General features: G+C 47.6%; 2 protein-coding genes across 7 annotated transcripts; both read right to left on the bottom strand.

The window, feature by feature from the left end:
• Positions 1-232: 232 nt before the first annotated feature.
• Ldb3 (LIM domain binding 3) lies at positions 233-82085 on the bottom strand. 6 transcript variants are annotated; one of them, XM_048339196.1, is made up of 16 exons: positions 80443-80494; positions 80225-80338; positions 70065-70216; positions 69527-69602; positions 62170-62192; positions 60757-60960; positions 58110-58124; positions 54865-55034; positions 54026-54062; positions 38400-38582; positions 36387-36529; positions 25353-25821; positions 21674-21854; positions 20431-20551; positions 12431-12546; positions 233-1502 (listed from the first exon to the last, which is right to left on the bottom strand). In XM_048339196.1, the coding sequence occupies exons 2-16, from the start codon at positions 80315-80317 to the stop codon at positions 1413-1415; spliced, it is 2073 nt and encodes a 690-aa protein (XP_048195153.1). In that variant the 5' UTR covers positions 80318-80338; positions 80443-80494; the 3' UTR covers positions 233-1412. The 6 variants fall into 6 exon arrangements, with proteins under 6 accessions (XP_048195153.1, XP_048195148.1, XP_048195147.1 ...); XM_048339191.1 differs by lacking the exons at positions 38400-38582; positions 80443-80494 and adding an exon at positions 81968-82085 and having other exon boundaries at positions 234-1502; XM_048339190.1 differs by lacking the exon at positions 38400-38582 and having other exon boundaries at positions 234-1502.
• A 1123-nt stretch (positions 82086-83208) lies between these two features.
• Opn4 (opsin 4) lies at positions 83209-94728 on the bottom strand. The gene is made up of 10 exons (XM_048335965.1): positions 94585-94728; positions 92906-93048; positions 91182-91315; positions 90673-90876; positions 90099-90270; positions 88862-89017; positions 87891-87998; positions 86901-87081; positions 86043-86186; positions 83209-83247 (listed from the first exon to the last, which is right to left on the bottom strand). The coding sequence occupies exons 1-10, from the start codon at positions 94726-94728 to the stop codon at positions 83209-83211; spliced, it is 1425 nt and encodes a 474-aa protein (XP_048191922.1).
• Positions 94729-121896: the final 27168 nt, after the last annotated feature.

The following is a 121896-nucleotide window of genomic DNA, read 5'->3' as shown; positions in this document are numbered from 1 at the left end:
TCCATTTAGCTTATACATCTTCAAGATATTGGCCCAAAGAGCAACTATATCCACTTTTTTCTTCCAGTAGTAGTGACAATGGTTGTGCACAATCAGTGTGCTGTATTTAAACAGAGGATAGTGAAGCTAGGCACCAGTGGCTCGTGCCTGTAATCCTGTTTACTCAGGAGGCTGAGATCTGAGAATCTTGGTTAGAAGCCAGCCTTGGCATGTGTCCATGAGACTCTTATCTCCAATTAAACATCAGAAGGCAGGGAATGGAGCTGTGGCTGAGAAATGTAGAGTGCTAGCCTTGTCAGGGACATCGCCCAGGTCCCAGTACCAGCACAAAAAGAACAACAACAACCAGAGGATAATGAGGCCCTGTTCTTACAGAGGTTGGCAGAAGGGAAGGGTCCTTTTCCCCACCCCCAGTTTGGGCATGCCAGCTATTCCTCCAACCCTTGTCAGACACTGTCTTTTCTCTTCTTTCCATGGGGGGGTGAGCAATATGCTGAGAAAGAGGTCATACATGAGCAGTTAGTCGTAGGTAGAGAGTAAAATACATGCATAGGACACTAATGCTCAGGAGCCTCTTAAAACAAAGACCAAATATAAGCCAGAATGTTTTTATATCTCCCCTCATGTACTTGCAAAGAAAAACTGGAAAAATCCAATTCTGTTTTCCTTTCCCTATTTACAAAGGAGCTAAGCCTTTTGGATGTTTCAGAACTGCAAGAGGGATGGTTTGAAGAGCCTCTCTTGTCTCAGCAGTGCAAGGCAGAGCCCTTCTCAGAGCCTTGCCAGTTCCACCAGTGGCTCCCAGAAGACATCTTTTCAGACATCTGGGCTCCCTTTAGGCATTTTAAGTTTATTCAAGGTCTGATGCGCAGAGGTAGCTCCATGACACTTGTAATAGAATAATAACACTTCCTTTTTTGGTGAGGAAAGCCCAATTGGTCTTAGCTAGCAACTCTCAGTTACGGCTCTAAAAATATCCTACAGCAAGTACTGTTTGGCACTCAATTTTGTTTGCTGGAAGAGCTCTACGGAGCTCTATCAAATACTTGGGGTTCTCTGTAAGTACTCTGAGCTCTGTCCCTATTCCAGAGGTGGCAGGGAAGGTCTATCACTTGGGGAAAGTTACTTTTTATTTTTCACTTTTGAGTTCCTGAAATCCTGTCCTAAACGTTTGAAGTGCAATTCCAGGCTTGGATTAATTACTAGCTTGGTTTAAAATCTTCATTTGGCTTTTAGTCTGAACTATGCAAATACATGATCTGTGTACACAAGAAAAGACTAAAATTATACTTCAAAAGAGCTCAATCACTTCCTCTCTTCTCCCTCCCACCCAAAGAAACAGCCTCCTTGAATCTTTTGTTGCCAGTAGCAAGAGCAGCTGGGGCTTTGCCCACACCAGAGGCTCTGGGCTTCTACACATTGATGGCATGTGCATGCTTCTTGCACAGGGGTTTGTCCTTCTTAGAGTAGAATGGTTGACCCTCCAGATTCACATGGCAGACCTGGGAAAGAGAACAGAGTGGTATGAGATGGAGTCTTATAGCTCACACAGCAGGGAGACATGAGCAAAAGAGCTTTCAATCAAGTTGGGCCTAGTGGTGCATACCTGTAATTGCAGCACTTGGGAGACTGAGACAGGAAGATCTTAAGTTTGACATTAGCTTGGATATTGAGCAAGATCTTATATTTCAAAATGACAACAACAAAGCATTCAGTCACCACCGTAAGAAAAAGTGCTGTTACATGTTGCTGCGCAGAGGCAAAGCTAGCCTTAATGAGTGAAGCAGAACAGATCAGTTGAACTATATGAAAGTAAAGACTTCCAAGCTAGTTGCTCATGCTAGCTACTCAGTGGTTGAGATCTGAGAATTTCAATTCAAAGCCAGCCTGGGCAAGAAAGTCTGTGAGACTCTTACCTCCAATGAAAGCTACTAAAAAAAAAAGCTAGAAGTAGAGCTGTGACTCAAGTGATAGAGAGCTAGCCTTGAGTAAAAGAAGCTCAGGGACAGGGCAGAGACTTCAGTGTAAGCCCCAACACTAGCACAAACAAACAAAAAATAAAGACTTCCAGAGAATATGGACTAAAAATGAAATTAAATCTAACAAAAAAGAGAATGTACATGATGAAGATGTCCAACTCTAAGGTGGAAGAAAAACGAGGGAGGGGGTAACAAGTATTAAAAGAAAGGAGCTCAGGAACAGCGCGCAGGTCCAGAGTTCAAACCTCAGGACCAGCACACAAAAATAAGTAAATAATAGCTAATGAAAAACATGGCTAGAAGCTGTATAGAGCACCAGGTGTAGAGCACCAGCCAACATGGGTGAAACCCTGGATTCAACCCCCCCAGAACCACCAAAATAAAACAAAATGTCATTTGTTTGTTTTAGAATAGGATAAGAAGAGGGAGGGAGGGAGGGAGGGAGGGAGGGAGGGAGGGAGGGAGGAAGGGAAAGAGAGCTGTACTCAAGAAAAAATTAAATGCCAGCATTGCCAAAAAAGATGAGGCCTGCCTACTTTTGCACTGTTTGATGACGCATGAGTTAGCTTGATATCCTGTAGGGGATGTAGCAATGTTGAACACAAAATCAGAACTGTGTTCTACTTTGCAATGTCGCAATGGGCAGAGAGTGCCTCACCAGGCTGATCTGGAGGAAGAACTAATCATCTCCACAATATTTTCCAAAGAACAGGATCTGCCTAATTTCTCTTCCTTCCTTCCTTCCTTCCTTCCTTCCTTCCTTCCTTCCTTCCTTCCTTCCTTCCTTCCTTCCTTCCTTCCTTCCCTCCTTCCCTCTCTCTCTTTCTTTTTCTTTCTGTCAGTCATGGGGCTTGAACTCTGGCCACAGCACTGGCTCTGATAGCACTCTACCACTTTCAGCCACAGTGCCACTTCTGATTTTCTAGTGGTTAATTGGAGATGAGAGTCTCATGAACTTTACTGTTAGGACTGGATTTGAACAGTGATCCTCAGATCTCAGGCTTCTGAATAGCTAGGATTACAGATGTGAGTCACCAGCACCCAGCTTTGCCTAGTTTCTTTAAGCAAATCTGCTCAGCAGTGCTGTGGGTTTCTCACCCTTGACTGAACGTAATTTCCAGAAACTCACTTATAATAAGAGCCTGAACCCATCTTACCTCTTCGGGTCTCTCTAGGACTTGCACTGTTGTGCACAGTGGACTCGAAGGAGAGGACTCTCCAATACCTTTGCCACAAATTCTTCCCAGGGCAGCACAGCCCTCTCATCAGCCTGCCCTCAGAGAACAGGCCATGTGTGCCTGTCTTCCTGGACCTTCTCCAAGTCTCTTGAATCCTTCTAGAAGTTGGGTAACCAGACTAGCAAGCAGTGCCTCAGGAAAAAACAAGCCATGGCTTGAAAGTAAAAGTCAGAGAACCCTATGATGTGCCTTGTCTGAGCCCCAGTTCTGCAAGAGACCAGCTTATAGCTAGAATATTCACTGTCTGCCTGTTTTTGGAGGAGTAACTCTAATAGATTTACAGGACCTAAGAAAGCAGAAAATGTGTTCAAAGAACTGGAAAATGTCTTACGGAACTGAGTTATGTCCCTCAAAGTATATAAATTGAAACCTCACCATGGTGCATACCTGTAATCCCAGCTACTTCGAAATCTAAGGCAAGAAGATCACTTGAACTCAGCCAGCCTGGGCAATTAGTAACACTCCATCTCAAAAAAAACAAGTTCACATGTTGAATCCCTAACCCCAGGACCTCTATACTATCTAGTGCATGTGTCCATAGCAGCAGCCCCATCTGCAAACAGAATCTTTGCAGATGCAATTAAGATGTAGTTTAAGCTGGGCCCTGGTGGTTCATGTCCTGTAATCCTAGCTACTCAGGAGGCTGAGATCCAAGGATCATGGTTCACAGTCAGTCTGGGGAAGGAAAGTCTGTGAGACTCTTACCTCCAATTAACCACAAAAAGCCAGAAGTGGAGCTGTGGCTCAAGTGATAGGGCACTAGCTCAGGGACAACAAGTGTCCAGGCTGAGTTCAAGTCCAGGACCGGATAAAGACACAGATAGACACACAGAGTGAAGATAGCCATGCAATCAGAGAGGCAGAAATTAGAATGACACAGCTATGAACCAAGAAATCCAGACACAGCTATGAACCAAGAAATCCAAGGATTTCTGACAGTCATCAGAAGCTAAGAGAAAAGGCACAACTGCCTATCAGCACCTTGATTTTGGGCTTTCCTCTTGAGCTGTGAGGGAACACATTTCTGTTGCTTAAGCCATCAGTTTGTTACAGCAGCCCTAGCAAACTCATACAGAGTGAATACAACACATCCTGCAAATAGTAGAGGTGTAAAAATGAAGTAGAGATCCAAAAACTAGGGCAGAGGACTTTATAACTAGGATTGTTCTCTATTATATGTCTCTAAAACATTATTCAAAGTTAACCTGAACATATATTTTATATATTCCCCCAAATTTACCTTGAGCAACTCCATTTATATGAATGAATGAATGAATGAATGAATGAGAAGCCAGGTTCTGGTGGCTCACACCTGTAATCCTAGCTACTTAGGAGGCTGAGATCTGAGGATCACAGTTTAGAGCCAGTCCATGCAGGAAAGTCCATGAGACACTTATGTCCAGTTAACTACCAGAAAATCAGGGTAAGCGGCTGGGGAACCCAGCGGTGCAGAAGGGGTGAACTGGGGCCACCACCACGACCTTTCGCCACACCCGAAGGACCAACGGCGGCGCGGACACACACACAATCCAGGACCAGTGAGTCCCCCATTACCCCCTCCCTCAACGGGAGACCAGCTATCAGTGACCCAAACCCTATAAAGAAGCTAGATCTCCCTCCCTCCCCCTCCCCACCCCGAGGGAACAAAGAACCCGCAAATCAGGCGGGAAGCTCCCATCAGGCGCTGGGAAGTCACAGGAGTTTAGCAGGGGAAGGGCGGAGCAGCCCCAAGGTCGCCCAGGAGCTGGAACTGGCCGAACCCGCCCTGCCCCCTTCCCAACAGGGGCCTGGGGTGGCAGTGCAAGCCCCACCCGAGGTGCCTGGACCTCGAGGACTTTTACAACTAAAATCACAGGCGCTGGTGGGCAATACCAGCACAGCAGGGACACCTGGGCCTGATCAGGCCCCCCCTCTCGCAGTGGAGGCGCAGTCTGAGGGCGCTAACCCGCACCTGGACAGTTGATCCCACTGGGCCCCACACATACCGCCCCCCACAGCGGACTCGCCGGAGGGCTCAAGCACAACCCAACAACCCGGGGCTCGCTCTGGTAGGCATAGCCCACTCAGGTGGGCGGGGCCACAGCGGCAGCGCCTGCTCTGGTAGGCGTGCCTACACAGGAGGGCAGAGCTCTCCATCAGCCCATGCCCACTCAGTTTGGTGCATTTTGCACAAGTGGGTGGGCTGCACCTCAACAACAATGGCCCTGGAGCAGTCCACACAGGAAGACGAACTGCCTGAGAGCTGAGCTCCTCTGACCAAGATACAGAGTGGAAAAAAGAACCAAAGAAGAGATAAGCCTCCACGACACACTGAATTAGCAAACAGCAAACCCCCAACAGGGGCACGGTAGGGTCAGCACAGCACAGCGGCAGGACACTGTCCCGCAGAGAAAGACACAGAACCTATCGGCCCCCAAGTGCAGGGAGAGTGACCACCTCAGCAACAACCGAGAAGGTCACGCTCACCCATTGGGAAGCAAGGTCCAACAGCCAAACCCAAACCCAGAGCCAGGACACCAGGGCACAAGGCTCCCACTGACAGACCAGCAGGAACCAGCACAAAACCAAACCAGGGAAGCCACCCACAGATCTCCAGATGCGCAAATCACAAAGAAATATAACACAGCTCATCAAAGGGCAAGCCAACTCGCCAGCTCCAAAAAGCAGCACGACTGAAGAGGAGATGGAGAATAAAAAAGCAAATGAAGCCATGTTAACAGAAATGATGGAAAGCGTCAGAAACAAAATCAGAAAACAATTCCAGGAGTTTAGAGTGGAAGTCTTGAAGGACATCCAGGAAGCCAAGAAAGAAATGGAAGCAAAAATGGATACAATGCAAACCTCCGTTAAAGACCTTAACATCCTGAGAAGTGAAATGCATGAAAAAATAGATATAAAATACAACTCTTTAAAGGAAGAAATTTACACGATCAGAGCTGATCTGACAACCATAAATAGCTCTCTGACATCCATAAACTAAACAATTGAATCCACAGCACAAAGAATTGACCATATGGAATCCAGAATCTCTGTCTTGGATGATGAAGCAGCCGACAACAACCAGAAAATTACCACACTCCAAGAAGCGGTGAAGCTTCAGGGCAGACTAATCCAGGAACTAATGGCCAAAGACAAGAGATACAATCTGCGCATAATTGGAATAGAAGAAGGAGCTGAGTACCAGAGCAGAGGGCTTCAGCATATTTTCAATAAAGTTATTGCAGAAAACTTCCCCAATCTCACAAGGGACCCCATCCAGGTAACCGAAGCCTATAGGACACCTGGCAGGCCAGACCCCAGAAAAGCCACCCCAAGGCACATAATATTCAAGACTTCAGATCTCAAGAATAAAGAGCAAATTCTGAATGCAGCCAAAATGAAGAAAGAAATTTTCTACAATGGAAAGAGGATCCGAATAACAGCAGACCTCTCCACACAAACCTACCACGCGCGAAGAGACTGGAAGAACACCATCTGAGTCCTACAGGCCAACAACTGCCAACCTAGAATAAAATATCCAGTGAAGCTGGAGTTCATAGTCGAGGGGAAAGCCAGATCTTTCCATAGCAAAGAGGATCTAAAGGAGTATGTGAATAAAAAAAACCAACCCTACAGCGAATTCTAAGAGGGGAATCCCACCCAACAGAGATCGTACAGGACACACAGACAGAAACAGAAACAGAAAGAGCAGCTCACTGAAGACAAGACAAAAAAAAAAAAAAAAGAGGAAAAAACAGCCCAACAAGAAAATGGAAGGAGAAAAAAACACACTTATCCTTGATCTCTTTGAATATAAATGGTATAAACTCTCCGATAAAGAGGAGCAGACTGGCAGAATTGATCCGCAAACAAAAAGTTGGCATCTGTTGTCTACAAGAGACCCACCCTACAGCAAGGGACAAAAACAGGCTCCGAATGGAAGGATGGAGCAAGATCTTCCAAGCAAACGCACCTACCAAAACGGCAGGTGTAGCCATCCTGATCTCAGACAAGCTGGATTTTTCATTAAAATCAACTCAAAAAGACAAAGAAGGACACTACATTTTAATACAAGGAAAAATCCAGAATCAAGAAATCATGGTGATAAATGTATACTCACCGAACAAAAGTGGCCCCACATATGTCAAGCAAATTCTCACAGAATTACAGAACAAGATAGATGCAAACACAATCATAGTGGGAGACCTTAATACCCCACTCTCTCCAAGAGACAGATCCAACACCCAGAGGATCAGCAAGGGAGCTGAGGACCTAAGTAACACCATATCCCAAATGGATCTGACAGATCTATACAGAATCTTCCACCCTACAGAGACCCAATACACCTTCTTCTCAGCAGCACATGGCTCATACTCCAAAATAGACCATGCCATAGCCCACACAAAGAACCTCAGCAAATGCAAAAGTATTGACGTCATCCCATGTATTATATCAGATCACAGTGGATTAAAGGTAACCCTCAATAACAACGGTTACCACAGAGGCTATACACATTCTTGGAGGCTAAACCCCACACTGTTATCCAACACATGGGCCACAGACCAAATTAAAGATGGAATCAACGAATTCATAAGCCACAATGACAATGCAAATACATCACAAACCTATGGGACACAGCTAATGCAGTACTGAGGGGCAAGATCATTGCCCTCAGCACTCACATTAAAAGAATGGAAGCAGAGCAGGTGAATAACCTCACGATGAAACTAAAACAACTGGAGGAACAAGAAATGACCGAATCTAAAATGACTAGGAAGAGAGAGATCACAAAGATTAGAGAAGAGATAAATCTGATTGAAAATAGAAAGACCATTCAACAAATAAATAAGACTAAAAGCTGGTTCTTTGAGAAAAAAAATAAAATTGACAGACCCCTCACAAGACTTACAAAAAAAAGAAGAGACTCATATACGTAAAATCAGGGACACCACCGGAAAAATTACAACATGTACACACGATATTCAAACAATCATAAGGAGCTATTTCTAGAACCTCTATTCAGTAAAAAACAATAATTTTACAGAAATGGATCAATTCTTAGAGAAGTATAAACTGCCGAAACTGAACCAAGAAGAAATAAATCAACTAAATAAACCAATAACTTACAGTGAGATACAGGAGGTAATCAAGAACCTCCCAACAAAGAAAAGCCCAGGCCCAGATGGATTCACCAACAAATTCTACAAAATCTTTAGTGAGGAGCTAATACCAATACTCCTCAAACTCTTCCGCAAAATAGAAACAGAGGGAGAAATCCCAAACTCATTCTATGAAGCTAATATCATACTCATTCCCAAACCAGGCAAAGACCCAACAAAAAAAAGAGAACTACAGACCAATATCACTAATAAACACGGATGCAAAGCTCCTCAATAAAATATTAGCTAACAGGATCCAGAAACTGATCAAGAAAATTATACATCATGACCAAGTAGGCTTCATCCCACAGTCACAAGGATGGTTCAACATCCGTAAATCAATCAACGTAATTCACCACATAAACAGAACTAAAATCAAGAATCACATTGTTATCTCAGTTGATGCCCAAAAAGCCTTTGACAAAATACAACATCCATACTTATTAAAAGCTTTGGAGAGAACAGGAATAGATGGAACATTCCTCAAAACAATAAAAGCCATATACAACAGACCAACTGCTAACATCATATTAAATGGAGAGAAACTTAAATCATTCCCCCTAAACTCAGGAACAAGACAAGGATGCCCACTCTCCCCACTTCTGTTCAACATAGTGCTGGAATCCCTAGCCATAGCAATAAGGCAAGAGGAGGACATCAAAGGGATCCACATCGGCAAGGAAGAAATCAAGTTATCCCTATTCGCAGACGGCATGATCTTATATCTGAAGGACCCAAAAAACTCAGTCCCCAAACTCCTACACCTAATAAACCATTTTGGCAAAGTAGCAGAATACCAAATCAATCCACAAAAGTCAGCAGCTTTTCTGTGTACCAGCAATATACAAACAGAAAAGGAAAGTATGGAAACAATTCCATTTACAGTAGCCAAAAAAAAAAAGTACCTAAGGATCAACCTAACCAAGGATGTGATGGACCTATTTAATGAAAACTATAAAAATCTAATAAGGGAAATCAAAGAAGACTCAAGGAGATGGAAAGACCTCCCATACTCATGGGTAGGCAGAATCAATATAGTGAAAATGGCCATATTGCCCAAATTGTCATACAAATTCAATGCAATCCTTATCAAAATCCCAGCCACATTCTTCACTGAAATAGAGAAACCAATCCATAAATTCATATGGAACAGCAAAAAACCTAGAATAGCCAAAGCAATTCTAGGCAAAAAAAAGCAGTGCAAGAGGTATCACAATACCAGACTTGAAGCTCTACTACAGGGCCATCATAACCAAAACAGCCTGGTATTGGTATAAAAACAGATCGGAAGACCAATGGATTAGAATTCAAGATCCAGAAATAAAACCGCACTCTTACAGTCAGCTCATGTTAGACAAAGGAGCTAAAGACATACAATGGAATAAACAGAGCCTCTTCAACTACTGGTGCTGAGAGAACTGGGCAGCCATAGGCAGAAAACTCAAAGTAGACCCAAGCCTATCACCATGCACCAAGATCAACTCAAAATGGATCAAGGACCTCAATATCAGACTTGAATCCTTGAAACTACTGAAGGACAGAGTAGGAAAGATGCTAGAACGTATAAGCACAGGAAGGAACTTCCTGAATAGAGTCCCATTGGCACAACTGGGAGAGACTCGACAAATGGGACTACTACAAATTAAAAAGTTTCTGCACAGCTAAGGACATAGCCACCAAAACAGAAAGACAGCCAACCATATGGGAAAGGATCTTTACCAGCACAACAACAGACAAAGGCCTAATATCTGTCATCTACAGAGAACTCAAAAAACTAAGCCCCTCCAAGCCAAATAAACCAATTAGGAAATGGGCAAAGGAGCTAAACAGAGACTTCACAAGAGAAGAAATAAAAATGGCAAAGAAACATATGAGGAAATGTTCAACATCCCTGGTAGTAAAGGAAATGCAAATAAAAACAACCCTGAGATACCACCTCACCCCAGTTAGAATGGCCTGTACCCTGAACTCAGGCAACAACAAATGCTGGAGGGGGTGTGGGGAAAGAGGAACCCTTCTCCATTGTTGGTGGGAGTGCAAATTAGTACAACCACTTTGGAGAACTGTATGGAGGTTTCTCAAAAAGCTCAATATAGACCTACCCTATGACCCAGCCATACCACTCCTAGGCATCTATCCTAAACAGCAAATCCCAAGATATCAAAAAGACATTTGTACTTCCATGTTTATTGCGGCACAATTCACAAGAGCCAAAATATGGAAACAACCCAGATGCCCCTCCACAGATGAATGGATCCAAAAAATACGGTACATATACACAATGGAATACTACATAGCGATTAGGAATGGTGAACTATTGTTATTCACAGGGTAATGGTCAGAACTCGAACAAATAATGTTGAGCGAGACAAGCCTAGAACACAGAAAACAAAGGGGCATGATCTCCCTGATATATGACTGTTAAGAAAGGGAGACGGAGAGACAGTAGAGACCAGGTCTGTGAAACCAAAAACTGCTTGTCAAATGCTATTTCCCACAGGATTGGGGCAGCGACCCAACAGTATGTAACTAAAACCAAACAACTACTCAACATATAAAGGTAAAAAATTGACCTCTCAGGGGAATACAATAGCTCAAAAGCTATGTATGTACGTTCATATAAGACTACTGTTGACATTGTCAAATATCGACATTACATTTAAAGCCCTAGGCAAATTTTCTTGGGCTTGGCCACGAGGCTACTGTATATGTTCTTGATACATTGTATATTGTATATATGTCTACCTGACCTAGAGAAGGGAAAGAAAAACAGGGCGTAAGTTATCACAAGAAATGTACACACTGCCCTACTATGTAACTGTACCCTTTTTGCACAATACCTTGTCAAAAAAATTTGTGTTCAATTAATAAATAAATTAAATTAATTAAAAAAAAAAAAGAAAATCAGAAGGAGAGCTGTGGCTTAAAGTGGTAGAGGAATAGCCTTGAGCAAAAAGAGCTCAGGAACAGCACCCAAGCCCTCAGTTTAAGCCCCATGGCCCACAAAAAAAAAAAAAAAAGAGTAGTCTATTAATTTCTCCAAAATAAAATGAGGTTACCCAGTGTCAGTGAGTCATGCTTGTTTCCATAGGAAGCTGAGATCTGAGGATCACAAGTGATTGTTCACAAGCTCTAGCCTTGAGCAAAAAACTAAGAGACATGGCCAAGGGCCTGAATTCAAGCCTCAGCACCGCCCCCCCCCCCCACATGCACACAAAGGCTAATTTACAGGTGTTACAAGGCTTTATCCGAAATGATTATTTCCTATTTAGAAATAGGCCCAAGATCATGTCCTTACCCCAACCCAGAGCCCTGAGAGGGGAAAACAACGCTAGTCTTCTAGCAAAATCAACTGAGCTCAATTAATAGTTGACCTAAGGTTTATCTCCTAGCAGCTATATATCAAGAACAGGTGACTTGGGAAAAGAAAGGGATATTCAGTATTGCTTCTAAAGGTTCCATCAAGAAAAATCTTTAGCCAGGCACTAGTGGCTCACACCTGTCATCCTAAGCTACTCAAGAGGCTGAGGTCTAAGGATTGAGGTTTGAAGCCACCCTGAGCAGAAAAGTCAATGAGTCACTTATCTCCCACTCCCCAAAAGGAGAAAAACTTTATCTCTATTTTTCATGAGACTAATCAGTAAGCTGCAGTCTCGTGTTCACAGTGACCATTTTGGTGGAAACCCTCAAGTCATTTCATAATCATTGAAGCTAGCAACATACAGTCCTAAGAAGCCATTTGCCCCTCTTACATCCAAGCATTATCTCAGATACACCCCCACCTACAGAGACATGGCCAGGGAGCAAGCTGCTGATTTTCCAAATCCTCTAGCACTTTGCTTCCATCATAAAATCAAGTAACAAAACCATGTGGGTTTATAGATACACATTAGTTAACAAGACTTTGTTCAACTATGTCATGCTAGGGCATATGGTATTTGTAAGATTTAAAACAAAAACAATCAGAGTATCAGAATGCCTGAGTTATAGGGGAATTGCAGGGTTGGCCATAGACCCCCCTCCTCCTTCCTGCCACCCCCTTTCAATCAGCTGAAACCGCAGGCTAACAACATACCGCACAAATGAAGCAGGTGTCATGCCAGGTATGCCCCAGAGCTTCAATAAATTTGTCACCAGCCTCCACCGGGAAGTCACAACCATGGCACTTGGTGCTGAACAAATTGACGTAGTCTGCAATAAAGGTCAGAATGAGGATCAAGCAGCCATCAGAAAGTCAGCCACTTCTACACAAGTGGAACCCCCAAAGCAGTTGCCTGGGGACAGTGGTTTGTCATCTCACAGACTACCTGAATAAAGTGTTGTGACTAATATGTTTTTCTTTTACTGAAGTTGTATAGACTTGGGCTTAGTCACCACCTGTGCTGATTTGCTCTACAAACACTTTCTGAAGTTATCATCAGCTTTTTTGCTGGATGATTGTCTCCTTTGACTCTGTCATCTCTGATAGTCCAAACAAATGAATTGTAAAACACATTTTTTCATCCATAGTTCTTAGCAACTTTTTGTAACAATAAGGTTCTCACTGGACACTGGCTCAAACATATAACCCTAGCTATCTAGGAGGCTGAGATCTGAGGATTTCGGCTCAAGCCAGCCTGAGTAGGAAAGTCCATGAAACTCTTAGCTCCAATAAACTAACAAAGAAACCAAAAATGGAGCTGTGGCTCAAGGTAGAACACTAGCTTTGAGCAAAAAAAGCTTGGGGACAGTGCCTAAGCCATGAGTTCAATTCCTAGAACCAGCACACACACACACACACACACACACACACACACACACACACACACACAGAAGATAAGGGTCTGTAATAATTTTTTTTAAGTATCAAAGTTAGGCAAGTGTTCTGCCATTTGAGCCATGCCTCTGGCCTGTTTTCCTAAGTTTTGGGGTTTGGGGAGGCTTGAACTCTGGGCCTGGGTACTCTGGCCTGTCTCTTAGCATTTTCATTCAAACTAGTTTCCAATCTGGGAGCAACTCATCTGAACCTCTCAGGGCTTCACCTTTCTTATCTATAGAGTAGAAATAATGATGCACTAAAATCATGAGGTGGTTGAACAAATGAAATAATAGAATTTAATGTGAAGTATTTGGCACAAACATTCAGAAACATTACTCTTACTTTACAAGTCTTTATAACCAATAAAAGAAGTGATGAAGAGTATGATCTGAGCACCCATTATGTTTCCTGCTAAATTCTCACAGTGGCTCTGGGAAGAGCTATGAAGAGGTAATATTCTTCTTAAAGGGAGGGAAAGCTGGTGGCTCACACCTACAATCCCAGCTACCCTGGAGGCTGAGATCTCAGGATCAAGGTTCAAAGCCAGCCCAGACAAGAGAAGTCCATGAGACTCTTATCTCCAATTATCCACTCAAAAGCTAGAAGTAGAGTTGTGACTTAAGTGGTAGGGTGCAGGCTTTGAGCAGAAAAGGCTCAGGGACAGTGTCTAGCTCCTGAATTCAAGACCTAGGACTGAAACCAGAGAGAGAGACAGAGAGAGACAGACAAACAGAGAGATAGACACAGAGAGACAGAGAAAGAGAGACACAGAGACCGGGGGTGGGGAGAAAGAGAGGATCCTGAGAGAGTCCATTACACAAGTCATAATGAGTAGCATGTAGCTTCATGAACTCCAAAGTTCAACCTCCTTCCATGACTTATTCTGTTGCTAGCTCCTATTTGCCATTGAGCTTTGATAAGTTTTATTGATCTCTTGCATAGTTTTTCCAACTGTGATTTCCCCTTTTGTGATTTACTAACACTCTGTCATGCAAATAGTACTATATCTCAGTCCATCCATGTTGTCTTTGGCAGAAATGTGTCACCAAAACTAAGGAAACATAATTCTGCTTCTTTTAGAAAGCTACTGCAGGTGTCTAGTAAAAGGAGTTCACTTGTGCAGATATGAGCTAACTCACTTCCACTGTCGGCCAAGCCTTATACACCCTCTTTCTGACTTCTCTTTCATTACTCTCACTCCATCTTCAGATGCTCTAGGCTCTTGCATACACCTCCATGTTTCTGTATGAACCAGGTCCTGAGTTTGGAAAACCCTCCCCCACATTCTCTACCTGAAGCTCTGTAATCCTTAGGGTCAAACCTTTCTCCTAGGAAGTCCTCATGCTCTACCTCAACTAAGAGAGATGAGATAACCTGTTTCTGGGCTTCCCCTAGGTTTCCTCTCTTTGTCCTTCCATTTATCCATCCATCTATCCACCCATTTGCATCCATCCATCCATCATGCACCCATTCATCCATGTGTCATCCATTCTTCCATATACTCATCCATTGAACTCTCATTCTGTGTTTGTGTGTTAGGCCTGGGCTCATTCTTAGTGCACATTTTATAGGCAAAAGTTGAAAATCTATTAAAGAAATCATTCACCTAACCTTATTAAATAAGTCATTTCTTTTCCTACTGTTTTTTTCCACATATTTTGCATTCAAAAGAGCTTGAATCCATTTGTGGGATTAAGTTGTCTTGACAATTGATGGATTTTTTTTTCCATTTTAAACCTGACTACATATGATCTGGAGAACTGCCACTTTGCTATAAAAGTTGATAACATGAATCTGACTCTAATACATTCTTTTAAAAGTTGGTATTTCTGCTTGTTTATTCTACAAAAGGAAAATAACATCGGTTTTGAATTAAGCCTGCTTACATGAACCTTCCTACCACGAGCATAACCTAGCTTCTCATTTTTCTTTTATTCCTCCGTTTAGGTATTAAAATTTTTCTTTGAATAACTCTCTTATGTCCCAAGTTGAGCTAATATATTCTTTCTATTTGATCGATTTTTATTGCTATTGTAAAAGGATTTCTATCCATCAAATCACAGATGCTCTATGTTGAAAAAGGGCTTAGTGCTTCTTGCATGCACTGATTCTCAAACATTAGAATCACATGAAAGGTTTATTAAAACACAGGTCACGGGGGGAATGAGGGAGGAGGTAACAAACAGTACAAGAAATGTATCCAGTGCCTAACATATGAAACTGTAACGGCTCTGTATATCAGTCTGACAATAAAAAAAAAAAACCCACAGGTTACCAAATTCTACATCTGGAGTTTGTCATTCACAGACAGAAGGTATGGCCCAAAGCTCTGCATTTCTAACAGGTTCTCAGGGGATATGGATACTGGTGGACCTGGGGACATACTATGAGAAACAAATTCAATTTTCAAATATAATGAAATATCAGACTCACCCTAATGGAGTAAAGTGCCCCCATGAGATTCTGCCTTTGTGGGTCTGGAGTAGGACTATTTTTTTAATTAATTAATTTATTTATATGCCAGTCCTGGGGCTTGAACTCAGGGTCCAGGTGCTATCCTAAGCATTTTTTCTCAAGGCTAGTACTCTATCACTTGAATCATAACTCCATTTTTTATGCTTAAGGAGATAAGAGTCTCAGATTTTCCTGTCTGGTCTGGCTTTGAACTTTAATCCTTAGATCTCAGCCTCCTGAGTAGGATTACAGGCATGAGGTACCAGCACTTGGCATTTATTTATTTACTTATTTATTTATTTAGCCAGTCATGATGCTTGGACTCAGAGCCTGAGCTCTGTCCCACAGCTTCTTTTTGCTCAAAGCTAGTGTTCTACCACTTGAGCCACAGTGCCACTTCTGTTTTTTTCTGTTTTTGTGGTACTGAGGATTCAAACCCAGGGCTTCATGCAAGCACTCTACCACTAAGCCACATTCCCAGTCCAACACTTAGCTTTTCTCTAGTTTTTAGAGCTCCTTAGGTTATTGTGCTGCCTTTCCAGGCTTAGAAATTTCTCAGGCATAGGTTCAAAAGTGACCACCATACCTATCTTTCTGGTGTCTTAAAGTTTCAGCTCATCTTCACAGCCACCTAATGTCTTTTTGGGTCTAAACCATATCATTCTGGCTTAATCTGAAGATTTAACAGGAATCTCTTCTGGATCTTTCTCCAAGTAGTCCATAAAGTGATGACAAAACACCACAATGAGCTACCACGTCACATCACTATGATATATATGTATATAGGTGTATATATATACATACGTATATGTATATATATGTGTGTGTGTATATACATATATATACTTAAAGCCAAAAATACATGTTGGCAAGGATGTAGAGTAATTGGGAGTCTTGTGTCCAGTTAATGGGATTACAAAGTGGTGTAACCACTCTGAAAAACAGTCTGGAAGTCTCTTAAACATAAAAACTAGGGCTGGGAATGTAGCTCAATGGAAGAGCCCAGCAATTGTGAGGCCTTGAGTTCAATCCCCAGCAGTGCAATGCAATATAAGAAAATCATAAAAAATAGAATTTCCAAAAGAAATGTACTTCAGGAAATGGAAACAAGAGGTTTTCTTTTGCTGCTGTTTTTGTTTTCTTTTTGTCTTGTTTGTCCATTTATCTGTCATTGGGAGGGTAAGAGGGGCACAGAAATGGAGGGGACAAAATGTGGACAAATGCTGTAATCGTACTCACTAGACACTATGTTAAAAATGAACCATTTAACTTGTGCGTGGGGTTAGGAGGGAAAAACTGGGAGAGACCATGAGGGAAGGGATGACATTGTCCAAAAAGAAATGTACTCATGACCTGACTTATATAACTGTAATGCCTCCATACATCACCTTTATAATAACAAAAATTACTTACAAATAAACAGTAGGATCCCACTTAGATGATAACCTAGAGGAATAAAATTCACAGATACAGAAAATAGAATGGTGGTTGCCAGGAGCTGAGGCGATGAGAGGAGTGTAGAGACTCAGCTTAGACAAAAAGCTTCTGGGAATTGATTCCTCAACAAGGTGAATGCATTCCACATTACTGAACTGTATACTTAAAATGGATTGGATATTGTTGGGTTGCTGTTTTTTGTTTGTTTGTTTGGTTGGTTGGTTGGTTGGTTTTGTTTTAACATACCCACCTCCACAAAAGTGACACTAGGGATTGAACCCAGGGCCTCTCATAGCAGGCAAGTGCTCTACCACTGAAGTATATCATCAGCCATGATATATTTTATTAACTCTAAAGCAGGTTTATCAACCAAGCTTGGCTTAACTGTTGGATCACCTAACCCTTCCTTGTTTACCTTGTCCATAAGAATATCACTAATGGGCCAAGTGCTGGTAGCTTATGCCTGTAATACTAGATACTCAGGAGGCTGATATCTGAGGGTGGAGGTTGGAAGCCAGCCTGGGCAGGAAAGTCTGTAAGACTCTTAGCTCCAATTAACTTCCAGAAGGCCAGAACTGGAGCATGGCTCAAGTGTAGAGCACCAGCCTTAAGCACAAAAGCTAAAAGATATTACCCAGACCCTTAATTCAAACTCCAGGCCTGGCATAAAAAATATCATTCATTAGAGTACTGAACTAGAGTTCTAATGCTTTTTCTAAAATAAAAGTTATATTGTCTTATTACCTTGCCTTCAACATTTCAATGACTCTGCTGCTTAAGGAAGAAGATTTTTTTTTTAAATCTAGTGCTAGGGATTAAACCCAAGGACTCAAGCATGCCAGGCTTGAGAAACCTATCACTGAACAGTCCCTTCAGCTCAGGAAGTATATTTAATTTTTTTTGTATATATGGCACTACTGGGGCTTGAACTGTGTTCAAGGGCCTGGGCATTGCCCCTTAGCTTATTCACTTAATGCTAGCACTCTATCTACCACTTGAGCCACAGTTCCACTTCTGACTTTTTTGGTTTTTAATTGGAAATGAGAGATTCATGGAGTTTCCTGCCCAGGCTAGCTTGGAACCTTGATCCTCAGAACTCAGCCTCCTGAGTTACTAGGAATACAGGCATGAGCCATGGGTGCTAGCTTAAAAGTGGACTTGAACTTGTTCTTTACTTTTTGAGGACAGGTGGTTTGCACACACTGTCACAGTTAATTCATACGACAGCCTCTGAAGGATGGGTCTGGATGAAGAAACAGAATAAGAAGAGGTAGGTGCCTTGTCCCTCATCACACAGCCTAGAAATGGCCTCTGTGGATTCAAGTCCAAGTCTCAGTTTCTTGGTCCAGAGGCAAACCTCTGTCCTACTGTTCTTGCACAACACTAGTCCATCCCCTTGCTGGCTGTGCCTTCTACTCAGAATGTCATGATTAATACTCTTTTTTCAGCGGGGATTGGTGTTCCATGGAAAGCAGCAGTGGTCAGAGTGGAAATCGGTCATCTTTTCATGAGCTTCAGACGCAAATTGTGGCTTTTACAAATAATGCAAACTATAATGCTGATAGTGGAAGAATAGAAGCAATTCGTCTAAGCAGAAGAATAATTTTGTTCATCAACATCATATGTTCGAAAGAAACAGATATGGAAACTGAGGTACAGAGAGGCAAAGTGATTTCATTTGAAATAATTCAGAGCTAAAAAGGTATTTTTATAATTCTTTTTATAACTTATTATCAGGTCTGGGGAGGGGCAGTCATAATTTGTTTTTGCTTTTCCCCTAGAAGAACTAGAATAATGTTTATCTTCTGGATTTGAAAGTAAATTAACTTACTATGTTTTTCTTTTTGACTTCATATTGACTGCCCAGCCAGTCAGTCATGACTATTGTTACTCTTAAAATCAGCATGCTTTTTCCTCTTCTGATTTTCTAGTGCTATAATCTTCATGTCTATGTCTCCTTTGCTAGCTATGAGTAATTGGCCAGTTTTCCAGGACACCCAGCTTTCTTGTAAAGTGCCATAGCTCAGTGGGCACTGGTGGTTCATACCAGTATCATTGCTACTTGGGAGGCTGAAATCAGGAGGCTTGTGCTTTGAGGCTAGCCCAAACAGCACAATTCACAAGATCCTATCTCAACCCTTAGCTGGCCTCAGTGGAGCATGTCTATAATCCCAGCAACAAAAAGAAACCTAAAGTAGTTAGATGGTGGCTCAGGCAAGTGCTTAGGCAAAAAGAGACAGAATCTCAAAAATGATCGGCAACAAACAGAGCTGGAGGCAGGGCTCAAGTTGCAAAGTGCCATCCTAAGCAAGCATAAGATCTTGAGTTCAAATCCTGCAACTGCCACCCCCAAAAATAAAAACAAAATGAAGTGCTGTGATTCCTAATCTTATCATAATTTCCTACATTAGATAATACATTACACTTTGGGATACACAGCAGCCCTGAATTCAGCTGTTGATATTATAGGACTTTGGAGCGCATGGCAGGAACAGAGGAAAGGTCACACACATTTCCATTCCATGTTTCATAGCCTCTCTGATTTCGTCCTCTCAGCTATCACAGGTAGGTGTTCACAGATCAGGAAAGTGAGGCTGAGAGAATTTCAGTAGTTCACTCAGGGTCACAAAGCTAGTCCAAGATGGAAACAGGAAAAGAACATAGGATGGAATCTGAAGCCTAGACTGGACTTGGGTCTTCACATGAAAATAACTTGAAAGGTTTCCCAAGCAGTTACAAGACTAATTTGTGACTCATGTGTTTGAAGTATGGAAAGGAGAAAGAGACTGGATGTGTAAAATAAACTATAAACTCCAACTCCCTTTCCCCCAGAAAAACTGCAGTCAAATGAGCAGAGGAAACAGATCAACACATTTGTATAATATTAGCTATGATCCTACCACTAAAAAAAGAAATTAAAAACAAGGGAGAGCCAAGCATTAGTGGTTCAAGTCTATAGTCCTTGAACTCAGAAGGCTGAGACTTGAGGATCCCAATGCAAAGCCAACCCAGGCAGGAAAAGTTCATGAGACTCCTATTTCCAATTAATCAGCAAAAAAGCTGAAAGTTGGAGGTAACCTAAATGGTAGAGTGAGAGGGTGGCCCGAGTTCAAGCCTTAGTGCAGGAGGGAAAAGCAAAACAAAACAAGGGTTGAGCAGTAGAATGCTTGCCTAGCATGTATGATACCCAGGGTTAATTCCCAGCAGTATACATGACATAACCCCCCCACACACCCCAATCTTTCCTCCAGAAAGGAAAGCCTTTTGATGACTAGGCGTAAATGGATATAGGCAGGAGTTCCCTGTGCCTGCCCCATCTCCCAGATGGAGGGTGGGGCGTGGGGCCTGGCCTGGCCTGGCAGTTACATCAGGTCCCACTCTCCTACCTTTCTCACAGTAGGGCTCTCCATCTTCCATATGGAAAAGGCTGTTCCCGAAAGGCTTCTTGCAGGCTGCACAGACGAAGCAGGTGGTATGCCATGTCTGTCTCAGGGCATGCATCACTTCCTGTGGGAAAGAATGTAAACTCAAGACCCAACCATCTAGGGGATGAAGGGAACTGCTTCTCTCTCTCTCTCTCTCTTCCCCCTCCCTCCCCCCCTCTGTGTGTGTGTGTGTGTGTGTGTGTGTGTGTGTGTGTGTGTGTGTGTGTGTTGGGTGTGTTGGTACTGAGGTCTGAATTCAGGACCTGGACATTTGTCCCTTAGCTTTTCTGCTGGTGCTCTACCACTTAAACCACAACTCTACTTCTGGCTTTTTGGTAATTCACTGGAGATAAGAGTCTCAAGGACTTCTGCTTGGCCTGGATATCCTCAACTCTCAGCCTCCTGAGTAGCTAGGATTATAGGCATGAGCTACCAGCACCCAACCAAGGAAAGGAGGTGTTTCTGACTTCCCCATCAGGCCCCTGCTTTTGCCCAAGTAACCATGAGGGTACAGGGCAGAAGGGCCCAGGAAGCAGATGTTGGACAAGCCAAGGGAAGGCATGGGAAAGGTTCCCACTGTCCTGAGTTTGCTAGGTGCCCGGTTCTGTTTATTCTTTCATAAGCTACAGTGCTTAATCCTTCCAGTAAACATGGAAGGGAGATCCTGCTTTTTACTGCCACTGTTCCCAAGGGTCACTAAGGGTCAAGGCCACCTGCAGGCGAATGGTAAGATCAGGCTATGAATGGATAACCAGCTCTGCAGAATTCCCCTATCATTCCAAGCTGTGTGGTCCAGGCACACTATCATTTCTTGTCTCAAGTTCATTTGCTCTCTAGTTCACAGATGGCAAATCAACCCCCTTGTGGGAGACAAATGGAGTTACTCATTCTCTTAGTAGTAATTTCTTTTATTTTCTTTTGTTGTTGTTATTGGCCATGGGCTTGAATTCTGGGCCTAGGTGCTGTCCCTGAGCTCTTGTGCTCAAGGCTAGCACTCTACCACTTTGAGCCACAGCTCCACTTCCAGTTTTCTGGTGGTTCATTGGATATTAGAGTCTCACTGACTTTCCTGCCCAGGCTGGCTTTGAACTGTGATCCTCAGATCTCAGCCTCCTGAGTAACTATAATACAGGTGTGAGCCACCAGCACCTAGCTTAGCAGTATTTTCTTAGTTTCCTAATGGAGAGGGGTGCTGCCCACTTACCCCCATGATTTTGGTGTTGCACTTGGCACAGAGTGGGGCGAAGAACTGCTCATAACACCGTTCACAATAAACATTGTTCTGCTCTTCCACAAAGCACACATCTGCCAGGGAAGTCTTGCAGTAGGCACAGTTGAACTCTTCCGGGTGCCAGGAACGGCCCATGGCTACCAGAAAAGGGCCCCTGGGGAGACCGAGAATAGTACCTGGTAAGTAGTATCCCCAACCTGGAACTCACTAGTTCGAGAACCTCCCACTTTTGAGACTATTCTAATGAAAGCATAGAAAATTCTGAGAAAGCTCCATACAGAAATGTATTGGTCTTGTGGTTACTATATATGATTTTGGTACACTGGATATTATATATATGCTTACCTGAACTAGGGAAGGGAAAGAAAAATGAGGGAGGATGTAATAATTATGACAAGAAATGTACTCACTACCTTATTATGTAACTGTACCCCTCTGTACATCACCTTGTCAATAAAATTTTAATTAAAAAAAGAAAGGTATTTGTTGTTGCATTGCTACAATAAAGAGAACCCAGAAGCAACTCAAATATCCATTGTAGGAGCAGGGTGCTGGGAGCTTATAGCTATAATCCTAGCTACTCAGGCAGCTGGGATGTGAGGAGGATCATGGATCATAGCCTAGGCAGACAAATCCATGAAACTCTTATCCCTAGTTATTCAGCAAGAAACTAATATGTGTGTGTATGTGTGTGTATATATAAACATATATTGTTTAATAAGTTCTTACTATATGCTAAGCATGGAAATTCAAGAATAATATTTGATTTATTATCATGTTTAACCCACATAATAATCTAATGAAGGAGGAACATTGTGGGGGGGGGGGCACACTGGTATTAGAGCTCAAGCTCAGGGCCTGGGTGCTATCCCTTGGCTTTTTCTTTTTTTTTTTTGGCCAGTCCTGGGGCTTGGACTCTGGGCCTGAGCACTGTCCCTGGCTTCTTCTTGCTCAAGGCTAGCACTCTGCCACTTGAGCCACAGCGCCACTTCTGGCCATTTTCTGTATATGTGGTGCTGGGGAATCGAACCCAGGGCCTCATGTATACGAGGCAAGCACTCTTGCCACTAGGCCATATCCCCAGCCCCTCCCTTGGCTTTTTCATTCAAGGTTGGCACTCTGCCACTTGAGCCACAACTCCACTTCAAGTTTTTTGGTAGTTGATTGGAGATAAGAGGCTCCCAGACTTTCCTGCTAGGGATGGCTTCAATCTGCCATCCTCAGATCTCAGCCCTTCTGAGGCTCTAGGATTATAAGCATGAGCCAGTGATGCCCGGGCTTGATGGAGAATCTATTGTAAGGTCTATTTTCAAGAAATAAAACTATGTGGTAATTCTCTGCTCCATTTTCCCACTGTGGTCATGTTGTGTCCAGTGCATGGTTCTCAGGAATAGAGAACAGAATCCTTTGAAGTAATGAATCAAAATAAATCCTTTGTCCCTTAAAAAAAAAAAAAAGAAAACTAAAGACCAGAGAAGTTAAAGCATTCATAGTCCAGAGGCCCAGGAAGTGATATACCCAGGACACAAACCCAGTAGCTAAGGACAGAGAGAAAGAGTCACCTGGGTTTGAATTCAGAGCTTTGTACTTGCTAGGCAGGCATTCTACCACTTGAACGATGCCATTAGCCCTTTATGCTTTGGTATTTTTTAGATCATATCTCTATTTTTGCCTGGATTGACTTAGGCCATGTTCCTCCTATTTATGTTTCTCCATAGCTGGAGTGGTAAGTGCATACTATCATGCCCAGCTTTTTCAGTTGAGATGGAATTGCTTGAGCTTTTTTCCTGAGCTGGCCTGGAACTATAATCCTCCCATCTCAGGCTCCAGCATGGCTGAGATGAAAAGCACACCCTACCACACCCAGCTACTGGTTGATATGGAGAGGGGGGAGGGGCTCTTGAACTTTTTGCCTGGGCTAACCTGGGCCTGTGATTGTTCTGATCTCTACCTCCAATCCTGAGTAGCTAGGGTTAAAGATGTGAGTCATTTGGGCCTAGTTTAAAACATTATGTTCTAGTTTTTATATTTCTGTGTTTTCTAATTCTTCGCTATAAATGCAACTTTATTTATTTATTTATTGTGTTGGTTCTGGGGCTTGAACTCAGGGCCTAGACACTGTTCTGAGATTCTTTTCCTCAAGACTATTTCTCTACCACTTGAGCCACACTACCACTTACAGCTTTTTCTGAGAAGTTTATTGGAGATAAGTGTCTCAAGGACATTCCTGCCTGGGCTGGCTTCAAACCATGATCCTCAGAACTCAGCCTCCTGAGCCTCCTGAGTAGCTAGAATTAAAGGCATGAGCCACCAGGGCCAGGCTGTTGCTTTATTTTTTTGAGTGTATTTTTCACTGGGAATGTGGCTTAAGTCATAGAGCACCTGTCTAGCAAGTGCAGAGAACTGAATTCAAACCTCAGTACCATCAAACAAAAGAGAATATTTTTCATATACATAGGCTTATCTCTCTCACTTTCTCTCTCTCTCTCTCTCTCTCTCTAACACACACACACGTGTGTGCATGTGTACATACACAGTATTTTAACAAGTACCATTCCTTTTAAGTATAAAGTGATTTTTTTTTCTGGTTGTGGGGCTTGAACTCTGGGCCTGGGAGCTGTCCTGGGCTTTTTTGCTTAAGAACAGTGCTCTGCCACTTGAGCCACAGCTCCTTTTCCAGCTGTTTTGGTAGTTGAAGGATTGACCTTATTCCTCCAGGCCAAGCAAGACACCAGGTGCATGTGAACAGGCTTGACCACATGCCTGTCCGCAAGCAGGTTATTCTGATCTGGGCCCGGCCAAGGACACCAACCTTGGTCCCCAGGGGACAATAGCCCCTCAAACCAGGCAGAGAATTCCACTGTGTACCTGGCCAAGGACATCGCCCTGGGCCCCCAAGAGACCATAACTTATTTTCTATTTTCTGCTTCCTTGTTAAGCCCTATAAAAAACCCACCCCAAAATCCAATCCCAGGTACAACCTTCAATCCATGGGAAGGTCTGTGCCCCTCACTGTTCCTCAATACACAGTCCTTGCCTGTTGATAATCGAGTCGGGCCTACTCCTTTCCATTCTCCTCCATTTATTAGTAGTGGTTAACAGGAGATAAGAGTCTCACAGACTTTCTTGCCAGGCCTGACTTCTAACTGCAATCCTCAGATCTCAGTCTCCTGAATAGCTAGAATTACAGGTATGAGTTATCAGCTCCCAGAAAAGGGGCTTGTCTTTTATGGCAGTGTCTACCAAAGCCTAGAGAGCCATAGGCCTATCTGTAGAAAGACCCAGAAGCAACCCTAAAGGAAAGCTGAATCAAAGCCAGCACCATCAGTCAGCATGCCCAATAAATCTACAGACAAGGCTGGCTAGTCCCATAACCTGGCCTCAGCCCAAGGGGAAGCTCCAGACACCCGGCACCAGGCTCCAGGCTGGGAGCTCCCATGCTTACCTCATGGGACCCTCCCCTCTTTCCCAGGGCTGTATGTGTCCCACAGGAATGGAAACTACAGCCCAGAGGGTGCCACACAGATAGATCCAGAGAGATGGGAGGCTGCCAGGCCTGGCTGGCTTATCTCCCACACATGCCCTCCACCCGCAGGGCTCAGCCCTTGAGTGAGTATGCCACAGCCCTCCAGCGTGCCCCAAGGGGCCATACCTGATGACGTTGTTGCAGTGGCCACAGAGTGGAGTCCGGCTGCTGGCTGGGAATCGCTCTGCTCTCTGGACAGTCCCCCTGGCAAGAGGGGTCACCTGGGGGCCTGCCAGGGTGTAAGCTGGAGCCCCCCGGGGCAGGGTCTGCTTGCTGACAGAGGTGGTGCTCTTGCCAGGGGCAAACTTCTGAGAGAAGCTGTCATCAGTCACCCAGGGGGGACGGCTGGCAGACTCTGCAGGACCCCCAGTGTAGGCCGCTGAGGGTGTGGGGTTATAGTTTGGGGCAGGTGAGGGGGTATAGGCTGGTGTGGGGGAAGGAGAATAGGTAGGAGCAGGTGAGGGGGTGTAGGTGGGTCCAGGAGAGGGGGTATAGGCAGGAGCAGGAGAGGGGGTGTAAGCAGGGGCAGGGGAGGGGGTGTAGGAAGTTGGACTGTAATTGGCCCCTGGGGCGGGGCTATAGGTAGATGCAGGCACTATAAACCAAAAATAACCAAAGAAAGATGTGTCAGAAATCCATTCCCCCTCCCTCCCTCCCTCTCTCCCTTCCTCCTTCCCTCCCTTTTTCCCTCCCTCCCTCCCTACTGCCAGCCAGAGGACTACAAAAGGTCACTGGGATATGAGAGCAGTTCAATTCCACACTGGCAAAGGAAACAAGGTGTGTGTATGCATGAGTGCATGTGTCTGTCTGTCTGTCTGTCTGTCTGTGTCTGTGTGCCAGGATTGGGGCTTAACTCAGAGCCTACGTGCTGTTCCTTAGCTTGTTCACTCAAGGCTACCACTTGAGCTACAGCTCCATTTCCAGCTTTTGCTAGTCAACTGGAAATAAAAGTCTTATGGACTTTCCTGCCCTGGCTGGCTTTGAGCTGCCATCCTCAGCTCTCAGCCTCCTGCATAGCCAGGATTACAGGTGTGAGCCACCAACATTCCACTAGGAGACATGTTATTGAACTTCTTCAGGGCCCAGATTTTAACTCTCTCTGCTGGGAGCCTATGGAAATAAATAGCAAGCTAGCCCAGCAGAGCCCTGGGGAGCTTGCACAGGCAGGGCCGGGAAAGGCATGTAGCTATAAATATTTGCAGCTGTGCAGGGTGGAGCTTGGCCAGCAGGCCGTGACTGCCTGAGCCCTACAGGGCCTGATGGGGAGCCAGGGTGTGGGGGTTCTTGGGTCTGGAAGAGGGTTGAAGTGAGTTGACTGCACCAAAGGAAGCATTCATCTGCCACTGGGACCAGTAATTGGACTCTGAAACGTTGCATTCTTGTTACACCTGAATCTAGTCCAGCCTTTGAGCTTTCAAGTTCATATTTCAGGTTTAGCTATAACTGCTTTCATGAAAAAACAGCTTGGCTTGATTTGTACTCTGTGTGTGTGTGTGTGTGTGTGTGTGTGCGTGCGCACACGTGTGTGTGTGTGAGAGAGAGAGAGAGAGAGACAGAGACAGAGAGAGCTGTGGATGGATTCTGGCTGAGTGGGGGAAGGGTCTTGGAGCAATCACTTAGAGTGAGTCTGGGCAGAGATATGGCTAGGGCAGCCCAAGTCTAGATGCTCCCCAACCTCCCAGGACCCCACTCTCCAACATCACTAGGTACCAATTGAGAGTAATGTTGGAGTGAAAGCAATCTGAGCACAGGAAAGGGAAATACTCAATACTTTCTCTCCTGCCACTCACGTAGGCTATGGACTCACAACACACAGGCCATTACAGCTGCTGCCCGCAAAGCCCTCAGAACCCAAATTTCTTTTATTTATTTATTTTATTTTCTTGTGCCATTCCTGGCATTTGAACTCAGAGTCTGGGCACTGTCCCTGAGCTTTATGCTCAAGGTCAGCACTCTACCATTTGAATCACAGCTCCATTTCCAACGTGTGTGTGTGTGTGTGTGTGTGTGTGTGTGTGTGTGTATGTGGTTCATTGGAGATAAGTCTCACAAACTTTCCTGCTCAGGCTGGCTTCAAACCTTGATCCCCATCTCTCAGCAGATGCCATATGTTGAGCAGCTAGGATGACTGGTGTGAGCCACCGACACCTGGCTAGAACCCAGCTCCCATTGTGGATCCAGACAGGCTAACCTAGCTGTGTCCTGAGACATGATTCATCCTACTTCTGACGTCAGTGAAGAAGGTTCTTGAGAACTCACCTCAGCTCCCAGGCTGCTTCTCCTAGGAGACAGGCCATGACCTCTTGCCTACTCCTCAGCTAGATCTGTGTGTGCTAATGTGCATGCCAGCTAGCCTCAGTACCCTGGCCCCACCTCTGGTCTTTCTTTCCTACCTGGTGCCTGGGCCATCTTGGGTAGCCTGAGGCCAACTTCCCACCTCTGCATCTTCGACTCCCAGATGACCGCTCTTTACAACTGGCAGATGTGGAACACACAGACACTCCCTTGTTGGGAGGAATAATGGAGTAGGAAGGCATAACACTTGCCTACAGCTTGCCCAGGACTCATCAGTCATAGTGGGAGTGATGCTGGCTTCCAAAAGTAAAAAGAACCCTCTCCATAAGAAATGGTCCCACCTACTTAGAAGGTGATCATCAGATCATCATCCTTACATAGTTAATGTTATGAACCAGACACGGGTCACTCACACCTGTAATCCTAGCTACCCAGGAGACTGAGATCTGAGGACCATGGTTCAAAGCTAGCTCAGGCAGGAAAGTTCTTGAGACACTTTTTTTTTTTTTGCTTTGTTTTGTTTTTGCCAGTCCTGGGGCTTGAACTCATGGCCTGAGCACTGTACCTGGCTTCTTTTTGCTCAAGGCTAGCACTCTACCACTTGAGCCATAGTGCCACTTCTGGCCTTTTCTTTGTATGTGGTGCTGAGGAATTGAACCCAGGGCTTCATGTATACGAGGCGAGTACTTTACCACTAGGCCATATTCCCAGCCCCTTGAGACTCTTTTTTTTTTTTTTTTTTTGCCAGTTCTGGGCCTTGGACTCATGGCCTGAGCACTGTCCCTGGCTTCTTTTTGCTCAAGGCTAGCACTCTGCCACTTGAGTCACAGTGCCACTTCTGGCCATTTTCTGTATATGTGGTGCTAGGGAATCGAACCCAGGGCTTCAAGTATAGGAGGCACGTGCTCTTGCTACTAGGCCATATCCCCAGCCCCCCCTTGAGACTCTTATCTCCAGTAAACTACTCGGTAAAAGCCAGAAGTGGCACTATGGCCCAAGTGGTAGAGTGTAGCCTTGAGCAAAATAGCTCAGGGACAGCATCCGGACCCTGAGTTCAAGTCCAGAATTGGCAAAATAGAGAAAATAAATATTATTATTATTATTTGTGTGTGTGTGTGCACAAGCATGCGTGCATGTGCTTGTCCTGGGGCTTGAACTCAAGGCCTGGGCACTGCCCCTGAGCTTCATTGTATGCCACTCTTGTTTTTTTGCTAGTCCAGGGGCTTGAACTCAGGGCCTGGGCTCTGTTCCTCAGCCTCTCTGTGCTCAAGGCTAGAGCTCTACCACTTGAGCCACAGCGACACTTCTGGCTTTTTCCATTTTTGTGGTACTAGGAGTCGAACCCAGAGCTTCATGTATGCTAGGCAAGCACTCTGCCACTGTGCCACAATCTCAGCCCCATGCACCACTCTTTGTTTGCACTCATTGCTTGTTCTCTACCTTTTGATCCACAGTTCTGCTTCCTGATGTTTTTTTTTTTTTTTTTTTTTTTTTTTTGGTGGTGGGCAGTTAATTGGAGATCAGAGTCTCATGGACTCTCCTTCCCTGGGCTGGCTTCAAACCTTGATCCTCAGATTTCAGCCTTCTGAGTAGACACAAGCCACTAGTGCCTGGCTTACAATTATCTTTTACACACAAGGGCATGAGGGTTAAAAAAAAGAGAGACTCACAGTCTCTAAACCCTTCTAATTCTCCCTAGCTGCTTTGGTAATGAACACGAGTCCAGTTCTAGTTAGTGTTCCATGGTATTGGATATTCTTCCTTCCTCTCTTCCTTCCTTTTGTCCCTCCCACTTTTCTCCTCCTTTCCCTTCCTTCCTTCCAGCTGGTGCTAGGGATTGAGCCCAAAGCCTTATTTGCTGCTCCACCATTATCCCTAGCCTCAAGGAGATACTTCCAACATGGAGGAAACCCCATGTTTTGAAATGTAGCATAGACATCACCAGTCCTGTCTTGGAAAGGCCTGGGACTAGGATTATAGCTCAATGGTAGAGATCTTGTCTAGCATGTAAAGGATTTGGGTTCTATTCCCCAGAATTGCCCTATCAAAAAGTCTAGCTTCATGTCCCAATTCTAAGGCTTTGTGGCTCTCTATCACTAGGCAAGTTCCTGGACCTTGGTTGCCTCTTTGAAATAGGATAAGCAAGCTGGGTTGGTGGCTTATGCCTCTAATCCTAGCTACTCAGGACTGAGATCTGAGGATCATGGTTACAAGCCAGCTCAGGCAGGAAAGGCCATGAGACTCTTACCTCCAGTTAACCACCAGGAAACCAAAAGTGGCACTGTGGTACAGTGCTACCCTTGATCTGAAGAGCTCAGGGACAAGTGCCCAGGCACAGAATTCAAGCCCCATGACTGACCAAAAAGAGAAAGAAAAATGATAAACAAGAACCCTTAGTACTCCATAGGGCTATTATAAGGATTAAAGGAAAATAAGAAGTATAAAGTATTTAACTTAGTACCTGACACCATCTGTGTGTCCCTAAATGTGGATGGATGGATGGCAAGGAGGGTGGCACCTGGGTCTCAGGATTGGGGTGTACTTTCAGCTAATCTCATGATCTGGTAATCATGGTGGAAGCCCAACCCAGTGCTGTGTGGGATAGCTGAAGGGAGGGATCTGAAATCCTCAGAAGTGGGGCTAGGAATATGGCCTAGTGGCAAGAGCGCTTGCCTCCTACACTTGAAGCTCTTGGTTCAATTCCCCAGCACCACATATATGGAAAATGGCCAGGAGGGGCGCTGTGGCTCAGGTGGCAGAGTGCTAGCCTTGAGCGGGAAGAAGCCAGGGACAGTGCTCAGGCCCTGAGTCCAAGGCCCAGGACTGGCCAAAAAAAAAGAAATCCTCAGAAGTTAGATAACCTAGGACTGTTGGTGTTGGAATATGTGCACACCCCCTGGCCTCTTATGGTGTGGAGGAATCTGCAGAGTGATACAGTACATACAGTACATGCATTTTGTGAAGTTATAAAACCCAAATTTGAGGTGTTACTATCCTCCCCAATAATCTTGCATACAGCTTCCCTAGTACCTGGGGCCAGATAGTCTCATGAGAAGGGTGAGGGGAAAAGCCACCAGGGAAGGAAAGCAGAGACAGATGATTTAGAGAGCTTCAAAATAGGGTTGTCTCTCTCTCCCTCCCTTGCTTTTCCTTCCTTCCTTCCTTCCTTCTTTCTTTCCTCCTTCCTTCCCTCCCTCCTTCCTTCCTTCCTTCTTTCCTCCCTCCTTCCTTCCCTCCTTTCCTCCCAATACAGAAAAGTTCTCTGCAAAAAGGGATTATGAACAAAAGCCTTAACTCTGAAATATATAATCCATAGTCTTATGTGGCCTTTGATCAGCCTGTGGTTAGTCCAAATCAAGAAGTATTAAGTGTAAAATACATGCCAAAACTTAGTAAAAGAAAACATTATCTCATTAGTGATTGCTTTATATTGATTGTATGTTGAAATGATTTTTTGGGGGGGTGGGGAGTTGGTCGTGGGGTTTGAACTCTGGGCCTGGGTGCTATCCCTCAGCTCTTCAGCTCAGGGCTAGTGCTGTACCACTTGAGCCACAGCACCACTTCTGGCTTTCTGGTGGTTAATTGGAGATAGGAGTCTCATGGCCTTTCCTGCCCAGGCTTTCAACCTCGATCTTCAGCTCTCAACCTCCTGAGTAGGATTACAGTCATGAGCCAATGGTACCCAGTGAAATGATTTTTTTTTAAGGCCTCACTATGTTGACATTAACCTCACAGAGTCAAACCATACTGTGTGTGTGTGTGTTTGTGTTTGTGTGTGTGTGTGTGTGTGTGTGTGTTATAGTCCTAGGACTTAAACTCAAGGCTTAGATTCTGTCCCTGAGCTTTTGTGCTCAAGCTAGTGCTCCACCAGTTAGTTGAGCTACAGCTCCACTTCTGTTTTTTTGGTGATCAATTGGAGATAAGAATCTCACAGACTTTCCTGCCCAGGCTAGTTTTGAACTGTGATCCTCAGATCTCAATCTTATGTGTAGCTACAATCACAGGTGTGAGCCACCAGAGTCTAGTTCAAGCCATACTCTTGCTTAGCCTCTGAAGTAGCTGGGACTACACACATAAACTACCACGCCTGGCTCAGAACCAGTTTGAATATGCAAATGTCCAGGGACATAATATCCATCTCGGAGTCCAGAGGTTCTTGCTATTTCTGCTCTTTATGGAGGAAAATAAAATACATTTAAACTAAGTTCACCTGCTTTTTCACTTTAGACAATTTTGACTACCTGAACATTTCTTGCTCCCAGTTTGTGATGTCCTAATCAAAATAGTGGCTACCTACTATGTAACTGCACCCTCTTTGCACAACACCTTGTAAAAAAATTTATGTCCAATTAATAAAAAAAAAAATAATCGAAAAAAAAAATAATCGAAAAAAAAAATAGTGGCTACCAGTACTGATGGCTTGGTATGCATATAATCTCAAGAAACAAATAGTCCACACCGCACAACCAGCCCATTTTACAGAGAATTGAGCCTTGGAGAGCTCAAAGTTAGCCATCCAGCCATCCTGCTGCCTAGCAAAAAGCAGGACAACCCGGGCCAAACCACGCCCTAGACCGTACAGCAGGCTTCAGCCCAGCCTGTCCCAGCAAACCTTGCTCAGGATCCACCTTTCCTGCCTCCCTCCCTCTTTCTCCCAGTGAAGGCCTCTGGGGCCCTTGAATCATCGTCCTTTTCTAACTTCCATTACACAGGGCAGGGGCCCCTGGTTTGGCTGCTTCCTAGCTCTCACAGAGGCCCAGCCCTTCCTTGTGGCTGGGTGTGCCAATCTCCTCCCCCTCCCCCCATACGAGGAGTCCCCCAACTCCCTGGGAGCGCAGGGTGGGGGTGTTTTCCTGTCCCCTTCCCCTGAGTCCTTTAGCCTGCCTTGTGGCAGACAAGCCCAGAGACACGATATCCATCTGGGAGCCTCAGGGCTCTGTTGCTATTTTCTGCGTGATGGAATTCAGCACGTCCAAATTAGAAGGTGATATTTCATCTCTAATTGGCAAGTTCAAAAGACTCCCTATCGCACTCGGAGGTCTCGGGACTGTGTAATTAAACAAGTTGATTTCTGACTCACTCCAGGTCCAAGCTGGGCCTGGCTCTCCGAGAGCTCCCGGGCCGCCGCCCGACCCGGCCCGCGGGCCAACGTGGCCACGGGAGCCATCCCGTCCCCGCGGACCCTGCTCCGCTGCCCCTCCCGGGCCCCAGGTGTTCGGTGCTCGGCGCCAACGATAAGATCGGGGAGTATGAACGCCGCCCTGGGCCCGGGGGTGGCCCACGGGGAGCTGCCCGGAACCCCGCAGCCGGCTGGGGCGCGCGCGGCGCGGGCCCACGCTCTCCGCTTCGTCCGGGCCGCCTGCCAGCCGCCCCCGGACCTCCCTCGTTGGCCGGGCCTCCCCGGGATGGGAAGCTGGGGAACTGCCCGCCTTCCTCCCCTCCAGGCAGCAATGAGTTAACGTCTGCCGCGCCTGGGAACGTCGCGGAGACCCGCGGCTCCGGTCCGTCTCGCCCGCCTGGGCCCCTGCCCAGGACTGGAGCGAAAAGGGACTAGGCCCGCCCGGCCAGCGCGCGCGCCCAGCGGTGCGCTCCCGGGCGCCTCGCCGCCCCCTGGCGGTACCTCGGGGAACGACACGGGCCACCGTGAAGGCGCCTCAGGGCCTGAGCCACCAGCGGGCAGAAGAGCCCTCCGCGTGGGACCCCGCCGCCTCGCACCCACAGTTCTCCCCGCGCTCCCGCTGTCGTCCCGGGCCTGCTTCCATCCTTTCCACCCGTGATCGGTCGGTTACAGCCCCATCCAAAATGCCACTCCACCCCCGGGAAGGCTGCTGGGCTTTTGTTTTGTATTGTTTTTGTCTTGTTTTGTTTTGGTGCCAGTCCTGGGCTTGAACTCAGGGCCTGGGCACCCCGAGCTTTTTTTTTGCCCACGGCTATCGCTCCACCACTTGCACTGCAGCTCTACTTCCCACTTTTTGGTGATTAATTGGAGATTAAGAGTCTCAGTTTTAGTGGATATTGTATATATGCCTACCTGATCTAAGGAAGGGAAAGAAAAACGAGAGTGTAAGATATCACAAGAAATATACTCATTGCCTTATTATGTAACTGTACCCCTTTTGCACAACACCTTGTCAACAAAATTTAATTAATAAAATTTAAAAAAATAGTCTCAGTTTTAGGAACTTTCCTGCCGAGTTAGCTTCAATCTGTGATCCTCAAGATCTCAGTCTCCTGAGTAGCTTGGATTATGCCTATGAGCCAGCCTGTGGAGTTTTAACCTCAAACCCTTGATCCTGAAGGGACCTGTGTCCCCTGAATCATGTTAGGTGTTGTAGGGAGCAGAGCTGACTCCATTTTGATTAGGGAAACATGGTAGGATATGTTGGGGAGAGTAGATTAGGTCAACCTGATCCCAAAATTCTGCTTCTGTAAATGGCTTGCTTAACTTGTTTGTTGCTTGCTCTCCCCCCTGTGTCAAGCCCCTACATCTGTGCTAGGCTTTTACCTTTATAAACCCCAATTTGAGGACTGCTCAGGGTCATAATGGCAGCTCCTGAGTCTGTGCTGCATCCCTGGCTGGTCAGTTCGCTTTTTGCTTCCCCAATAAATCCATCTTTATGCTTGAGACTGTCTCTGAGTGGTGGACTCTTGGAGGGATGGAATCTCCCCTCCCTCGAACCCCATAACATTTCTTACCCCATAACACTAGGGGCATCATTTTATCCACAGAACACAAAATAAGTACATAGATAGAGGGAAGGGGGGCAGGCATCCTGGTTTTTCAGATGAAGTTGGAGTCTGAACAGTGGGGTAGATTTCCTTTCCACAGAGCAGCCTGGGAGTCAATCTGATGTTGAAGCACTTCCTTCACTCTCAACACTTTGGTCAGAATGAGTTTTGTGAAACTGAGGGTTGATCATGGCACCTCTGCCCCATAGGTCAATCTCAATCTCCCTAGACAAGACCCTGCCCCCAGGGGGAAAAAAAGGGGGTCTCTCTTGTGCCTTACCAGGACAAGCTCCAGAGTTTAAATGTTGCAGCCTCTATGGCTGCCTGGGTAATTCACACTCATGCGTAACTCAAAGAAAGCTTTCTCTGACCCACTTCCCTCTCCTTTGGAATGACCCAGCTCATTCCTTCCCAGACAAGTCTGCTACTTCCTCTCTTCATCAGTTTACCATGCATGGTTGTGCAGGGGGAAAGAGGGACATGGGAAGTTGCTGTACCTTCTACTCAGTTCTGCTATAAACCTAAAATCGCTCTTTTAAAAAGTGTAGCCAAGTTCTGGTGGCTCATACCTGTAATCCTCACTACTCAGGGTGCTGAGATCTGAGGACTGTGGTTTGAAGCCAACTGGGCAGGGCAGGAAAGTCAATGAGGCTTTTTCTTTTCTTTTCTTTTCTTTTTTTTTTTCTTTTTTGCCAGTCCTGGGGCTTGGGATTCAAGTCCTGAGCACTGTCCCTGGCTTCTTTTTGCTCAAGGCTAGCACTCTACCTCTTGAGCCACAGCACCACTTCCTGCTTTTTCTATATACATAGGGCTGAGGAATCAAACCCAGGGCTTCATGTGTGCTAGGCAAGCACTCTACCACTAGGCCACATTCCCAGCCACTAGTCAGTGAGGCTTTTTTCTCCAATTAACAACCAAAAAAGCTGGAAGTAGAATTGTGCCTCAAGTGGTAGAGCACTAGCCATGTGCAAAAAAAGTTCAGAGATAGCACCCAGGCCTTGAATTCAGGCCCCAGGACTAACTCTCTCTCTCTCTCTCTCTCTCTCTCTCTCACACACACACACACACACACACACACACACACACACACACACACACACACTCAGGGCCCTGAGTATGCTAAGTAAGTCCTCCACCATTAAGCAACATTGCTAGTCCTATTCTTCCATTTTCTATGCCTTTGCCTTATATCTCCTCATACCAGGCCCAAGTCAGGTGCATACAAAGGGGGAAAAAACAAAAATCTACCAGAGCCCTGCTCTGCTAGAGTTCAGAATCAGAATCCAACAGGAAAGAGGGGATGAAAACTAAACCCAGGCCGGACCTGATGTCAGGAACACCAACTGGCACAGACAGGTGAGCTTCATGTCAGCCTGAATAATTGCTCTTGGGATTCAGAGAGTAGAAGCTTTTGCCTAGGAGGCAAGGGGACATGGGCTAACAATTCTGTCCATGCAAGGCCACCCTGGGCACTGATGAGGAAGGAAGCACAGAAAGAACAATGGCTAGTGAGTCATGCTTTAGACCCATCCTGGGCAGGCGCATCCTGAGCAGGCCATGTGCTTCCAGCTTTACTGCCTCTGCTTAGGAAACCACAGAATAGACTGATGGAGTAGTTAAGATCCTCCTGTAATGTAGTAAGTCCAACACATGACATTTTTTGTACAGCAACCTGTCCTTTAGCTTGAGTAAGACCTAGATTCATGGAGTAACAGTGGGTGTTTTTTCCTTACTCACTCTTCCAAACTGTCTATTGGTCACCTTGAACACAAATGTTCTAGCCAAGAACACCTGCTTCTTTCTTTGCTTTTCTTTTTTCTTTTTTAGGTGCAAGATCAAGATTCAAATTCCATACCTGCCACCTTTGCTCATTGGCTAGTGCTCTACCAACTAACCCATGACTCCACGCCCTGAAACACTACTTTTTAAGAGCTACGCGGCCCCATCCCTACCTAGCACTGCCTATTTGTCTTTCAAGGCCAGATACAGGTTGCGTAAATTTGGGTCCACAAACAGCTTCAGAAGGGCTGAGTCTCAAAAGCAGGGCCTCCCTGTCCACCATCCTTCGGGGGATGTGGTCTTGGAGTCTACTCTTTGTGCAGCCTGTACAGCTTTCTCTCCCATTCTGCCTCTCACCTGGCTGGTAGACAGAAGGCCGGATGCTCGCAGTGGTGACAACCCGGGGCTTGGGTGCAGGGGCAGCTGGACCTTCGCTGTAGCTGGTTTGAGAAGCTGGTGCTGGAGAGGCAGCCGCTGACGGGCTGTAGGCAGAGCCCGGCCTGGAACCAAGGGGAAGAGTTACAGCCAGAACAACCCCATCAGAGGCCTGGCACCAGGGCAAGCTGGTTCCTTGATCTCCAGAAGCCTCCACCGGGAGGAAATATGACAGAAATACACTTGGGCTTGCACTATAATCCTAACTTCTCAGGAGGCTGAGATCTGATCATCCAGAGCCATTGCCAGTCCAGATGGCAGATCTGAGACTGATCTCCAATTAACCACTAAAAACGACAAGTGGAGGTAGGTCTCCAGGGTTAAAACGCCAGCTATGAACAATAAGCTGAACAAGAGTGTGAGGCCCTGGGTTCAAGCATCATTACAGGAACACACACACCGAGAAGTTCTTGTGGGAGCTGCTGGAGGCTGTGAAGGCCAAGTCAGAGTATCTTGAGGGAGTGGGGAGCTGCTCCCTGTGCTTAGTCCTACCGCTTTTGGGGGAAAGGAGAAAAGGCCCTAGTCTTCACCCCCATAGGAATGCCATGCTGTGGTGAGACCCAGGATGGAGGCAGGTGGTTAGAGTTACCTGGTCCTCCATTCCCCCACACTCACAGGGACTCCTTCACAGCCTCCACCACCTGGCCTCCTCTTCCTACTTCTTTGCTGTCAGTAAGTCGGTCTGTCTGACTCTCTGTCTCTCTGTCTCTCTCTCTCTTTCTCTCTCTCTCTCTCTCTCTCTCTCTCTCTCTGTGTGTGTGTGTGTGTGTGTGTGTGTGTGTGTGTGTGTGTGTGTGTGTGCTGGTCCTTGGGCTTGACTCAGGATCTGGAAGCTGTTCCTTTAGCTTTTTTGCTCTACTGCCTGAGCCACAGCTCCATTTCCAGCTTATTAGTGTTTAATTGGAGATCAGAGTCACAAATTTTCCTGACAGGACTAGCTTCAAACTGCAATCCTCAGCTCTCAGCCTCTTGAGTAGTTAGGATTATAGGTGTGAGCCAGCAGTGTCTGGCTCCTATTACCTTGTCATTGTGGGACCAAGCAGCAGTCTCAGGTTTCTGAGCAAGAATTCTCTAGCAAGGGCTCATGGGAAGATGCCAAGAGGCCCCTAGCAGCTCTCCCAAGCAAACCCAGTCCACTTAGAGAATTCCTGCTGCCTCCTCCCACTGACTTGAACAGCCTCTTTCCACATGTGTCCCAGAAACCAAAGGAAATGGGGGAAAATGTGCCCTAGTTCATTGCCCTCAGGAAATGCTGAACTTGGCCTCTGTCTGGAGGAGCTGAAAGTTCCAGGAACTCTTCAGAGTTCAGTAGCTTGTTTAATCTTGCCTGATTCCATGTTTCCCAATTCCATTTGTTTGTGAAACCCCTTTCTTCCCTTAAAATTAATGAACACCTTGCAGAACATGTCTCTGCTCTTTCCCTGAATCTTTCAGATCCTAAAGGGGATACATCACCAACACCCAAGGCAAATAGGTTATAGGTTGGGGGTGTGTGGAGAAGTGAACTCCTAGAAACTGACCTTTTCTGGCTACTGGCTTCCTGTGTTCCTTCTACCTGCTCTCTGTTGGTGCAGGGCGTGCTCCAACCCTACAAGGCATAACTATAGGATCCTTCCTTTCTTGGGCTCTGGCCAGGAATGGCCCAAGGACAGAGCCCACCACCAAGCACCTGAGAGGATCCTGAAGTTGCCTCAGTCAAGGCAAAGATAAAATAATCGTAGGGAACCAAGGGCTGTGCACACTTGCTCTGTCTCTGTGCTAAGCTCTGGCTGAATGAGGTCAATGGCTGCCCCTCATGGGCCTGCCTACATTTCTGCAGGACCCCAACCAATGGGCCCCAACCAACTGGCCCAAGCTGTTCGAAGATATCTCCAGGGTGAGGCCTTTTCTGCTTTCCTTTCCCATAGTTAGGGCAGACACCTGCAGACCAGTTACCTTGGACTGTCCACAGGGCTTGAGGCAGGGGCTGTAGCAGAGGTGGTGGCAGCATGGGCAGCGCCTGCAGCCAGGGGTGGCGAGGCTGCGCTGGGAGAGGCAGCAGCAGGCAGCTGGGCAGAAGCGGGCAGCAGTGGGGTGGCGGCCTGGCTGGTGCACACTGGAGCATGCTCAATGGGGGTGCTGATGAGGTGGGACCAAAAAAGACAACAGGTCAAGGAGGCCCCAGGCCCCTGGGCTCTCCGCATGGCACAAGTGGGGGCAGTGGTGGTAGGTCCAGAAAAGCACCATTCTACCAAAACCCGCAGAATCTCCGGTGCTTATACCTTCCATAGGCGGGGACAGAGCTCCTCTGGGATTGAAGGAGGAGACAAACCACACAGAGGGACTGGGAATTTAAAACATATTTGAGTCTGGTACTAGAGCTTGAACTCAGGGCCTGGACACTGTCCCTTAGCTTTTTCAATCAAGGCTGGTGCCCTGCCACTTGAGCAATGGCTTCACTTCTGGCTTTCTCTCTCTTTCTTCTTCTTTTCTAACTTTCTTCTCCCCGCACCCCCCCCCCCCCCACCATGGGGCTTGAACTCAGGGCCTGAACGCTTTCCCTGAGCTCTTTTGTTCAAGGCTAGCCCTCTATCACTTTGAGCCACAGCTCCATTTCTAGTTTTCTGCTGTTTAGTTGGAGATAAGAGTCTCACAGACTTTCCTACTGGGACAGCTTGGAATCTGGGCTTTCAGATCTCAGCCACTTGCATAGCTAGGATTACACGCATGAGCCATGGGCACCCAATTGTACTGCTAATGTTTTTCAGCAAAATACAGTGCAGTGCAGTGCAGTGCAGTGTAGTGGAAAGGTAAATTAATCATCAACTATTGTTTTCTCCTGTCCACTCAGCTAAAGGAATTACTCATTTCTTTAAGAGGTGTTGTGATGCTTAGGAAGAATGTTTGAGTGGCAAGGTCATAAGGATTGGAGTTGTGAGAAATATTTGAGACACTGATGGTACATAAGCCAGATGGATAGCCAGGCAGATCAACATTATCTGGACCAGTGGGGACAAGAGTTAAGGAGAGAGTCACTTGTACCCCTTTTCAGAGTAAACCTAAAAAATGACAGGACTCGTGGTGAAGGAACAGGCAGAGCCAACACAGTTTAAAGATCTACACATAGCCCAATGCTCAAGAGGGTTTCCCACATATCCAAGAGGGACACAGATGTGGCCCTGCACATCTGTGGATCTGAAAGGCCTTGTAAATGGAGAGGCTGCCTCACTGTCACTATGAGCAAACAGGATCACAAGGTAGAGAGTCAGACACCCACAAGATCTCACTCCAAAGGCCAGGGGATTCTGTAAATTCCTCATCTGGGGACTACTCCCGGAGGACAAAAGCAGGCAAGGCTTGTGTTGATGGGATTACACTTCTGCTACCTGAGAAATGGGGCACAGAACAAAAAATCCACTCATAGGAAAGCAAAAAATAAAAAAGGACTTAGGAAGGGTGGGCAAGTACAGTCATTATATTTAATGTACACATATAAAAATAGAACCACATAACTTTGAGGGGATGGGTGGGGTTGGGTAAGATGGGGGAGAATGATGGAAGGGGTGACCTCGATCAAGATGCATTATAAACTGATGAACTGAAATCTTTTTGTACAACTAAAGATAGTAATATATATACATTCATATATTAAGTATATATACATTCATATATATTCATGTATATGTGTATATATACAGTCAGAATGTATTCTTGGCTTTATTCATTTTATTTATTTGCTGTACAGAAGTTTGAACTCAGGACCTTTCATGTGCTGGGCAGGTGCTTTACCACTTGAGCCATGCCTCTACCATCCTGTCTTTACATAACAGCCCTCTAATATGGGTATTATCAACTCTAATACACAAGGAAAACAGAAACAGAATTCAGTTGCTCAAGATTCTAGAAGTTACCCATAAGGCTTAACCAGTATGTCATGAAGGAAGAAAAAAGCCTCTTTTTATGACCAGCCAAGTAGCATCTGTCTCCAATAAAGTACGCTACTTTTTCTTTTTCTTTTTTCTTAGGGCCGGGGCAGGGAGGGTACTGGTTCTAGGGCTTGAACTCACAGCCTCACACCACCACTTGGCTTTTTTTGCTCATGTTTGGCATTCTACCATGTAAGACACTGTTCCACTTTCACCTTTTTGCTAGCTAACTGGAGATAAGATGACTTTTCTGCCTGGGGTTGGCTTTGAACCATGGTCCTCAGATCTGAGTGTCCTGGGTAACTAGAATTACAGGTGTGATCCAACAATGCCTGGCAAAGGGTACTATTTCCACCCTCCCTTCCCTCCCTTCCCTCCTTACTTTTTTTTTTGTCACTTGTGAGGCTTGAACTCAGGGCTTGGGCACTGTCCCTGAGCTCTTTTGCTCAAGGCTAGTACTCTACCACTTTGAGCCACAGCTCCACTTCTGGATTTCTGGAGATAAGAATCTCACGGACTTGCCTGCCCATGTGCACGCGCGTTCTCTCTCCCTCCCTCTCTCTCTCTCTCTCTCTCTCTCTCTCTCTCTCTCTCTCTCTCTCTCTCTCTCTCTCTTTCTCTCTCTGTCTCTGTCTCTGTCTCTCCCTCCCTCCCTCCCTCCCTCCCTTCTTCTCTTTCTTTCCTTTTTTTTTTTTTTTTCAATCCGAGGGCTTGAACTCAGGGCCTGGAGGCTGTCCCTGAGCCTCTTTGTGCTCAATGCTAGTGCTCTACCATTTGAGCCACAGTGCCACTTCCAGATTTTTCTGAGTAGTTTATGATGAGTCTCAGAGGCTTTCCTGCCTGGGCTGGCTTCAAACCTCCTGAGTAGCTAGGATTACAGGTGTGAGCCATCAGCACCTGACTCCTTCTTTCTTTCATTCTCTTTTCTTTTCTTCCTTTCTCTTTGCCAGTACCTGGGGCTTGAATTCAGAGTTGGCTCTGAACTTTGAGCCTTAGATCTCAACCTTTTGAGTAGCTAGGGTTACTAGTATAAAGCTACCTGCACTGGGCTAAGGGTGCTATTCTTATTGGAAATTGAGTTTTCAGTACTTCCCTCTATTGAGTGCTTTCCTAGTAACAACAGCTTTGCCTTATTCTTTTGTTTGATCTTGTCAGTGCTCCTAATTGATGTCGTGAGCCTCATTTTACAGACAGGGAATCTGAGTTCCTGAGGGACTGAGTATTATATACCATACCACTGCCAACTGGTAGTAAAGGGGCTGAGCTCTAATCACTACAATATTTCTGAAGCTTTGCAGCATGGCAATCACCTAGGGATCTTATTAAACTGTGGCTTCTAGGGTGGAGCTGAGTCCGTGTATCTTTTTCTATCAAGCTCTCTAGTGGTACTGAGGCTACCGGTCCCTCCCAGGCCAATAGTTGGAGTAGATCTGTCTCTATGCAAGGTAATCATGAGCTATTTACCAAATTTACCCAATTTCTCTCCTCCATCAGACATATTCTGCCTAGAACTTCCCTGGTTTAATGGTCAGAGAGGAGGCCTTTGGCCTCTTTTGCAGCAGGGCTGGCCCTGGCTCTCCCACAAGGCCACTTGCCCAGCCTCTATGAAAAACCTTGCCTTGCCCTATGGTATGGCTGCCTCAGAGAAGAAGCTGCAAATCCTGCAGCTTGCAAAGCTGGTTCCTCACAGGTGGCAGGTATGGAAAGGCCCAGGTTGACACAGGACATGAGTCTTTTTTCTTTTTAGTGCCAGTACTGGGACTTGAACTCAGATCCCTAAACTTTCAGCTTGCTTTTTTTTTTTGCTCAAGGCTGATGATCTACCACTTGAGTCACACCTTTATTTCAGGCTTCTGATGTGGTGATGGGCTTTTCAGCTTAGGCTGGCTTTAAACCTTGATTTTAGCCTCCTGTTTAGCTAGGATTAGCCAGCATGAGCCACCAGCGCTCTGAGGACTCCAGTCTTTGATTACCTGTCCTTGGCCCCAACCTGTTTACAGTTGCCTGTTGTGGACTGAGGACACCACACAAGACAAGAGTGATGGAAATTTCTTTTCTTTCTTTTGTGCCAGTCCTGGGGCTTGAACTCAGGCCTGAGCACTATTTCTAAGCTTCTTTTTGCTCAAGACTAGCACTCCACCACTGAAGCCACAGCGTCACTTCTGGTAGTGCTGAGGAATCAGCCCAGGGCTTCGTACATGCTAGGTGAGCACTCTACCACTAAGCCACATTCCCAGCCCAGAGTGATGGAAATTTCTGTCTCCTTTGTTTCAGCTCACTAGCTAACAAGTAGCCTTTATCATAGCCCCACATGAGCCCTGGGTTGCTGGGGATGAAGTTGGAGCCAGATATGGGCCCTTGGAAAGTTCATCACTGACCGCTGGGCTGGGACAGAGGTTCCCACCAGGATACACAGGTGTACATAGGAACCTTTTGCTCTGGGTTCTTGCTCTGTGGTACCCTAGTTAGGACCTCTGTCTGCAGACACCAAGTAACCAGGGCTGAGGGAAGGGAAAGGAGATATTAAAAAGCATGCTGAAGAATCTAAGGATTTATTTTTTTGGTAAGTATATGGCCTTGAACTCAGAGCCTCTTGCTCTTACTTGGCTTTTTTTTTCCCCCCCACATAAAGCTGATATTCTACCATTTGAGCCACCACTCCACTTCTGGATTTTTGCTGGATAATTGGAAATAAAGAGTCTCACAGACTTTTCTGCTAAAAGCTGGCTTGGAACTGTGATTCTCAGATCTCAGTCTCCTGAGTAGCTAGGTATATAACATCAACACCTGGCAAGGATCTGGGGATCTTATTCAAGATCAGTTCCTGTAGGAAGTTCTATGAAGTCTCCTCCCCTGGCTCTGGCTCTGGCTTCAGTCCTAAGGATAGTACCCATAAAGATCGCCTGCCTGGTGTAGGATTCTCAGCTGCCTCCCACCTTGGTCATATGAGTCACTCATTTTCCTTTTCTTTTTGGTGCTAGGAATCCAACCTAGGGCCTCATGCATGTTAAATACACACTCTACTCCTGAGCTCTCATACCAGCCCACAATTCACTTTAAATGTCTAAGTAAAAATCAAAGCAAACCAAAGAAGACTCCAATGTTCAGGGCTGCATAGGGGAAGAGTGATGTGAGAAAAGATTCTCAGAGCTCATCTCTTCTCTCCAGGCAGCAAAAAGGCAGGCTATGCTGACCTTGGGCCATTGCTCTGTTGTGGTTATGAGAATGGTGGGGTTCAGTTGGTGCCTTAACTGATGACGCTGATGTATCTGGAAAATGTGGGCATGAGCCAGGCACATCTATGGATCACGCCTGCAATCCTAGCTACCCGGGAGGCTGAGATCTGAGGATCATGGTTTGAAGACAGGAAAGTCTGTGAGACTCTTATCTCCAATAAACTAATACCACCTCCCCTCCCCCCCAAAAACCCCAAAAGTTTTAAGTGCAGTTGTGGCTCAAGTGCTAGCCCTGAACAAAAGAAGCTCAGGTACAGCTCACAGGCCCTGAGTTCAAGCCCCAGAACTGGCACAAAAAAATGAAAGGAGGGAGGGAGGAAGGAGGGAGGGAGGCAGGGAGGGAGGGAGGCAGGGAGGGAGGGAGGGAGGGAAGGAGGAAGGAAGGAAGGAAGGAAGGAAGGAAGAAAGGAAGGAAGGAAGGAAGGAAGGAAGGAAGGAAGGAAGGAAGGAAAGAAAGAAGGAAAGAAGGAAAGAAGGAAAGCAATGTGGGCATGGAACAAGTGGAGGTGCTGGGTGTTGGGGGACTGCGGCCAGGATGGAACTGTGTAGATGCTGTGTTAGTGAAAACATTGGAATATGAAATTTTCAGTTCAGTATCAGATGATATCAGAATATCAGCCCATGGTTGGTCATGAAGTTGTCCATGCTGCTGCCCCCAATCTACATTCTATCTTGGAGCCAAATGACCATTATGCATGGGAGTTTTGTCTGTATCAATGTGCAGCCCTCATTGTGGCCTATGCAAATGAGGCCTCTCAGCCACAATTGGGATTGGAGCCTTGCTCATTCCACTTTGTCTTAAGAATTCCTGCAAAAGCCCATAGCCTGGGAGTCTAGATCTAGCCCACTACTAACCATGACCACATCTGCATGTCCTCCGTACCAGTAATGATGAACTCGGGGTCTGGGGCACCATCTTTCTCATTAGTATCTCGGCTCTCTGCTTAGACTGTCCAGCCTCCCCTGTTTGTATGTACCCCAGCCTAACATTCCTGAAGATCAAACACACTGACCTCTTCTTTCAGGAAGCCTTTTCTGCTCCTCCAGTTGGAGGGACTCCACACCATCAGCCTTGCTTTGCAGTCACAGCACTTCATCCTGTGTTTTCTGATGCCTTTAACACCAGGTGCCTCAATAATTGTGTGCAAGTATAGGGATTGAATGAGAACATCCACCTTACTTTTTGTTGTTATTCTGAGACTGGAACTCGAACTCAGTACCTGACACTTTGCTCATTGGCTGGCACTCTACCACCCCTCCAACCCCATATCCATCCTACTTTCTCTCTCTCTTTTTTTTTTTTTTTTTGGCCAGTCCTGGGCCTTGGACTCAGGGCCTGAGCACTGTCCCTGGCTTCTTCCCGCTCAAGGCTAGCACTCTGCCACTTGAGCCACAGCGCCACTTCTGGCCGTTTTCTGTATATGTGGTGCTGGGGAATCGAACCTAGGGCCTCGTGTATCCGAGGCAGGCACTCTTGCCACTAGGCTATATCCCCAGCCCGCATCCTACTTTCTCTGGGGCTCACCTGGATCCCTGATCTGGAACCACACACAGGGCCTGGTGTAATTGGGAAGGCACCAGGCAAACAAGAAAGCAAGCAAGAGCCTTCTAAGGCTTCAGCTGAGTGGCTCCAAGACAGACCTACCAGCCAATGAATACCCACTGCCCAGGACCACTAGTACCTGAGATTCCCCCCCCCCCCCCGCCCCACAGTCCAGCCTTGGGCCTCACAAGTTCTTAGTAAAAGGTCATCAAATATGGCTCTGTTCCAGCTTCCCTGGATTCCCTTTCTCCTCCCCAGAGCTGACCCCTGTAGCCAATCGCATGATGTCTGCCTGGTCCTGCCTGGCTCTGGAATCAGACTGAAGGGGTGAGAGGAATTGTGGGGAGCACCTCAGCACAGCACTTTGGGGAGCACCTCAGGGGCAGATGGGCAAAAGAAAGCATCTCCTCTGGAGGCAGAGAGAAAGGCAATGAGAGTAGAACAGGGCTTTGGCCACCCAGCCTCAGGATAAGTCAGAGAACCCCAGGGATCCCAAGTGTCATTGTGCTCATGGTCCCTGCCTTAGGAGTCTATGCAGGCAGCTGGGTGGGGAAATGGCTTTGGACAGATGGCTGCCACTTGTCCTAACTGGCAGGCACCCTTTCAGATGCTGCCGCCCTTGCTAACTGCTCTGCACAACGCCACAGAGCAAGACAGGGAGCAAGACCCAGCATGGAGGTCTTGCCTACTTTCTGCCACCAAGAGCCTTTAAACTTGCCTTCCACCCTCCACTCCCATCTTCTGAGCCCTGCACTTGCCCCTGAGCTCCCCAGTGAACCCCTCCACCTCTTAGGCCAGGTGTGCCCACCAGAGCTCTCCCTTCACCACCACCACCCCAACTAAGCACGAATAGGGCCTGCCTGGGGAGAGGGCTTACAGCATGTGTTTGTTGTTGTTATTTGTTTTGTGTTGCTTGATGCCAGTACTGAGGCTCTAACTCAGGGTCTGGGCATTGCCCCTAATCTTTTTTTCTTTTGCTCAAAGCTAGTGCTCTACCACTTGATCCATAGCTTCACGTCTGGCTTTTTGCTGGTTAATTGGAGATAAGCATCTCACAGACTCTTTTGCCTCACTAGCATTACAGGTGTGAGCTCCCAGCACCTGGCTCAGCACACTTCTGGACAAAGGATGGCCCAGCTTGCTACTGGGAGCAGAGCAAGGGAGGAGGGGCAGGGGACCCTGCAGGAGCGGAGCCGCCATCCACACTGCCCCAGGGGAGACAAGGCTGCTGATGGGGCAACACATGGATTTCCATGCCCTTTCCCTTGGGTCCACTGGGTGGGGAAGAGGTGAGCTGGGTCCCCACTGCCCAGCCCCTCTGCTGGCAATGCCTGTCTTCGTTCTGTCCCGCATATGTCCCTCACAACAATCTCCCTGGGGAGCGGGGTAGATGGGAGACACACACAGGCACAGCATGACTGGCGCTTGTTTTGGTTCACTTCAAATCCTCTTTATTTCAGAAAAAAACATGCTTATATGTACAGAAGAAAGAACTATGGAGCCAGTGCACACAAACAGAGAGGAGGGTGCCCACCCCCACATCTCACCACAGCCTGCGGGGTCTTCTGCCTCATCTAGCCTGCGTGTCCACTTCCTCTGCAAAGAATCTAGCTGCCCTGGGCTCTGGAGGGCAATGAGGGATCCAGAAGGGCCAAGAAATTGTCCCCCTCCCAGGCCCCTGATCTACAAGCAACTTTTTCCAGGGTGGCACAAGGTCAGGAAGGGAAGATGAACAGTGGCTATTCTATGGGTTCTGGGGTGTTATATCAGCAACCTGTCAGGTCCTCTCTGTTCTACTTGAGGCTAAGTTGGGGTGGAGAGGGGTGCCGGGGGGTGGGGGAGGGGATGGGGTAGATCCAGATCCCAGCAGTCAGCTCTGGGGAGGAGGGCACAGAGCAGCAGTGTTATAGTTGCTACCAAGGTACCCCTCCCCAGCACAGTTACACATCATCAAGCATCACCATAGGGCTCACATGCCAGATCTGTGCAGGGTTGGGGGACCAAGGAGGGGGGGGGGGAGAGAATCCAGGCAGCCTTTTAACTTTTAACGTTAAGGATTTGGGCCGAAAGGCCATGGTGCCAGTTGCGCAATTTGGCAAAACGTGGGCTGTTACGTTCCGTTTCAAACCTTTCCCTGTGGCACAGAGAAAGAGAGAGAGAGAGACAGACAGAGAGACAGAGAGAAAGAAGAGAGAAAGAGAGGGGTTAGGGGACATGTCCACTATTCCCCTGTCTCCAGTGGGGGCAGAGGGCTGGGAGGGGCAGCTGGCTTAGAAAAGCACTGCCATTGTGGGGTACTTGGTGGGTGGTCAGATCTGGGTCAGGTGGGACAAGACTAGAAAGGGAAGGAGGGACTAAAGTCCCTGCCTCAGCTGTGAGAGGTCATGGAGAAGGGACCTAGCTATAGGGCCTAAGGGCCAGTTTGACAAACGGGGGGGGGGGGGGGGTCCTATTTGGGGCTTAACTATCTGGTGAAGGCTGGCAGGGCTGCTTTGGCCTTGACTTTGGGGACCGAAGCATCAGGCAGATGGCCTAGTACTGTCTCTGTCCCCTAGCTGGGCACCAAGAAGGAGGAACACCTATTCCCTGTGATAATGCCTGGTGGGCAGACCTGTCATCTCCCCACACCGCCTGGCCTCACCTCACCTTCACATGCTACCCCCAGCCCAGGCACAGGGGTGCACACGCATACAGAGTCACAAGGCCACAATCACAGATATGGCAATGGGGACTTCCTGCCACTCCCTTACAGTGACATCTCTGGACTCAACCACAGCTGTTCTGCTGAGGACACAGTACAGAGGGAGAAAGCAGTAGCTAGAATGGTAGAAAATCTGCTATGCCAGAGGACTGGGATTCCTGGACATCAGAATCCTTGTCCCTCCCCACCAGAGGCCAGGCAGGGGGGTGGGCAGGCTCCCCAACACCCTCCAGACCAGAAAGGCCAACCAGTGGCCAAGCCTAGGTCATACCTAGCCAGAAACACAGTGGGCTTAACCTGTATGGAAACTGGACTGCACACAAAATAGGGCTGGGGATGTAGCTCAATGGTAGCACCTGTTTAGTGTGCCTAAGTTTCTTTTGGTTGATGGCAAAAAGTTATTTATTTATTTATTTATTTGGGGCTGGGGATATGGCCTAGTGTCAAGAGTACTTGCCTCGCATACATGAGCCCTGAGTTCAATTCCCCAGCACCACATATACAGAAAACCGCCAGAAGTGGCGCTGTGGCTCGAGTGGCAGAGTGCCAGCCTTGAGCAAAAAGAAGGTAGGGACAGTGCTCAGGCCCTGAGTTCAACCCCAGGACTGGCAAAATAATAATAATTAATTAAAAATTTAAAATTGCCAGGTGGCCAGCCACCGTTGGCTCATGCCTGTAATCCTAGCTACTCAGGAGGCTGAGATCTGACAGTCGGGGTTCAAAGCCAACCTGGGAAGGAAAATCCATGAGACTCTTATCTCCAATTATGCACCAGAAAACCAGAAGTGGCACTGTGGCTCAAGTGGTAAAGTGCTAGCTTTGAGCTGAAGATCTCAGAGTCAGTGCCCAGGCCCAGAGTTCAAGCCCCAGGACCGGGGGGTGGGGGGTGGGGGTGAAGACCAGAAGACCAGGTACTAGTGGCTCACACCTGTAATCCTAGTTGCTCAGGAGGCTGAGATCTGAGGATGGAGTTTCAAAGCCAGTTTGGCAAGAAAGTCTATGAGATGCTTATCTTCAGTTAACTACCAAAAAGCTGGAGATGTACCTGTAGCTCAAGTGGTAGAATGCTAGCTTTGAGCAAAAAAGCTCAGGGACAGTACCTAGGCTCTGAGTTTAAGCCCCAGGACCAGTACCAAAAAGAGAAAAAATAAATAAAGTAAAAAAACCAATTGCTACCTGACTTACAAAACTGTAACCCCTCTGTATATCACCTTTCTAATAATAAAGAAAAAGTGTAGTGTTGAAAAAAAATCAATTTCTTTACTCATGCTACTCAGCAATGAGAAGGACCACCAGAACTGCAAGTTTTCGAATTCCTTTTTTGGAATATTTTCATATACATAATGAGAAATCTTAAAGACCCAAACCTAAACACAACACTCACTTCACAACACTCACTTACATTTCAGGTACGTGTGTGTGTGTGTGTGTGTGTGTGTGTGTGTGTGTGTGTGTGCCAGTCCTGGGCTTGAACTCAGGGCCTGGGCACTATCCCTAAGCTTCTTTTGCTCTAGGCTAGCACGCTGCCACTTGAGCCACAGCGCCACTTCTGGCTTTTTCTGTTTTTGTGTTACTGAGAAATCAAACCCAGGGCTTCATGCATGCTAGGCAAGCACTCTACCACTTAGCCACATTCCCAGCCTCAGATATACTTTATACACCAAGCCATGTTTTAGTGCATGTGATGTGTGTGTGTGTGTGTGTGTGTGTGTGTCTGTGTGTCTGTGTGATGGTACTATGGCTTAAACTCAGGGCCTTGTGCTCTCACTTGGTTTTATTACTCAAGGCTGACACTCTCCCAGGTGAGTCACAACTACACTTCTAGTTTTTTTGCTAGTTAATTGGAGATAAGAGTTTCACAGACTTTTCTGCTTGGGCTGTCTTTATCCTCAATCCTTAGATCTCAGCCTCCTGAGCAGCTAGGATTTCAGGCTTGAGCTCTTTGCCCCTGTGTTTTGATGTCAACCTACTACAGAAGATCAGTTATGGAATTTTTCACTTGTAGTGTCATGTGGATGTTCAAAATGTTTTGAATTTGTAGCAGGGAAGATTTTGGAGTTTTAGATTAAGGAAGCTTGACCTGCACCTTGGACAATTTGGATAAATCTCCAAGGAACAATGCCAGTTGAAAAATGCCAATCCTAATACCATGCCGTTTGTTTTTATCTTTAGCACATTCTTGAGAATGGAGAAATGGAGAGCAGACAACAAAAGATTGGTAGTTGGGGCAAAAGTTGTGGGGGGGGGGGTGGGCCTGGTGTGGGCATGGCCTTGTAGTGATGGAATGTTCGCTATCCTGATTATAGCCTTGCTGTGTGTGTTGCAAGATGTTGCCACTGAGGTATAGGCGTAAAAGGCCCAAGGGGATTGCTCTGAGTTATTTCTTAAGCCTGACAAGCTCTGAATCCACAGTTCTCTCAAAATAAATCAAATTTTCACTTAAAAAAAAAGAAAAAAGAGAGAGAATTGCCAGCACATAAGAATCAGAAGGTTCACTAAGGTTCTGAGATCAGAAGACATGGTGGTGCTGGGCTTACCGTTCTATGTGGTAACCATGACCAGGTGTCCGTCCTTACTGTTCCTGTCTTCCCACTTTGCCATCTGCATGGCAGACACTTTTTCAACTCCTCCAGTCCACCATATTGGATCTCTGTGTATGACTATTGGTCCAAAGGGGCTGAATGCTGACATAGTTGAAAACCGCTGGTCTAAAGCAACATTTCCTTATAATAAGACAAAACAGGTCCAGAGATGGCCACACAAATCATCTAAAGCCACACAGAAACTCCAGCAGCAAAACCACCATCTAAAAAGTTGAGCCACTTCTCTTGTTCCACATCTGCCTCTCTGAGGTCAGGGTGAAGGAGTGCAACCAGTATAATCAAAGGCCCTGTGGTAAGGCCCACGCAGCTCTACAGTCATACCCAGCCTATCCAGGACACAGAAATATAAAATTAGATGCAGCACATTTGTGGTAAATTGTTCATTTTCCTATGTGGCCTACTGAAGCTGAGTGTTGACTTGTCATTATTGCTCAATGGCGAGGGGAGGGACAATGGTGCCTCTGTGAGTCTAGTGGAGCTGCTCTGCTTGGTGTTCTCTACAGATTCCATTGGCCAAAAGAAAGGAGCAAGGAGAGGAAGACAAGAGAGAGGAAGAAAAGGCCCACCAGGGCTGCTGGGACTGTGACATTTGAATCCTGTTGTCTCTGAGTTGGATTCTCATACTTAGTAGAGAGGCAGAATGCTAGGAGCTGATGTAAAAGGAGAAAAAGAGGAGCTGGGTACTGGTGGCTCACACTGTCATCCTAGCTACTCAATAGGCTGAAATATGAGGATCATGGTTCAAAGCCAGCCTGGCCAGGAAAGTTAGGGAGACTCTTATCTCCAATAAAGTACTTAGCAAAAACTGGAAGTGGAGCTGTGGCTCAAGTGGTAGAGCACTATCCTTGAGCAAAAAAAACTCAGATATAGTGCTCAGACCCTGAGTTCAAACCCCTGGGCCAGTCAAAACAGAGGGGGTGGGGAGACAAAGAAAAGAAGAAGGATTTAGTCGGATTCTGTCATCCAACAAGACAAGTCAACAGGACTTGAGGTTACAGCTTCTTACTAAGGTGGGGGAGGGCGAGCATGCTCCATTCTACTCAGATAGTCACTTGGGTAAACATGGGTCCCCAGCTACAACCAATGGCCAGAGATTTATTGAGGCTTTAATCATAAGGAGAATGGAATTCACACATCCATAGCACCTGCCCCTTCCCCAAGCCCATGGGAGCTTGGATTTAGTGACAAGGTAGGCTGTCCATGAGGGTGACACTTAAGAAATTAGCAGTTAGGGCTGGAGTTGGCAGTCCAATCCTGCAATGCCAGCTATTCAACAGACAAGAAAGATTATAGTTCAACACCAGATGGACAAAAAGTTAGTTCAATGAGCCCTCATCTCAACCCACAAACCAGGAATGGTAGCTCATGCTCCTGAGCTATGAAGGAGGAATAGATAAGAGAATAGTTTTTCAGGCCAGCCTGGGTGAAAAACATGACACTCTACCTAAAAATTAACTAAAGCAGAAAAAAATTAAATACTATGGCTGAGGATATGGCTCAAGTGATAAGTTCAGTGACAGTGCCTCCTTAGCACAAGCCTTGAGTTCAACCCGAGTATCACAGGATAGGAAGGGAGGGGCAGGAGGCAGGCATCCTGGTCCCCATCAGCCGAGGGGGAGGTTGCTAGTTCTTCAGAGCCTCCAGTTCAGGGCCTGAGGTTCCAGAAGAGTGGCTGGTTGGCAGAAGCTGCCTGAAACTGGGGAAGGAAGCAGGCTGGAGCCCCTTGTCGGGCCTTCTTTCCAGATTTTTCTCTCATGAAACCCTGTGGTAGGTAGTGCCTGGGAATATTCCAGGGCGAATAGGAAAATTAAAAGTTTACTGTAAGCCAGGTGCTCTTGGTTCACACCTGTAATCTTAGCTCCCCAGGAGGCTGGGTTCTGAGAACTGCAGTTCAAAACCAGTCCAGGCAGGAAAGTCTGTGAGACTCTTATCTCCAATTAATTGCCCAAAAGCAGAAAATGGGGCTGTGGCTCAGATAGTAGAGCACTAGCCTCGGGCACCGAAGTTCAGGGACAGCACCCAGGTCTGGAGTTCGAGACCCCAGACTAGCAAAAGAAAAAAAAAGTTTTCAATAATCCCCATCGTTATCCTTCCCCCTTCTAAAGCAGCTGAATGACAAGCCCCAAGCTGAGCATAGCCTCTGTGCATATTTGATGGGAAGAGACACAAAATGATCAGAAAGAGGTGTCAGGGACCAGGAGGGCAAGGCTCTAGGTCTTATGGGAAGGAGAAAAAGGATCCCTGCTGATTTCTTAACAGAAGGAACCTAGGATGTTTACACTATTTTTGGGGGAGAGGGGTGATGTCAAACCCTCTGTGGCTTTTTTGAGAAAGTCTGCATTCCTCCTCAGATCATCCATGTGGGTGGCTTCGTGGAAGAGGGTGGCACAAACACAGAAATAGTGCATAGGGAAGGCAGAGTCAGGAGGAAGGACTAGCTAAAGCTCCTCCTGAAAACAGCTGTCCCTCAACATGGGAGCCCAGCATCATGTCCCTTGGCACTCTGTTTTTCAGATGCACTGCAGGCACAAAATGGTTAATGACCATTTCAGGGACCATACACCATCCATAGATCTGGGAGGACCACACCCTGGTCTTAGATGTGCAGACAAAAGGTAGAGGTGATGGAAGTGGATGAACCAAAATAAAAAATACAAGTTCAACAACGAAGTTCATATGGAATCCCAACTGGCCCCCGAGTCCTTCTCTAGGCAAGACCTGTGGTCACCACACACTGGTTAGCAAGTATAGGAAGCCCAGCTCAGGGTAGAAGCATGCCTCTGAGCTCCAGGCCCTCACAGAGAGATGCCACAGGCAGATGGTCCCAGGAGAAGCATGCAAATTACATACTTGCTACCAGAAGTGAACAATCACACTGGCCCTGTGCCTCCTCAGGGAAGGCCCCTCTAGGGGTTCCAGTGGATTGCAGGAGAGCATGCCACCCTCATGCTCAGGGCTCCAGCAACTGACAATCTGCAAAGAGTAGGGAAGTAGCAATGGCCTTGGACATGTCACCAATGGAGTGACCATGATCAGCAACCTCTAACCCTAAACAAGACCCTCTTGGTGCCAGGGACATGTCCTCCCTTCCAGCAGCTTTTATGCAGAGCAATTTCCAGAACTGGTATCTCTATGTGGGTATGGACAGGTGTGCTCAGAGATCAGGTGTGCATGCCCAACATGGCCCTCCACATGCCTTCTCCCAGTGCCCAGCCTTCAGACTCACAGGGGACAGGCTCTGAGGTGAATGAGCAATCAAAGCACTGGCCTGCTGCCCTCACAGGGAGAGGTGCCCTCATTCTCTGTAGCCCAGCAAAGATCAAAGCAGCCCTGCTCCTGCCCAGGGACAGAGCCAGGAGAGCCTAGAATCCTTATTGCTGAAGCCTGGGTATGGACACTCAGCTTCAGGCACCCACCTTACGGATCCTTAATAGGCACCCAAGCCAGCATATGCTGGCATCCTTTCCAAATACATAAACTTGGCAGGTTCCTTCCAGAGTCATGTGGCCTGGGGGCTGCCTGGGAAGGGTGGGTTAGAGGATAAGGCCATGGAGCCTTCGTGCAGGCACTTACCTTGACCTGCGCAGAGCTTCTTCATCTGGGTCTTGCACTGTGGGTAGAAAGAAGCCAGTCAAGAAGACTCACAAAGAACAGAAGAAGAAATCCCACTGGTTCTATGTGCACAGTGAGTCCCCAGAATTCAGCCATGCCTCAAACCCTTCCTGCCTTGTGTCTGTCAACTGGAGAAAGGAGCTCGGCAGAGAGCTGGGAGGAGTGGGAAATTGTGGTACAACTAGGAAAGAGTGACCAGAGGCTGGCCTGCAATGTTCTCTTGTCCCAGCCCTGAAAGTCATGTCACCTGGAAACTGTGTGGCACCTTGTGGCTAGGGGTAGAAGGTTGCCTTGAATGGATAGCCTGCCCAGAGGGTCCCAAAGGAGCTCTGCCCACTTCTAGTAGTTCATCAGCATTCGTTTGTTTCCAGGGATTGGTGGCTTGGCTCCTTGGCTTCTGTGGGGCTTAAGACTGCAGCAGGCTGGGCACCAGCACTTCATGTCTATTATTCTAGCTACTCTGGAGTCTGAGATCTGAGGATCGCAGTTCAAAGGCAGCCAAGGCAGAAAAATTCATGAGACTCTTCTCACTAATTAACTACTAGAAAAGCTGGAAGTGCAGCTGTGGCTCAAGCGGTAGGGCACCAGCCTTGAGCAAAAAAAAAAAAAAGCTGAAGTATAGTGCCTAGGCCCTGAGTTCAAGCACCAGTATAGGTACTCACAGACACACACAGACACACAGACATACAGACACGCACGCACACACACACACACACACACGTGCGCACATACATACACAAAGACCTTCTTGGGCCTCAGCATCACCCTCCTCTGACCCCACTCCGGCAGCCCTCACTCACTGAATTCTGTCCCAGTCATCTGGGCCAGGATACGGAAGGAGCGAGACTGCAGGTTCGAGGACCGGCGAGCCCACTCATCAGCCTCGTCTTCCGGCTTGCTCTGGTTCTTGATCACAGCCTGGTATACTGGGGAGGCGCTGTCCACTGCCAGGTCCTTCACAGGAAGACTCCTGCAGTGTGGAAATAGGCATGGGAGGGCTGGGGTGGAACTCGGGTCCCCCCTTCATTGTGCCCCCTCCCACCATGTCCTCCCACCTCCCCACTGCCCACTGGGGATACTACTGTTCTGTCCCCTCCAGGTCACTGCTCAGTACCCAGTACTATTGGGTACCGGAAACAGTGGGTCCTCAGTGCTCAGGGTGGTCCAAGTAAGGCAGCAGCTCCTCTTGCCTGCCAGTGCTCAGTATCCTCAATCCCTCCTCTTTGTTCCTCCCTAATGTTAACTCCAGGCCTGAAGACACCCCCTTCCCACGGGTGAATCCCTACAGAACCCTGGGCAGATTTCCTTGAAGTAATTTTGATCTCCCTAAGGAGGCACTGAGTTTGGGGCCCTGGTCCTCTCACCACCCTCCTCACGCCTTTGGATCCTTCAGGAAGCTGACAGTGCTGTGCCACCTGGAAGAGGGCCCAGGGCTCTGGAGCTCAACTATAGGCAGGTGGGACCAGCTAAGAAGTATGAGAGGGACTGGGAATGTGGACTAGTTGGTATAGTGCTTGCCTAGCATGCATGAAGCTACCACATACACAGAAAAAGCCAGAAGTGATGCTGTGGCTTAGGTGGTAGAGAGCTAGCCTTAAGCAAAGAAGCTCAAGGGCAGTGCCCAGGCTCTGAGTTCAAGCCTTGGGACTGGAAAAAAGGAAAGAAAATAAAAAGTGTGAGAAACAAGGCAAGAAGACCCATGAGGGCCTAGCACACCCCATAGGGACATTAGGGTTGATAGTCAAGACAGGGGAGTTGGGAGTGAGGTAGAGGAAGGCCTCAGGCCCTCTGCCCCAAGACAGAATAGTCCTCTGAGGAAGATGCAGCAACCTTCTTTCAGACTTCTAAAATCTGGCACTTGGTTGAAGTTGGGCACTGGTGGCTCATGTCTGTGATCCTTGCTGTTCAGAAGGCTGAAATGTGGGGATCAGTTCGAAGCCAGCCCAGGCAGGAAAGTCCATGAGACTTTTATCTCCAATTAACCACCAAAAAGCAGGAGATGGAGCTGTGGCTTAAGTGGTAGAGAATTAGCCTTGGGCAAAAAATGCTAAGGGATGGTACTCAGGCCCTGAGTTCAAGTCCTAAGACCAGCAACAAACAAAACAATACAAAACCAGACAAAAACAAAAAATCAACCTCTTAGCTGAATGAGTCCTAGATCCAAAGGAGCTCCAAGGAGCCCCAAATCTAGGCTTTCCCAGTGTATACTGCTGCAGGTTAGGCAATGATCCAATTATCTAATGCTTTGTGGGTCAGGCCAGAGGCCAGGAGGATCTATGTTGCCCAGCTTCCTTCTTGGGTTTGGGAAGGAGGCCCATGAAAAGCTAACAGTAATGGCTGCCAGTCTGGACTTCTATCAAAACCATTGAAACTGAGGTCTAGAGAGTTCAGCTGCTAGAATTCAGGCATCCTAGTGCCTAGCCCAGTGTCCTTCCAGTCAGGGCCCGAGTAGTCATGGGAGGTCCAGAAGGCCACTCCTGGCCAGCACAACCTTCACTGACTATATGTTCTGACTGGATGAAGGCATGATGTACCCAACATCCTTCTGTCTGCTTCTATTCTGGCCCAGGAGAGTGGCTGGCTAGGGAAGATCTCCTTGCTGCTATGTCTCTGCAAGGAGTTAGAGGATTGGCCTTATCTTCCTTGATTGGTTTCCCTGGGCCCAGCTCAGGATGGAGTAGGCTAGAAGAGGTGTAAAAAAGGGTTGATAGAAATGTCTCCACTTCTGCCTAGGCCTGGAGAGCTATGGGGACTGTGGGCTGAAGGTTACAACTAGACAGGGAGGCCCTGCAGACTCCTCTAGGATCTAGCCAGGAAGTGGGCTGTGGCTGCCTGGGAAGTGCATTTGCAAGGGTAGAAAGGATCCCAAGGTCTCCTAAGGTCTTTAGGTGAAATAGGTAATAAGAAGGGGATTGGGAATTTAGCTCAGTGGAAGAGTACTTGCTTGGCATGTAAGTGCAAGGCCCTGAGTTCCGTCCTCAGCTCTATCAACAAAACAAACAACAACAACAAAAACCCACAAACACCAAAGAAACCCACAACCAGATCTTCCTTGCTCCTGACATCTGTATGGCCTGCTGGGAGGAGAGAAAGGGAGGTGTGTGGATTGTGAGAGAAGGAAGGCATAGATGCAAACCGAGGCCTTACCTTCTGGCCTGTCTACACTTATGATCCAGAAAGCATATTAGAGGCATGTACTTCCATTATCTTGGGGTGTGTGTGTGTGTGTGTGTGTGTGTGTGTGTGTGTGTGTGTGTGTGTGCATGTGTGTGTGTGTTCTGTGTCTTCCCCAGCTCCAAGGGCTCAAGAAAGCTTCCAACACTGAGTTCCTCACAACCCAGCGGTGAGGTCTTTCTTTCCCACCAAACTGCAAGGATCAGAGACTGGTATGTCTTTTGCAGCAAGGATTGGGTGTGAGGTGAGGGAATCAATCACAGGGCCTTCCAAGCTAGGGACGACATATGAAAGAGAGGACAGAAAAGGCCCCAATGTCCCAGAACCTGGTGCTGCTCTCTGGAGACATGTAGTTTCTTGCCACAGAAAAGTCTCCTCAGTTAGGAAACTTCAAGGTCACCTCTGACATTTACTCCTCTGCGTACTGTCCCCAAATCTGATTCCTTTCACCTCCCTAGAACAGTCCTAGCCAGCACAGACCCCCACAGATCTTTCTCTCAGGAGAATTATGCGAAGTAGCCTTGAAGAGGTCCCTTTGCCACACTCTGGCCCTGAATAATGACCCAATGTGGAATGTGACTTTGGGTCCACACAGAGAGGAGGCTGGGGAGGGGGGCTTCCCCAAAGCATGGCCTTAGGCTCGGCGCAGTGTGAGTGGCATTACGCAGGGTTCCTGTAGCCACACTGACATCCTCTGCAGCTTGTGTAGGCTGCAGGGGATGTCACTTGGCTGTGGGGTGTGTGTGAGGAAGAAGGTGGACAGAGCATATGGGCTGACCACTGGGCCTCAGGCACATCCCACCAAAACCCACACACCATTCTTCAACCAGACAGATGGACGGCGCAACAGACAGACTGCAGATCTACTTACGCCAGCGGCGATGCCCTGCAAGCAGAGGGAAACCCAGCCGTGAGTTGGGCGTCCATCATGGGATGGCAGAGGGGCAGCACACATAAGAGAGCAGGGTTAGGAGATCAGAAACGATTTAGGGTAGTGGGATGGGTGGAAGAGAAGAGAGAGAGAGGGAGAGAGAGAGGGAGAGAGAGAGAGAAACAAAGAACACAGTCAGTGAGGAAGGAATCGTGGAAATTAACAGCAGCAACAGGAGCTTATTAGGGCCAAGAGGGCTCCCCAATGGCACCAAAGCAGCCACAATCCAGCATGGCTGAGTTAAAAAGGAAGATGGGAAAAATAATCCTTTCCAGACACATCAGAGAAAGGATAGGGAGGGAAGGGAAGAGGACAAGAAGGACAAGGGAAAGATCAAGATTAATCAATGGTGTATCATATTCCAAAAAATCATAGGTTAAAAAACAAATGACAGGGGCTGGGAATATGGCCTAGTGGTAAAGTGCTCGTCTCATATACATGAAGCCCTGGGTTCAATTCCTCAGAACCACATATATATAAAAAAAGCCGGGAGTGGCACTGTGGCTCAAGTGGCAGAGTGCTGCTAGCCTTGAGCAAAAAGAAGCCAGGGACAGTGCTCAGGCCCTGAGCTCAAGCCCCAGGACTGGCAACAAAAACAAAACCAAATAAACAAAAACAAATGACAGTGATCGTCTGAAGTGCAGAAAATATAAAATGTGAAAAGCAGGCTGGGAATATGGCCTAGTGGTAGAGTGCTTGCCTCATATACATGAAGCCCTGGGTTTGATTCCTCAGCACCACATATATGGAAAAAAACAGAAGTGGTGCTGTGGCTCAAGTGGTAGAGTGCTAGCCTTGAGCAAAAAGAAGCCAGGGACAGTGCTCAGGCCTTGAGTTCAAGCTCCACGACTGGCAAAAATAAATAAATAAAGCGTGAAAAGCAGCTCTTCCATTGTTTCCCATTAAAAAAAATTTTTTTTAATTTGGGTGTCTGCTACCCCATTTTAGAGGACACCAACTAACTACTTAGAAAATAAATGTTAACAGGCAATCTCAGATGGCTCTTGGGCTTCATCAGGAAGTCATATTTTTCTTGGTCTACGTGAGATATTGGCTGCTTTAAATTTACATGGTCATATTTACTGCTTTGAATAATGGATTTAAATCAATCAGCGCTGTCGGGTGGGGGTGGGGGTGGGGGAATCTGGCCCTGAGTCTAGCTGGTTTGAGATTTGCAGTTCCAAAGTTGGTGATCCCTAGTGGTGATAATGAAGTAGTATATTCTCTAGAGGACATCCCGGCTCCCCAGGACCAGCGGAGCCCAAGAATTGTCCCCTGGCCTCTGGAGCCTGTCCTGGGCCACAGGATTAGATCTGGAAAGGCTGAGTCTATAAGATCTACCTGAGACGTTTAACCCTGTATTCCTCTTATAACATCTGTTTTCTTAATTTGAAAAATAATTACTATCATCTTCAAACTTTTTGCTCTGATTGCTAAGGATCCTGACCAAGGAATAAAATGTTGCTTGAAGAGAGAACCAACCAGTCCTGTAAGTGAACTCTATGGCATTCCAAAGCAGAAAACCACAGGGAACTCTGTGTGTGTATGATTGTCTAAGAAAAAAAAGAAGAGAAAGAGAGACAGACACAGGAAGACAGAAAGATGGAGACGAAAATGGGGAGAAAAAGATAGAGACAGAAATAGAGAGGGAGAAACAGAGATAGACGGGCAAACACAGAAAGAGACAAGAGGGGAGTCAATACCGGCAGCTCACACCTGTGATCTTAGCTACTCAGGAGGCTGAAACTTGGAAGTTGCAATTTGAAGCCAGCTTAGGGAAGGAAAGAAACTCTATCTCTAATAAACCAGCCAAAAGCCAGACTGGAGGCATGGCTTAAATGGTATAGCTCCAGCCTTGAGCAAGCAAGCCAAAGGAGTGGGTTCAAGTCCTGGAACTGGCAAAAAAAAAAGTATGTAGTAAATAAGGAGAAAGAGAGAGAGAGAGAGAGAGAGAGAGAGAGAAAGAGAGAGAGAGAATGAGAGAGAGACATTAATGTTTGCACAATTAGTAGTTTCTTCTGCAAGAGTTTCAGCCATCTCTATGCCTAGTCCACCTTCAAATTTCCAGTCCTAGCTAACAGTCAAATTGTTAGAAGTGGAATATCTTAAATCCCACTGCCCTGAGGCCAGGCTTCCTGGGACAAGAAGAATGGGGGAGACACCCATCAGTTGGGGGTTGGCTGCCAGACTCAGCTTTGATGGTTGATATGAGGCCCCTTCCCAATAAGAAACCTGTCAATCCAAGAATGAAGCAGCCCCACTCCCTTTCCCAAGAATGGCTTAGTGGAGAAAGGCCCAGGGATCTCCGGTGCTCCTTTGAAAGCTTTGCAGAAGTCTCTTTCTAAAGCAGCCTTTCTAAGGTGCCGGGAAAATATGGAGACTGTGAAAAGATCTTTGAGAAAGCGCCATATTCTGCATCTTCCACCTTTCTCCTGACAGCTGAGCATGGTGTAGATTCGGAAGGCCCTGTTGAAGGCTGCCTTCACCCCCCACCCTCCAAGGCTTGTGTCCAAGATAAGGGGGAAAAAACCAATCCTGATGGCATCCAGTGGCCTCCGCAGACAGGTGGAAATGGAGAGGCGCTTACCCACTGAAGTCGCTGCCTTGAGCCTGGGCCTGCCCGGCAATGGCGTCCATGATGGCATCCTGGGAGTACATGCTGATGGGTGTGTTGTACTGCGCATGGATGATGGTGGCCTTGCCCCCCAGTCCCTTCACCTCAATGGGCTTGTGGGTGGACAGGGCTGAGTCCTTCAAGGCGCCGGGGTTGAAACGTTCTTGGTAGTCAGCACTGAGAGACAGCACACGAGGGACAGGAGTGAGGAGGAAGGAAGGAAGGAAGGAAGGAAGGAAGGAAGGAAGGAAGGAAGGAAGGAAGGAAGGAAGGAAGGAAGGAAGGAAGGAAGGAGAGGAGAGGAGAGGAGAGGAGAGGAGAGGAGAGGAGAGGAGAGGAGAGGAGAGGAGAGGAGGAGAGGAGAGGAGAGGAGAGGAGAGGAGAGGAGAGGAGAGGAGAGGAGAGGAGGAGGTAGAGGAGGAGGTCAAGGAGAGGAGGTCAAGGCCTGTAGTATTGGTGGTGGATATTAAAAGAGACCTCCCAAAGCTGAGACTCTCGCTCCAAGTAAACCCCACTGTGGTCCAGTGGAGTCTGGTCAGGCAAGTCCTCAGCACCTCTCCAAACCCCTGTGTGGGTTTTTCTTGCCCATCCAGGTCTCCCAGATCCCCAGCAGGCACTGGCTAAGCCTGAGCATCCTCCACAGCCAGCAGGGAGCACCAGGCACAAGGCACTTGCCCAGCACACACAGTCCCCATGGAAAAGCAGAAGTGCAGGGAGTGGGGGTGGAGGGGGGGCAGGGACAAGAGCTGGGCTCCATGAGAAAGGCAGCAATAGCAAAACACAAAGTCCAAAATATCCCCAAGGTAAAAAGCAGCCACAGAGGGCACCTGCAGAACTTCTGAATGAGACGCTTCCATGAAGGGACTGAGTCATCGTGCCAGCTACCCCTCTGTGGTCAGGGGCTGTCTATTCTTCTAGATGCTTCCACACATGTGCTTCTTGCTGGGAGCAGGGCCCAAGGCTGTCTGGGCATGTATAGTTCTGTTTGCTGCGACCTGCCAGCCTCTACCCATCTGGGAAATCTTTCAGGTAGATGTGCTCCCCGGGGAAGAGACAAAATCAGGTGCAGTCTTTCTCAGGTCCCTCCTGAACATTCATCTTCAGGCTCACGCAGGCCCAGCCAGAGTGCAACATCCCCTTCTCCCCAAACCAGAGTCAGCCTGCCAAGCTTAAGCTGGAAATTGGGAACAAAACCAAGACCATCGAATGGACAAACACCAGCCTTGCAATGCATCCACTCTGTTCACCAGCGTTGCACCTCTGCAGGTTCACCCAGTGCAACAAATGCACCCCTACTCACACATGCACACACATCCACATGCCACAGGCCTTAGACACATGCTGGGCTGGCACATGGGTACACACGCATGCTGTCTGAATACTAACTTGGCAGGAGAGTTGGCTACCACCTGAGAACGAGAGAAAGGGCAAAGAAGACAGAGAGATCAGACCAACACTCCTGTGGGGTGCATGTGTGGCAGGGGAGAGGATTTGAGAACTGGCAGCATCCTTGGTCTGATCAAGATGGAGACAGAACCAAACAAACTGTACTAGATGAGAGAATGGAGGCGTGAGAAGAGGAGAATCACCTCCTCCAGGGCCCTTGATTTGGGCCAAAGGTGCTACTACAGCCATGTTCTGTCTGCCATGAACCCCAGCATCCTCAGCTTTGCCAGGGAGAGAAGTCTTCTCATCATCAGAAAGGCAGGTATGCTACATCCATTGATTTCCCCATTACACAATCTGCCTAAACACTGGAGGAAGGTAGCTGGGGATTGGAGACAGGCCAACTACAGCCACTTCAAGAAGCCCCAGGTCCCTCCTGCAGCTCTGGACTTAGCCATTTCTGCTCCCTGAGCAGCCATTGTAGTCATTCTTGGTGGGAGGGGGGTGGCCATGGTGTCCCATGGCCCCCTGAGAGTTGTCCTTCCTCCCAGAGGAGAGCAGGCAGCTTGGGTAGCTCTTTATGGGACACAGAGGTAGACAGATGGGTGAAATCCCCACTGACTTCTCCTAAGGATGCAGTGGGCTAGCAAGGAGTGAGAGATCACTCAGGAGGCCCAGGAGGAGGGCAGGGCCACAGCTTGCTCTAGGAGGAGCTCCAGCTGGGGCAGCCCAGCCTGCACACCACTGAGGGGCTCTGTAACTCCACTGAACATTTAAAATACTATTTACCAAAACTAAGTCCAGGAAATGAAACATGGGTTTTGCTGTTATTGTTATTGTTATTTGTGGTGGTGTTTGGTTTTGCTTTTTTTTTTTCTTTTTAGGAGGGGGCAAAGACCGGCGCAGAAAGGGAGGGAGGAAGGGTGAACAAATGCAATCATGCTACTCAGTATACACTACATAGAAAATGAACTATGTAACTTATGGGCAGGGATGGAAGAGGGAAAGTAGGAGAAAGTGAAAAAAGATGCGACATTGTCCAAAAAAAAAAAATGAATGTACTCATTACCTGACTTATAAAATAGTGACCTCTCTGTGTGACACCTTAATAATAACAATAAAATATATTTCTTTGAAAAAGAGTTCTCTCATATTTGTCTGCTCAGATTGGCTTCAAACTAGAATCCTCAGTCTTCAGCCTCCTGAGAAGGTAGGATTATAGGCGTGAGCCCCTGGCACTCAGCACATCAAGGTTCTGTAAAACCTCATTCCCTTCACGGCAGACCCTAAGGCCGGTGGCCCCACCTGAAACCTGATGCCCAGTGTGGAGGTCAGTGGGCTTTGTCTCCAAACTCTGCCACCCACTGTCATCTTCTCAGTGGACTCTGGCTGGGGGAAGTCTGGGCCCCAGCTGTCTTGGCCCTGATCACCCCATAGCTAGGACCCAGCCCCAGGCCCCCCACTGTCTTGGAGCTGATAAAATTCCCTCTCTCCTTCCAGGCTCGAAATAGCCACAAGTGGAGCTATATTAGGCAAGGACCAGCTTGGAGCTTCCATTCCTTCTCCATGTTTGGCCAGTGTTGACAGCTGCAGGGTCAGCCCTTGCCCTGAGCATCTCAGTGTGTCCAGCAGGGGGCAGTGTTGGCCTGGTGGGGGTGGGAGCTGGCTCCATTGGGCCCTGCAGCCAGCTCCTTTGACATTGACTCCTCTCTCTTCTGAAGACTCAGGGCGCTTGCCACAAACCCCAGTCAGAGGGAAGCTAGTACCCAGGTCTTGGAAGGAGGAGCAAAAACATAAGTCCTGCCCGGAAGTACTCCCACCTAGAGGCCTGAGCAGTCCTACCAATCACTCACTGCCAGCTTGCTAGAATGAAGGGAGATCAAACCCGCCTGCCTTGTATCCATCTGTACTTTTTATTTCATTTTAATGCTGGTCTTGTGGTTTGAACTCAGGGCCAGAGCACTATCCCGGAGCTTCCTTTGCTCAAGGCTAGTGCTCTACCACTTGAGCCACAGCTCCACTTCTGGCTTTTTGCAGTAGTTTATTAGAGATAAGAGTCTCATTGACTTTCTTGCCTGCACTGGCTTCAAATAGAGATCTTTAGATCTCAGCCTCCTGAGTAGCTAGGATTACAGGTGTGAGCCATTAGTTCCTGACTCCATCAGTTCCTTTCTACTCCTAGCATATAGCAAGCTTCTAAAAAATCACATTGTAAGCTGCTCCTCTGGGTAGAGTTGGGGGAAGGGCTTCCTTTTGGAGCCAAACAGGACAGAGATCACTTCCTTTTTTTTCTTTCTTTTCTTTTTTTTTTGCCAGTCCTGGGCCTTGGACTCAGGGCTTGAGTGAGTACTGTCCCTGGCTTCATTTTGCTCAAGGCTAGCACTCTGCCACTTGAGCCACAGCACCACTTCTGGCCATTTTCTATATATGTGGTGCTGGGTTATCGAACCCAGGGCTTCATGTATACGAGGCAAGCACCCTTGCCACTAGGCCATATCCCGAGCCCCAGAGATCACTTCTTGATTCTGTTTTTCCCTTGAGCAGGTGACTCACTCACCTGTCTGACTTCTGGTTCTCAGGTGTCAGATAGAGACTGAGATGCCTACCCCACAGATGGATTGTACAGAGTAAACAAGACCCTGAGCCTAAATCCCTTAGCATAAGTGTACAATGGATGGATGAAGAGATTACATTTGCCTACCTCTGTAGCCTAGGAGCAGATAGAACTTAGCAAAGATGGCAGCCTCAGTCCACAGAAACAGCCCCCTTCCCTTCCCAAACACTGCTCCTGGACAGGAGCCTTGGTTTTTTTTTTGTTTGTTTGTTTGTTTTTGCCAGTCCTGGGCCTTGGACTCAGGGCCTGAGCACTGTCCCTGGCTTCTTCCCGCTCAAGGCTAGCACTCTGCCACTTGAGCCACAGCGCCGCTTCTGGCCGTTTTCTGTATATGTGGTGCTGGGGAATCGAACCTAGGGCCTCGCGTATCCGAGGCAGGCACTCTTGCCACTAGGCTATATCCCCAGCCCAGGAGCCTTGGTTTTATTTTGGGTTTTTTGTTTTGTTTCGTTTTTTGTTTTTGTTGGTTAGTTTTGTACCAGTCCTGAAGCTTGAACTTGATGCTAGCACTCTACCACTGTGCCACAGCTTCACTTCCAGCTTTTTGGTGGTTAATTGGAGATAAGTCTCATGGACTTCCTTCCTGGTCTGGTTTTGAACTACAGTCCTTGGATCTCAGTCTCCTGAATATCTAGGATTACAGGCATGAGCCATGGGAGCCCAGCTCTTTGGTTTTTCCTTTGGCTCAAACTCCATACCCGCTTCCTGTCCAGCCCATCCCATGGAGGAGCTGTTGGGTTCTGCTTCTTTGGTTATCAAGTCATAATTTATATATGTGCATGTATGGGGCAGCCCCTGAGCCAATGGGATGTCCTTGGGAGTCAAGAAAACCTAGCAGGTAGCTTGCTCTCTGTCACAGAGTATGATGGAGTCAGGCAGGCCAGGGCACCCACACTGTATGCAATTTACAATCTGTGTTACCTTATTCAAATTACCCTCTCTGAGCTTTGGTAAGGGGGGAATCCATCTTTAAAGTTACTGAGATAAAGCCAGCTCCCAACTAAGAATCAGAGCTGAGCCAGTAGAGACCTTGCTTATTCCTGAGTGTGGGACAATCTTTCTGTATATGGCAAGACCCAGAAAGGACCAAAAAGACTTTACCATCTCACTAAAAGCAAAGAGGCCATTCTTATTTTTGCTAATGCTGAGTTTTCTGGAAAAAGCCCCTCATCAGGAAGGCCAGAAGCTACATGTGGCTCTGCCACCATGGCCCAAGGAAGCGATAGCATCGCAAGGCCAGCCTTACTCAGAAAGAGCTGGGAGTCAGGTGCTGGTGGCTCACATCTGTAATCCTAGCTTCTCAGGAGGCTGAGATCTGAAGATTCCAGTTTGAAGCCAGCCTGGGCAGGAAAGTCCATGAGACTTCTTTTCAATCATCAGCAAAAAATTGGAAGTGGAGCTGTGGCCTAAGTAGTAAAATGAAAAAGCTAAGCAATAGCATCCAGGCCCTGAGATCAAGCCCCAGTACCCACACAAAAGGCATGGGGAAGGAAAAAGAGTGAGAGGGGGAATACTGACATGTCCAGGGCAGCACTGGGCTGGTATAGCATTGTAAGACAGAGGAAAGAAGGGAGAAGGTTGGGGTCAGATTGATTGTGACCTTCTGGGTACTGGTGGCAGAGTCCAGGCAGTGGGTTCCATGTAAGAGTGACAGAATGGAACTCAGTATTTCACCTGTGATGTTCCTCTCATCTCCCCCACCCCCAGTAACCCCAAGACGTAGACAATGTGATTTTTCTCACAAGTTACTAGACTATGTTCCATTTCCTCACCCTGCTCTGCCTTTAGCAGCCAGAGATTTAAGCAAAGGTTCCCAGAAGAGCAGGTGGGAAGGGACTAGAGGCAAATGCAAATGCTCAACATAGGTGCTCCCTTCACTCACCCCCTCCGTCATGCCCCAGCTCCAGGTTCCTCTAACTTCAGTGCCCATAGGGTCCCACCTACTAAACCATAAGAGATAGAGTAGCTGCTTTCACAGCCCCTTCTTGGTATCTTAATCACCATGGTCAAAATCAATCCTATAAACCTACTCCCCTCTTGCCGCTGCCCAGTCTTTGAATGGAGACTTTGTTGTGTTTCCTCCTCCGGGCAGCCTTCCCAGGTGACTCCCAGCCCTAGAGAACTCACCCTACCACCGTGGAAGCGTCCTTGGTTCTAGCTTAGAGTTCTTGGAGAGATGGGGTCTAGCCTGTCTCCTTGATTCATAACTCTTAGAGGCAGAAACTGTGGGTCCCGTGGGGAGGGGTGTGTGGCTGGGTTTGAAAATCTGGGAAAACAGTTTCTTGCATGTAGGCTTGACTTGAACTTTTTGGTAGCTGGACAACTGGACCTGAAGTTAACCTTCTCTGAGTCTCAGTTTCCTCCTTTGCAGCAAAGCTGACCTGTCATGCCTGAGTGATTACATAAATCAATGATGCACCTGGCTTGGGGCAAATGTGCATCTGCTCTTTGCTGGCCTTCCTCTAAGTCCATGCAGCCTCATGGAGTGTGGGGCTAACTGAGGCCAGTGCCTCTCTCTGACCACCTGATCAGGTCTCTGCCATGAGCACTGAGGATTCTGGTGGCCCACCTGTTACCTACCCGCCTAGGAGTCCAGCACACGAGGCCTTCCCTCGGAGGCTCATCTGATACATCTGAGCCATCTCCCTCAGGGTCTCTGCTGAGTACAGGCCAATGGGGTTGTTATACTGCCTGGGCTGGCTCGGGCCTGGCAGACCTTTGGGGCTGAGAGGGCCCTGGGTGCCCTCCAGACAGGTCTTGGCCCCTGGGCTGCCCTGTGGAGGACTGGAGTCCAAGGAGCAGACAGAGGCCTGGGAGAAGGAGGAGCTAAAGGTGTCCCTGAGCTCCAGGGAGCCCTCGCCGGCCCTGGCCTCAGGGCTGGGAGCCGCCAGGCTGCCATTCGTGTCCACAGCAGGGTCCTGGCACAGGGCAGCGCCATGCAGGGGAGAAAGAAAAGATTGGTTAGAAGCCACACACGGCCGGCACACTTATGCATGAACTTGAAACAGATGTGTTAGTGTTAGCGCCCACAGCCTGCCCCCCACCATCTGCCTGGGGTGCCTGCCTTGAGGAGGCACGGGGCTGGGGGCTGGTGCTCAGGACAGAATGCAAAGCCCTGCATAGAAAGCCATGCCTGTCTGCCCCTGGGTCCCTTCCATATCCTGTGTCTTTTTACCATGACGTGGGCACCCTATGAGCGCAGCCCACCTCCTGCTCAATTGACACCACACTGAGAGGTGAAGACCCCATGAGGCCGGGGAAACGAAGGCCCCAAGATTGACTTGGCATTTGGGATGGAGATGAAGTTAAGGAAGCAGGCAGGCTGCTTGGTTTACTGTCCATCTCTGCAAATGTCCCAAAAATCCCCTGCCCAGTTACCCAGTCTATGACCCACCCTACCTTGGGAAGCCTCCTCTTCCCATTTCCCCAACCTTTCCCACAGGACTGAAAGCCAGGCCACACTAGCTCTTGCAGGAGAGAAGGAGCAGTAGCATGGGGCTCCCAAGCTCTGGGTCAGGCCCACAGGATTGGCTGCTTACAGGGAGTTGGGGAAGGGCCCTTGGGCACCGTGGTGAGGTCTGCGGCCAGGACTATGCTGTCCTGTCCCCACACCGTGCCTTGCAAACAACCAACGTTTTTTCTAACAGTTCTGGGTTTTGAACTCAAGGCCTGGGTGCTATCCCTGAGCATTTTTGCTCAAGACTAGCACTCTACCACTTGAACCTCAGCTTCACTTCTGGATTTTTACTGGTTAATAGAGATAAGAGTCTCACAGACTTTCCTGCCCGGGCTCACTTTGAACCAGGATACTCAGATCTCAGCCTCCTAAGTAGCTAGGATTACAGGCATGAGACACCAGAACCCAGCAACCAACACTTCTGATGGGCAACAAGGAAGGGTGTGTAGTTGGGAGGCACATCGGAAGTAAACCAGAAGAAATGTGAACTGGAAGAAGAACCTGGATAAAGGGGCAATCCAGACTCAGTGAGATCCAAGTTGATTAGCGTCAGAGCTTTCTGTATGCCTACCTGCCTGATCAGAAAGATGGCCCTCTGCCAGGCATTGGTGGCTCACTCCCATAATCCTAGATACTCAGGAGGCTTAGATCTGAGGATCCATGAGACTCTTATCTCCGATTAACAACCAGAAAACGGGAAGTGGTGCTATGACTCCAGTGGTAGAGCACTAGCCTTGAGCAAAAAGATCTCAGGGACAGCACTCAGACCCTGAGTTCAAGCCCCATGACTGAAAAGAAAGAAAGAAAGAAGGAAGGAAGGGAAGGGAAGGAAGAAGAGAGGGAAGGAGGGAAGGAGGGATAGAGGGAGGTAAAGGAAAAGAAAGGAGAGAGGGAGTAAGGGAGAGAGAGATGGAAAGACAGAAAGGCAGAAAAAGGAAGAAAGAAAGAAAGAAAGAAAGAAAGAAAGAAAGAAAGAAAGAAAGAAAGAAAGAAAGAAAGAAAGAAAGGAAGAAAGAAAGAAAGAGAAGGGAGGGAGAGAGAGAGGGAAGAAAGAAAGGAAGGAAAAAAAGAAAGAAGGAAAGATGGCCCTCTTCTGATAACATGGCTGTCCAAGCTGCTTTCCTGTCAGTCAAGCTGATGGGCTTGGGCTGGTGGCTGGCCACAGGCAAGCAACCCCACAACTTGGTGTTTGATGGCGGCTCAAGTATCTCTCCCAAGAGCCAGCATGGTAGGGCCAGACAGGCTAGACCATAGGCCAGGAGCCCTGGCTCCCAGTGAGCACCTACCTTCTGGTGGGGGATGACTGGCAGAGGGGACTGGATAGGAGGTGCTGCTGTGGAGATGGTGATAGGACGCTTTGACCTGGAGAAAGCAGAAATGGGACCAAGTAAGGACGATCATCCCTGGGGCCAGGCATGCCTGCCTGGGCTGGGCTGGCCAGGGGAGAATAAGAGAGCTGGTGGCCAGACCAGAAGGCCTTAAGGTTCACTCTCTACCCTATGAGCTATTCTCCCCAGGAAAGTACTAGGTCTAGCACATAGGAGTCAGTACCCTTAGTGGGCCTCTGCTGTGTTCACAGGGCTCCTGGGCAAAGAGGAAGCAGGAAAGATCCTGGCTTCCAGGCCCAATCTTACACATATTAGAGGCCACCCTCTCTAGGTCTCACCTGTAAAGTAAAGCATTGGTGTTTGGGGCCTACTGCTTCCAGTGCAAAGCTGTAACACAGAGCCGGGCCCAGGCAATGACTTGGGACCATCCATCTCTCGCCCCAGCCTCATGCCTATACCCATGCCTCTGCCCTTGCTCTGAAGAACTTCCACCTACTTTTGCAGAGTGAGGCTCAAGTTGTAGCTGGCAGACTTGATCTTGTTCTGGGCCTCCAGGTGGGTCATAGTGTCTGTGTTGACGCCATCAATGGCCACCACAAGGTCTCCTTGGCTGAGCTGGGACTGGGCTGCCTTGCTTCCTGGAGTGATCTGATTGGACAACAGATATGGAGTATGCATAAGAAGGTTGGGCCTTGCTGAGCACTCATGCCAGGAATCCTAACTATTCATAAGGTTGAGATCTGAGGACTGAAGTTCAAAGTCAGCCCAAGAAGCAAAGTCTATGAGACTCTTATGTCTAATTAACCACCAAAGATCCAGAAATGAAGTTGTGGCTCAAATGGTAGAGCACTAGCCTTGAGCACAAAAGAAACTCAGCGACAATACCCAGGCCCCCGGTTCAAGCCTAAATAGGGACACACACACACACACACACACACACACACACACACACACACACACACACACACACACACACACCAGGTGCCTTGTTCTACCATGGAAGGTACAGAGGACTGAGGAATCCATGAGCCCGGCTAGATGAACAAAGCCAGCTAGGAAGTTGGGCAAGGCTTGAGGCTCTCTTGGTAAGCTTTATATCTTCAGAATGGGGAATGGCAGCTGGGGGGAGTTAGTTCCCAAATGATGCACCCCAATGATGTCACAGCATGTTAGAGTCTGCAGACCCCAAGTGCAGTGTCACCACATAAAATGCTACTGAAACACTACCCAGGAACACTCCCATAGGGCTATCAGTGAGACCACGCCTACCTTGGAATATTACTTGAAATCCAAACTGCATTCGCAGTGACATCATGAACAATGCTGTATTTTGCAGGCTTGGCCTCTAGTCATACCATGCTAAATGCTATGGCAAACCCCACCCCAGTGACATCACAGGAATTAAAATTAGAGCAAAGTGCCCTATTAACTACCCAAAGAGCTGGAAGTGAAGCTGTGGCTCATGCATTGAGCAAAAAAGCTCAAGGACAAAGTAGCTGAAAAGATGGACATCTTGCCCTGGCATCTTTGTCCACTGTCTGTCCATCTATGTTTCACAGATCATGCCCACAACCTCAGCAATGGGTGAACTGAGTAATTGTGCTAACAAGGACACACGTGAACAGCCTTCAGTGTGCTGGGCTTCATCCTACACGCTCCTTCCTTTATTCCTCACCATGTAGCCGAGATGTTCAGTGCCCTGGGGAAAGGTCAGTGACAGGGTGGGGACTTGAACCAGACTCTGCTTTGAAGCCCTGACCTTCAACTCTAGAACTTCCTCGTCAGGTTAGCTAGAAATGAGACCTTGGTGGGTTCCACTCTTTGGGTGTACTATGTTGCAGCAGGTTAGAAATACAGTTTTGTGATGAGTTGAAATGCATTTTATTCAAAACAAAAACAAAAATCCTCAGGCCCTAAATTCAAGCCCCAGGACTAGCACACAAAAAGAAGAAGAGGAGGAAGAGGAGGAAGATGAAGAAGAAGAATTATTCAGAGGACTTAGTGATATCACCTAAAATGGCCTGATGGACCTCCCCAACTAATATTCACAGGCCTACCCCTCAAGATACCCATAGGATGTCTTGGAGACACCTTGTAACTCCCATGGAACACTCCAGTCCCCATGAAAATACTAGAATAACTCTAGGACCTGACCTTCATGGAATGCCATTCAGGCTGGCCCCAAAGGATACTATTGGAAAGAGGAGGCTCCAGCTTTGGGTAGAGGGTGTCCCTTTGCTTTCTCTCCCCCAACTCACTCTCCAGACAGCTCAAACTTCTCTTGGCTCCCTCCAGTCACCTTCTGGGATGCAATCTAGGCACATGGCCAGTTCCTTACATTGGCAGAAGCCAGATTCTGGCCAAGGCTTAGAGACCATCCTAGGAGCCAAGAGAGGACCTGAGCATAGTCCCAAGTGTCATGTGCCAAGCCTGGATAGGCCTCCAGCCAGACCTCGGGCTTGCAGATGTGGATGGAAGCCTCTTGCCAGCTCCCTAGCCAAGCCTGGGTGCCCTGCCATCACCATTTCCAGTCTACCTCTTGATGGGTTCCATAGGGTATACCCAGGAATGGAGGTTTCTTCCTGACCCCGTCACTAGTACAGAAACTACCCAACATCATGTAAGTGAGGACAAAGACTTGGAAGTTCTTCCCTGGCCAGTCACTGCTGGCCTGCCCTCGTGGACCTGAGAGCCTTCTTTTTTTTTTTTTTTTTGGCCTGTCCTGGGCTTAAACACAGGGCCTAGACACTGGCCCTGAACTTTCTCAGCTTGAGCCACAGCTCCACTTCTGTCTGTGTGCAGGTGTGTGTGTGTGTGTGTGTGTGTGTGTGAGAGAGAGAGAGAGAGAGAGAGAGAGAGAGAGAGATTGAGATTAACTGAAGATAAGAATCTCACAGACTTTCCTATAGGGGCTGGCTTTGAACCACGATCCTCAGATTTCAGCCTCCTGAGTAGTTAGAATTTCAGGTGTGAGCCACCAGGCATCCAGCTTCCTTACAAGCCTTCTTAAGTGTCTTGTTCCAAGAGTGCCCTTCCCCCAGCCCTTGGATGTGTAGGGTAAGGCAGGGATAATAGAAAAGCAGAGGCCTGGATGGCCAAGAAGCCATACTGCACAGCCTGGCCTACTCCTCAGACTTCACAGGGGACATGGTTACCCCTAGGGGTTTTACAAACACATCCTCACCTCCAAAATAATTGCTAGAGGGAGCCTCTTCTCATGACAGAACTATGTGGCCATCTTTGGGTACAAAGATTGAATGAACCAAGGACATTGAGCCAACACTAAGAAGAAATGCAAAGCCCTTCCTCATGGGGAGAGCACTCATAAGGGCAAACTGGTCAGCTGAGCTGCCACACTGTTCTGCAAAAAAGCCACTGGACCTTCTGCTTCAGTGCTAGCTAGGGAATCCCCAACAAAGCATCATATTTTCAAACAACAACAAAAATTGGTTGAGCCAGGTATCAGTAGTTCATACCTATAATCTACTACCTAAGAGTCTGAGATCTGAGAATAGAGGTTTGAAGCCAGCCTGAGAAGACAAATCTGTAAGACTTATTTTCCAGTACAAAACAAAAACAACTGGAAATGTAGCTGTTGGGGTCAGCTGCACCTTTAAGGAGCCACAGCTGACCTCAGCCTGTCCCTCCCCTTCCTGTCTTTAACCGGAAGAGAAGGAAGTCTGACATCACTTGAGGGACAGCTCCTTGGGACCAATCAGGGGCTCCTCTCTTGTGCCTGCCTTTGGAGTATATCTGGGAGGTTCCTCATTTGAATAAACAGAAGCCCTAGAGGTTTCCTCCAGGGACCCACGCGACCGTCGTTCTTGGCGGCTTTGGGGCACCCTGCGACCACACGCCACCGAGGCTACCCGTGGCCATCGCTCACTCGTGAGCGGTAATGGACCACCCAGGAAGGGGCGGACAAGCCCCTTCCCCCCCCCAAGCGAGGGGAATGAGAGAGAGAGACGAGGCTACCTGTGGCCATCTCTCCCACGTGAGAGCGATAAAGGGCCACCCAGGAAGGGGCGGACAAGCCTCTTCCCCCCCCCAAGCAAGGGGAAGTCGAGAGAGAGAGCCCATATGTAGCAGTAGCTCAAGATTGAAAAAGCCAAGTGGGAGCTTGTGCCAGTACTAGAACGAGAGAGAAAGAGAGAGAGAGAGAAATTTTCTGCTGTGTTCACCCAAATATCCACCATTATGAAATCTCACTGTAATATCTCATTCATCACACAGTGATCTTGTAATTTTGTTTCACTTTGGAGGTAATTCAAGAAAAATTGTGTACGTCAGTTTGATAATAAAAATTTGAGAAAAAAAAGAAAAAGAAAAATTGTGAATACTAGGTACTTCTGTCTAGGATACATTTTTGTTTTGGGTCCCAACCCCACCCCCTCCATTTTGAAATGCCTGCCTATTAAAACACCCACAAGGCAAGCATAGCAGAAACAACCCATAGCAGGAAAACCTCATAGACAAACATCTTATGGTGAGACCCCCCTCCCACGGCAGTCACCCACAGCATGCTCCCACACCATAGCAGTTCATCCTACAGAGGGGCACTAAGAATCTATAGAGAAGGGGCTGACCCTGAAGTACAAAGCTCAGGGCAGGTAGGGAAGGGCAGCTGCAGATCTCACACAGAGGTCGAGGCTACAGCCATGGAGGGGACACTGCCAGAAGATCATGATGACACTATGACCAAGGGCACCAGAATGACATCTAAGGGAGGCTGGGCCCGATGAGTGAGGGCCAGCTGCAGGCCAGCCGGAATTCCCTCCCTTCAAAGCTGCCTGCTGACATCTTTGTCCCCCAGGCACAGGCCAGCTTGTGCCTAGCCTTCTTTTGTTGGGTCTTGCCTCACTCCCCTTCATCCTCAGGTGTGAGCTGGGGTGATCCTTATTCCTGGGGAGAACTCAACCTCCCCAGGGCCTGGTCAGTAGCCCAATGCTGCCAATCTGGCTCCCGCCTGCCCCTGGCACCTCTTTCCCTGCACCTGTGTCTGCCCATCAGGGCTCAGCTGGCCTGGCCTTTGGCTGCCCTGAGCAGGGCCCTATGTTCCTGAGAGTACAAATGTGTAGGATACCAATATTTTCTTATAGGGAGGGCCTCTTCTATTCCACTCAAGGGTCCTTAAGGACAAGGAAGCCAGATGGAGCCAGGGTCCCTAAAGGGCCATCAGATCCCCTCCTTCTGCCACAGAAGCACCTGGAGCTGTCTGTGGGGAGGGGAGGGGCTCTCAGGGACCCTTGCCCAGAGCCCAGAGCACATGGGAAGAGTAGTTGCAAGCATGAAGTACCTGTGTGCCCTTCATCTGATTCTCCACTTCCCTGTTGACTTTGTTCCAGAAAAGACTCAAAGCACCCAAATTCTTGGAGAGTGGGTTGTTTGTTTAATTTTTTATTTTTCTGTGCCTGTCCTGGGGCTTGAACTCAGGGCCTGGGTGCTGTTCCTGAGCTTCTTTGGCTCAAGGCTAGTGCTCTACCACTTGTGTCACAGTGCCACTTCCAGCCTTTTCTGAATATTTTATTGGAGATTAGAGTCTCACAGACTTTCATGCCCAGGCTAGCTTCAATCCCTGATTCTCAGATCTCAGCCTCCTGAGTAGCTCAGATTATAGATGTAAGTTATCTTCCCCTCAGAGTGGATTTTTTTTCCTATCCTTCTCTTTGGAGCCTGGGGTTCACACCTGTAATCCTAGCTATTTAAAAGGTTGAGATCAGCTGGCCTGGGTGGCCTTACTTCAGGCATCCTTGGATGAAGCTTGAGTAACTAGAGTGCGATGATGCCTTTTGTTCAGGATTATCACAGGATCACATTATTAAGCCAAGCAGAACATGATGGTACAGAGCTAAGAAAATAGCAGAAAACTTCCAAAACTAAAGAATCTTAAATGCTGACCCCACACCCTTCCAACTACATGCCAGCAGGGCCCAGGCTGGCAGGCTACCTCCCTGGACTCTGCTGGCAAACAGAGCAAGAGCTGGCAGAGGGGGAGGTGAGGGCTCAGCCCCCACTGCCCAGTCCTGAGCCTACTGCTGTTCCCAGATTTGGACCAAGATTCCTAGGGAAACAAGATGCCATCTGGGGCTCCAGTGCCCCCAGGCAATGACCTCCTTGTCTCTTGTTCCCTGGAAATAGGGAGGGCATCTGGAAGCTAGTCCTTCCAGAAGTTTCCAGCCATCTTGGCTGGTACTCAGAAGCAGACAGGCCTCTGTCTTCCGGTTCCCTACTCCTATTTGTTAGGAGTGCTGGGCAGGCTGAAGGCAGGTAGCAGCCTCTTCCCAGCCCTCCAGGATTTCCCCTGGAGCCTTGAGTACATTAAAGTTTGTGAGATTAGATTACTACTGAGCTTGGCAGACTCCCTTCCCATCTGGCCTCCCCAGGGGCCTTGCCCCACGCCCCCCTCTTTCTTTCCCTCCCTCCTTCTGTCTTCTCATGGCCTCCCCCACAATTCCACCCTGACAGATATATAAGCCAATGTCTTCTATGCCCTGTCTTGCTTGCTCCAACTGGCTCCTGTCTCCTTTCTCTCTCTTCATCTCCAGAAGTAAGCAGAAGTCGTAACTCCACTATCTTCAACTCCTCTACACTCAGCTATCAGTACTCATCCTCCACACATACCAACAACCACCTAAATGTACAAATTCGAGGGGTCCCAGATCTTTTCAACTGACCCTGCCCTCGGCTGCTGTCCAGGCCCAGCTACTGTTTTTCTCCTCTCCTCTTCCTGCCCAGGCCCACAGTTCTAGCTTTTCCTGGATGTGGCCAGTGTATGCTCCAGTGTGTGTCTGACTAACTTCATACCTCCTCTGATTGCTCATGTGTATAAGCTGTGTTTTGGCTGAGGGGGAGACACATTGCAATCAGGGGCAGCCTGTGGATGAAAAGAGACCAGACAGAAGGAAAAGAGACTCAGGGAATTGGCAGACATCAGTCTACCAGGCTGGTGGACTGCCTTTGCTAGGGTCTGCTTTCCTTAACTCCTGCCTTCCCATAATTCATTTCTTTCTTTCTTTCTTTCTTTCTTTCTTTCTTTCTTTCTTTCTTTCTTTCTTTCTTTCTTTCTTTCTTTCTTTCTTTTCCTTTCTTTCTTTCTTTCTTTCGCCTGGGCACTGTCTCCTGAGCTCTTTTGCTCAAGGCTAGCACTCTACCACTTGAGCCACAGGGCCACTTCTGTTTTTCTGGTGGTTAATTGGAGATTAGTCACACTAACTTTCCTGTCCGGGCTGGCTTTGAACTAAGATCCTCATATCTCAGTCTCCTGAGTAGCTACCCACTCCAGGCCCATCATTTCTTTCATTCAAGTGGCCCAGGGGCTGCCTATGCAATTTTCCTGGCCTTGTGAGGATCCATTCTTTGGAACCTCAGTGGACCTCCATGGACAGACTCCAGTCCTCTGCTTGCAGAGCCCTCAAAAGGGTCAGAGGCCTTGGGGAGGGCCTGGCCTGAGGGCATGTCTAAGAGCATTCCTCCTCTGTGTCACTGCCCCTTATCTTCTGCTGCTGGACAGACAGATGCTTGGAGCCACTAAGGCTTGCCTGACCTTCAGTGCTGCTATAAACAGCAATATCTGTCAGCACTGATAGGCATTGCCCAAGAACAGCCCCACAATGTGCTTCAGTAGCCTCAAAATTCCAGGAATTGCCCGCACAGCTACCACCCATCCCCCTCCCCCTCCCTCCCCTAAGTTCCTGCTTACCCAGTCCTTCTCCCCAGGGACCCTCTCTGTTCTCAGTGTCCCCATTAGCTGGGAGAGTTTGATAAATACAGAAACTGAAACCACCAGGGAGTTTAGAGGCCCCTGGGCTGATGGCCCAAGATTTGTTGGGTGCGGCCTGAGACCTTGTAGCCTAGGCCTCCGCCTGAGCCTGGCTCAGCCCCACTCCCCATTGCTCCATTAACCTCCAGCCAGCCAGGTGAGGCATCTTTCCACACCTGTACTCTCACACATGGAAAGGGCATCATCTCCCATCTGTAGGTAAGACGCTGAGGCTGGGCAGAGTAGCAGAGCTGAATGAAGGCATGTCCCCCTTCCTATGGTAGAGATGTAACAAGGACAAACCTTATACCTGGCACCAGCGTATGGCCAGTGGCTCAGACAAAGTGGGGGCTGGGCCTGTAGAGCTGTTCCCTGGGGAACAGGGGCAGAGGGGGGCAGGGTGAGAGGGCAGCTCAGATTGCAGGTCCTTTGCACCTGTCCAGGATAAATAAAGGCATTTCCCTGAACTGTCTGAGTCTCCCTTCTGAACCCCTTATTTATAGGTTCTGAGGATCAGCTCAGCTCAGCTGAATGGAGACCTCCAGGGGCTGCCCCAGGTTGATGCTTGGAGCCAATGTGAGGATCGTGGGCACCCCAGGTACAGGCTGCCAAACTGCCTTCAGCTGGCAGTCTCGGGTCAGAGAGGAGAGGGGGCAGATCACAGGAATTTCCACTCATGGCCCCCTCTGAGCCAGGTATAAATGCAAGCCAGCCTCAGGTTGGGTACCTGTGGCTCACACCTGTAATCCTAGCTACTCAAGAGGCTGAGATCTGAGGATCATAACTGCCTGGGAGGGCTTGTTCTGGGTGCAAAGGGTCCTTGTGAGCCTCAGCCAGAAATACCACAGCCCTGGTGTCCATGAGGTCTGCTTAGCCATAAGCACTGAGCCCAGGGTATCTGCCACCTGCCAGAGGCAATTCTCAAAGGACCCCCAGTGTTGAGGGCTCGGTCCTCCCTCTCCAGGTGATTTGAAGTGCATCTCGGAAGGAAGCTAAAAGTGCCAGGTGTCCATCCTCCATCCAATGCTCTGCCTGGATTCTATTTTTTTTAATTCCCCCCTTGTCAGTGGCTCTAGTACTTCCCAACATATCCCCTCCCCGAGTGAGGACATTCCTCCTGCTGTCTAGCTTAAGGCTTCTGTGCTGCCATTTAAGCCCCTGGCCATCTGGGGCCAGGTGCTGCATAGGTCCTGGGTGAGGTCATTAGCTATCCTGAGTGTCACTGAGCCTGAAGACTAGTTTGTGTCTATAGGATGGGACAGAGAATACCAGCAGCAAGTCTCAAGAATTGTGGGGTTGGGGGAGATAGGGGATTCAGCTGCAGATATAGGATGCTAGAAGAGCCATGATAGCAGTTCTGCCTTGTACAGAGAGATCATACCAGTAGGAGTTGGGGTAGCCACTGGGCTCAAATACTCATAGGCATTTGTCACCATGTCATGAAGTTGTCGCCACACCATCCATATTGTCCTTTCACTACAGGACCCGGTAGACTTCAGGGTAGGTCTGGAAGGCTGAGTTGCCACACCTTCAACTGATGAGTAAAGGCCAAGGACCATCCCTCGTGCCAATGCCAGGTTCAACAACCAAGTTGTTTCCAGGGAGACCCTCTATCTATCTATCTATCTATCTATCTATCTATCTATCTATCTATCTATCACCTTTTGGATGACTCACCAGAGCAAGTCTCTATAGCCCAATTGTCCTATTGTCCTTCCTCCCTAGCAAGAAAGCCACCCAGACACTCCTGTCTACCCATGATCTTCTAGTGACAGCCTGAGGCCTCACCCTACCCCTCATGCCCAGAGTAATACCAGCATGTTTTTGGCTACCAGGCCCATGTTGTCTTAGCCCCTTTAAGTCCTCACTGTCTCTCTGAGCCTTGAGGTCTCCAGCCCCAGCTCTGCCAGGATTGCTGGACAGTGCCTTGATATGACAGACCTTGACTGAGTATCTGCCTGTTGTAGTTGTGACCTACATGCTGAGAATGTGCAATGGTTAAGACAAAGTCCTCAGTCAGTGCTGGTGGCTCATGCCTGTAATCCTAGCTACTCAGGAGTCTGAGATCTGAGGATCACAGTTTGAAGCCAACCAGGTAGGAAAGTCCATGAGAATGTTATCGCCGATTAACCACCAGAAAACCAGAAGTAGCGCTGTGGCTTAAGTGGTAGAGCGCTAGCCTTGAGATGAAAGTACTCAGGGACAATGCCCAGGTCCAGAGTTCAAGCCCTACAACTGACAAAAGAAAAGTCCTTTCTTTCTTCTTCTCAGGTGAGCATGGAGAGAAAAGACATGGGACAGACAGGCAGGATAGGCAGACCACTACTTCAGGTGAGGGGTGAAGGTCCAGCTCTATGAAGTAGACAGTGAGGGGGTCCCCGGCAGACCTGGGTGGCTGGGGGAGGAGGGACTCCTAACCCAGGCTTGGTATTTTGAGTCTAGGATGGAACAGGTACTAGAACCCAGTAACTAGTTGGACCCCAATCCACCCAATGATATCAGGAGCAGCAATCTGTCCATCCACGCATCTGCTTACTTGTCACCTACCCTCCCCTTGCTAGGAACACTCTTTTCCCGGACTGCTGTCTGCTTCCAGGCTTGGGGACATCTGGAGCCCACCTTGCCACAAAACTGCAAACTCAGCACTTCCTTCTTTGTCAAAACACCTGCCATTTTCCCATGAAGTCTCACACAGGTAGGAAAACTCCAGGGGGAACAAGCTTGTGTGTGCCAGCATCGGCTGTGGCCAAGACCAGAAAACCAGTTTAGCCCTCAAATGGGCTAGAGCATGCTCTGGTTTTCTCTGGCGAGGACAGACAGACAGACAGACAGACATGCCCTCTTCCAGGAGTGCCCTGCCCCTTTGGGCGCTGGGCTGTGTGGCAGGGCACACTCACCCGGGAGATAGTAAGGGGCATATTGAAATCCTTGCCCCCTTGCAAGCGGAAGCCCCAGGGCCCAGGCCCAGTCAGGGTCACACTGTAAGACATGCTGGTGCTGACAGGGGTCACCTGTATGGAGGAAGGGAGAAGTCAGGTGAGAGGACACAAACGCACCCTGCCTCCCCAGCCCATACCTCAGCTCCCGATTCCCAACCCCAGACCCCCAGTCTTGCCTGCTGTGTCCCTTGCTGCCTGGCTGGGCTGTGTGGAGCTCCTGGGAGGCTCCTAAGAATAGCCGGGAGTGAATGCCATCGACACTGATATCTGCCTTGCTGAGCCCATAAATGGACTGTAACCCTACACTAGGCCCGCCCGCCCGCGGCCTCCCAACCGTCCACCATGACTCACGAAGCTAATATAGCCCCTGGGAAGGGGTGTCTATCACCCAGAAACACCCCCCCTTGGGGGAAGGGAGGACTTGCCTGCCTTCTGCCCTCTGCAAAGCCCATGAACCATTGCTCTGCTTCAGCAGATCCACTTCCCACCCAGGAGACTATGGAATAGGCTCCCCTAGGCAGGGACTTTGTCTCTCAGGGACCCTGAAGTGATGCCTTCCTAATGTGGGGCTCTGGGGGTGCCTAGGGCTGAGTTCATCTCCCAGCAAGTCTGGGAAAAGCTTTAGCTTAGAAGGCCAGTGATTGCCTTAGAGCTTGTCCAGTCATAAAAGTGATCACATAATAGCATAATAACCGGGCATAGTCAAGCTCAGCATGGTACTCTTCATGCCATTATCCCTGGAGTCCTAAGAACTGCCACCTTGGAAGACCAAAGTTCAGAGAAGTTAAATAAATTCCCCAAGGTCACACAGGGAATGAACCTATTAGATGGAACCTGGGCTTGCTCCAGTAGGATTAATGACAGACAACAGGCTCTCAGTGGCTAGAGGCATCTCCTAAAGCCCTGGCTGGGAAGGGGGGAGGGCCTGCACTGGGGCCTCTGCTTGCCCCCTCTTGGCACAGGGTCTGACAGCAGGTCTAGGGCAGGCCCATCCCTGCAGACCCTCTGGGGCCCAGTTGGTTATTCCTGGCTTGCCTGTCTCATTTGTGCCCTGGAAAACTTGACAGTAGCATGGAAATCTCCAGCTGCCAGCATTGCACGCCAGGCCCCGTGCCCTTTGCACAGGAATGGCAGGGGGCAGGGAGGAGGGAAGAGGTGCCATTTGCTCAGCTGTTAGGACACAGGGCCAGAGGGGCAGGGAGAAGCGTGCATGGAGTGTTCAGCCCATACCCCAGAGACAATGTGTTCTAGAGGGGACCCTGGCCCCGGGGGACTCCTGCCAGTATAGTCTTTGGTCAGGATGACCCCAGAAATCCTCCTCCAAGAGATCTCAGGCTCTGTGTGATATAGAGACAGATCAAAGTCCAATGGTCTCTGGCTGGGGAAACTGAGGCTTGGAAAATAGGATCAGGTTGGGTTGGCTGCTTGCTCTCCCTCTTAGAGAGTTGGCCTGAACTTGGGCTGGACCCTGAGCACCACTGGGTGCAGGCCTGGGTGTAAGTAATTTCTAAGCTGCCAGCACTCCAGCCTCATGCCCAGGGTCTGGCACATGCAAGGTGTGTGCTACAAGTATGCATGTTACAGGGCTGTTTGGTAATTTGCCCAAGGTCAAAAAAATAGCAAGTCAAAGAAGCCAAGGAGGGAAGTGTACTCCTCCTTCCCAACTTCACCAACCCCTCTGCCCTGTACCCAGCAACCTACCTGGCCTGGTCCAGAAAGCCAGCATCCATTCTAGTCCCTTTCCCCTAGGCCCCCATGGCCTCCATCCATAAGTCTAGCCTTGCCCTTGTAGCAGCAGCTGTCCTGCCAGGCTGGTAAGGCCTCAGCAGCAGGAGATAAACATTGTGGGGAAAGGAAAGGGGGGGACCCTGCTTGGGGAACCCAGGCAAGGCTGTACCTATGGGTGCAGGCTCTTTCTCTGGATTCTGGCTCCCGCCTGCCTGATGTTGCCTCTGGGGGAAGGGAGGGGCAGTAGGGAGGCGGCTCTTAAAGGGGAAAGCCAGCCTTCCCCCATCTGCCTCCCCTGGGAGATGTGAAGCCAGCTGGAGAGCAGCAGGTACCCACGGCCTGGGCAGAGCTCAGGAGCTCCTTGAGGAGTACGATGGGCCATGCCTGGTCTTTGCCCCTCCTCTACTTTGCCCAGCTGCTGTTTGAGATGGGTCTTCAGAAGTGACCCAGAAACTCTGACTGGGAGTGGGGAGCAAGGAAGAACAAAAGCAACAGGAGGCACCAAAGCCAGGCTCTGTTCTCTTTCCCATCACAGCATCAACAGGTAGACCACAAATTTGTCAGAAGAGATCTTGTTTGCCTTTTATTTTTCCTTTGTCCTTATTAGAGGCACAGTCCAGGAGGAATATAGATCACCCGTGTGAAATAAACCACAGAGGCAGAATGTGCATCATGTGTTCAGCATGCATGCAAATAAACAAGTATGGGGTGGGGGAGGTGTTGTCTAGCAGTACCGCATGCATGCTAGAGCAGGCCACAGAGAGCTGTGTGGGGAAATAAGCCAGAGATGGGAGGGTTCAGCTGGCCAGTGAAATGCCCAGTCTAGGCACACAGGCTGGCCAAGATGCTTGGCTCATAAACAGCTGATGTGTTCCTGGAGCCATCGCCATTGTCATTGTTGTCATTGCCTAGACAATCCCCAGCATACAGCATTTGAGGACAGGCAACCAGGAGGAGGGCCTGAATATATACGCTCCAGGCTGGAAGTGACTTCTGAGCTGAAAAGAGAGTGCAGACCTTGCTTCTGGGCAGGAGTTTGAAGGTATTGGAAGGGGAACGTGGGTCTGGGGTTGTAAATCCAGTGTAGAATGGGCAACTTGCAGAGCCTGAAGGCTCATGGGATAATCCTGTGGTGGTGGTGGTGGTGATTGTGGCTGGAGAGGTGCTAGAGCTGGACACATCCCAGAAGAAAGAGAGAGCCAATGAGGAGTATCCTATATCGTGGGGTCCAGGCTGGGGAGCTCTCCCTTGGTCTGAAAATAAATAGCATGTATCTGTTTACCCTGAGGAGCATTTCAAAGGGAGCAGTCTCCCAATGATCCTTCAGGTTTGGGGTCACCAAGAGGCGATGGCATGGTTAGTGGAAGGGCCAGGTTGAGGTACAATGAGGATAGATCTTGTTGAGTGAGGTGCAGATCTTGGAATGGGAGGCAGAGACAACATCTATGGCTGGCTTGGAGATGACCCCTCAGCTTCCTAAGCTCCGTGTTTGTGTGTGTGTGTGTGTGTGTGTGTGTGTGTGTGTGTGTGTGTGTGTGTGTGTGTGTGTGTGTGTTGAGGGACTTGAATTTAGGCTCTTGCTCTCCCTTGTTTTTTTTTGTTCACGGCTAGTGCTCTACCACTTAAGCCACACCTTCACTTCTGGCTTTTTACTAGTTAAATGGAGATAGGTGTTTCACAGACTTTTGTGCCATGGATGACTTTGAACCTCACTCTTCAGATCTAAGCCACCTGATTCGCTAGAATCACAGGGGTGAGCCCCGAGCACCTGGTACTCATGGGGTGTGACCTGATTGATTGAGCTCCTCATATACACTTCAGTGCATCTCTGTGCACTCCCACTCATGTGTGTCTTCTCACTCCTCCTGCCCTAACAGAGTCACTACTTAATTATTCCACTCAGCTCAGCCTTTCCAGGACATATTGAAGGGGCTTGGCTACTCTGTAAATCTCCTCCCCAGGCTCCCTGTCCTCCAGGGTCAGGTCTACAAACCCCCCAAGCTTCCAGTACCTTCTCTTCTATGTCTCCTCCACCATCCTCAGGGTCCCCTTTGTCACAGAGAGCCCAGGGTCCCAAAGAGACATACTATTTCAGGACAAACCAAGTTTCCTCTCCTGTCCCCTCTGTGTCCACACAGGACCGTGCACAGTACCATTCACTGCTCCCCTCGCCCCCCGTATCCTGGAATCATCCTGTTTCCTCTACCTTCCCTGGGAGTCCTCAAGGACGAGCCTCAGTTTCCAGAAGGCTGTGTGCTCTTAGCTCAATGTCAGCACTTAGCAAGAATATCTGATAGAGCTGAGTGCTAGTGGCTCATACCAGCTACTCAGGTGGCTGAGATCTGAGGATCACAATTTGAAGCCAGCCCAGGCAGGAAAGTCTATAAGATTCCTAGCTGCAATTACTCACCAACAAAAGCTGAAAAGGGAGCTGTGGCTCAAGTGGTAGAGTACCAGCCCTGTGCAAAAAATAGCTCAGGGTGCTATTGTCCAAAAAGAAAAGTACTTATTACCTAACTTATGTAACTGTAACCCCTCTGTACATTACCTTTACAATAACAATTAAATAACAATAACAATAGCTCAGGGATAGTGCCCAGGTCCTGAATTGAAGCCCTAGGAATAACACAAAAATAATATTAAAATAAGAATGTCTGGGGCTGGGAATATGGCCTAGTGGTAGAATGCTTGCCTTGTATACATGAAGCACTGGGTTTGATTCCTCAGCACCACATATATAGAAAAAGCCAGAAGTGGTGCTGTGGTTCAAGTGTTAGAATGCTAGCCTTGAGCAAAAAGAAGCCAGGGACAGTGCTCAGGCCCTGAGTGCAAGCCCCAGGACTGGCAAGTAGAAGAAGAGGAAGAGGGGAGGAGGAGGAGGAGGAGGAGGAGGGGGAGGAGGAGGAGGAGGAGGAGGAGGAGGAGGAGGAGGAGGAGGAGGAGGAGGAGGAGGAGGAGGAGGAGGAGGAGGAGGAGGAATGTCTGATGACTGCTGGTGGCTGGCTCTCCCTGTCCAGTACCCCTTTCCAGCACCCCTCCCTGGCCTCTCCTCCCTCCAGGAAAGGTACTATCTTTCATCATTGCCTGGCCAGCCTATCAGGATTGCTCATTTCCTTGCCTCAGTGGCTATACAGTGCTTGGGTTCCAAATTGAGCAGTGGTGTTCCTGAATGGTGAGAATGTTGGGGAATGGGGTGGGGGGGTGGGGGGGTGCTCTCTCTTGTGGAACCAGCAGGAGGGGGAGGAAGACAGGTCCTGAGCTGGCTGGAGAAACCAAAGAGCATGCAGTTGTTGGCTAGGGGGTGCTATGTGTGGGGGTGAGAGGAGGGCAGGGTGGGAGCTGCCAGCTGAGGGGGAGGGGCTGCCTGTGCTCACAGCATTTCCAGCGTTCCAGAAGATGGCCTTCTCTAATCGCCATCAACATTCCGTTCCATAGGCACTTGGGCTGACAGCTGATCTTCTTTTAATAGTCACAAGTATGCTGGGTGGCATCCTGGTCTCAGGGTGTTCTCGGTGAGCACTTCACAGCCCTCAGCCCTCTCCCAGGTATGTCAGTATTAAATCACACAAAGAGGTATGCACTGTCCTTACCCAGTCACATACACCACACAGAGCAGACACAAAGGCACACTAAGTCTTGCATCCTAGCATGGTACAATAACAGCATATGCCAGACACATGGTCACATTCATGTGTGACTTATGTGCTCTATTGGCTGCAGATCACCCACATTCAGGGACACACACAATTATTCACATACCATGCACCCACCAATGCACAGCATAACCAGGAACACCAACTGCTGCAAGTATGCATAGAGCCACACAGTCACACACAGCATACCCAATAACAGCCACAGCCTATTCTCAGGCCCTGCTAAAGATATCTTGGGGGATCACAGAGACACCCAGACAGTTGAGGGAAAGCTGGAATGTCTAGGGGAAGGGGTGATTCCCAGAGACATTAGGCTGCTTGTTCCTGGCCACTCCCTGGCTACTTATCTCTATTCCCCTCCCCTTTATAGGTTGGCAAGTACTGGATCCAATCACCTTCCTGAGTGTCTTGGCTTCCTTTCCCTGGGCTCTGGGAAGAACCTTGACTTCCGCATCCTCCAGGTCCTGACTGCAGGGAGACTGTCCTGTCATTTGTTGGGCAGCCCCCCATGCAGCTGCTGCCTCTGTGTCTGTCCAGCCCTAGGGGAGGAGGGAGAGTAACTGTGAGGAAAGACTGACCACCTACAGCAAGCCCCTCCCCAGTCCCCCAACAGATCTTTCCCCAGCTTCACCACAAGGTATTCTTTGTAGAGTTTCATGGTGTCATTAACTGTAAGGTTTCAATTACTAAGTCCCACGTGCCCAGACCAGCATATATGGTTGATGTTGTGATTGACATATACCTTCCTATGAATGTATCTTGTTATTCTGTGTGTGTGTGTGTGTGTGTGTGTGTGTGTGTGTGTGTGTTTGTCTTTTCTTTTTTGGTACTGGGGATTAAACCCAGGACCTTGCACTTGTTGGCAAGCACTTTGCCACCAAGCTCCATCTCAGCCCCTGTGATTCTTTGAGACACCTCTCCTCCGTATAGGAGGAAGCTTGGTGCTGAAGGCTCTGAGCTGGCTCACACCTTGTCTCTATATGCCAACTAAGGCCAAGAATGCTAATCTATTCAGTCTCTGCTCTAGAGATGGTGTTAGCATGGAAAAAGAGGTGATCTGGAGTTGGAATGATACACACCTGTGTCACCCCAGTGCTCCTGCTAGTCACAGATAGTGACACCCCTAAGGTTAGGAGGGGCTCCCTCCCCATCTCAGTTTCAGCCTGGCCAGGACCCAGGACCCTCCTAGAGGTCTGGGGCTGCTTAGGGAAAAGGTGATGAAGTGTCAGCTGACAAAGGTCCAGCATTCTTACCACTTTGCTTTCAGAGCCCAAGGACTCCTGGCGCCTCCTTCCAGAGATCCAGCTGAGGTCAGAGGACTGGCTGCTCAGTGTAGAGCGGTGAGTGGAGCGAAAGCTGAGTGAGGGGTAATCACGCTGGCCTGACACACCCAGAAGCACTCTCAGGCAGGGCAAGTGCTGGGCAATGGCCACCCTGCAGGGGTCATGCCTTTGGTTAGGATGAAGGGAAAGACAAACTGATACAGGATGAGTGGACAGATAGATGCTGAGCCAGGGGAGCAGACTCTAAGAGTCATTGGAGGTAATGAAGATGGACAGACAGATTCTGGATGATGACAGACAGACAGGTGCTGAGTCTGACAGGACCCAGGGATGTTGGGACGAATAACAGATCTTGGATTTATGAGTGTGGAGAGAGTGACTTGAGTAGAAGGTTCAACCAGATGGACATTGCTTCTAGCCCTCACATGGCTGGCCCAGTGTAATGCCTCTGGCTGGCAGGGACTAGGGACCTTCTTGAGCATTCTGGGCTGGACTGGCTGAAACCTGCAACCAACTTCAGGAGGGTGATGAGTGATGGATACCATCAGGCTAAAGGAAGCACTGGGGGCCTTGAGGGAGAAGCAGATCACTGGGATTCTTATCAGCAGCACTGCACTGGCCACAACCACTCAGGACCCTGCCAAGACCCTTGAGGCAGAGTCAAAGAACTCCCAGATGGGATCTTTCTGGGATGTCAGTGTCTTTGTTGAGGGTGAGAGCACCACTGATCAGCTGCCTTGGCTGTCTTTAATCACTTTAATCACTCAGCTCTGAAGATCCAGAGTGAAGGCTAGACATTTCCCAGAAAAGTTCCTGGATTCCACTGGCTGCTTCTAGATGCTTAAGGCCCTAGCTCAGCTCACATATGAGAGGTCATACACATGGATGGTCTCTGTCCCATCTGCAGGCCTGAGTCCTCCATGCCCCTGGGTGCACTTGGAGACCTGAAGGGAGCCACACCTGTACTTGGGGTGGGTGATGGCATACACAATGGGGTTGTGGATGGCAGAAGCCTTGGCGATGACGGCTGGCACTGAGTTCATGTAGGGCGTCAGGATGTGTGCATACCTGGGAGGGAGGAGGTATGAAGTCCCTTCACTCATCCTTACCCCGCACCCCTCATACACCACCACCCCCAGTTGGCTTTTACCCATGAGTCAGACTTGCCCATGCCCAAATCCCAGCCCAGCCCAAACCAACACAAACAATTCAGCCCCATAGAGAGGAACTGGCAGTGCTAGGGAGAATTCTGATCTGAGGTAGATGGGAGTGGAGCTGTGAGATTGTTGAGGGCAGAGCTCTGGAAGGAAGATACACCAGGCTTGAGATGGAGTCTGCCAGGCTTCACTGTGCATTGGATCCCCTGAGGCCGGCAATACCTCTCCCTGTTTCCCACTGGCCTTGGCCCCCAGACACTCTGTGCAGCAGTTCCTATACCATGATATGCCCCGGTGCCCCCTGTTCCCCCAGTGCTCTTAGAGAAACCTCACAGTAAGTTCTAGAGGGAACCAGGCCATTCCTACACAAGTAGATCCAGGCCCAAACACTTATAAAATGTCATAGCTCTCGCTGTCCCCAAAGCACGTCTGCAGTCTGGCCTTTGGTCATGCTTCTGGAGATATCAAATTCCCAGAATAGCTACAAAGGACTAGAGGACAATTCTTAGGAGGTAATAGCACCCTAGCTGTGCATCTATGGCCCAGGCAAAGAGGGGCTAGGACCTGGGGGAACACCTGTGTGTTTCCCCAAGAGGTTGGATCGAAGTGTGTGCCCTGGAGCTCTAGAACTAGGCAGGGCCTCTGGGGTGGGGCATGCCACACCGGGAGATGAGATGGCTGGGGGGTTAGGTTTATGCTGTCCCATTGGCTGACCTTGGTAGGGGAGGCTGCCTAAGGGTCCCTCTCCTTTCCCCGTCCTCTGTCCCTGCTTACCCAGCAAAGGCCACCAGGGCCACAGTGGAGTAGGGGGCCCAGGAAAGCACAAAGAGGAGAATGACCAGCAGTGCGATCTTGGCCATCTTCCACTCGCTCTGCAGCCGCTGCCACTGCTGCCGTTGCCGTGGGGACTCACCACAACCCTCACAGGCCCTAGGAAAGCCAAATCTGGGTTGTAGCAAGTACAGGGCCACAGTGATTATGCAAGAATGGGCCTGGACTGTCCATCCTTTCTACAAGCCAGGCACTGGTGGTTCACACCTAAAATCCTAGCTACTAAGAAGGCTAAGATCTGAGGATTATGGTTCAAAGCCAACCCAGGGAGCAAAGTCTGTGAGACTCTTTTTTTTTTTTTTTTGGCCAGTCCTGGGCCTTGGGCTCAGGGCCTGAGCACCATCCCTGGCTTCTTCCCGCTCAAGGCCAGCACTCTGCCACCTGAGCCACAGCGCCCCTTCTGGCCGTTTTCCATATATGTGGTGCTGGGGAATCGAACCAAGAGCTTCATGTGTAGGAGGCAAGCGCTCTTGCCACTAGGCCATATTCCCAGCCCCCGTCTGTGAGACTCTTATCTCCAATTAACCACCAGAAAACTGGAAGTAGAGCTGTGGCTCAAAATGGTAGAGCAGTAGCCTTGAGCAAAAGAGCTCTGGGACAGCACCCAGGCCCTGAGTTCAAGCCCCATGACCATGTTGTTATTACAATAACAAAAAATGGTCTCCAAGCCAGACCCCTCCCTCCAAAAAATGTGGTCTCTAAGCCAGCGTCTCACACCTGTAATTCTAGATACTCAGGAAGCTGAGATCTGAGGATCATGGTCCAAAGCAGCCTGGACAAGAAAGTCCATGAGACCATGAGACTGTTATCCCTAATTAACTACCAAAAAAAGCTAGGTGTGGATCTGTGGATCTATAGCTCAAGTGGTATAGCACTAGGCTTGAGCACACACACAAAAATTAACTCAGGAATAGCACCCAGGTCCTAAGTTCAAGCCCTAGGATACACACACACACACACACACACACACACACACACACACACACACACACACGTTCAGGACAGCACCCCCAGGCCCTAAGTTCAAGCCCCAGGACAGGCACACACACACACAAAAAGATCTCCAGCGCATGTTCACGTGTTCATTTGTTTTCTCCTGCCTGGAGCTGGGTGTATTCTAATAAGCAAAACAGACCCAGATCCTTTAGCCCCCCCGTGCCCCGTTGTGCTAGATACTAACCTACGTGTCTCTCGGATGGCTCTGAAGATGAAGATGTAGCAATAGATGATGATGAGCAGGGGGAGGAAGAACACGAAGCAGAAGAGCAGCATGGTGTAGGCACGCACAGAGGGGGTGAAGGTCATGTAGTCCCAGGAGCACGATGTGAGCAGCCCCTCAGGCACATAGGCACCTGGGGGCCAAGGGCCAAGTGCTCAACCTTCATGGTTGCCTAAAGCTCCTTGTCCAGGAGGGGCAAGAGCCATGCTGCCTCCCTCCTGTTTGTGGAACCTCACATCACAGTCCCACATCTACTCTGACTTACTGCAAACTCAGCAGCCCACACACCAGTCATTTCACTGCACCTAAGAACTCCCATGCTGGGGTACAAGCTGCTAAGATGATCTTCAAGCACCTGATGGATTACTCAGTTTCTCCTACTGCTCACACTGCCCCCCCAGATGTCCATTTGACTTGAGTCCCTTGCCAGCTAGCCAACCCAAGTTCACAGATCTCCCCCCAAGTTAATCTTCTCTCCCTTCACCTATATCTGCCAGCAGATCCGCCCCTCCCCCAATTCCACCAACCTACTTACTCCAGCCAAAGAATGGTGGAAGACTCCAGGCCAGGGCATAGACCCAGACACCCAACAGGACAAATGCAGTTCGTCTCTTGGATGCCACGCCGATGGTAGCCAGTGGGCGTGTGATCACCAGATAGCGGTCCAGGGCAATAGCCGTCAGTGTAATCATGGAGGTGATGCCAAAGAGAGCTCCACAGAAGGCATAGAACTCACAGCCTGTGAGCACAGCCCCTATCTTTAGTTCTTGAGGAAAGGAGCCCCTCAGGTACCCAATGGGAGAGAGAGTCAGGTGGGGGAAACCCAGCCCCAACTCGGCCCTCTAGAGAAAGTAGCCTGAGCCGTCTTCACTCTGGCCACACTTCCCAAGCCCAGAGCCTTCCTTTCGCCTGGGATGGAGGGTGTTGCCCACTCTATCTGCCCATAAAGGGCAGATGGGGGGCTTCCCCTGGACCCCCTTCTCCATGGGCATCTCTGGCTCAAATCATCCCTTTTTCCAGCAAAAGGGGTCCCCAAGTGTCTACCTGCCTTCCCAAAGAGCCACTGCTTGTGGAGGCTGCTGGCAAAGAAGACAGGGGCCTGTGTGAAGGACATGAGGAAGTCGCTGACTGCAAGGTTGATAATGAACATGTTGGCTGGGGTCCTCAGGCCTCTGGTCCTGTATGGGTCAGAGTGGTAAAGAGGTGATTCCTAGCACACACATGCTACATACCCACAAGTGCATATACCCATACACACCCATATATACACACATGCATTCATTTATATGCCTATAAACACATGCATAGCACATATGTGCACTGCACATGCAACCACATGTGTACATGCTCGCATGCATGAACACATGTGGGCACGTGTGTACCCACACAACATATGCACATGTCCGCATGTGTGGATGCCCATGTTAGTGTATGTGTATGTGTTCTCCTGCATGTATATACATACATGTGCATGCTCACGCAGCCAGGCAAGGGTTGCTAGACCACAGACCTAGCCCTCTGTCGATCAGGTATTACCTATGCAATAAGTCAACCCCAATGACTGAGGGAGAAAGAAGCAATGAATAATGTCTCTCTACAACATGCTGTGCCACCCAGGGGTGACTGGGTCCCTGGTCATGTCCTTTCCTCTTCTCACCCTCTGATTGCCTCTGTGTGACTCACATTCTCTCCTTAGACAAATCTCTCCAGGCCTCATCATCTCCTCAGTGGTTTCTCCCCAGACAGCTCCACATATCCTGATTGCCCTCCAAGCTCCCTCTTTCTCCAGCACCCCACTTATCCTCTTTTAGCAAGTGTCCCTTCTGTCCTTGAAAGGGCAATGATGACTGTGACCACAAAGCTCATCTCTTGTCACATCCACCCTTGCATCTACCTAAAGGGAGGCACATGGTTGCCATTTTCCAGGGGAGATCCCAGAGGCCTTCACACCTAAAGCGACTTCACTCCCAGGCAACAACATAAGTAACATAGCCAGGCAATGCACTTACTTAATCATTGCCTGGACCCCACGGGGGAAGTCACAAATCTCTTTCACAGAGAAGTGAGCTCAAAGATAATAAAAGACTGGATTAGCTTTTCTGCTAATCTGTTACAGTGACTGTAGCACCCTCAGTCTGTTCACTTCCCCACACACCCATCTCAGTCATCAGACTGCCAGCAGGGAAGATGAGGAAAGAAGCATGGGGACTGTTGCTGAGGGGCTTCAGATTTCAGCATCTGGTACCAGCTCTTCATAGAGGGTGTGCTGGGGTACAATGACCAGCACGCACCAGTCAAACTTTCCTGGACCATTCCCCCTTGCCATCCCATGAGCTTAAAAGATTCAGTTCTGAGCTGAGTGTCTGTGGTTCATGCTTATGATCCTAGCTACTTAGGAGGCTGAGGTCTGAGGGTCAAGGTTCAAAGCTAAACTGGGCTGGAAAATCTGTGAGACTCTTATCTCCAATTAGCCACCTAAAAACCAGAAGTGAAGCTGTGGTTCAAAGTGGTAGAATGCTTAAGTTCAAAAGCTTAGGGACAGTGTTCAGGCCCTGACAGAGTTCAAGCCCCATGACTGACAAAAATAAAATAATAAGATTCACATCTGAGCTTGAAGATTGAGTCTTGAGCTCAGAACCATGGAATCCTTGGCCTTGGCGGCTTCCAAGTCTCAAATGAACACAGCATCCCTGCTTTGTGTTCTGCCCTGATTCACATAGCCAGGCCCCCACTCTTGATGCCCTGGCTTAGTTCTACCATCCCGGTACCTGCAGAAGGTATAGATGACAGTCAGATTGCCCAGCATCCCCGTGAGCCCCACCAGCAGGATCACCGTGCCCAGGGTATAATGAGCGTGATCTGGAACATCAACTGTAGGGAAGGGCACCTGGGTAGCTTGAGTGCCAACTGTCTGTAGAAAGACAGAAAAAGGAGGGTTACAGTGAAGTTGTGGCTCAAGTGATAGAGCCTTAGTCTTGAACATAAAAGCTCAGGGACAGCCCCCAGGTTCTGTATTCAAGCCACAGGGCCAGTACACACACACACACACACACACACACACACACACACACACACACACACACACACGGAAAAATAAGAGAAAAAGAGGATTATATTATCCCCATCACCTGCAAACATCCCTGAAAAGGAAGAGGTAAGGTCCTTGTGGGGCAGGTGAGAAAACTTGGCCACAGAGCAGCTGGTAGCCGAACTGAAATATATGCTCTCCTAAAACTGAACTCAAGCCTCTGTGCAGACACATGTTTGGGGCTCTAAGGTAGGCTCAGATCACTTGACGGGCTGGTGGGACAAATATGTGCCTGAAAAACAGGGACATGGTTATGGAACACTACCAACTCCTAGGTACCAATTTCTCCTGCCAACCCCTCTATGCACCCTTCTTTAATCAGGACTCTTCTTAGCAAACCTCAGCGGAGGAATTTTGTTCCCCATAGTGGAACTAGGTGATGCTGATCTTGATGCCTGGCAAGAGGGAGAGAGAAAGAACCTCCTTTAGAAAGCAAGCTGATGTGCGGCACTGGTGCCTTTCACTTGTAACCTTACTGACTCAGGAAGCTGAGATCTAAGGATTGCCATTCAAAGCCAGCCCAAGAAGAAAAGCCCAAGAATCTCTTATCTCCAATTAATCATCAAAAAATCAGAAATGGAGCTGTGGCTCAAATGGTAGAGAACCTCCCTTGAGCAGAAAAAGCTAAGAGACAGCAGCCAGGCTCTGAGTCCAAGTCCCAATTCTAGAAGAGAAATTAGAAAGAAAGGAAGAAGAGAAGAGAGAGAAAGAAAGATAGATAAAAAGAAATCCCTTACACATGTAACTGTAACTCCTCTGTACATCACCTTAAACTAAAAAAAAGAAAGGAAGGAAGGAAGGAAGGAAGGAAGGAAGGAAGGAAAGGAGAAGAAAGGGAAAGGAAAGGATGAAAGAGAAGGAAGGAAGGAAGGAAGGAAGGAAGGAAGGAAGGAAGGAAGGAAGGAAGGAAGGAAGGAGAAAATAGAGTATGCAAGAAATCCATTAGCTTAAAGGGATCTGAGGACCCTCTCACGCTAGCTCCTTTCCAAGGAAGTGAAGGTAAGTTGTGGTTTGGTCTCTATCCTGCCCTATGTCTTCCTCTGGCCATAACAAATACACATAAGGGTTGCCTTCCTCTCTGGAATGTCCCACTGGACTTCTAGCCAACTTTTTTTTAAAGAAGTGGATATAACCAAGTCATGTCTGGTTCTTCTGGCCCCATGTCATCAGGGCCAGTCTTTCTGGTCCACCAGTGCTCTCAGAGGGGGCGGGCAATGGCCTGCATTCTCCTTTCTCAGCCAGTGTGTAGTGAAGGCTCAGAGAAGTTCAGTGACTTGCCCAAGTTCCCATAGCAGAGCTCAAAGGGATGAAGAAGTCGAGAGGAGAGGCTCTGAGCATGCCCCTGCTCTTCAGGCTTACCGTGGTGCTGATGGGTGGAAGCTGGCCCGGGGTGGAGATGTTGCTCTGGGCACTATACCACTTGCTGGGCAAGGCTGGGGTGGCAGTAAAGCTGGACTCCTGATCTGGACTCGGAGAGACTCTTGGCCTTGACAGAGGGTTCATCCTGAGACAGAGTGGTCTTGCTCAAGTCCACAGAGAAGTCAAGGGTTTGGGGAGCTCAAGACTTTGTGCCCAGCCTCCCAGCTTTCCTCCATCCTCGGTGCTGTTGTCCTGCTGCCTGTTCTCCCACCCAACGCAGGCCTAACCTAGAGGTGCTCTTAGAGCTAGTGGCAGTTCCGTGTTCAGTGAAGTGGGAAGGAATGAGTGTCACAGTTAAAACCATCCCAGCCACAGGGTCCCTCTGCATCTTTAAATAGAAGGGCTGCACATGCTCAGTTGCTCCTTATATCTGGGTTCAGACATGGATCTTCAGTGACTGCCCCCTAAGGTCTGATAGTGACATAAATGATATCTTGGCACCTGGATATTGCACAGAAGACTTGGTTCTCTGCTCTTGAGCCCACTCTATTCTTTCCGTGGGCTTATCAAGAACAGTTTCTGTTGGATATGGTGGTACACACCCATAATCCCAGCTCCTCAGGAGGCAGAGGCCAGAGCTGGGGAAGAGGGTGGAGCAAAGTGGTGGCTGCTGGCCCCTGTCATTCCTTCCCTTCAGGTGCCCTGGCCAGTAGCCAGTGGGGTCTCTCCTACCACAGCCACAGTTCACCTGCAGGGCTTGAACTCAGAGCCTGGGCACTGTTCCTAAGCTTTTTTGCTCAAGACTAGCATTCTACCACTTAAGCCACAGCTCCACTTCTAGTTTTTTGATAAAGAATTGGAGGTAAGAGTCTCATAGAGGTCTGGGAATGTGGTTTAGTGGTAGAGTGCTTGCCTCGCACACATGAAGCCTTGGGTTTGATTCCAGCACCACATAAACAGAAAAAGCTGGAAATGGCGCTGTGGCTCAAGTGGTAGAGTGCTAGCCTTGAGCAAAAAGAAGCTATGGGACAGTGCTCAGGCCCTGATTTCAAGTCCCAGGACTGGCACGCGCGCGCTCACACACACACACATATACACACACACAAAGAGTCTCATAGACTTTCCTGTTCAGGCTGGCTTCAAACTGCAATCCTCAGAGCTGAGCCTCCTGAGTATCTAGGATTATAGGTGTGAACCACCAGCATTGGTTACCTGCAGGTACTCTTTCTTACTCCTTGCACCTTACCCCAGTGTAGGGGCTGGGAGTGGTGGCATGGTACCAAGCTTTTGGAGGAGTACTGATGCCAACTGTCCCATAGCTGATCTCTGTGGGATCCCTGGAGCTTCTCCAACTACCCCTTTGTGCAGCCTGGCCTACCTGTCTGCGGACCCTCACTCACCCACCAACCCCGTCCCCACCCACTGTGTCAAGGAGACCAGGGGCCACGTGTGCCCCATGGTACCCACAGGCCCTGCCCATGGCTCTGCAGCACGGCATCTGGGGCATCTGCTCTTCACACTTCTGTGGCATAGCCAGAGGTGGGAAAAGCTTTCCAGGTCCCTCATCACAGAGGAAGGCGGGTACAGCAGGGACAGAGGCAGAGGACCTCTGACAGGAGCCAGCACAGGGGACAGATACCATTCATATTAAATGGGCCAAGAGTTTGAAGCAGCTCAACGGTGGGCCCTGGACAGACACATAACTTTTGCTTTGAGGCAATGGCATCAAGCAGCCATTATTGAGGGCCACAGGCCTCCTAGAATTCTATAATAAAGTCCTAAAAGCCTTGTAAGGCAAGAGATAGAGAAAGCCAGGCTGGCCAGAGGGTCCCCCAACCCCACTCCATCTGCATCTCTATCCATAGCATCTATTGAGTCAGGTCTCTCTGTCTTTGACCCAGCTCAGCCAACAGCACTCATGCTGGTCCCAGACTACCCACCCTCTTCTGCAGATCGGATCTGCTTCCTCATCCTGGGGCTGCAGGATTGGGTTACCTGGAGACTCCTGGGAAACTCCCACGAGCTGTTGCCAGGGGAATATTAAATGTCTTCCTTCACAGGTTTAGTCCTCAAGGGCACTTGGCCAGTCACTCACCTAGGGCCTCCTTTACCTGCAATCTGGTACACCCATCAGAATGGGATCTCCTCCCATGGCCTGGGGGGAGGGGCTAGAGACAGAAACAGAACTGCCATCCAACCTGTACCAGCCCTTCCCTGGGCTGGTAGATGCCAACTGTAGCCTAAGGTCAGCCTGTCCATCAGTCCTACCCAAATGACCCAGAGATTCTGTTATGAGTGAAGGCTCCCCACTAGTTTTCACTAGTCAAAGGGGACCAGCAGACAGCTGTGGTTCCCCATAGAGGGGAGGTAGAGAGAAAGAGAGAGAATGACAGAGTTCACAGTCTGTAAGACTGTGCTCTGGTCCCACAGAACCCCTGTGACAATAATGATGGAGCCATGGCTACCTGAAGTGTTGGCCCCAGGCACTGGGATGCGTCCCCCATGCTGGTCCTACCCAATCTGTTGCATGTGTTGTCTCCATGAATCCAGTTGAAACATCCCCTGTGAAAGGCAAACATCCATTAAACCCCTACAGCCACCGGCCACAGCTCAGGCTGGCATCAAGCTCCTCCACCCAGGTGAATGTAACATCTAATTGGGAGGGGTGACAGAGTCAGGTCCCCAGAAAGCAGTTGCTTCTTCACTCCCTCCGGGCTTCTGTAGAGGGAGTGAGGTGAACAAGGGAGAGACAGATGATTTAGGAAACAGAAAATCAAGGAAAAACAGGAGAAAGGCTCAAAGAACAAACTTTTAAATTGAAACTTACCTACACACCAAAGAGAGGCGTGTGAGTATAGAAGAATTTGCCACGTATGAGGTCCAATTTCACATACTTGGGGCACACCCAGCTTCCCATGGAAATTGATCACTTGCTACTGGATTTAAAGAATGAAACCCATTCCTTAGGGCCTTAGTCATTTCATTGTTTGTATTTCCTTGTTTGTACATGGAGCTTCCTGACATAGGCTAAGCGTCTTCTATGATCTACTTGTTTTGAGTCAGTACTGAGATTTGCACTCACATCTTGTGCTTGCTAGGTAGGCATGCTACCACTTGAGCCATTCACCTAGACCTTTTGGTTTTAGTTATTTTTGAGATTAAGATCGCATGCTTTCTGCCTGGAGATGGATCACAATCCTCCTACATATGACTGCTTATTTGTTGAGACGGAGAAAGGGGAGTCTCATTGAATTTTGCCTGGGCTGGCCTTGAACTGAGACTCCAAGTGATCCTTTGGTAACACACTGGAACATCAGGAACAGTAATTTTCCTCCTCAATATATTTTAGCTGAGCAAGAATCCAGTGTCTCATGCTGGTAATCATAGCTACTTAGGAGGCTAAAATCTGAGGATCAAGGTTCAAAGCCAGCCTGGGCAGGAAAGTCCATGAGACTCTTATCTGCAATTAACTAGCAAAAGATTGAAGTAGAGTGGTGGCTTAAGTGGCAGAGCACAAGCTTTGAGCAAAAAAAGCTGAGGGACAGTACCCAGGCCCTGAGTTCAAGCCCTAGTACTAGCACAAACATACATATGTATATATATACATACATACACACATAATCATATATGCATTATATATAATACATCATAACATAATAGATAATATATCATATGTTTCATATATTATATTACAATATGACATATTATATAGTCATTGATTGTAACCAAGTATCCAAGTTATTTTCTACAAAGTGGGCATTTGAGAAAGAGAGGAAGGAAGAAAGTCATCTTTTTTTTTCTTTACTTTTGTCCTGACTGGGACTTGAACTCAGAGACTTGTGCTTTTGCTTGTCTTTTTCACTCAAGGCTGATCATCTCCAACTTGAACCCCACCTCCATTTCCAACTTTTTTCTGGTTAATTGGAGGTGAGAATATTGAATTTATCTGGCTTTGAATAAAGCTTCTCAGCTCACAGCCTCCAGGATTGCAGGTGGGAGCCCTAGGCATCCAGCTATCTCCTTCAATTAATGACAGCCCAGAGCCATTTCTAGTGGCTGTGAGAGCAAAAGTATGGAAAACAAAAGGACAGGATGGAAATCTCCAGGGAACACTAGAGCTGTCCTCGGTGGAGAGCAATGCTAGCATGTGACTGTGGCTGGATCTGCTTAGTGGCCACCCCACAGGTCCAGGCTTGGCTTTTGCCTAGTGTGGGCAGCACAAGGTGTTCTGAGTGAAAGGTTTGCTCTTACCTTATGGTATGACTGCAGACACGTCAGCTCTCCAGTAACATTCCAGCACATTGCTTTTCATCAGGGATGGCAGTAAGGCTGACCTGGGCTGGTCTTCCAGCCTTGCCTTTATCTTTCACAAGGATCTGGGAAGGGACAAAGAGCCACAGGTCTCTGAGAAGTGGGTCCTTGGTCCAGAGAATGAAAATAGGGTCCTGTGTTGCATGATGTGACGATTTGATTAGCAATGCTGGGAATGTGCCCCAGTGGTAGAATGCTTGCCTCACATATATGAAGCCCTGGGTTTGATTCCTCAGCACCACATATGTAGAAAAAGCCAGAAGTGACACTATGGCTCAAGTGGTAGAGTGATGGCCTTTTGCAAAAAGAAGCTAGGGACAATGCTCAGGCCCTGAGTTCAAGCCCCAAGACAGGCAAAATAAATAAATAAATAAAAGAGCACTTGAGTTTTAAAAAGAGTTTAAAAAATGGAACAAGTTTAATAAATGGAAGTCTAACTAGGCACCAATGACTCACACCTACAATCCCAGTTATTCAGGAGGCAGAGATATGAGGATCACAATTCAAAGCCAAACTGGGCAGGAAAGTCTATGAAACTATCACCTCCAATTAACCACCAAAAAGCTGTATGTAGAGCTGTGGCTCAAGTGGCAGAGTGGTAGCCTTGAGCAGAAAAGGAGACAGCCCCCATGTCCTAAATTCAAGCTCCAGGACTAGAAATATATGTATACAGATGAGATGCCTATGCACCATGATTATAGCAGCACTATTCACAATAGCCAAAATATGCAACTATCCTAGGTGTCAAACCATCAATAGTTGGATAAATAAAATGTGGTACATATATACAACAGAAAAATCATTAAAAAATGAAATTACAGGGGCTGGGAATATGTCCTAGTGGCAAGAGTGCTTGTCTCCTATACATGAAGCCCTGGGTTCAATTCCTCAGCGCCACATATGTAGAAAACAGCCAGAAGTGGCGCTGTGGCTCAAGTTGCAGAGTGCTAGCCTTGAGCAAAAAGAAGCCAGGGGCGGTGCTCAAGCCCTGAGTCCAAGGCCCAGGACTGGCAAAAAAAAAAAAAAAATAGAAATTACATCATTTTCAAGAAAATGCATGGATCTGGAGATCTCTACGTTAAGAGAGATAAACAAAACTTAGGATACTAAATGTTGTATGTCTTTTCACCTACGTAGAATGTAGACCTAAAAATATAGCATAACTGTAAACAAGGGACTGTTGGGTGGGGGTGGGAGAACCAATGGGTATAGGAAAATGAAAAGGAGGGGATGATGGAGGAGTGAATATGATAGAAGCATATTATATATTATATGAAAATGACATACTGAAACCCACCACAAACTTTTTAAAAAGAAAGAGGAATGCCAGGCACTGATGGCTCATACCTGTAATCCTAGCTACTCAGGAGACTGAGAGTCTGGGTGATTATTATTTCCAATTCAACACAAAAAAGCCAGATGTGGAACTGTGGATCAAGGAGTTAAGTGCTAGCGTTTAGCAAAAAAGCTAAGGAACAAAGCCCAGGCCCTCATACTGGCATACACTAGCACACACACACACACACACACACACACACACACACACACCAATGGTTTTGTTTGTGTAGCTTGCCTGCTTTATACAATTGCTAAGTATTATACAATTGTCAAGTATCCAATTTTGTTACAATACTGCAGATGTCATATTCTTCCTGCTGCTCACCAGGATCCTCAAATAAAACTGATTGCTCACACTTTCCTCTATGGATATGTATAATGTCAGCACATGGCACAAGCACAAATTGTAATAGCATATAATATTTTTGTTGCCAGTCCTGGGGCTTGAACTCAGAGCCTGGGCACTGTCCTTGAGTTTCTTTTGCTCAAGGCTAGCATTCTACCATGTGAGCCACAGCGCCACTTTCAGCTTTTTCTTTTTATGTGGTACTGAGGAATTGAACCCAGGGCTTCATGCATACTAGGCAAGCACTCTACCACGAAACCATATTCCCAGCTCAATAAACTTTTATAAAAGTACTTTTTAACTGTAACCTCTCTGTACATCAACTTCATAATAACAATAAGATAATTTTAAACACTTTTCAGCCAGGCACTGGTGGCTCACATCCGTAATCCTAGCTACTCAGGAGGCTGAGATCTGAGGATCATAGTTCAATGCCAGCCTGGGCAAGAAAGTCAGTGAGAGTCTTACCTCCAATTACCCATCAGAAAACCAGAAGTGGCACCATGGTTCAAACTGGTACAGTACTATCCTTGAGCAAAAAGAGCTCAGGGATAGTGCCCAGGCCCTGTGTTCAAACCCACAACTAACAACAACAACAAAAAAAAAAAAAAACCCTAAAACACCTTTTTGAGCTTACAATATTGGTTAGGGTCTGTATCTGATTGTTTCTTGCTTCTGTAACAATGTCTCTTTGCTTCTTTACTTTGTAGATATGACCTCAATTAAGACATTAGAAAGTCATCTTCCAAAAAGTTTGAAGCCAGCCTGGCCAGACATATATATATATATATATATATATATATATATATATATATATATATATATATATGAATGATATATATGATATATATGTACATATATCATATATATGTGTGTGTGTATCTCCAATTAACCACCAAAAAGCCAAAAAAGCTGTTGCCTAAGTGGTAGAATGCTAGCACTCTACCTGTGTGAGTGAAGTGAAAAGGTTAAATGAGAGGGCAGGGCCCTGAGTTCAAGCCCCGGAAGTCACACACACACATACACACACACACACACACACACACACACACACACACACACACACACACACACAGAGTCCTCCAATCTTCTGCTGTGGCTGGCTTTCTCAGTCAGTACCTGCCAATGGCACCTTCAAGAGCTGGGAGCACTAGAAGAATTGGTGTTTCCCTTCAGGGGACATTAAGCATTGAAAAGAGCACACTTGCTCATCTGAGCATGAATGTGCGCCCATGAAAGGCCACATCATCAGCAGGAGTTCTCTAGAAGATTCCCTGATCTCTTTCCAGCCTCAGGCTTGGGCTTGACTTTGGCCCTGCCCAAACCTACTTCTGGTGCAGTGATTGAGTGGGACTGGCCTGGAAGAAGCCCATATGTGGTTCCCTGAGCCTTCTTTCCTGTGCCCTACAGCATTTTACAGGGTGATAACCTGTGACTGGTGCTGCTGTGGTCCCTTACTGCGCCCTGCTGGCTGCATGGTCCTGCCCTTGGCTTCCTGGACATAACTGCAGGAATGGGGTACTCTGTACCAGGGCTTCTAGGTCCCACAATCTGTCATTCAGAATTCTCAGGACTTTGCTTCAAGAACACTGAAATGGCAAGGTAGAAGCAGAGTAAGGAAGGCAGCCAAAGGTGCAATTTTAGGCAAAGTCCCAACCTGGGACTTCTGGAGTGTTAATTACCCTTGAAGACTGATCCAGTGTGAAGGCAAAGGAGCGGAGCTTTCCTTCATTAGCAGTTCTTTGTGATAAGCTACCTGGTTATAAGCCAGGCCCTTCTAGCTCAGCCCATAGCCTAAGAGACAAGGAAATTCTCATTGGATGAACTGCAGTGAACTTTGCTTGAACATTTTTGCCTGGCTAGCCTTGCACCACAATATTTCCTATCTCAGTCTCCCCCCCCATAGATACAGGCATGAGCCACAAGCCCTTGGCCTCATATGTAGATTTTTTTTCCTTTCTTTTTTTTCGTTTCCTGGGGCTTGAACTTGCCCTGGACATTGTCCTTGAGCTTTTGTGCTATAGGCTAGTGCTCTACCACTTGGTTTATAGCGCCACTTCCTGCTTTTTGTAGTTAATTTGAATTAAGAATTTCATGGGCTTTCCTGTCTGGGCTGGCTTTGAACTGTGATCCTTAGATCTCAGCCTCTTGAGTAGCTAGGATCACAGGCATGAGCCACCAGCACCCAGCTTACATGTAAAATTTCAAAAGAATCTACTTACTCAGGGCTCACAAAGTTTAATCAATCTCTAGAAATAGACAGAAAAGACCTGGAGCATCTAGATTTGTGTGTGTGGCCTTTCCTTGCTTTTTAGTGTGATGGGATCTTTGTCCACCTTGGCTCCCTTCGTGCTGTCCCCATTCCTGAGGGTTCTGAGGACTGACCGTCACCCACAGTCCCACACAATGGAGGAAGTGTGAGCAACCATGAACCCGTCTGATGGCACACAGAGGCTCTTAGTTGTCAGGTGTGAAGACAGAGTTCTGTCTTCGCATGGATTCCCTGGAAAATGGAGCCTGAAGCAAAAGCTTAAATGTTAACACTTTGTGGGAGCGCAAATCCCAGGACAGTGAGACTGAGGCTGGCAAAAGGAAAGGGAAGCCATGAGGGAGGGGAAGAGCTAGCCACAGCTTTGCAGCAACTGGACAACTTGGCTCTCAGATGTCATCAGAGAGCGGGATGAACCATCCCAGCTGCCCTAGATCAGGCCAGAGGAGGAAGAAGATTCAGTCCACAAATTCCTATGTCCCACTTTCTTTGTTTCCAGCCAGCTCCATCCATTTGTACCTTGAATGTGGTATCCTCCCTGACCCACCACATCCCAGAAGAGCTGGGCCACAGTGTACGGGGTGAGATAGAAAAGGACAAATCTGGAGCTGACAATGTGTCTTAGCTGTACAGTGCTTGCCTAGCATGTATGAAGCCCTGGGTTTGATTCATCAGTACCACATAAACAGAAAAGGGCAGAAATGGTGCTGTGGCTCAAGTGGTAGAGTGTTAGCCTTGAGCAAAAGGAAGTCAGGGACAGTGCTCAGGCCCTGAGTTCAATCCCCAAGACTGGCAAAAGAAAGAAAAGGACAGATCTTAGCTGGACGCTGGCAGATCATGCTTGTAATCCTAGCTATTCAGGAGGCTCAGATCTGAGGGTCAAGGTTGAAAGCCAGCCCGGGCAGAAGTCTGTGAGATTCTTTTTTATTTGTTTTTTGTTTTTGTTGCCAGTCCTGGGGCGTGGACTCAGGGCCTGAGCACTGTCCCTGGCTTCTTTTTGCTCAAGGCTAGCACTCTACCACTTGAGCCACAGTGCCACTTGCTGCTTTTTTTTTTTTAATATATGTGGTGCTAAGGAATCGAACCCAGGGCTTCATGTATATGAGGTGAGCACTTTACCACTAGGCCATATTCCCAGCCCAGCCCCTGTGAGATTCTTATCTTCAATTAACCACCAAAAAAAAAAAAAATCCAAAAGTGGAGCTGTGGCTCAAGTAGTAGAGCACTAGCCTTCAGCAAAAAGAAGCTCAGGGACAGTGCCTGGACCCTGAGTTCAAACCCCAGGACTCTGGCACAAGTGAGCAAGCAAGCACTCATGCAGACACACACATACATACACAGATAGAAGGGAAGGAAGGAAGGAAAAAAGAAAATGAAGAGGAAAGGGGACACTCTTGTAAGCTGGTGGTATGCATAGCTGTCAGTGACCCTCACCTGCTTGAGTCTCCCAGGAACAAGCTCTGAAACATGAAGGAAGGACCCAGAATGAGCTGTGGAGACTGGAGACCAGGCAGGCAGAGGGTGAGGTGGGCAGAGCCTCCCCTACGAGACTGTGGTCTCTGACATATATCAGCCACAGTATTTAAAAGGCAAGAAAAACTTGTTAGTCATGCAAAAAAGGCCAGGAAAATAAGAGCCATGGTATAAAGGGACATGGTCCCGAGAAGTCAATCAGCTGAGGACATACATGATGGTGTTAGCATTCATGGACTTTAGCATAACCATTATAAATTTGTAAAAGGATGTGTACAAAATTGAATACAAAAAAGCAAGAGGATTGAGGATTTCAGGAGGGTTATGAATCACAATGCCTATGTGTCTCTGTTCATATAAAATAATATTTATCAAAATGAACTCCAGGAAATGAAAACAGGAGGCTTTTTTTTTCTTTTTTCTACCAGTCCTGGGGTTTGGACTCAGGGCCTGAGCACTGTCTCTGGCTTTTTTTTGCTCAAGGCTAGCACTCTGCCACTTGAGCCACAGCGCCACTTCTGGCCATTTTCTGTATATGTGGTGCTGGGGAATTGAACCCAGGGCTTCATGTATACGAGGCAAGCATGCTTGCCACTAGGCCATATTCCCAGCCCAAGAGGCTTTTTCTTTGTTGCTATTTTTCTTTTCTTTTCTTTTTGCCTTGTTTGTTCACTTATCTGTCTTTGGGAAGATAAAGGAGGCACAGAAATGGAGGGACAAAGGGTGAACAAATGCAGCAGTAGTACTCACACTCAACACTATGTTGAAAATGAACTATACAACTTGTGGGTGGGGATGAGAGGGAAAAACTGGGAGAAAGCGAGGAAACGGAAATGTACTTTTTCTGACTTTTGTAATAACACTTTAAAAAACATAATTAAAAAAAGAAAGGGCTGGGAATGTGGCTTAGTGGTAGAGGGCTTGCCTTCCATGCACAAAGCCCTGAGTTTGATTCCCCAGCACCACATAAATAGAAAGGGTTGGAAGTGGCACTGTGGCTTAAGTGGTATAGTGCTAGCCTTGAGCAAAAGTAGCTCAGGGACAGTGCTCAGGCCCTGAGTTCAAGCCCTAGGACTGGCAAGGAGGAGGAGGAGGAGAACGAGGAGGAGGAGGAGGAGGAGGAGGAGGAGGAGGAGGAGGAGGAGGAGGAGGAGGAGGAGGAGGAGGAGGAGGAGGAGGAGGAGGAGGAGGAGGAGGAAGAGGAGGAGGAGGAGGAGGAGAAGTTGCCAAAGCTGGACACCAGTGGCTCATTCCTGTAATCCTAGCTACTCAGGAGGCTGAGATATGAGGATGACAGTTCAAAGCCAGCCCAGGCAGGAAAGTCTGTGAGACTTATTTCCAATAGCTGAAAGTGGCACTGTAGCTCAAGTAGTAGAGCGCTAACCTTGGGTACAAAGAGGCTCAGGGACAGAGCCTAGGCCTTGAGTTCAAGCCCTGGGACCAGAAAAAAAAATAACTAAAATGAAGTGAGATATAATGGTTCAAGTCTATAATCCTAGATAGCTCAGAGGATCATGGTTCAAGGCTATCCCAGGGCCAACAACTTATGCTTGAGAGACTCTATATTGAATCTGGGGCTTAGCTCAAGTAGTAGAGCACCAATCTAGCCAGAAAGATTCTGTCTTAACCAATGGCTAGGCACAATGACACATGCCTGCTGTCACAGTGATTCAAGAAAGCCCAAGGGCTGGGAATATGGCCTAGTGGCAAAGAGTGCCTGCCTCATATACACGAAGCCTTGGGTTCAATTCCCCAGCACCACATATATAGAAAACGGCCAGAAGTGGCGCTGTGGCTCAAGTGACAGAGTGCTAGCTTAGAGCAAAAAGAAGCCAGGGACAGTGCTCAGGTCCTGAGTCTAAGGCCCAGGACTGGCCAAAAAACAAAACAAGTCAAGAAAGCACAAATGGGAGGATCTCAGTCCAGGCTAGCCCAGACATAAAGTAAGATCTTATGTGGACAATAACCAATGCCAAAAGGGGCTGGTGAGGTGGCTCAGCACCTGCCTATCAAGCCTAAAACCCTAAGTTCAAACTCCAGTAGAAAGAGAGAGAGAGAAAGAGAGAGAGAGAGAGAGAGAGAGAGAGAGAGAGAGAGAGAGAGAGAGAGAGAGAGAGAGAGAGAGAGAGAAATATCCAAGCTGAAGAGCAGAGAAAACACTAAACACTAGAATAAAAGGGAGTCTCAATACTTGGGGAAGGGTATAGTGGCACACACCTGTTATCTCAGCACTAAGCCTCTTAGTTACAGTCAGGTTCTACATACATGTAAGTACATATACAGGTATGCAAGTATGCCTCTGAAGTCTAGATTCTGCAAAATTATGTAGTATTTAGCTCTTTGAGCTTGGCTTTTCTCATTCAATGGGTTGATCTCCAGGGTGTGGGGGGGGGGGGCGGGTATTTGTGTGTGTGTAATACCACAGTGAAACTTTTTTTTTTTCACCAGTCCTGGGCCTTGGACTCAGGGCCTGAGCACTTTCCCTGTCTTCTTTTTGGTCAAGGCTAGCACTCTGCCACTTGAGCCACAATGCCACTTCTGGCCACTTTCTATATATGTGGTGCTGGGGAATTGAACCCAGGGCTTCATGTATGGGAGGCAAGCACTCTTGCCACTAGGCCATATGCCCAGCCCCACAGTGAAACTTCTTGATACAAGTAATACACTAAAAAAAAAAAAAAAAAGGAGGAGAAGAATAAGAGAGTAACACAGGCCCTATTGGATGCATTTATCTGTGGGAGGGATGTGGGTTGATGGAAGGGAATGTGGTCAAAGTATTTTTTTTTTTTGCCAGTCCTGGGGCTTGAACTCAGGGCCTGAGCACTGTCTCTGGCTTCTTTTTGCTCAAGGCTAGCACTCTACCACTTGAGCCACAGTGCCACTTCTGGCTTTTTCTATATATGTACTGAAGAATCGAACCCAGGGCTTCATGTATGTGAGGCAAGCACTCTATCCCTTGGCCATATTCCCAGCCCTGGTCAAAGTATTTTTATGTAGGTAGAAAAATAGAATGGTGAAATCTGCTGAAATTGTTTTTAAAACCAGGTGCGGTAGCTGACACCTGTAATCTAGCTGCTCAGGAAGCTAAGATCTGAGAATCACAGTTCAAAGCCAGTCTGGGCAGAGAAGTCTGTGGGACTTTTATCTGCAATTAACTGAAAAGTCAGAAGTGGAGCTGTGGTTCAAGTGGTCGAGCTCCAATCTTGAGAGAAAAGGCCAAGCAATAGTGTCCCTGAATGGAGGGGTAGGTAGATGATACAAAAGACTGATTGTAGGCTACAGGACTCTACAAAAGAGCTTTTTCTGGGGGGTTGTTTGACTTAAAAAAAAAAAAAAAAACAAGGCCTCACTATGTGTCTTCGACTGATCTTGAACTCACTGAGCTCAAGTGAGCTACAGGACTTAGCCTCCTGAGTAAGTAGCTAGGGCTACAGATGCTCACAACTCTACCTGTTTGCAGAGGGAAAGGGTTTTTGTTTGTTTGTTTGTTTGTTTTTTCTCTTCTCCTCTCCCTTTTCTTCTCTTCTTTCTTTTACTAGTACTGGGTCTTGAACTCAGGGCCTTGTACTTTCCCCAGCTTTTTCCATCAAGGCTGGCACTTTATCACTTGAGCCGCACCTCCACTTCTAGCTCTTTACTGGTTTGGTATCCAAATTATCTCACAGATTCATTTGTCATGGCTAGCTTCATACTGTAATCCTCAGATCTCATCCTCCTGAGTAGCTAGGATTATAGTCTCAGATTTTAGAAAAACACATGTTATATTCTATAAATTATTAGAAGAGGTATGAAGAATTTAAATAACCCAGACAGAATAAGATCACTGCTTCCAAATGTATAACTTAAGATGTAAGGATTCAAATCAATTCCCTATCCAAGTGTCTGTGGCTCACATCTATAATCCCAACTACTCAGGAAATTGAGACCTGAAAATCTCAGTTTGGAGTCAGGCCAGATAAACAGGCTCATCCCCAGCTACTAAGCAAAAGGCCCCAAATACATCAAGTGGTAGATTGCCAGCTGTGAAGAAAAGCAAAGTGAGAGCTCAAGGCTTTGAGTTCAAACCCCCAGTACCAGTATGATGAGGGGGGAAAAAAAGATGAAACCAGCAGACCTGGTTTCTAGCGAGAGCACATTTTCAAAGATGGATCCAACCTCACACAATGGAAGGAGAGAGAGAAATCTCTGGAGTACAGGTGTTGGAGAGAGATCTCTTAGAGAGATATTATTGTTTGTGTGTGCTGGTCAAGACTGAGCTTGCCTTTTGTTTTTGCTCAAGTCTAGCACTCTAGCACTTGAGCCACAGCTCCTCTTCTGGTTTTCTAGTAGTTAATTGAAAAGTCTCACAGACTTTCCTGATCCTCAGATCTCTGCCTTCTCAGAAGCTAGAATTACAGGCATGAGCCACCAGCACCAGACTGGGGTCCTTTTATAAGGACACTGATCTTATTCATGAGGGCAAAGGCAGAACTCTAATCATCTGATGTCCTCATCCTCTCCCAAGGTCTCCCTCTGAATACTGTCACGTTAGTGGTTAGATTTCAAGATATGAATTTTGAGGGAACAAATTTAGTCCATTGTGGTAGTGTTCAAGTATTATGTTTTATTTTGATTAATGCTGGCCAAAGTAGAAAGATAAAAACCTTTCCTGGAATAAAAGCAATTGGAGCAGCCAAGTTATGGCATCCATTACTGAAGACCTCCAATGATTATATAGAATTTCTTTCTCCTTTCAATTTTGTCAGTGTTTGCTTCATATATTCTGAATGTCTGATCATGTTGTTGGTGTTGTTTGAGGTGCTGGGGTTAAACTCAGGGCCTCACACTGGCTAGGCAAACATTCCAGCCTGCCTTCTTTCCTTCCTTCCTTCCTTCCTTCCTTCCTTCCTTCCTTCCTTCCTTCCTTCCTTCCTTCCTTCCTTCCTTCCTTCTTTCCTTCCTTCCTTCCTTCCTTCCTACTTTTGTGTGCCAGTCCTGGGGCTTGAACTCTGGGCCTGAGTGTTGTTTCTTAGTTTTTATGCTCAAGGCTAGTGCCCTATCACTTGAGCCACAGCTCCACTTCAGGCTTTTTGGTAGTTAATTGGAGATAAGAGTCTCATAGATTTTCCTGCCTGGCCTATAGAACTATAATCCTCAGATCTCAGCATCCTGAGCAGCAAGGATTACAGGCGTGAGCCATCAATGCCTGCATTCCAACTCTTGAGACTCAATCTAGCTCATGGTATTTGGTATATATATCTTCTTGGTGTATTGACCCTTTTATCAGGACATTTTTATATAATATAAATTGTATATAATTTCCTTTTTTAGTCTCTTGTAACAATTTTAACTTAAAATCTGTTTGTGTGTGTGCAGGGATTGAAGTCAAGGCTTGGGTACTGTCCCTGAGCTTTTATGCTCGACTAGTGCTCTGTCACTTGAGCCATAGCTCTACTTCCTGATTTTTGATAGTTAATTGGAGATAAACATTTCAAAGACTTTCCTGTCCAGGCTAGCTTCAAACTGCAATCTTCAGATGTCAGCCTCCGGAGTAACTAGGAAAACAAGCATGAGCACCCAGCACCCAGCCATTTCAGTTGTCTTTTAGCTACTAACTGCAAGGAATCTTTTTCCATCCTTTTTCTTTCAGCCTAAATTGAATGTCTTGTTGATAGCATATAGTTGAATCATTCAATGGCATTTGATTTCATAAAAGAGAAAGACATTTGTTTAGTCAACAGCTTTGTTTGTTTGTTTTTTGACCAGAGCTTAATTTTTTTTTGTTTTTTGGGGGTTGTTGTTGTTGTTGTCTTGCCAGTCCTGGGGCTTGAACTCAGATCCTGAGCACTGGCACTGTCCCTGACTTCTTTTTGCTCTCAAGGCTAGCACTCTAGCCACAGCACCACTTCTGGCTTTTTCTATATATGTGGTGCTGAGGAATCAAACTCAGGGCTTCATGTATATGAGGCCAGCACTTTACCTCTAGGCCATATTTACCCAGCCCCAAGGCTTAAATTTTAGACAAGAGCTTGCTCATTCTTGCTCATGCTGTCCCTCTACCACTTGAACCATGTCCCTAGCCCATCATTTTGTTAGTTATTTGAGGGATGGAGTCTTTCTGCCTGGGATGGCCTCTAAACCCCTTCCTTCAGATCTCAGCCTCTTGAGTGGCTAGGATTACAGGTGTGAGTTACTGGAACCCAACTTGTTTGTTTCAAGGCAAGGTCTTGCCAGGCTGACCTTGACCTCCTGCTTCAGCTTCCTAATTCTGGGATTACAAGTGTGTACCATTACCCTGGTGAGTCCACACTTTTGGGAGTCCAAGGGCTTGGTTCTTGCATTGATTTAGTTTTATCAAAGGATCTCCTAGCCATAGACTCACCATGGGACTAGGATGTTTGAGGGGAAATGAGGCAGGAGAGAGAGAGAGAAGGGAGAGACAGGAATGGAGACAGGGAATGGGAGGGAAAAGAAAAGGAGGGGAGAAGAAAGGGTAAGGAAAAGAGGGGGGAGAGAGGAGAGGACAAGAGAGGAAATGGGATGGGAGAGAAGAGAAGGGGGAGAAAAGGGGAAAGGGGCAGAGAGAAGGAGGGGAGGGCATTGCTCAGTGATTGACATAAGAACCTCCCAATTAACAAAGCGCCCATTGTCTCAACAGTGCCACCCTGTGGACCAAACCTTCCATCACAATGATTGCTTAGGGAACCCAAGTCATAGCCAAACCAGGGCACAAATCTAACAGCACCAAATAAAAAGGACGTTTTCGGCAGAACCCACAATTTCCTGAAGCAATTTGGTTTCTAAAACCTCTGCCTGACAAGATGCCAATGGCTCCATCCTGTAAACCTGGTTAATCAGGAGGCTGAGATCTAAAAATTCAGTTCAAAGCCATCCTGGGCAGACAAATGAGTGAGATTTCCCCTCCCCAACCCCCATGTCCTCCACCTCCTTTCTAGGGCCTGAACTCTGGGCCTGGGCACTGTCCCTGAGCATCTTTTGCTCAAGGGTAGTACTCTACAAATTGAACAACAGTGCCACTTCTGGCTTTTTCTGAGTAGTTTATTGGAGGTAAGAGTCTCACAGATGTCCCTGCTGAGACTTGCTTCGAACCAAAATCCTCAGATCTCAGCCTCCTGAGTAGCTAGGATTACAGGTGTGAGCTACTAGCACCTGGACAAACCTCATTCCTTCACGCTAGAAGTGTATCTCAGCAGAAAAGTGCCTTTCTAGCATGTGTAAAACAAAACAAACTTATTTCTTGAGAACTCCAAGACCAAAAGCTCTGAGCAATCTAACTCCCTCCTTACTGTGGTAAAGGTCTAAAGGAAGTAAGTGTTCAAATGATGCACTTATCATAGGTGGAAATGGAGAACCAGCTGACCACTCAGCGGAGGTGTAAGGCTGGTGTGGCACTGAGGGAAAAGCCCAAACACCATATATGAAAGGGTGGGAAAAGCAAATAACCATGGCATTTGTGACATTGTCACACACAGGTCACAGACAAAGCATCTAAAAGGATTGCTTATGCAGAAAAAAGAGGGGGAAAATCTGACAGGTGAAAAGAAACTTAAGTACTAGCTACAAAATGAAAAAAAAAACACCATTTGGCAACAATCAAAGAAAATTGATCACAGTCTGGATATTCAATTTTTTAATTAATTTATTTATTTGCCAGTCCTGGGGTTTGAACCTGGTGCTGCCCCTGAGCTTCTTTTTGCTCAAGGTTAGTGTTCTACCACTTGAGTTACAGTTAGGTGTCTAGCTTTTTGGTAGTTTATTGATGATAAGAGTCTCATGGACTTTCCTGCCTAGGCTGTCTTTGGACTGCCATCCTCAAATCTCAGCCTCCCGAGTAGCTAGGATTACAGGTATGAGCTACCAGTGTCCAGCTTTGTTTATTTTTAAATGAAATGAGTGTTGTAGTTATGTAAAAAAAAAAGTTCTTCAACAGATGCATAATATGTAGAACATTCTTTAAAATAATCCACACTAAGATGGGTACCAGAGGCTCATGTCCTTAATCCTAGCTACTTAGAAGGTTTCTGTCTGAGGATCACAGTTCAAAGCCAGCCCAGGCAGAAAAGTCTATGAAACTCTTATCTCCAATTAACTATCAAGAAGCCATAATTGGAGCTGTGACTCACAATGCTAGTGTGCCAGCCTTGAGCACAAAAGCTCAGGGACAGGGCTGGGAATGTGGCTTAGTGGTAGAGTGCTTGCCTAATATATATGAAACCCTGGGTTCAATTCCTCAGCACCACATAAATAGAAAAAGCCAGAAGTGGTGCTATGGCTCAAGTGGCAGAGCACTAGCCTTGAACAAAAGAAGCTCAGGGACAGTGCCCAGGCCCTGAGTTCAAGCCCCAGGACTGGCAAAAAAATAAAATTGTATTTTCTAACTCACTTTTTTTTTCTGTCTGTTATGGAGCTTGAATTCAGGGTCTAGGTGCTGTCCCTGAGCCTCTTTGTACTTACTTGAGCCACATCACCACTTCTGGTTTTCTTCATAATGGGGCTTGAATCTGGGCTTGGGCACTGTCCCTGAGCCCTTTAGCTCAAGGCTAGCACTCTACCACTTATACCACAGTGCCACTTCCAGTTTTCTGGTGGTTAATTGGAGATAAGAGTCTCATGGGCTTTGCTGGCTGCCTGGGCTGGCTTCGAAACTCTAACCTCAGATCTCAACATCCTGAGTAGCTATGAGGACAGGTATGAACCACCAGCGCCTGGCTTTCCTAACTCACTTTATGAAGGCAAAATCATTTGGTTATCAATCAGGCAATGACATTTAAATTAGTAACTACTATTATTTATGAATATACAAATAAAATTCCTTACCAAAATATAAGCATATCAACTACAACAATATATGGAAATTATAAAGCACAATTAGAAAGAAGAGAAGATTTTTAAAAAAGGAAAACTCAGGGCTGGGAATATAGCTTAGTGGAAGAGTGCTTGCCTAGCATGCATGAAGCCTTGGGTTTGATTCCTCAGCACCACATAAACAGAAAAAGGCAGAAGTGGTGCTGTGGCTCAAGTAGTAGGGTGCTAGCTTTGAGCAAAAAAAGCCAGGGACAGTGCTCAGGCCCTGAGTTCAAGCCCCAGGACTGGCAAAAAGAAAAGAAAAACTGACTCTGACTTTGTGAATGAGAATTCAGTGACATAGAAAGTAGGTCCCTAAAAGAGAACAAGACACAGAAATGGAGGGACAAAGGTTGAACAAAAGCAGCAATGGTACTCATTGGACACTAGGTTGAAATGAACTATACAACTTGTGGTTGAGGATGGGAGGGAAAACCTGAGAGGGAATGGGGGAAGGGGTGACATTGTCCAAAAAGAAATGTACTATTTACCTGACTTATGTAACTGTGGCCTCTCTGTACATCACCTTTATAATACTAAAAAATATTTTTAAAAGAACAACTTTGATGATGCTAAAAGCACTGAAAAGAGAGAGGTAGAGACAGAGGCAGAGAGACAGAGGCAGAGACAGAGAGAGAACAAGAACCAGAACTAGGAAAGAAATAGCAGAGAAGTAGCAAACTAGAGAAACAAAGGCAGCAGAAAAAAATGCAGTGAGGAGTTCCAGGGCTGACCGTGGCTTCCCAGTTGGAGGAGGGAGGCTAAGATTTTGTTTTAACATAAAGAACACCATCCTGCTCATAGACTGTCCATTCTAGCTGCAGGACAAACCCACGCATGCCATAGCCTGAATCTCAGTACAGGGATTTGCGAGGCAGCAATGCTGTGGAAGGCTAGCATTGGTGAAGAAGGTTTTGTGTGCCTCTCCTCGTCAGAGAGAGAGAGAGAGAAAGAGAGAGAGAGAGAGAGAGAGAGAGAGAGAGAGAGACAGACACAGAGACAGAGACAGAGACAGAGACAGTACTGGAGCTTGAACTCAGGGCCTTGAGCTCTTGTTCGCTGTCTCACACACAGCTGATACTCAACCACTTGAGTCTCAACTCCACTTCTGGTTGGTTCCTGGTTAATTTGTCTACCTAGTCTAGCTTTGAGCCCCAATCCTCAGATTTCAGCCTTCTGAGTAGCTAGGATTATAGGCACAAGACCATCTGTATCCCACAAGACGCTATCTGAAGAGAGTGCCTATCCCTTAGAGACTGAGTTTCTATGGTTTCCTGGAAACAAAAAATACAATTTTTTGTTGTTTTGTCTTTTAAAATTATGATTTATTTAATGATTTTCTTGTTTATTGGTACCAAGGAATTTAACCCAGGGCCTCATGAATGCCAAACAAGCACTAAGTCACATTCCCAGCTCATTTTTTATTGTCATTATGAAAGCATTGTACAGAGGGGCTGCAATTGCATAAGTCCAGTAGTGAGTACAATTCCTCCTGGACAATGTCAGCCCTTCCTTCGCTTTCCCCTGTTTTTGTACTCATGGCCTTGTGCTTGCCAGGCAGGAACTCCACCACTTGAGCCATGCCCCAACACTGGGAGCTTTGTCATCAGATGCAATCTCACTCACTAGTTCTTGCTCTTATTTCCTGAATTATTGATATCCTATTCTGAAAATTGTTGCTTATGCCTATATCTTGACATATTTTCCCTTACATTTTCCTCTTGTAGTTTCCAAATTTCAGACCTTATGTTAGATTTTGATCCATTTGCATTGATCTTCATACAATGTAAGAGATGGGAGTCTTCTATATGTGGATATCCAGTTTCCCCAGCACTATTGGTTGAAGAGATTGTCTTCTCTGAATTGTGTGTTTTGGTGCCTTTGACAAGAATCAGATGGTTGTACCTATATGGGCTTATTTCCGGGTAGAATCTTCTGTTCCATTGATCTGTGCCTGCTTTTGAGGCATGCCATGCTGTTTTGCTTAGTACAGCTCTGTAGTATAATTTGAAGTCAAGTATTGTTATACTTCCAGCAATTCCTTTTTCCCCTTAGCTATTCTGAGTTAGCAAGAACAAATCTGTAGTCAAAAATGGAAGATAAATTATTTTTCTGGAATTGAAAGTGGTATCTGAGCTGGACACTGGTGACTCATGCCTGTAATTCTAGCTACTCAGTACACAGATCTGAGGATCATAGTTCAAAGCCAGCCCAGGCAGGAAATTCCATGAAACTCTTATCTCCAATGAACCAATGAAGTGGTGCTGTGTCAAAGTAATAGAGTGCTAGCCTTGAACAAAAGGGCTCAGGGACAGCACTCAAGCTCTGAGTTCAAGCCCCAACTAACAGAGAAAAAGAAAAGAAAGCAGTGTCTGGAGTTTGCCTGGACCAAGCAGAGGGAACCTTTAGGGGTGATGAAAATGTTCTACATCTGCTTGTGGTGATGGTTTGTTTGAGGAATTGTATTCTCAAGCACATCAAACTGTACCCTTGAAATGGGCATATTTTATAGCTTATACCTCAAGTTGATTATAACTATTCTATGTTCAAAAAAGATGCATAGGGGCTGGGGATATAGCCTAGTGGCAAGAGTGCCTGCCTCATATACATGAGGCCCTGGATTCGATTCCCCAGCACCACATATACAGAAAATGGCCAGAAGTGGCGCTGTGGCTCAAGTGGCAGAGTGCTAGCCTTGAGCAAAAAGAAGCCAGGGACAGTGCTCAGGCCCAGAGTCCAAGCCCCAGGACTGGCCAAAAAGAAAAAAGAAAAGATGCATAGGCTGGGGATATGGCCTAGTAGCAAGAGTGCTTGCCTCATATACATGAAGCCCTGGGTTCAATTCCCCAGTACCACATATACAGAAAACGGCCAGAAGTGGCGCTGTGGCTCAAGTGGCAGAGTGCTAGCTTTGAGCAAAAAGAAGCCAGGGAGAGTGCTCAGGCCCAGAGTCAAAACCCCAGGACTGGCCAAAAAAAAAAAAAAAAAGATGCATAATACATACCATAAGCTCCCTAATAGTAAAGAATCTCTAGAAACCAGGAATTCCGAGAACAATATAATAGGAAAGTGAAGAATGGCTATGCATATAGCCCCAGAGCTTATGCTTGGAATCCTGATTACTCAGGAAGCTAAGATATGGAGGATCTCATGTTGAAGCTAGCCCAGAAAGAAGTCTGTGAGACTCCATCTCCAAAGTAATCAGCAAAAAGTAAGGATGAAGGTGTGATTCAAAGGGTAGAATGTCACCAGAGCAAGCAAGCCAAGTGAGCTAAGTAAATCCAAGGTCTTCAGTTCAAGTCCCAGTCCAAAAAAAGAAAGTACAACTTATCTTTAAATATATGAAAAAATATTCAGGCTTCACTGAAAGAAATACAAATCTAAACCACACTGAGATCATATTCCTCACGTATCAGATTGGCAAAAATTCAAAAGGCTGAGAACACACTAGGACTGTGGGAAAGCAGGTGTGCTCACACCTAGTTGGTCCAGGACCCTGCCATAGGCAAGAGTTGAGCAACCTCCAACAGAATTACAAAATGCACGTGCACTTCAACCCAGCAAGCTCCCTCTGAAATCCTACACCAGTAACACTCTCAATATAGCCAAAATAAAGTAATTAAAATGAATTCACCCACTATAAGATGACTTATTCTATTACTATAGTTTATTTACTATAAGGCAAACTTTATTAACTAAAAGATTGCTTTTCTAACAAAATCCCAGAAGCTCCCCAAAGTAACTGTTGGCATTTGGTTAAGTAAGCCAATGGCTCATCTATATTGCAATTACAGATATTAAAACTGTAAGGTCTGTCCCTGGAAGGCTCCTTGTAGATGCCCCCACCTCATTAAGTCTCCACCCAGTTACCTGGGTAACCAGCAGACCTGGAGGCAGTTACCTCCCCTTTCCCTGAGGTCACTTCCTAATCCACCTGGCCACACCCCTTGCCCCTGCCCTAGATATAAGGCTGGGCCGGGTGGGGGTCACTCTCTCTTCTCTACCTTCTCTCCAGCCATGGATCATCTTGGCCACAGGCCAGCAGTTCGGTAATAAACTTTCTCTCCTGCCTGAATACCGCGTGGCGTTCTCCTTTACCGGCTACCTACTTTAAAAACCTAACAAAAACAAAGAATAAGTCAGGTGTGAGTGGTTCGTGCTTGTAATCCTTACTACTCAGGAGGCAGAGGTATGGGGATCACAGTTCAAAGCCAGCCTACAGACTATCATCTCCAATTAACCAGCAGATAGCCAAAAGTGGAGCTGTGACTCAGGCGAGAGAGTGCCAGTCTTGAGCAAAAAAGCAAAGCGACAGTGCCCAGGCGAGAGTTCAAACTGTGCACACACACACACACACACACACCCAGAACCACGGGACTAAGGACCTCTTTTGAGTCAGCTCCATGCTACTCTGGCGAGAATTCAAACTGCACACACACACACACACACACACACACACACACACACACCCAGAACCTTGGGACTAAGGACCTCTTTTGAGTCAGCTCCATGCTACTCTGGATGCAGGGTTTGTTTGGTCAGGCGCCAGCTTTGAGTCAGGTTAGGGCCAGGCAGTTCAGGACAGAGACGGTCCCACGGTCCCTACATGAAGCTTACAGAGAGCTCTTGTTTGTTTGGGGCACCAACAAGAGACATACAAGACATACAAGAGACAAGTTTCTCAGCCCTTTCAGGGTGCGTTGGGCTTGTTTGTGAGGATAAACACTACTTACTTCTAGTAAAAGAAGAACTTAGACAAATTCAATTTAGCAGAGTTTATTTAAGCAAATGATTTCTGAATCAAGCAGCACCCTGTACCTGTACAGCTCCAAGGGGCTCCACCTAGTGGTGAACATGAGCACTTACAGAAAGAAAAAGGAAGTGACAAAAGAATTAGCTTGATTGGTTAGAGCTCAGCATTTGCCTTATTTGACTTGTCAGTATTTGCTGCTTGGGATTTGCTGAAAGTTTGGCTGCTGTGATGGCCTGAGACTCGGTTACTTGCTTTTTTTGGGACTTAGAAAATGGTTACCCAGAAGTATGGCACTTTGGCTCGCTTTAGTTTTTAAAAACCTACAAGACATTAGAAGGCCTTGGAAATGTCACAGCATATCCTCTTTGACCTTCTCCTGTCTTCCTGTCTCTTGTTCATTCTGCCCCAAATAGAGTCATAGAAACCAAAATTCAGCAGGACACCAGTGGCTCATGCATGTAACCATAGCTATTCAGGAGGATGAGACCTGAGACTCACATTTAGAAGCCTGCCTGAGCAGGAAAGTCCAAGAAACCCATCTCTGATTAACCAAGGATGTAGCCAAGGTCCTGAGTTCAAGCCCCAGGACCAGAAAAAAACAAAACAGTTTGATTGAATAAATCTGTTATGCTGGTTTTCTCTTGCTGACCAAGCCTTTTTTTTTTTTTTTTTCCTGTCATTCGTGGAGTTTGAACTTGAGCCACAGCACTACTTCCAGTTTCCTGGCACTTAATTGGAGATAAGAGTCTCAAAGACTTTCCTACCCAGCCTGGCTTTGAACCCCGATCCTCAGATCTCGGCCTCCTGAGTAGCTAGGATTAGAGGCGTGAGCCACTGGGGCCCAGCTCTGATCAAGTCTTTACTTGTAAAGGTGTTGGCTGTGACCCATAAGAGGAGGAAAAAGACCTGTTCTGCCAGGTACAAGTTAGACTCTATATTGTTTCAATATTTAGGCTGTAGCTCAGTGGTAGAGGGCTTGCCTAGTGTGTGCTAGGCTGGTAGCAGTCCTCATGACTGCAAACAAATAGGCGTCTTGTTTTTTCAAGCCAGCACTGGGGCTTGAGCTTAGGGCCTGAGCACTGCCCTTTAGCTTTTTGGCTCAAAGCTAGCACTCTACCTTGAGAGTCACAGCTCTATTTCTAACTTTTTCTGGGGTAGTTAACTGGTGATAAAGATCTCATAGACTTCCTACCTGAGCTGGCTTCAAACAATGGTCCTGGGGGGCTGGGAATATGGCCTACTGATAAAGTGCTCAATTCCTCAGTACCACATATATATAGAAAAAGCCAGAAGTGGTGCTATGGCTCAAGTGGTAGAGTGCTAGACTTGAGCAAAAAGAAGCCAGGGACAGTGCTCTGGCCCTGAGTTCAAGCCCCAGGACTGGCAAAAAACCAAAACAAAACAAAACAAACAATGGTCCTGGGATCTCAGCCTTCTAAGTAGTTGAAATTACAGGCATGAGCTACCAGTGTCTGGTACAACAGGCATCTTAAATTAGGTTACAGGCTAGAAGTAAAACTCAGTAAAGACTACACTCATGAGGATCTGGGTCTAGTCCCCAAAAACACTCCCCCCCCTCCCACATACACAAACACACATACTCACACTCAAACACACATACGCACACACAGTTAGGTCATAGTTCACTAATTTTGTTTGAAGGCAGCTTTAGGACAAATTTAATTTTATTTAATACTTTTTATGCTATTTTTGTCTTCAAAGACTTCTATTTTAGCTCATCTAGACTCAGAAAGAGCCCTCCACCTTACTCCCTTACCCCTGCATCTTCACAGTATGAAGCCCCTGGCATCCAGCTTCTTTGGGGTACCTACCAGCAGCAGGGCTAGGAAAAACCTGTGCTGGAGACAAATGCAGCTTAGCTCTGTTCCGTGAACTTGAGAACAGAATACTGAGAGACCCCAAGCCTGGATTTTTTCTCACGAGTACCACTATCGTTGCGCTAAAGGCTGAAAATCAGAAACCAGATTTCAGGCTGGGGGTGTAGCTCAAGCAGTATAGCAACTGCCTAGCAAGTGCCAAGCCCCTGAGTTCAATCCCCAGTACTGACAAGAAAAGAAGCCAGCACCAGTGGCTCAGGCATGTAAATCTTAGCTACTCAAAATCTGAGAACCAGGGCTGGGGATATAGCCTAGTGGCAAGAGTGCCTGCCTCGGATACACGAGGCCCTAGGTTTGATTCCCCAGCACCACATATACAGAAAACGGCCAGAAGCGGCGCTGTGGCTCAAGTGGCAGAGTGCTAGCCTTGAGCGGGAAGAAGCCAGGGACAGTGCTCAGGCCCTGAGTCCAAGGCCCAGGACTGGCCAAAAAAAAAAAAAAAAAAAATCTGAGAACCATGGTTTGAAGCCAGTTCAAGCAGACAAATTCTTGAGATTCTTATCTCCAATTCACTAGCAAAATGCTGGAAGTGAAAGAACGGTTTAAGTGTTAGAGTCCCAGCCTTGAACTGAGTTCAAGTCCCAGTACTGGTGCTTGTCTACACCAACACAAGAAGGAAGGAAGGAAGGAAGGAAGGGAGGGAGGGAGGGAGGGAGGGAGGGAGGGAGGGAGGGAGGGAGGGAGGGAGGGAGGGAGGGAGGGAGGGAGGGAGGGAGGGAGGGAAGGAAGGAAGGGGAACTAAGACTGGGGAAACTCCAAGTGAAGTTGCTGGGGAGGGAAGCCCAAGTTCCAATTTTGCTTTGCAGTGAGTTCTGGAAATACAAGGAGAGGATAGTGTGCTGATACAGCTTTTTATTTTAGGCTCCTTTTCTGTACAATCAAATACAGTTATTGTGTTTGCAGTCCCCAGATTAAGGAGCGAATTTTGTTGTTATTTTGACTCAGGCAATTTTGTTTGTTGATTACATGAATTCTGAGGTGGAGGTGGGGAGAGATCGCAGAAGCCATCTCTAAAGTTGTTCTTCACCTGGAAACCCCACTTCAGGCCTTTGGGAAAAGAAGTTTCTAAAAACACTGTATCAAAATACCCAAGAAGCCATGCACTGGAGGTTCGCATCTGTAATCCTAGCTACTCAGGAGGCTGAAATCTAAGGATTGAGGTTCAAAGCCATGCCAGGCAGAAAAGTTTATTATATTCTTATATCCAATTAACAAGCAAAAAGGCTGAAAGTGAAGATGTGGCTTAAGTGGTAGAAGGCTAAATGAGAGCAATAATTCAGTCCTCAGTACTAGCACCCCATGAGGATATGTTTTTTCATAAAAAGCAGAAACACAAAACAAAACAGCAATAACAAAACTCTACAGAATAAATATACAATAATAGGAGAATGCTGAAAAATGACAGCATGTTCTCTCAATATCTATTAGACAATGATTAAAGGTTGGTGCTGGGCACTGATGGCTCACATCTGTAACCCTAGGTACTCAGGAGGCTGAGAGTTGAGGACTACAGTTCAAAGCCAGCCCAGGCAGGAAAGTCTGTAACACTCTTAGCTGCAATTAACAACCACAAAGCTAGACAGGGAGCTGTGGCTCAAGTGGTAGAGCATGAGCCTTGAGCACAAACACTCAGGGACAGCACCTAGGTCCTGACTTGAAGCCCCAGGAGCAGCATAAGAAAAAAAAAATGGTAATTATAAACTCTGTTGAATTCTTCTTGAAGCTCAGAAAATTGCACCCTAAAATGAAATCCCCCAAAACAAAACTTCTTTTTCTGTGACCTTCTGTTGCCTTCCTGTCTCTCACCACTAAAGTTTCCCAAGCCAATAGAAACTGGAAGTCCTCTGCAAAGCAGCTCATAGAAACCAGAATCCTTCCTATGTTAGGAGGTTGCTACTGCTAATCCCAGCACTCAGAAGGCTGAGGCAAAAGAATCATGAGTTTGAAACCAGTGTGAGAACCCAAGAGAGGAAGAGAGCAAGAGCAAAGCGGGGGGGGGGGGGGGCAGGGGGGGCAGCAGAGAGGGAGGAAGGGATCTCGTCCCATACCCAGAAAGCTATACCAGAGGCCTTGCTGGGTC

Source organism: Perognathus longimembris, chromosome 2, assembly GCF_023159225.1.
Source record: "Perognathus longimembris pacificus isolate PPM17 chromosome 2, ASM2315922v1, whole genome shotgun sequence".
Classification (NCBI taxonomy): Eukaryota; Metazoa; Chordata; class Mammalia; order Rodentia; family Heteromyidae; genus Perognathus; species Perognathus longimembris.
This window is presented reverse-complemented; position numbering and strand designations above follow the sequence as displayed.

What these genes read in the sequence shown, in the direction of transcription:
- Ldb3 (XM_048339196.1), bottom strand. Translation starts at nt 80,317, where the DNA reads ATGTCTTACAGTGTGACCCTGACTGGGCCTGGGCCCTGGGGCTTCCGC. An exon ending in CACTGCAACAACGTCATCAG is followed by an intron (nt 21,855 to 25,352) that starts GTATGGCCCCTT and finishes CGGTCTCCCCAG; the next exon opens with GGGCCCTTTTCTGGTAGCCA. An exon ending in AGAGCCCTACTGTGAGAAAG is followed by an intron (nt 12,547 to 20,430) that starts GTAGGAGAGTGG and finishes CCTTTATTGCAG; the next exon opens with ACTACGTCAATTTGTTCAGC.
- Opn4 (XM_048335965.1), bottom strand. Translation starts at nt 94,728, where the DNA reads ATGAACCCTCTGTCAAGGCCAAGAGTCTCTCCGAGTCCAGATCAGGAG. An exon ending in ATCACCCACCCCAAGTACAG is followed by an intron (nt 87,082 to 87,890) that starts GTGTGGCTCCCT and finishes TGACCCCTGCAG; the next exon opens with GGTGGCCATTGCCCAGCACT. An exon ending in AAGCCAAGACACTCAGGAAG is followed by an intron (nt 83,248 to 86,042) that starts GTGATTGGATCC and finishes ATTTATTTTCAG; the next exon opens with ACCAAGGGAGAGCTCCCCAG.